At 39.6% G+C, this 144,179-nt stretch overlaps 3 protein-coding genes across 12 annotated transcripts; all 3 read right to left on the reverse strand.

The window, feature by feature from the left end:
• Positions 1-29,936: 29,936 nt before the first annotated feature.
• Positions 29,937-86,172, reverse strand: CEP135 (centrosomal protein 135). 4 transcript variants are annotated; one of them, XM_069856008.1, is made up of 26 exons: positions 86,082-86,172; positions 64,433-64,570; positions 63,098-63,288; positions 62,410-62,577; positions 58,839-58,980; positions 57,095-57,179; positions 56,027-56,155; positions 55,004-55,219; positions 54,395-54,460; positions 53,325-53,475; positions 51,035-51,228; positions 50,413-50,556; positions 49,711-49,854; positions 49,344-49,421; positions 49,062-49,189; positions 48,799-48,914; positions 48,574-48,728; positions 48,002-48,057; positions 46,823-46,991; positions 42,923-43,033; positions 40,560-40,745; positions 39,417-39,626; positions 37,075-37,277; positions 32,853-32,957; positions 32,364-32,510; positions 29,937-30,607 (listed from the first exon to the last, which is right to left on the reverse strand). In XM_069856008.1, exons 2-26 carry the CDS (start codon positions 64,543-64,545, stop codon positions 30,586-30,588), a joined length of 3,429 nt encoding a protein of 1,142 aa, XP_069712109.1. In that variant the 5' UTR covers positions 64,546-64,570; positions 86,082-86,172; the 3' UTR covers positions 29,937-30,585. The 4 variants fall into 4 exon arrangements, with proteins under 4 accessions (XP_069712109.1, XP_069712108.1, XP_069712111.1 ...); XM_069856007.1 differs by lacking the exon at positions 86,082-86,172 and having other exon boundaries at positions 64,433-64,585; XM_069856010.1 differs by lacking the exon at positions 86,082-86,172 and having other exon boundaries at positions 64,393-64,473.
• A 1,673-nt stretch (positions 86,173-87,845) lies between these two features.
• EXOC1 (exocyst complex component 1) lies at positions 87,846-117,481 on the reverse strand. 7 transcript variants are annotated; one of them, XM_069856017.1, is made up of 21 exons: positions 117,417-117,481; positions 113,641-113,774; positions 112,597-112,727; positions 110,434-110,593; positions 109,527-109,547; positions 108,591-108,778; positions 107,456-107,683; positions 107,070-107,202; positions 106,787-106,896; positions 106,214-106,267; positions 101,994-102,143; positions 101,025-101,130; positions 97,677-97,721; positions 96,395-96,558; positions 94,589-94,699; positions 94,030-94,106; positions 93,251-93,479; positions 92,055-92,238; positions 91,384-91,583; positions 89,351-89,545; positions 87,846-88,529 (listed from the first exon to the last, which is right to left on the reverse strand). In XM_069856017.1, the coding sequence occupies exons 2-21, from the start codon at positions 113,762-113,764 to the stop codon at positions 88,377-88,379; spliced, it is 2,763 nt and encodes a 920-aa protein (XP_069712118.1). In that variant the 5' UTR covers positions 113,765-113,774; positions 117,417-117,481; the 3' UTR covers positions 87,846-88,376. The 7 variants fall into 7 exon arrangements, with proteins under 7 accessions (XP_069712118.1, XP_069712119.1, XP_069712121.1 ...); XM_069856018.1 differs by lacking the exon at positions 109,527-109,547; XM_069856020.1 differs by lacking the exon at positions 106,214-106,267.
• An 8,258-nt stretch (positions 117,482-125,739) lies between these two features.
• On the reverse strand, positions 125,740-132,817 carry EXOC1L (exocyst complex component 1 like). Its single transcript, XM_069854892.1, has 3 exons — positions 132,697-132,817; positions 127,909-128,039; positions 125,740-126,218 (listed from the first exon to the last, which is right to left on the reverse strand). The coding sequence occupies exons 1-3, from the start codon at positions 132,815-132,817 to the stop codon at positions 125,955-125,957; spliced, it is 516 nt and encodes a 171-aa protein (XP_069710993.1). The 3' UTR covers positions 125,740-125,954.
• Positions 132,818-144,179: the final 11,362 nt, after the last annotated feature.

Consider the following 144,179-nt stretch of genomic DNA (forward strand, 5'->3'; position numbering starts at 1 on the left):
TTGGCCTGTATTCCTGAAGCCGAATGGCTGCCAGGACAGAGGAGGCCTTCACATATTAAATATGACAGATAGCCACCAGTAAAAGACAGTAATATTAAGCCTCACATTATGATCCCAAGGTGTGGGACACTGTCAGCTCTCTCAGTGACTGAACCCCTCACCGGGGACAGCTCTGTCGTGGCAGGTCATGTAAAGACTTTGTGCTGCTTCCAATAGAAAGATGCTATCTAGAAGCAACTGCTATTCAAGCTATAAAGTAGTGTATATATATTTTAAAAGGCTAGTCTAGTAGATGGGGTGGAAGGCATTGATAGAATAATAAAATTTGACCAAAGTGAATTCAACAAGTGCCAGACAAACTCATTGAAGGGTCTATGTGGAATGTCAGATCTGAAGAAAAACCCAGTGGGTTTAACAGCCCCTGACACACAGAAGTAAATGCAGGTGCACCAGTTCATTCTGCTCCACAAGATTCCAGAAAAGGATTTCCCCTTTACTTGTCAGAGAAATTACTATGGCAAGCATTGCATTTTGCCTCTGCATTTTCATATTACTGAGTTCTTAAGCCTTTTTTCCTTTCATAAAGCATTCCAAACCAACAAATTTCTGAAACCAGAGCCTATTCACCCTACTACAAAGAGACTTGGGTCTACATGGTACAGAAATCTTAACACCTGCGAGACTGTCATTACCAGAGCACAGACTTTCCCACGATTCGGCTGCCAGTAGGTGTTGGAACTGCTAACTCCAGATAAAATCCACTGAAGCTCCTCAGTCTCCACAGCACTCCCTGACAATTGGCTGGCTATGAGGAGCTCAGTCCTCCAGAGCTGTGACTGCGAATTTGTGAATGACCTAGTGGGTTACAACTGCTATGTCAGCCAGGTCTTCCAGGAGCGGGAAAGACTATGGGTGGGACCTACTCCTCTTGAGTCACAAAGAGTGCCGGGGCAGTTGGAGTTTCATGCTGCTCTGTAATATGAAAGGAAAAGAAAGGAAAATGGGAGACTGGCACCCTGAACATGACTTTCCGGGAAAGTTTATAACTTGAACTGTGCAAGGAGGAATACAAGATCATCCAGAGTCTGTCACCAAGAGGGATACGCAGATGTGCTTTTCTAGGGCTTCCAATTAATCTCCCAACAACTGATCAGAATTAGATTATAGAATCATTGAACCATAGAATCATTTAGGAAAGACCTTTAAGATCATTGAGTCCGATTGTTAGCTAAAACTGCCAAGTCCACCACTAAACCATGTCTCTAAGCACCACATCTACAAGTCTCTAAAATACCTCCAGGGATGGTGACTCAATTACTTCCCTGAGCAGCCTGTTCCAATGCTTGATAACTTTTTTTGTGAAGACATTTTTCCTTATATCCAGTCTAAACCTCTCCCAGTCATTTCTCCTTGTCCTATCACTTGTTACTTCGGAGAAGAGACCAGCACCCACCTCAGTACAACCATCTTTCAGGCAGTTGTAGACAGTAATGAAGTCTCTTTTCAGCCTCCTTTCTTTTCAGGCTAAACACCACCAGTTCCCTCAACCATAACCCTTGCCCCCAGATCCTTCACCAGCTCCATTGCCCTCCTTTGGGCACACTCTAGCACTGAAATGTCTTTCTCATACTGAGGGGCCTGAAACTGAACATAATGGGTGCAGCCTCACCAGTGCCAAGTACAGGAGGAGGACCACTTCCCTGTTCCTGGTGGTCACACCATTTCTGATACAAGCCAGGACGCTGTTGGCTGCCTGGGCACATGGCTGGCTCACATTCAGCAGGCTGTCAACCAACACCCACAAGTCCTTTTCCACCAGGCATCTTTCCAGTCACGCTTCCCCAAGCCTATAGTGTTGTATATGGATGTTGTGACCCAAGCACAGGACCCAGCACTTCTCCCTGTTGAAGTCCATACAGTTGGCCTCAGCCCATCAATCTAGTCTGTCCAGGTCCCTCTGTAGACCCTTCCTACCCTCAAGCAGGTCAACACTCCCACAGAACTTGGTGTCATCTGCAAACTTACTGAGGGAGCAAGCATTCAATCCCCTCGTCCAGATCATTGATGAATATATTAAACAGAACTGGCCCCAACACTGAGCCCTGGGGAACATCACTTGCAGCTGGCAGCCAACTGGACTTAATTCCATTCACTGCAACTCTTTGGATCTGGGCATCCAGCCAGACTTTCACTCAGTGAAGAGTACACCTGTCCAAGCCATGAGCGGCCAGTAAAGATGCTAACTTAGAGAGCCTGGCTGCACAACTTGTTTGGCTGCATGAACTGCATCTCCCTTCTGAGTCATTGTTCTGTAACTGAAGATGGACATTTGGGGGAAATAAAAAGTGATGTTAACTGTTCATGAGCATGTAAACAACCTTCAAATCAGGACTTTTGAAAATGGTCTGACAGATTTTTTTGTTTATAGTCTGCATTTTCTACAAATAAAGGATAGTTTCTATAAGCTGAATAGATCTCTGGGCAGTTAACTGATCCTCCTATAATCACTATTGCTCCAAGTTTCTGCTTTCAGAAAAGGGAACAACACTGCAACTCTAAAACATTTCAAAGTATAAACAGTCATATACCCATGCATCCAATCTAATAGCACCTCTGAATCTCTTAATATATGAGTGTGCAGATTTGCTCTGTATCCTGCATAGTGTAAATATAAATGAAGACTACTATTGCAGGCAATTGAAACTAACAGTGTGATACTACCAGGTAGCATGACATTCTGTATGCATTAGCTGTCTTAGTGAGGACTCATCCTAATAAACAGACTTTACATTTGGGGAGGAAATCAGACATGACTTTGGACAAGATGATAATCACTTTATAAATCTTTCAAAGACAAACATCCTAGTGAATAGAAAATAATCTGCTTTTCCTAATCCAAAAGACAAAAATACAACACAGCACTTGTTTAAACAAAGGATTTCTTACTTGAGAGTGTTTGTGTGCATAAGAACGTATAGCAATAATCAAAGGCAAAGAAGAGGCAGGAAGAATGATCAGCATGGAACAAGACACAAACTACATAATTCTACTGCTTATTTATATAGTTTAAGCAGGTTTTAAAGCTTTCATAACCTTCCAGTAGCTTATTATGCTGGAAGGACATCATTCTGACACTTCAATTAACAAAATAAAGAAACAAAACAGTCTTTTAAGGATTTGTTGCTGTTTTATCATGCATCCAAAAGGTTTCTGTATGCATAGATGATATTACCTGGAGTTACATTCTAGCATCCCTCAAGCATAAGAAAAAGCAAGAAGTTGTTTCAAGAATAGTTCCATTTCTGGAACTAGGCATTATCTAAGTGCAGGCATTGTTTCTTAATTATTAAAATTAACAAGCACCTTATTGAAAACCCTCCCACAGCAGATGCATGAACTCTTATGAAAACAACTCACTGCTTATGGAAAGGGAGGCACGACAATGTGCTACAATATTCAGCAAGATTATCTGAAAGTATATGAAGCCTGTAATCTGAAAAAGGACTCTCATATCCTGATTGTACCACTGACTGCCCAATGACACCGGGCAAGTCTTAATTTTACACTATTCCCTCTCATTTTTACTGATGGATCTGTGGATAAAAGTATTCATGATGAAATATTCCCACGCACAATAATACACTGAGGATGCGTTACTTATCACTTATATAACACCAGGATTATTTCTTTTTTTTAAAGAGGATTGTGTAACATGAAGGATTAACATTCTCCAAAAGAGAAAGTATATGCACTACAACAGCAGTTAGGAGCAGACTGGTGGTCTGATCAAAACCTTCTTCTCTTGCTAAAGTGACATTATAAATCACGTTAAAGTAGTCAGCACCAAGTAAGCTGGAATGAAAGGGAAGTGCCTGGAGCAACTGACATGAAAGACAAAATCTACTTGCTCCGCTAAAATAAATACTTAAATAATAACACTAATAAAAAATCAATAAAATGTTTAAACTGTGGGAGTTTTTAAACTGTCACTGAATGTTCTGCTGAGGAGACAGGGTTTTGTTAATAAAACTTTATAAACAGACTTTTCCTCTCATGTTGTATGTAGTTACATCAGCATCCTTCTTCTCTGGCAGGGCAAACAGGAGCTCTGTGCCAGTGCCTCGCAGGAACTTCAGGAATTTCAGTTGACAGAGCGCCTTGCAGTGAATAATGCTTTATAACACCTTCCTGAATTTTTCTGCTTTCTAGCAAAAGCTTTGCACTCACCCATCTTTATTTTTGTTGCAGTTGCTAGGATGTCTTGGCGACAGACACTTGAAATATCTGTGACCTGGAGACAAAGCTGGAGGCAGGTGTAATCCACACCAGACCAAAAGGCACTGATCCCTGTGCCAGTGCAGATCCCTTGCAGTGTTTCAAGTGCAAATAGAGCAAATCTGCTTACTGCCATGTCAGCATCTACATATCTTACCTGCCTCCCTAGCTGGACATAAAGAAAAGATGTCAGCCTCCCAGCTCTAGGAAGGGAGGAAAAATGCCTCTCTCAATTCGGGCACCTGCCTCAGCCAAGTCTGAGGAGCACTGGATCTGCCCTGTAGGGAATTCCCCTCCTTACTGGGGATCAATGAGTGGAAGCAGTTAAAATAGACACTGCACCTGCACTGCTCAGGATTGTGCTTACTTCCACTGCACAATCTGGCTCCTGCATGGGCTGTTGTGACCAGACATTACGGGTCTTTTCAGGGGTGTCCAGAATTGACTTCCAAACCCCACAGTGATGTTTCCTTAGTGAAGCTCACACAGATACTGGCAGAGATTGTGCTAGAAGCAAAGCACAAATGATGTATGCACTTGTTAAAAAAGCACATACAAACAGGGCTTTTTCTTTCAAGCATTGCTCATAGAGTTCTGCATTTTAAAAGGCAATCACAGTAAGGCAATTATTTAGAATAAAATATCATTTTTCAGGGTGATAAATTAAAATAGTTTAATTAAGTATTAAACATCTGTTCTGAAGGAACTGTCCCTTATTTACATAAAATCTGTGTGCCATTCTACAAAATGAATGCTTTCTGTGCTAACACTGTTGTGGAGGAAGAGCTTTGTCAAGCCGGATTCATTCAAACCACCTTCCTTGCTTTACTTTCTTACTGAAAAACATTTCATTGCTAGAGTGACTGCAGTAGGAAAATTACAATGTAGTGCTACACCATAGTTAAAAATCCTTTTGGCCTCTAATGTCTGATGGAAAAATTGTTCTGAGCATAAAAGACCAGATGCTGACAGCCATAGCAATTCTCAGTGTTCATGCCAGTGAGCCATATTTACTTCAAAAGGCTATTCATAATATGAATAGTGCTTCATCTGAAGAGAACTCTATTATACAAGATGCTATATATTTGCAGCAAAAGGGACCCCCCCACACACACCCCCATCAATTTTTCTTTCCTTTATCCAGCTTTATTCGTTTTACAACCTCTTTTTGTTACATTAGCTGCCTCACTGCTCTGAACACTTGCTACACGTTGCCTAAAACAACAGCCACTAAGCAATTCATAACGTAAATAGGGAAATGTATTAGCAGACTGATATAAGAATCCACAAAAATGTGAAGCTTGAGAAAATTAAATTCTAAGAAATCTGATCTGTGTATCTTTTCATGATCTAATTTCTCCCTAGAAGCACCCACAGTTGCTGTTCCCCCATGACCAGTAACTGGAGCATCAGTTGTGACACTACCATAGACAGACCACTGGAGACTTGAAACAACTTTTTTAGTCATTCAGATAGAGTAGACAGCAATGACAAAAATACTATATTTACCCAATGTACAAAGAAAATAAACATTTCCAAGTACCTTCTCATTAGAGGGAGTATCCTGCACTCTCTGCAAAGGAAGACCATACTCTGTTTCTGAGCTGTGCCGGTTGCATCTCAGCCACAGAAAGCTTTCCTCCTGCCCATGTCTGTGCTGTCTATGCTCGTGGCAGCAAGAGCAGTCATTTAAAACTTCTGGCATCATCCTGTCCCTGACAACAGGATGATATGGATCAGGTTCCCTCAGAGAGTACGCTGGCAGCAGTCCAGCCAAGTTTCCCATCCAGGCAGCAGAGAGAGGTTCGTGCCCCACTGTAGAGGACAGAACTTGGCTGTTAACAGTGACACCAAAAGTGTCCTGCAAATATACATTTCCATCAGCTGGAAACCCACCCAGCTGGCTATGGCACAGACCAGCCAGGCTTGGTCATCACTGCCATACACACTTCGGTTTATAGTTGTCTTCACAAACGTTTATTTTTTTTTGCATTTTTATATCCTTTTCACTGCATGTAAAAGATACAACATGGATGTTTCCATTTTAAGAAGATTAGATTAGAAATTGGTCTTAAAATTTTACTAACAGCAACACATCACAGGTCTAGTTCATTCTGTCACATATGTAATACTATGTTCTGATGTCAGTATGGTAAAAGAAGGAACTAAGAGACCAACTAAAATATCAGCCCTAAAATACTACTATAGCACTTTGTGGCTCTATTAAACAACTTTTAAAAAGCTAGGAACTTCCACATGTGCTGAAGCATGTTACTGACAATAATAATACTGATAATATGATACTGATAATACTTGACAGATATTTGGTTTGAAATACAGCTGTTGGCTTACTGTGTCCCTACTGAAGGTTTGTAGCTTGGCAATCAAGGACACAAAGGCAATTTTATTTTCCTACTTCCATCTTCATCACTATCAATACTCAAACTAAGCATACTGAAATCAAGGCTGCAAAAAAGCCCAGTTAAATTTATCTTTGAAGTACCTAGTTCATGACAAATGACCTCAGCTACATACATGGCAAAAACTACGCAAATACAAACTCTAACACGAGGACATTCCCTTTTCTCTATCACATAAGCATACATTATCAGCTGAACCTCGAGATACCCACTGTAAACTAGGCAGCATGCTCCCTTTTTTATAAGTTCTTTTGTGGAAGAATAGCCATTTCAGCCTACTAATCTGCACCTAAATGTAATATTTTTTAAAGTATTGATGAAAATTGTCTCATATTTGTCTGCATAGAAAACTGACAATATTGGTAAATTGAGTAAGGCTAAATGCTTAGGCAAACAAGATTTGAATGACCTAATTCCTCACCAAGAGTGAAACAATCATTTTTATATCATTTAACACCAGTACTGATATCCTACTCAAGTCTGTATTCTGTATAAATGGCATAGTGACTTTTTCCTTGGAGTGACAGAATACATTTATTTGGATTCCAGCTTGCCATACAGCACTAAGTCTCATGCCGCAGAGTGACTTGGCTTATTCTATTGTCTAATGTAGCACAATAGCTGCTTTCAACACTGAAACTGGTTTCTGACATTATATATTGTCAACCCAATTTGCAAACAGCCAAGTTGAAGTGATTGTTGTGGATGCAAAACACACATGGCAAACTGGGGCTGCCTGACAGCAAACCTACCTCTGAGAGCTGGGTCACACATTCACTGCCAAATTTTGTAGTTCATCACATCTAATCTGTAACATGCACAGCAAATCACTTAAGCATAAAAAGTGTCATATAAAACCAGTAACGGCTACGATGCCAGTTACAAAGCGTGTGGATTCTCCCCACTATTTTGAAAGCTCTTCATTTGCAGTGGGCAGCTTAGCTTGTGCAACTCTGCTTTGCAGTTTGTCATCTTGCACCTGTTCCTTTTCCTACCTTTATCTGATCCATTACATGCATCAGATGGTTGTCTCAGGCATTCAAAAGCAAAAAGCAGTGTATCACCAATCCAGCAATGCGAGATGCATCATGTCTGTGAAAAGATTATCTTTATACTAGAGAGCAGTGCTGCTCCACTGAAGTCCTGGGGAGCACTGCAATCTATTTCAGAGCAGAAAGAGGTCTTCGGAGGTCAAGCTAAAGCACAAGTTGTATGATTTAATCTTCCAATGACTGGAAATTCTTGAGTGAAAAATAAACAAATCACTATTATTACTGTTAAGAGTCCAAGGCAAAGATTCACTGATCTTGAAGTATGACAGAATAATGTACAGGCAGGAAAATATATCTGACTTATTATGGAGATACATAGAGAGGGTGCCTGATGCCACACAAAAATTAATGAATAAGTCTGCCAGGGATTAGTTTCAAAAATTCCAATGCTCTTCTGAGTTTAAAGCCCAAAGCTGGCGGTCCAGTTTTTCTGCCTGAATCTAGATCTGTTTACCCAACTCAGTGGGTCAGGAAAGTAGTTTCTCCAGAGTGGGCTCTTTTCCTCTTTCCTCTTTAAAGAGACAAAGTCAGCTTGCGGTCAACGTAACTAAACTGACTTCTTGCTCCCAGGCATATCATTGTGACCTCTTATTTATTTTAGACAGTAAATTTAACATCTGTTTTGAACTGCCATAACCAAGACATCACTTCTTGCAAGTCCTAGCAAAGATCAGATCCCTCTTCATCTACAAAACCAGAGTTCTTATCTCAGTCAAGCCTCATTATCTCCTATACCGACCAGAGAAATCTGTGTTTTCCTGGCCTAGAACAATGTGATTCCAGTCTCGTTGCTAGCAGTGGCTGTGCAGGTAGTTTTGGACACTACCAGAACAAATCTGTCATGCAGATCAAACACATGTATATACAGACTTATATAAACATATAACCCAAGATGCAAGAACACTGTCAGTATCCTCTCTGCTCTGTGGACTCCAGCTATACACCACCAACATACCGCTTTGTTTAATCTAGAAGCAGAAAGGCATTAAACAATGTAATCAAACTGTTGAGTTACCAGATGAAGTAGTACAGATGTTGCTACATGTATTTTCACAGATAATCAAGCAGAACACAGTGGTTTACTGCTTGGCCTAAAGTTACACAAGTATGTGAAAGCCAAAACTACAAGAAGGACGTTTGACTCTAATCCACAGTTCTGCATTTGTCAGTCTTTGGTCACAGCCAACCTGGCATTCCTCATTTGTCAATTTAACGTCTCAAGTCATTTGCTATCTTCCACTGGGCATTAAGACTCTTGCAATGCTTTTCTTGAAGCTTCACGTAGATAGGCTTTGTCTGCATGAGAAGGAAAAATGTAATAAATAGTGCATGGACTTTAATTTTGGTGTGACCTAGATCAGTCACAAAACAACTTCAATAAGAACAAAAACAGAAGTGAAAAGTACCCATGATACCCTTCAATTAAATCAGCTTTAAAATATCTTCTCAGATCAAACTGTCATCGACTTTTCTGAAAGCCTTTTTCTAAAGTAAGAGAAGATAAGTCTGGCTGAGCATTATTCTTCAGGGTGCTTCAGCAATTAGTGGTTGCAGAAAAAAAATACAACCCCTGCCTGATACAGCAGACCTATTTCGTGTGATGGCTGTTTCACTTTTCCCTTTCTTAATCAGAATTTAGCTTTTTCAAGAAGCCCACAATCACCAGGAGATCTACATCTCATTATTAAAATCTTAGTATTCTTCCTGGTTACATTATTAATAAGAAAGAAAAAGAGTAATGTTGAAAACAGCTGTTTATGCACATACACAAGCACAGGGGGACTCCAGTTTTTCAATTAATAGTATAGAATAGAATTCTGTACCATTCTGTATCTCGTAATGCACTGGAAAACTCTCTCCTTCACTCCAGATGTCAACAACCTCCACAATTACTCTTCCTTACTCCAGTACCTGAATCATCAGCTCTTGCCAATGGGAGACCTGCCAGTTCAGGAGAGCAGAGGACTGCCTTAAAAATGGGCAACCAGAAGAAGTAGCAGTTCGTGCTTTTCAGTAACAATGTGTGCTGCAGGTCAGGCACACGTATCACCAGATTCCCTACAGCAGTGAGATGCCTGCTGCTTTCAGTCCAGGGAAGGGTAGTTACAAAACCAACATGCAGGCTTATGCTCCTGAAAGTAAATATCTGTTCCTGGGGTAAACTCTCTGCTATTTTACAAGTAACAAAACATCTCTGAGAGGATGTGCAAAAGGATGTGGTAACGAGGAGGCCAGAGCCAAAGTGGTGGCAGATGTGGAGGCAGGTGAGCCCGTTGCCTGCTCTTACCTGCAGACCCTGGCTGCAGGGCATATGGCATCCTTCACACAGCCCCTGCCAATCTCCCCAGTCATCAGACAGGCAGAGAAAGGTTCTCATTTTTGGCTGGATCAAGAGAACCCATTGCATTTGCTGACAGAGAAAAGGTCTTCGATCAAAATTTTAATTGGGCAGTGTTAAATGTGTTAAGTGCAGATTTAAACGCATCCAGCACTTTGATAATTAGCAGAGTGCTACCCCAGAAACGTCTACACAGCCTTTAAAATCAGTCACCCATAACTGGGGACAAAACACTGCCAGCCAGCTGTGAAAAGCCAAAATGTGTGTTCCTCCCTTAGTACAGCACCTGCAGGCTGAAGCTGCAAGGCCAGGTCCTGAGGAAGACTCTAAAGCAGTCACACAATTTTTGGACTAGAGCTTTTTTTTTACACTCCAAAGAATCTGAGTTTCACAGTGTCAGTCCCAGTGTTTCCCCCATTAGAAAAAAATATTCAGTTTTAAATCAACCCATCTCACTAGGCATAGAACAGATGTACACATCCGCAACACAAAATACTAATGAACAAGTTGATATGGCAGAATTTATGACTGTTGATGAACATTAGTTCTTCAGATATTTAGAAAATAAGGAATATTTTGCAAGGCAAATGAGGGATTGTTGTTTGTCTGTTACTAAATAAAAATAAAAAATATATTAATAATGTTGAGCATTATGACACTGGAGTCCCAGGGAAATGCAAAATTCTAGTGCAGCTTGTAGAAGACAAAATAAAAACATAAATACCAATTATTTTTTGAGAAAACTCCATGAAGGCTAGATTGTATGAAAACTGAAAACATAAGGCAGTATCATTGCACATTAGCAAAATCTTAGGCATTCTCTTATCAGAACAAAAAAGGAACAAAAAAAGAAATCAGACAGAAGTGATAAGAATAGCAGCAACTCAGGAAAAGAATTAAGTACCACAGTCAGTCAGCTGGAGACAACATACATGGCTGACAAGAAAGCAAATATATGTGCTGCACAGCGCTGCTTCTCCTTTTAATCTTTTATAAACTTAACAGAGCATTTTACAGGGAGGATAAAACTCGCTGACCGGTGGAGTCATCCCAGCAGTGCCATTCCCTCACGCTCGGCAGGGTTTTACAGGCTTTTTATCAGAAGGCGTATGGGGGAAGTGAGCCAGCTGCTGCTGTTCTACACTAGGACAGAAACGCACCCCATACTTCATATTTGTATCACACTTTGCCATTTAAGTAAGGAAGCTGTCATGTCATTTATTGCTAGCTGCATGCATTTTACCTGTGTGTAAAATAAAGCTACATTTATCAGGGGCATCCAGGTTCAGCACCACAGATCAAGAGGTCACCTCAAGAACTGTCTGAAGTGGCTAACTACTATCTTAAAAGCCCGCTCTCTGTGTCTGTAAGGCGCTTTCTCCCCAGCCTGATCACACACAGCAAACTCACATGGCTAGCAACTGCACAAGAAGCCCACATGCTTCTCCCTCCACGGGAAGGATGAAGAAGCAGAAAGAATATCCCAAATTTATAGCCTGTTTCTTTCACTATATGCAGTGAAGTTGTCCTCTCTGGTTTTTAAACCTGCTCACCAGCTGCAAATTCATTTATTTACTTTTGGCATTATTTTAACAGAACTGACCAAGCAGACTTCCAGATCTTGGTGAAGGATATAGAAGCCCAACGAAAAATATCTAGGAAGCAAATCTCTACCCAAGTGCAACATGTGTCTCTAACCAGATTCATGAGGCACTTGCCAAGGAGTAAAACTAAAGAAGCTAAACTAAAGTTGCTGCCATCATCATCAATGTCTAGGATCTGTACGTACAAGCTGTTGTACTTGACACTAGTATCAGCTATGACAGGGTATTTATGCAAAAGTAACTAAGAAATAATAAAACAGAAGCAATTACGAGGCAGGGGGGAATCATCACACAGCTTATGAGACATCCATCCTCTTCTGAATAAGTTTGAAAGTGTCGAAATGGAAGCTGGAAAGAGGTGGTGAAACACATAAAGAAGTGGCTAGTCTGAGTCTTCTTATATTCATAAGTTTAACAGTATTCTGCAAAATTCATCCTACTTGAACATCTTTGCTGGCAATGTCACTGACAGCGCCTGACAGCAGTGCTTGTCTTTCCTGATGCTCGAAGTTGTCTTAAGACATTAATTCCTCTACTAAAAACCAAAAACTCACAAAGCCAGAAGATTCAGCCACTTAAATCTCTGGATTCACCACGTAGCTATTTCAAAGTATTGGTGTGACTCCATTCCTGCTCTAAGAACCTTCACCAGAAGGCTATTAGATACCTGCAGTTGCTTGCAGCCATCTGTATCTGCTTCTCACTTCACAGGGGATCTCTAGTAGTGTTTAACAGAAATATCAAAAGTAAACAGCACTGGAATATTTTTGGAGGGCAATCTTTGAACAGTAAAAGAAGAAAAGAGCTCACTGTCTTCAGTTACCAGCTCCAGAAGATTACAAGGTGCCAGTGCACGGTGTAATCAGACTGTATTTTTCTGATTCAAATCACACAATGAAAAGCATGAAAAAAAGCGCGCCATTGCATTTTTCGTAGAATAATAGAATAGTTTGGGTTGGAAGTCACCTTAAAGATCATCCAGTTCCAACCCCCCTGCCATGGGCAGGGACACCTCCCACTAGATCAGGCTGCCCAAAGCCCCATCCAACCTGGCCTTGAACACCTCGAGAGATGGGGCATCCATGCCTTCCCCGGGAAACCTGTGCCAGTGCCTCACCACTCTCATGGTGAAGAAATTCTTCTTTATATCAAGCCTAAATCTTCTCCTCTCCAGTTTATATCCCCCACAGTGGGAGGGGGCTTACCCCCCTGGTCACTATCTTGCTGCCCTGTGACCCAGAAGGGGCAAGGAGAGCTGTCATCAGTGAAGACTGAGGCAAAAAAGTTGTTAAGTACCTCAGCCTTCTCCTCCTCTGTTGATACGAGGTCACCATTTCCAACCATAAGTGGGGGTACATTCTCTTTAACCTTCCTCTTTTGATCAACATACCTGTAGAAGCCCTTCTTGTTAGTCTTCACTTCCCTTGCCAAGTTCAACTCCAGCTGCACCTTGGCCTTCCTGACCCCATCCCTACATAACCGGGCAGTGTCCCTATACACGTCCCAGGTTACCTGTCCCTGCCTGCACTGCCTGTGCAGTTCCCTCTTCTTCTTTAGTTTAACCAGCAGATCTTGACTCAGCCACACTGTTCTCTTCCTTTCCTGCCTGATTTTCTACATACAGGGACCTGAGTGTGCTCTTGCACTTCATGGAAAGCATCCTTAAATATCTGCCAGCTCTGTTCCACTCCCTTGCCCCCGAGGACCATGTCCCAGGGGGTCCTACCGAGTAATTCCTTGATGAGCTGGAAGTCTGCTTTCCTGAAATTTAGTGTCCTTACTATACTCCTCACCTGTCCCATATCCCTCTGGACCTTGAACTCCACCAGTGCATGATCACTGCAGCCCAGGCTGCCTCTGATCCTAATGTCACTGATGAATTTGCTTGTACTACTGACCATCAGGTCCAGTATTGCATCTCCTTGGGTGGAGGTCTCTATGAGCTGTACTAAGAAATTATGTTCAATGCACTCCAGGAGTCTCCTGGGTAGCCTACAGCTTGCTGTGCTATTTTTCCAGCATGTTAGGGTGGTTGAAGTCCCTGAGCAGGATGGGAGCTTGTGAGCATGAAGACTCCTGTAGCTGGAGGAAGAAGGCTTCATCGGCTGGCTATCCTTGATTGGGTGGCCTGTAGTATACACCAACCACAAGGTTCCCGTTGGCTCTTCTGTCCTTAATTTTGACCCATAAGCTCTCAACCTGTTCATGGCTACTCTTCAACAACAGCTCTTCACATTCTATCCCTTTCCTGAGATAGAGGGCAACACCTCCGTCCCTCCAACCCCGTCTGTCTCTCCTGAACAGCCTGTAGCCATCAATAGCCCTCATATTTTTATGGAAAAAGCAGACTGCTTCCCAACCCATATACCAAGAGGTTAAAAAATAAAATCTATTGACACAAGTTTCTCTAAAGAAATTAATGTCTTTAGCTTCTTACCTCCCTAGGAAAAGTCTAACGTTGGTTATTTGCTTAGCCATCTCATGCTAACCCCTACATAATACTAATCAATGCAGCTTATCCATGCCATACAACACCATTAAATACTTGTTGTTATTATTAACTATTGAAATTTGATAGCTTAATTATTGTCATTTGATAGCTTAATCATGGAAATTTGATAACTCATAATAGGGATTTTTTCTGGAACTTTAAAAGACGGTATGGAAAAAAAGGCCAAGCTGACGCTTTCCTACTGACTGAGACCAACAATGCTCAGTCCTACATGTGTAATTAATGGGGCTTAAACAAAAAATCACACTTGCAGTCAGGGAAGGGCATAAAACAGAAATCCAAATGCTCTCTTTGTTTGCAGACTGTCAGGTTAACAAGAAGTTTTGGGCTTAAAATCACAGGAGACAGTTGAAACTGTCAAGTGACAAGAGAACAATGGATAATTGCAATTAATTGCTGAGAATTGCAAAGCTGGCCCTCCAGTCCCTGAGGGTGCAAAGAGCAGAGGCAGAATTCAGCACGAGCTTCATCCATATAGCACTGAGACCAAAAGCAAACACATACAAATCAGCTCATGTGAAGGTCACCAGATAGCAGTTTGAATGATTAAACACTGCTAGAGAGCCTCCCAGCACCAGTCCTGAAGCACACCTTGCCTTGCCGCAATTGCAGGTCTACTTGTGACAGTACAAATGTCTATTTCACAGAATCACTAGGTTGGAAAAGACCCACTGGATCATCGAGTCCAACCGTTTCCTTACATTCTGGCACCAGCAACCTTCTGCACTGAACTAAATCTCTCAGATGTGAGACCACTGATGCTCTATAAGAACATACATAGAAGCATCGTGGTTCCCCAGATGCTGAGCTGACCAAATCACCTCTTAGCAGACCTCACTTTTGAGGTGCACAACAGACACTCATGCTTTTTGCCTCAAGCAAATCTAGCACCGCTTCTGCAAGCACCAGTGGCCATGTAGTGAAACCCTGTGTGTGCTGCCTCTGCTCTCAGCCCTAGAAATATGGAATAGCAGTGAGTGAGATGGCTTTCCTGGTGGCTGCTGTAAGGCTGACGTTTGCACAAGGACTGCAGAACTAAGATTAAGGAGGCTAGTGCTGGTCCATGAAATCACGGTCCATGAAACAATTTCCCTAATGTGTTATCCAGGATAATAATTATATTATTAATTATATTATTTATTATTCTACATTTAACACTATACTTGTGTATTTATATATAAACAAACTTTATGGTGTTACAATGTTTTAATAAATACATTATTATACAATGTAATAGGACCTAATAATTAGAAGCACAGATATAGGCTCTACATTTGGAAAAATACTGTTAGGGCTACAATTATTTCTGTGTTTCTATCTTTGTTGAAGATAAAAAAAAAAAACGGAAAAAGGCAGAAGTCTTTAGGGAGTAGGAGTTGCTTGTTCACTTGGAAGGGAGGATAGAAATTAATTAAACTGATTTACTAAATGACAAAAGTTAAAGCCAAGCCAAAGAGTTTCCTAGGATATTTCCCCATTTACCCCCATGTTTAATTGTAGACAAAGCAACTTCATAGTCTGAAAGTGTTGAACTTACATTGTTCTAAAGCTTTAAATGGTAAACACAGTATTGTATCCTAAAGTATAAAGCACTTCCAACCTGGAGTGAATATTTAAAAAAAATATCTTATCAATATATTGTTTTCTTGGATTTTTTTTTTAATGTGCCTACTAGAAAACAAGGTTGAGATGTGGGTTTTGCTTTAAGAAAGACTTTTTCTTTATGAATTTAGTCCAACTTCCTTCAGATTTAGTTAGGGTTATCTTTTTTTATTAAATTATTTTAAAACAAAGTTTTTCTGAAAATCCTAAACATGTAAGTTTAGGTATTTAGAACATTAGCTGTCTCTCAGAAATAAAAATGTTCATTTTGGCTAACTCATTCTGAGGTTTGAAGCCTTCACGACCCAAGTAAAGAAAATGCATAAAATGAACAATAAGGTGAATTATAGACAGCAGCTATAAAGAACAGGAGACATCAACCTGATAGCCTCAGATTGGTCAGTAAAGGAAAAACAATGCACAAATTCATCTAATGATACACCACCACAAATGATGTCACACCAAAAACATTACTTAAAATCGTTAGTATAGACTCCTGTCTTGCCCAGTGCTGAGATAACATCAAGTGCAAGCAGAGTCACTACAGTAAGTAAAGTCCATCTGCCAGCCCTCAGCGACCTATCTCCAGGTCAGCTGCCAGTTATCGAATCTAGGACAACACTTGCAAAGCCTGGCTTGCAGCACCATTACACGAGACATTTCTTATGCTTAGTTCGACATCCACAGAACCAAAGCTATAGAAAGTGAGCTGCAGAAGCTCTGTTACTGCCCAGGAAAACTGCCCTTTGCTAATCAGTCACTGTTGTAGGATGAACAGCCCTCCCCGGCACCTGAAAATGAATCATAGAATCACCAGGTTGGAAAAGACCCACCAGATCATCGAGCCCAACCATTCCTATTAAACATTAAACCATGCCCCTCAGTGCCTCGTCCACCCGTCCCTTAAACACCTCCAGGGAAGGTGACTCAGCCACCTCCCTGGGCAGCTTCTGCCAGTGCCCAATGACCTTTGTCACAAATACCCTGGGAGTGAATCTCAGAGCCACCTAGAATTGAAACGGCATTAAGCTGCACTGGGTTTGAATCCAGACTATGGGAAATAGAAGGTGATTTCTCAAACCAGTCAAGCTGCAATTTGTAAAGAAGCACTTTGCAAATAAAATAATGCAAAGTGGGTTCTAGCAGCTAATGCCACTGTCACCATTCTGTTTGACAAACAAAAGCATTTGGCATCCTGACAGAGTCTTAAATCAGTCTTCATCTTCTTTTCCACTCCGACAACATAGAATAGTTCCAAGAAAACACCTAGGGTGATAAAGAAATGCCTGAATAACCCTTCTGGCTTACACCAAAGCTACCTCATATTGACACAGCCTCTGGCTGGAAGAGCTCCTGAGGAGAGCCAGGAAAGGTGAGCTTTACGGCAGTGGGATTCCATCTTTAAACTGCTGGAAAGGGTGTTGCAGCACACAGGTGTTAGAGGGAGTGTAATCCCAGGTCAAACAGCGCCTTGCTTTACATTTGAAAAAATGTTTCTGTGCACTAAACCTTACCTACTTTTTCTTTTTTTTTTTCTCTTCCAACTGCATTTATAGATATGACAAAAGCCATTACATAAACTCCACAAATCTCATCTCACCAACACCCCATGACCCACGCTGCTACAACAGTGTTACACCTCCTTCATCCACAGTGGCTTGTAACAAAAACCTGAAAGTCAGGAGACTCTCCATCTTATCTGAGGAAAGGCAATCACTCGAGGCATGGAGATTGTCAAATATCAGCTGCTGGTATTAGGATACCAGACTCCAGTAACTCATGACAGTGCTCAGCAGCCTGTGTGGGTGCTTGAAAGATTAAGCTACTTGCTGGAAAAAACGTAGCAGGTTTGCTCAGTACAACCCACCCTTGCACTGTCAACAGGGGATATTGGAACAAGGTGGTTGGGAAGATCATCAAAACCCACACATACAAGCTGAGCGTGCCTGTCCTTCCTCCAAACATGAGCAGAGGATGAAGCAATGCCTGCCAAAGCTTCTGGGCTGAGAGCAGTATGGCACCATTCACCATGATAGCCCCCAGATGGGCCAGCGTAGGCTACTGCAAAATATCTACCATGAAAAATCAGCCCCATTTTCCTTCCTCAGCAACCTGCCATGCTCTGACAGCTCGGTGAAGTCCAAGCACAAGGTTTTTCCTTAAGAAAGGAATGAAAAAGTGCCTTATTTGCCACTAGAAGCAGAAATGGGAAGCAAAGTCTCTTATCGTTTGATCTTCTTGACCTAAGAGGCAGCTCCTTTTCATATTTTTTGCAGTTGGGGAGGTGCTAGTGTTGCACGCTGAGAATGCCTCGAATTAGGAGCTGTCTTTTACAGGCATCAGCATTACCCACTGAAGAAAAAAACCTCCAACTTTTAAAAGTCAGAAGCTTTATTAGGTTTTGGTGTCTTTAGCCAAGCTTTTCATTTAAGTGCATGAAAAATGCTTTAATTAAGCCACCTGCTGCCTCAATTTCTCCAGATATCTTCCTGCTTCCACAACCAATGCCAAAGATCACAGCTCCCTTCAGTACACAGCCATGATTCACACTGAGATCTGGTCTGTGTGCTCAGTAAAGCTTGGGTTATGTGGGTAAAAGAAAAGCCAGTAATATTATTAAAGATTGAATTAAAATAAGTGCATGCAAAGAGGCTATATCCTTACAAGGGAACTTTAGTGCTGGCGCTCGCAAACTTGGCAATCCCCTTTGTAAATATATACATATATATATATATAAAAAAATGTGTCTTTTGCATCTTTTATTTTGCACACCCAACCAGGAGCAGTGTGATGCAGCATTGTCTTTCCACCCACAACACTGATCTCTGTTATCAGAGATAACAGAACAGCTGATTGCAGTAACTGGTGATCATTCTGCATATGAATAGACCAAGAAATTACTTATGAAGGAACTATCAAAGCACAAATGCCAAGACACAACTCTGTTTAGAAGACCATGTAATCTTCAGGAGACAAGACTCTGTGCCAGTTTCCTCCAGCCTTTAATTGCTTCTGTCCCATAGTCTCCGATATGACTTTTCCACTTGTGTGATTTCATCTCTCTTGGTTGTGTCATCTTCTCCTTACTTATGCAATCCTAACTTGCACTTGTCATGGCTTCTGGTATGCTGGGAGTCTCTGTCAGCAACTAACTTTCCACCTACTAGCTCCTTCTATATATCCTTATCAAGTCCCAGTCATCTGCCCATAAGTTTAGCAATTCTTGACATTCTTCATGTCATGTGTTCGTGTGCTATCCCACTATGCGGGAATAAAGTTAAATGTGGGGAGAAATGGGAACGAATACTCCACACACACCCCCCTTGGCCAAGTTAAAGGCTTTAAAAGCAAATTCAGTGGAGACACAGCATGCACAGGGGCAGCACACTGTTCATCAAAAAGGAACGTAAGGGCATCTCACTCTGTGAAGTGGGCGATAGGACATCTGGAAACGGGCATACTATCCTACTATCAGCAGACTCATCTGCAACGAGCCTCATACAAATGCCCAATTGTTTTCCAAGAAGAAGAATTGCAGGTGCTGCTCTGACAATCCAGCCCTTCAGCTGACCTGTATTCATCATATCATTGTAATACCATTATAATATTAAAACACACCTCCACACCTGAGGCTACCTACCTCCTCCCTGCCTCTGAGACAAACCATGCCCATAACCACACCTACTGAACATGCGCAGTTAAGTTTTGGCAAGCAAAGCAAGAACTTCTCCACCAGTCAGCAGGGTTTGAGGTAATTACTCCAGTCACTCAAGCTCCATCTAACCTCCGCCTCAAAGGTACAAGTTACTATGAAAACATAAACAAAGGGGAAACTTGTGATAGGAAATAGTCATCAAAATCTCTGCAATCAGCCAGTGGGTTGGACCATGTCTCCCCACCCCTCAACTAGAATTTCACCTGGGGCGAGACCTTTGTGTTATGCATGCTAAATATATATCTTAACATCACAATAACTACTGGTATCTCTCCATATTTTGACTTTAACTACATATTTCTTACCTGCCTATCACTCCTATCTGTGCTCAGGTACTTGACTTTGAATGTATTTTCGCAAACGGTATCTTATCCCTAGCCACCACTGAACCCTTATTTAGTCATGAGTTGTTATAATCAATTATTCTTAATAAAATCAACTTGTTTGTACATATGCAAGTCTCAGGAATCTTACTAACTGTTAAGAGGGATTTAAAGGGAGTTCCTGATTCAAATTCAGCAAGCTAGACAAGACTGATTGGCTTTGCAAGACTGATGATGAGAATCTAAGTGAAACAGTGTGTGGAGCAAGCTGGGCAAATATTAATTGCCCATGCATGACTGCTCAGTGTACCGTACTCTGGCAAGCTGAATGCTATCTTTTTGTCTTCATTATATTGTTACTCAAAGGGTTAAGCAGACTGGCAAACTCTCCTTTCTGAAGTCTCTCATGTTTTCAAATTTACTTCGTGACACATTTATCACACAGTCCAGTTTCTTGTGAAATCTGCGGCTATGCTCTCCAGTCCTCCTCTTCCCTACGTTACTGGGGATCTCAGGTTCTTCCCAAGACACCCAGTCCTTTGATCCACCACACTTTCTGTCCAAGTGCCAGCATGAGGACAAAGGAAGCTAGTAGGTGGAAAGTTAGGTCAGAGGAGACATGGAACAATCTGGTCCAGACAGACAGCATAGACGCTGAGGCTTAAAGAAACCTCAAAGAATAATCTGTTCCATCATACTGCTCCAGAAAGAATTCAGCCTTTTTTTATGGTGTTCTTGACTAATATTTAAACAATTTCTGATGATGTTTAAATCCACAAAATCCAAATTCAATTATCTGTTTCATTGCTTCAGTTTCATTAATGCTGAACCCACTAGGTGTAATCTGATGGAGCACAAGCATGAAGAACACTCCTTCATTACAGTTTTGTGACATTTGAAGATAATCGCGTCTTGTTCACCCTGCCACTCTTCATTCATTGGAGCTGAAACAACCCCAGACCTCTCAACATTCCTTCACAGACCATATTTTCTAAATATTTAATTATTTCCACTCCTCTCCTTTGGATTCTCTCTGGTTTATCTGCATCTTTCTTGCAATATGCACCCCAACTGGATATGGTGTTACAGCTGAGGTGCAATGTTGTGTGGAGTTAAAGTATCACTTCTGTCTTCTGTGCTGGTGTCCTATCTATATATCACAATACGATGTTTGTCTTCATTGTAGCAACTGCAGCTCTTCCAAAGAATCACCACCCAATCCCATACAGTGGACAACTACAATAACTTTGTCCTGTTGAATAACTTAATTTTAATTCTGTCTCCAGTATATTCACCATCCCTCTCTGATTAGATGTTAACTGCAGACGTAGCAAGTGCCGAGGTCATTGTTGAAAATACTCTGTAGTACTGGGTGTTGAAAAAAGATGGAATCTCTCATTTTATTTGCTAAGGTTTTTCACAGGTAAATGTATAAAAACTACAATATTCTGAAGTCATAAGACATAACATTTGGGCAGGCTCTCATGAAGATGGTAAAAATACAGATCGTTGATAAGAGGACACTGCCTTAGCAGCATCTGGAGCCTGGATGCAAACCAGAATGATACTGCCATGATCCCAAAAAGTTCTAGGATTTTTTTTTTCTGTAACATGGCAAAACAATTAGTCTGATTCTCAATTAATCATTTGCCTGAAGTTAAACAAAAATTAGCCTGAGTCATAAAGGCATGTGATGAACTACAACCCACACGGTTTAGACTTGGCAAAGTTATAAGCAACAGAAAAGAAGTTTTACAATGGGGAAGAGAATTCAATTTTGTTGGCAGAAGGTCCCATTCAACCCAACCGTATCGCACATGGACCAACAGATACCTAAAGATACTATGGAATCACATGCATTTCTAGCACTGCTTTTCTCTTCTGGGCCAAACTGTTCACAGATCACTGTAATTATACCTTTTTTGTCCCCTGCACTGAAGAGTTTCAAACATGGCTTTCTTAAAGGTCACAGAGAAAAACAGTCTGTTACTTTGAAGAAAATCAACTTTCTTTGAAGAGCTACATAAAAGTCAGTATCTCATATGGTTTAGTTCACTTTAATGCATTTCATCACACTCCCTCCACATTTCAACTTAACAAAAACCATAATCTCTCACGTGCAGCATCCTCCTGCAGAACCCTCACCACAGATCGCTAGGCTGAGTTGCTTTGTGAAGCTGCCCAAGTCTGACTGCTGGCTTTCAAAACAAGCTGAGTAATGAAAAAGCTGCTCAAGCAGGTTATCAACCTGCACAGCTTTTTGCACACCTGATCACTGAAGTGCACAGAAAGCTTTGAATTTCAGGGATCACTTTCATATAGTTTGTTCTTAAGGCAATAAACAGGAAGAAAATAAAGCTTGCGTATATGTTATCATCAAAATAAGCTTAGCCATTTCAAAGCATCTTTGGGATGTGAAGTATTTGAATGAACTCATTTTACTTATGTCATTTATGACAAATGAAGGTAGTCGACAGAAAAGTCATAGCTACCCTTACACAGCTATATCACACGGTCCCATAAATTAAGATACACTGAACATGATAACATTTTCTTAAACAGCCTCATTTGAGGCATGAAACTTGTATTTCTGAAACTATGTAATCTGGCACCCAGTATGCATATACAAAGGAAAAACTGAACTGTATTTAAAAATAAACTGATGTACTTTATACATATATATATATAGTAGCATCTGAATCATCTCTTAACGTGTTGCGCAACTGCAGTATAAGGCATTTACCCAGAATAACTCGTAACAAGATCTTTACATTTTTCATGTCCCTGAACTTAACTAACAAATGACTGTGACTCAGCCCATGTGACACACTGGCTCTTGAAAAGTATTAATTGAGAATTATTTGTTTACAAGTCAATTTTAATTCTTTCTAAGACTTTACGAATGTGAAGTATATTTTAGTTCTTAAACAAATCCTGTGATATGCAACGCAGAGAATCAAAAGGAGTAAAAGCCCTTTCAGGAAGTGATGGGAAACAATAACTGCAAGATCTAGACAACAACTTCTTGTTTCCTCAAGACAGAACTCACAGAGTCTCCATGGAAACGAACATCCTTTTTATCCACCACTAATTGATTTCAATAAGAGATAGATAAATAGAATTTGGCCTCTCCAGTGGAAGTACTAATGTAATTAAAGTTAACATTGAAACTTTAGGTCGCCTTCTATCACATTATTCAAAACCAATGAATTCTATTCTAATACGGAATTCCTACAATTAATTATTAAATCTTAACCAAACACGTGTGATCAAAGACAATATATATGTGTTTAGAGCATCCCAAAATTTACAGCACGCTGATGGAAGCTATTATGAAATTACATTGGCCTGAGTCTATTGACTCCAAAAAAGTCAACATGCCACCAGTAGGCCTATGCATATATGCTCTAACTCTCTTATTTGGGTCTGTACAGAATAAAGACTGAGCACCGATTTCATGTGAGGGAAAAAAAGAAATCCCTCCTAACAATCAGAGTCAGCAATTTGCAAATACAAATAATTCTGAATATGAAAAAAAAATCTTTTTCTTTCTTCTCTTGGCTTGTGAGGAGAAGTCAAAATACAGTCATTTAAGCTTACTGTCTATGTAAAAATTCTGTTTATGTTAGACTTCATTGTAAAACAAGAACCAAATATATTCATATTCATAAACTTATTATCACATTTCAGTCAACACTTATTATGTCATGTATTTCTTATTTAAAAGAGCTTACCTGGCACATCTACAGTAGGAATGCACTGAAATAACCCTAAGCTACATTACTTACACAGATGCATCAATTTGCAGAGAATGAGATACCTGGCAAAACAGTACTTGGAATGACTAAGAGGCAAAGCAGAAGAAATCACAAAACTTCAGAGTTCTTATATTCGCAAACAGAAATGTGAAACAAAAAATGCTTCTTTCTAGCATCTGCAATTAAAATGAAATGCTCTTGCCAAAATAACAGTCCCTTTCAAAAGTAAATCTATTTTATTTAAGTTTGCAGGAACTGCAATTTAAAAAAAATAATAATTACCTAATGGATTAATGAGTCACCACTGCTACCTGACAACAGGCAAAAAAAAAAAAAAAGAAGTTATATCTTAGTACGGAACACAGCAAGACATTCATACTTTACACCAACTGTGTTTGCTACCGGTGCACTTTAAAAAATCTCTTCATACAGCATAGGAAAAAAACCTTGTTCATAAACGTGAAGCAAGTGTCTTTAAAATGTAGGATTGGCCAAACAGGTATTTGAAAAGGGTCTCTAATTTTAGAACAGGATGCTCCGAGCTACATTTTCCTATTGGAGAAAAAAAGAGCCAATAAGAACCAGCAGCAATCTCTTTGCTATATGCCATATTTATTAATAAAGATTCCTGGGTAATTCTTGTATTTATCACACTGACACAAATAGACACACAAATCTCTTTCCTATAAAGTTTTGACACACTTCACAGTCTTAAGTTCGTGCTCATTGTTGGAATATTCAAAACAAAGGAGAACCTCTAATCTGATAGGTTTGATGGCAACCAAGGAAGAGTTGAATTTGTTAATTTGATTAATTCTGACCTGGATTCAAACCATGTAAAGAAAGTGATACACAGAACTGCCAAGTATTGCCTACATTACAAAATATCAATGACTTTGTTGAAGAAACTCACAATAACATTTATACCCACTGATTATTGGTTTTATACAGTTAAAGACTTAATTGTCCATGCAAGGTTTAATAAGAATCATGTTGGTGATGGGAATTTCTTGAGTGCACATTTCTAAAAACCAAATAAAAGTCAATTCTGGCTCCAATTTATCATCTTGAATCTGCTAAAATACAGGACTTGATACACGCTGCTGCTGTCAGGTGGCTTAAACAGGTCGGATTCTAAGAAAAGAGCTCTTCTCATACAATTGCCATACACTGCATAGGGTACGTGCAGAAAAGCCATTTGGGAATATAACGAACTATATGATGTATATATCTATTATCAATAGAATATCTGTTATTAGGCCTGTGGCTGCAAATTACTCTTCCCTTTCTCCATGCTACCCCCGCCCAGCCAACAGCAGATCATTTTCAGTGCCACTATTGTCAGGCAAATTAAATTTTCAGGATGCACCCTTGTGCTTTCCAGGTCTCTATTTACCCCTTGAACCGTGTTTTTAACTGGGCATTTTTAGAAATGTCAGAGCAGAGACATCATAAGGTTTTTGCACACGACAAACCCAGAGCTGTAGGTCTGCAATTGTCTCAGGGTAACACCAGTAAAATTAATTAAAATAATAAAAAGAAAAGAAAAGAAAAGGAAAAAAAAACCCCAAAGCCCTAATTCATTAAAAAGCTTTTAATGACATTGAAAAATATGTGTCTCGTTCCCATCTCTAGAATAAGCGTTTTCTAACCAAAGAGATTGTGCAAGAGAATCATTTCCCGTGCAAATAATATTATTTCTCGCTTACCTGGTTCTTAAGGTTCTTAAGGGAAGGGTAAGGATGAGGATCGGTGCCTTTCAGCCGCGAGAAGCAGCAGATTTCAGAGCAGTTATGATAAATACGGGAGCTTAAACAAAGCGATGCTGCTCTGGAGAAGCATCGCGTGAAACAAAGTCATCTCTCTGACAGCTCCTGCTTCTCAGCAAAGCCGAGAGAGCACAGGAGGCTCCGGGAAAACGCTAACAAAGGGAAAAAAAAAAAAATCGAAGAAATTCGACAGAACCAGCCCAGCCGTCGGCAGCAATAAAGCGGCACCTCCCGAAAAATCAGCCGCACGCCTCCTTCCAGCTGGCAGCGAACAAAGGCGGCCGGGGGCGGGCAGGTAGCTCGGGACGGGGGTGTCTGTGCGGCCGCCCGCCCCGCGCATCCCCCCGCGGCAAAGCTCCTACCTGCGCTCCCTCGCCCATCGGCCCCGAGCGGAGCTCCCCGGGGCGGGAAGGGATGGGGGGAAGCTGGGCTGGAGCTCCCGGGATTCAGCGAGGGGCTCGGCAGGAGCGGGCGACGCGCGATGCGGAGCCAACCGCACCCCGGGCTGCGGCAAAGGCGGATCCTGCCCCTCTGCCCCGCTCCCCTGAGACCCCACCTGGTGTCCAGCGCTGGAATCCTCAGCGGGAGAACGGCACGGAGCTGTTGGAGCGGGCCCAGAGGAGGCCACGATTATCCGAGGGCTGGAGCGCCTCCCGTACGAGGGCAGGCTGAGAGTTGGGGTTGTGCAGCCCGGAGAGAAAGCTCCGAGACCTTATAGCGACCTTCCAGTGCCTGAAGGGGCTACAAGAAAGCTGGGGAGGGACTGTTCACAAAGGCTTGTGGTAACAGGACAAGGGGGCAATGGGTATAAACTGCAGAGGGGCAGATTTAGACTAGACATAAGGAAGAATTTCTTCACCATGAATCATAGAATCACCAGGTTGGAAAAGACCCACAGATCATCGAGTCCAACCATTCCTATCAATCCCTAAACCATGTCCCTCAGCACCTCGTCCACCCGTCCCTTAAACACCTCCAGGGAAGGAGACACAACCACCTCCCCGGGCAGCCTGTTCTAGTGCCCAATAACCCTTCCCGTGAAATTTTTTTTCCTAATGTTCAGCCTGAAAATCCCCTGGCGGAGCTTGAGGCCATTCCCTCTCATCCTGTCCCCTGTCACTTGGGAGAAGAGGCCAGCTCCCTCCTCTCCACAACCTCCTTTCAGGTAGTTGTAGAGAGCAATGAGAGCAGTGAGGCCCTGGCACAGGTCTCCCAGGGAAGCTGTGGCTGCCCCATCCCTGGGGGTGTTCAAGACCAGGTTGGATGGGGCCTTGGGCAGCCTGATCCAGTGGGATGTATCCCTGCTGGGGAGTGGAACTGGATGATCTTTAAGGTCCCTTCCAACCCAAACTATTCTACGATTCTGGCTGCATCTGGGCTCTGAACCCTGGTTTTCATCTCAAAGCAAGACTAAAACGTGAGCCCAGCACCTGGCTAGTCCTGTAATCAGACAGGTGTTATCCCTTTCGTTTACTAAAAAATGGGAGGAACTACAAGAAACCAAACAAAAATCAGCTGTTCCCCAGCGCAGCAGTGCAGAGAACAACCTCCCTTCTTTCCCACATCTTTAAATCCAGTACTTGTATCAGCTTTTCTGGGGCCCTACTCTTCCAATTCAGCCTTCTGTGCCAAGATTTTACCAGTGCTGGACACTGGTTTCCTGCGTTTCCCAAGGAGATCTCAGCTAAATCAAATGCTGCGCTCAGTTCCATGCAGACTCTGCCATTTTTTGAATCAGAAGTGATAATGTGGATATGTTTTGCCAGCCAGCTCTCCAGATTCAGATGCTCCCTGGACAAAAAGGTCATACAGCTTGGATCCTGCCTGCTCCTTAACTTTTTGGCCTGATCAGAAGCAGCCCTTTCATTATTCTTTAAAAGAACTGGATCTTGTAGCAAAATGAGCACCCAAAGACCCATCTCCCTCACATTTTTTTCTCCAACTGTAACCAATACTGGATACTTTAAAGGAAGAATGTAATTTAAGGCATGCACTTACTGGTACCCTCCCACTCCTTAGTGATTTGCAGCTCAGTGAATTTCCAAGTCAGAAATTGTATTTGTGCAGAAAACTAGCTATATGACTCCAGAATAAATATGAATTGCTATAAATCACTTTTTCACCTGCATTGTTGTAGAGATGACCACTCATACTAGCTGTGAGAGAGACAGTCTGTTCCCTTTTCTGTCCTCTCACAACTAAAGCCACAGCATATATGACACAGATAACTAGAAATTAAGCTCATGCACCAAATCTAGTATTTAGATGGCTGTTAAGAATATTGACTGTTATTTTCACATTAGCAAGTATATATATATATTTTTTTTTAATGTCCCAAAGATATAGACGCAAACTACCTCAATTACCAGAGACACATTTTGCAGCACCCCTTCGAAAGATTCCGAGCTTTTGCTGAGTTTTGCTTTGCTACCATCGCAGCACTTAAACATTTTTGGCCTGTAGAGCTGGGTGGTACACATAGAAAACTTCAAAAGTAACCAGCAGAAAAAAGGTGAATCCAGCCTCTGCCAGTTCCTTCACACCAGACAAATTGTTCAATTACATCAGACCTTTCCTGACAAAGGTTGATGTTTTTAATTTTCCTGGGGAACCTAAAATTAATTTATTTTTTTTCCTTCAGAACCAACAATTTCTGGAAAGCGATGCAGTCACAAACCTCAGCAGCAGGTTCATGATGGGCTTCAGGGGCACGTGGCCTTATTAGGAATTCTTTCACTTTGAGTATTTCAGACGTATCTCGAATTTCTTCTGAGAAACCCGAACCTGTTAAGCATGTGCTGTGATCTCTAGAAAAGACGCTGAGTCCACTAGGTGGCACAAACACACCACCTAAAAGCCAGGAGCCAGCCGGGGGTGCCTATCTCCTACTGAAAATGTTTAATTTATGCAAAGCAAACAGGTACAAATAAAGTTGCACACACAACTATAGTCCAGTAACACAAACAAACAAACAAAAAAACTTAAATACTTAAATTTACCTCTGAAGACATTATGAGCAGAAAATGAGTTCTTCTCTAATTCTTACTGAATTGCTTCACTCTGAATAATATCAATTAGCACGTTGAAACTACGAACTGAATTACAGACAGTATTAATAACTAAGTCACACTTAAGAGATTACAATCTCCCCCTTCCTGTAACTGGCAAATAAGAGACATATAAAGTAAATAGCATAAGATACATCCACTTTGATTAAACAATTCCTTCCAATGGATCAGAAGCTGAATATGATGAAAGTATTTTCAGGTACTTCTGAATGAGTGCTCTAAGTTGATTTTAATTAGTAAAATTTAATACGTGTAGACAAATATGAAAAGAAAAAAAACCTGACAAAATACAGTATATGAAAAATAAAATATACCTATATAACTTGTAGCAGCAGTTAGTTGTCTATGAATGAGACAATATTTCCAGTTAACACAATATTTTTTATAATTTCTAACTATAACAATCTTATTACAAAATAGACGAAATCTAGAAGGAAAAAAAATTCCCACGTCATTGACTATGTTCTTTACACCTTAGAGATGGTTGTAATCTTATCTGGTAATCTGAGCTTTTTATTCAACATCGGGCAACCAGAACAGTACCTGTTGGCCACTGCAGGCATGTACAACACCACATCCTCACTCTCGTAGTCCTCTGCATGATACCTACAAGCTGGCGACATGTGCTCACAGCCCAGGCAGCCAATTGTGTGCTGGGCAGCAGGGTGGTGATTCTCCCCCTCTACTCGACTCTCATGAGACCTCACCTGGAGTATTGTGTCCAGTTCTGTAATCCTCAACATGAGAAGGATGTGGAACTGTTGGAACAGGTCCAGAGGAGGGCTACAAAGATGATCAGAGGGCTGGAGCACCTCCCATACGAGGACAGGCTCAGAGAACTGGGGTTGTTCAGCCTGGAGAAGAGAAGGCTCTGGGGAAATCTTACAGTGACCTTCCAGCACCTGAAGGGGGCCTACAAGAAAGCTGTGGAGGGACATTTACAAGGGCATGTAGCGATAGGACAAGGGGGAATGGCTTTAAATCGGAAGGGTGAAGATTTAGATTAGACATTATGAAGAAATTCTTCACAATGAGGGTGGTGGGACACTGGCACAGGTTGTCCTGGGACATCATGGATGCTCCCTCCCTGAAAGTGTCGGCAGAGGAGTTGGAACTGGATGATCTTTAAGGTCCCTTCCAAACCAAACCATTCTATGATATCATAAGATTATGATTGCTAATCGCATCTCATTTCATAGCCTAAATTCACACTGCTCCTCTGCTAAATACACCTTTTGTATTAAAGATTAGGTCTCATTGCATTTGCCTAATGTGTGTCACAACTTAAAGGCCTGCATCACCTTTACAACAGCTTGAGCTCAGCTGTGTGAAGGATTCATGGCTTGTCCTGATCGTTTAAAAACAAAATTTGAAAAGTATCTCCAGATAGGATTTAAAAATTCGAATCTGAAATACTTAGAATGAATTTCGAGAATTTCAATACGTCTTTAAAAATATTGATTTTCTCTTCACTTTTTATTTACTATTGGGATAATATTTAAAATGCAATTTCACACCAAGATTAAACAAAAGGAGACAAGGAGTTGTTAGATTATAATAACATTAATAAAAAATAACTGATGCATATTTTAATTAAGAAAAAGTACAGTAGACAAAACACATTCACAAAATACATAATCAATACTTTTAAATATCATGAAGAATGACCTGTAAAGAGAAAACACTTGTTAAGAGTCAAAGCACAGGAAATCGTTATGAGTATAAAACACACACTGGCTCAGCATTTTAAAGACAATCATGTATGTTATTCTCCTACGTTAGCTCACATTAAGATGAACAAGCTTCTGTAACCATATTAGATATGCAAACAGAAATAAAAAAGTAAAATGAAAACAAGACATTGTTATATCAAGTACTTGTTTCCTTCTTATAATTCCTGCTAGGCTTGCAAAACAGTAACAAAACTTAGCCAGCCCTGATACAAACCCCATTAAACAGCCAGCCAAAAAGTCAACCTAAATATCTGGGAAAGTAGAATTTTGCAAAGTTGATTACTTTCACAGGTTCTCAGAGAATTCGAAGGTAATCATTGAGTGAAAGAAAATGGAGGTAGAATACAAGTCAACCTTCATCATTTTCAAAAATAAGTCCTTGTAACAAGGTAATGCTTCAGTTGCTCAAGTACTGGTTATTCCTTGAAGCTCACATTTCTGGTGGAGAAAGAAAAGAGATTCAAAATAACGCTATCTACTATACTTTGCTACTGAAAGTTAGGATAAAAAGTAATAATTAGATTTAGCTTTCTTGTATTCTCTTATTGCTGCATATCAACTATTAGTATATTAACTAAAACTCTATATGCAGTTCATTGACTCCTAGCTCAAATGCTTAACAAAGTAAATACGAGATGAGGAGGAACAGAAAATTTCCTGAGCAGATTAAATCAGATTAAAGAAAAAGACAGTTGTAACACTACAGAACAGCAATTACAGAGTACACTTTACTGTGGCAAGCTCCCATTAAGAAATAAATAAGTAAAGATGGTGATAGTAACAATCCATCAACATGTTTAGAGAGCAATATAGTGAAAAATTAAACTGGATATGAATTTAGTCGTTAAAAATCACTTCTTTATAAATACATTCTTCATGGAAATAGGAAAATTTTGGATAAGTTATGGCAAAGAGCTGTCATTGTTAGAACTAAGCATGCAAATAGTAGGATAAAAATAGTTCCCTACACGGTATTCTTCAAGCACAGCAGCTGGACTATTTTATTGCTTTTACGGCTCACTATGAAGCAAGAAAGACCAAAGGCAATTCTCTACTGATGATACACCTTTTCAGAAACATATGGTGTATCATTATCACAATCAAAATATTCATTTGCAATATAACAGGGTTTGGCTAATGTCTCACCAGTAGACAAAAGTCATAACTACTGTTTCATCCCCACTATCAAGATCTCATTTCCTACAGTTTCCTTTTTTGTCTTTGACCAGAAGCTCACAGAAGAAATGAAAAATTGCTGACAATGTGGACCACACCGTGATGACCTCAGTTCTCAGGAAACCTGTTTTTTTGTTAACAGGCGTATGCTTAAGAACAAGCGTACATTTATATCAACGAAAATAAAGTTTGAAACCTTACCAGTTTGGAATTCTATTTATTGGAGTTTAGCAGTTAGATAGCTAGAATCGTGAAGTGTTACAGTATATTGTAAAGCTTTTATAGGACACATCTTTCCTAAAATAAACACTGTTTATCTCTCCTTGTTGTCCTGCTCTTCACTACAATTTATTACACAGCATAGGACAGACAGGACAAAGTCAATAATTCAGCCTGTAACATGTAACAGACATCATCTAAGGCATCAATCATATCTAAAAGAATAAAAATGTCTATATAAACGAGCAGGTGAGAGGTTGATTTTGATTTATTTTTTAAGGATTCTATTGACCATGATCTTAGACACTTATAGCATTCAAACACTAACAATGAAAAATGCAATAATTATTTTTATGCACTTGTTTTGGAGACAGTTTCATCCAATGTGTAGAATTTGAATGCACCTTAGTTAAGACCCTCTTCTATGAAGTGTCTTTCCTTCATTGCTCTTCTTGAGAGAATTTAATGGCTTCTCTCTTAAGTATGAATGATTGTTTGGAGATAACTATTAACAATAATAAATTGGCAATAAACATTTGGATATAATTAATGACAATAATAAGCAGGCAATATGTATTCGGAAGCTGTCAGCTGGGGCAATAACATTAACAAAAACAGGAATAGGAATCCGCTACATTATGTGGTCTTCAGAGAGCACTTTGCATCTGCCATTTCCAATTAATGTTTTCAAGTGAAAGAGTCCACAAAAGAAGAACTTAGCACTACTTAAAAGTATTATTTAGAAACAGTGTGCACCCAACTCTTACACAGAAACAATCTGACAAAGTCAAATACTTACTTCTCAGCTGCTGCTTGATCTGTTGTCTTTACAAAGGTGCGTTCTGGAGAATGCGAGGGAGACCTTAATGTTGAACTGAGAGGAGGTGAAGCACGTAATGATGACATAGAGAGACCATGTCGACGCATTTCCTGAATTGCACGCTCTCTACCAACAGATAGTAAGTTCAGTTACATAACACTTTGGTACTGCAGGATGTTAAAGGAAGAAAACTTCACCCTTTCCCCCCATATTTTTAATTAGGGATTTTCACAATACTTTGCAGAGCCTTGTTTTCTTGCAATGTCAAGCAGCTTACTTTTGTTTTCATGAAAAGGGATTTTCTTCTTAGATGTAACAGTAAATTCAAAAGAGGTTTTCAAGATGAGACTATTAGATTTTGCATGACAACAGGAACACAATTTTCCATAAAAGTTCCTCAGTATTGAAAAAAACAAGTGAGAAAGAAGAAATGAGAAGAGTCACCTTACTGGAAAAACAGCACCTTACCGTTCAAATCGTTCAGTTGTCAGTTGCCTTTTCAAGACATCACAGTCGGTTTGCAGCTGAGCAGCTTTACTTCGAAGTATGGGAACCTCTCTATTATAGCTGCTTCTGAAAAAATCATGAGAAGCAACAAAGTTTTCTTTGAATGCTTTCAGTCAGGAGCTTAGACAAATAAAGCAAGATAAACCAAAAAAAAAAGATACCGAGCATGTTGTTTCATACAGACCAAATCAAAGACAAATTAGAAGCAGTGAGAAGCAAATGAATGCAACAGACCATTTCTGTAAGAACCCAAGTGAGAAAGAAGTGAGAAGCTGGCAAGCTTCTCATTACATCCTTACTACAATCCGTCATCTTCTTTTTCAAACAAAGGTAAATACAAATGTGTTTTATAAAAACAGATAAGACAAATCAATAATTAATTGCTTTACTATCCTCTGTTGCAATGCAAGATGGTCTTTATGCGTACACTTAAAAAGAAGAAAAAAGCAGTAATTATCCACAAAACCTCAAACATAACAGATAGGGCTTCAGTAACAATGTATCAAGTAGGCTGGAACTATCTGGCTAGAAATGAACATAACTGAATCAAACCTAAGTAAAGCTGTATTAATGCAAGCTCAGAACAGAAAAAAATCACAGTCTGAATGCTTGGCAACCACACCCTTAGTGTTAGGGCCCAACTGTTTCAAATGCAAGTCTCAAAATGAAAATCAGCCTTGAAGATCCTGGGTAACATAATTAAATATATTTCTTAGCAAAACATCAGCTTGGACAACTCAGAGCTTGGTTGCCACACACCATGAATTGCATGATAAAGCAAGCAAAAAAAAAAAAAAAAAAAGTAAAATAAATTTACTAAAACCAGAATCTAGACGGCTATTTTATTTCATAGTCTTCAAAGCCAATATGAGGTAGAGTGATCAAAAGTCACTTCTGGAGAAGCAAAGATGTACTACTTCAGTTCATTATTAAAGCACTGGATTTCAATTCTGTAAAACAAGTTCCACTCCTGGCTCAGTCACAGATATCCCGTCTGGCACCTGTGGTCTCTCACTCCAGGAAGATGCAAAATACTCAAGAGATAAAATCCCAAAAGAAACAGAATTATTTTTTTCCTGTGTTCTTTATTCATCAGTAAAATTCCTATAATGGTATCTTGATCCAGTATGTTGACAACAGACGCAGAAGACAAGAGGACCGCTTTCGATGATATCTTATTCTAAGTCCTTCAGAGACAGGCATATGCTTTCAGGATGCAGGTAAGAATTCAGGGCCCCATATCATTATTGCAAAATAAAGAAAGAAAGCAAACAGCTTTGTGAGTTCTGAGGTCATTCTATGTCAATGACATTTAAATGAAACTAAGATAATTAAGTAAATCACTCAAAAATAAAAGAAATATTTTAATTTGAAACCCCTATGCACAGTAAGCATCATTTAATATTACAAAATGATATATATTTTTACAGGACATCTGGCTCTTTCATGATAGATACAAACAGCTCTCAACATGTAGTTTAGCTATTCAATATTCTCTGTTTATTTAATTCTTAATCACTGTAAAGCCTCAATATCTCATTTACTATAACATCACTCAAACAGCAGTCTGAGTAACACAACTACTCACTTTTCACAGAGGTCAAAATTACAGCACTGGAGAACTTCACAAGCTAAACTTAATTTTTAGAATCCTTCTAAAGCCCGAGGTTGTGTCAGTACTGTTTTATAAACAGAGCTGGATGCACAGGCACAATAAGACCAAAACTGCAATTAATATTAAAAAATAACGACACACAATTTTTGCAAGTTAAAACTGAAATTCTGCCAACTGAATTTTTATATTTTGCATGACAGAAACCTAACTGTCACACACTTGTCACCCCAGTGAGCATTTAAAGTTCCTGTTCTTTAGACTACAACTACTACAAACCAGATAGTATGAAATAAGGTATATATAACTAGTTCTCACACATAAACATTTGCCTAGTTGCACGCAGAACCTTTGAGATAAACAAAGGAAAACAATTCAATAGAATAGCCACTATTCCTCCAAGAGAGCATTCTCCTTCTTCCTGCAATATCCCATGCTATTCACAGTGACATTTGCAACAAACAATAAAGGAGCCCTGCAATGCGTGCAGAAGAAAAATGGTGAAAAAATCACTTTGAAGATATTTAAACAGAGTTTTATAATGTTTCTATGCAAAGAAGTTAAACTAAAACCTCCTTCTTTCTTTTTTTTTCTTTTCCTTCTAACTTTCACATTTAATTTCATAGTCAGGACATTCCATTAATTATGTTATTCGTATGCAATTAATGTCTTTTCCTTAAGTAACTTCTTTTCCCTAACTCAGTAATCCTAAAACAAGAAGCAACTGTGCAACTCAGGGGTGATTAATAGTGTCACCATCTAAAAATTCATCAAGACCACTGCTGCATGAAGTGAGCTATCATCAGTGGTGAGTTGTAGCCTTTACACAAATCAACCAAAAATGGTTTGCTTGTACATTTGCATCATCAAGTTACAGATTGTTTTTAAATGTTTAGGTAAGCTATATTCTAGATTTCATAAGGAAGCAGTATCTGTCCTTGTACCTTCCATATTTTTCCCTCCTTTCCCAACCTCAGTGTTTATCAAGTGGGTCTATCTGTTTTTCTGAAATTCCAGTTTGACTTTTATTCTTCACCACCATCTACACTTAGCTAGTACTTCTCCTTCTTGCTATTTAATGCAGAGATACCACTACAGTCATTGGCTAATGAATCCCCAGGAGAATTATCATGTCATGATGACACATATAAAGAAAACTTCAAATTCCTTGTTCCATATCATAAAGAAAACTTTTTACAACCCCCACTTCTCTCAGACATTAATTCTATATACAAAAATATCATATCCCCCCTTTAACTTCATTGTTCCAAACAGATAAGTCTTTCTTCTGTAGTGTTAAGGGGTTCTCTCTACTCTAGAGAGATGCACAGCGGAAGTTGTGTTAGCTATAGCGGAAAGTGCTGGCCATATTTAGTATATGTGTCAGGTTCGGTTCTAGTTAGGTTTTGAAGGAATAAGAACCAATACAAGACATTTTCCTTAACAGTTATTATTGATAGCATTATAAACACTTGTGCTCTTTTAAGGCACTATGACTTCACTGATTATTATGTAAGTGATTCCTACTTTAATCAAGGTAAAGACAATAGGTCTCTTCACTAGGCAAGCACTTCACATTTACCTTGGATTCAATCTAGTTCGAATTGTTTGTGAGTAGTACACGTATGTTAAAATTTTACTTCCAGTTTGCCTTGAGATGCTTGATGAATCCACATTGTTCTAAAGGAGTTAGGACTTCAAAATACTCTCCAGTATAAGAACATAAAACATAGTTCAAGAATAAGAAAATCTGTGTTCTCTTAATAATTCAACTCGTAGTTAAACTCTTCAAAGACAACTACAAGTATGACATTTTGCTTAAAAAGCAGAGTTGAATGAGGTTGCTTCCTGAAGCTAAGAAGAAAATCAGAACCTCTGAGAGAGGTGGTTACTTACTTCGAAAACAGATACACTCTGATGCAAAGGTTAAATATCCAAATCACGCTGCAACCCCAACATATGTTTTAGATGTACTCAACAGCTAAAAATATTTACAAATTATCATGGGTTGGCTGGTTCTGTAGTGGAAATGATGTCCAGTAATGTCTGTGACAGATCAGCTACCTTGCTATTAGGTACTTAAGTCCCCTAGGAGGTTCAGAGGGAAAGGACTGTAGTGATTGCACTGAAAAAATGGGAGAGTTATATCAGACAAGCAAATTTCAAGAAAGGCATCACCTCCTGTGCCTAACTCATGTGAGAGTCATGGCCAGCAGAGAAAGTGAGGTATACTTTCTGGAGTCAGACTGGGGACAAACCCAGAGTGAAACTGAGTAGAACTATGAAACTCAGAGTGTTCTTTCCTTGTAGAGTAGGTTTCCTTTGGAATTCCTGTTTAAGTTTACTGCTTGTGCTAAATAGATGCCCACCAGAGTGTTGATTAATGAAAATCATAAGGAACACCTGTAAAGAAACTGTAAGTAAACGATGCTGTGAAAGACCAAAAACATTGCTGCAAAACTCTGCTCGGTCATACTAAACATCAAGAATTTGACTTTGTAAGCAAGTGTGAACACGCAGGTAGTTTCTTTGTAAACCACATAACATCTACATACACCTGTTAGAACTTACAGTTTGCTCTCGGCGAGTGTTAGCTTGTCTTTCAATAACTGAATTTCAGAATCTTTCTCATGGGATGTTAAATGGCTCTGAAATTCTTTGTCTCTACTAGTGGCTAGCAATGTTTCAAGATTCTGAACTGTAAGTCTCTCACTGGATAACTGCTTTTTCAGCAACTCTGCTTCCGATTTTAGATCTTCTAATTCACCTAGTACCTAGGGCACAAATTTTATGTGTTGTTAATACAATGGCTTGTAAACACACAGAGTTGTCTTTCATGATGAGATATAAAAACTTAAATGACTGAAGCTTCATAAAAATTAATATGAAACTGAGGTGACAAAACCAGTTAAACCCTGCAACCATTTAAAACTATACTTAGTTTAAAACTATTCAAGATGTACATCAAGCAAATATTTTAATGGGAGCTGGATCGCTGGATTACTGTGTGCTGGAAATCCTTAGGTGAATACTCGGAAGATAAACTGGTTTTTTAACAGCAGTAGGTTTATGGCATAAGTACCAAAATAGTATTCACTATACTTTTCTATTCAGCTAAGACACCTTCCCCACTGGTCACCGTTCCCTGTTTCCTCCTTTCCGCCTTTCCCCCTTGCTGCCTTTCAATCCTTCCCTCTTTCCCACCTTTCCCCCTCAATCCCTTTCCTACATTTCCCACCTTTCCCCCTTGCTCCCTTCCAATCCTTCCCTCTTTCCCACCTTTCCCCCTCAATCCCTTTCCTACATTTCCCACCTTTCCCCCTTGCTCCCTTCCCCCTTTTCTGTCTTTACCCCATCATTCCTGCCTTTCCCTGTTGCCACCTCTCTTCTCTTCCCCCTTGCTGCCTCTCCCACCTTTCCTCCTTTCTGCCTTACCTGACATTCCTTTTTCCTTCCCCCTGCTGCCTCTCCCACCTTTCCTCCTTTCTGCCTTACCCGACATTCCTTTTTCCTTCCCCCTGCTGCCTCTCCCACCTTTCCTCCTTTCTGCCTTACCCGACATTCCTTTTTCCTTCCCCCTGCTTTTCCCTTTTCGCACTTGCCACCCATTCCCCTTTCTCGCCTTTATCCCCCGCCACCTTTCCCCTTCCCAGCTTTTCCCCCCTTTTCCCCTTGCCACCTTACCCCCTTTCTGGTCTATCCCCTTTGTGCCTTGTCTCTTTTTCCTACTTTTCCTCTTCCACTTTTCTCTCTTGCCGACTTTCCCCACTCTTCCCCCTTGCCGCCTTTCCTTACTTTCCCCTTTCCTGGCTTTGCTCCTTGCTGCCTTTTGTCCTTTCCCTGCTTTTCCTGCTTCCTGCCTTTCCTTCTTGCCATTTTCCCACCTTTTTCCCTTTCTTGACTTTCCCCCTTGCTGCCTTTCCTGCTTTTCCCCTTTCCTGCCATTCCCTCTTGCCACCTTTCCCACCCTTCCGATCCTTTTCCTTTCCCTTTACCACCTTTCCTGCATCTCCCCCTTTCTGCCTTTCCCCTTTTCCGCCTCTCCTCCTTGCCACCTTTCCATCTTGCCAGTTTTCTGCCTTTCCACCTTTGCCCCTTGCTGCTTTCCTGCCCTTCCCCTTTCCCTTTTTCCCTTGATTCCTTTCACACCTTTTCCCCTACCCTCATTTCCCACCTTTCCTGTATTTCCCCTTTCCTCTTTTCCACCACACCCCTTTCCCACCTTTCCTCCTTTCCCCCTTTCTCCCATTTTATTCCTTCCCCACCCCACCTTCTCCCTTTCCCCCATTTCCCCTTTCGGTCCCTTGCCCCCCCGCTGTCTTTCCCCTTTCTGGAAAGAGGGAAAGATGGCAAGGGGTAAAGGCAGGAAAAGGGAAAAACAGCAGTGGGGTAAGGAAGGAAAGGGTAAAGGTGGCAAGCAGGAAAGGCAGGAACAGGGAAAGGCAGGAACAGGGAAAGGCAGGAACAGGGAAAGGCAGGAAAGGTAGCAAGGGGAAAAGGGGGAAAGGGGAAAGGCTGGAAAAGCAGAGAGGGGAAAGGTGGCAATGGGGAAAGGCAGGAAAGCAGCAAGGGGGACAGGCAGCAAGGCAGGAGAGGTGGAAAGCTGGCAAGAGGGAGAGGCGGGAAAGGGGAAAGGTGGGAAAAAGGTGAAAAGCAGCAAGGTGGGAAGGTGGGAAAGGGAGTATTCCACCTTGCCACCTTTCCCATCCTTCGCCTTTCACACCTCTTGTACAGATACACCCACAGATACAGTTCCATACACTGCAAAATTTATACTTTCTGTACAAATGCAAACCTAGCGAGGTAAATTAACCTACCTTGCTCTGAAAAGTAATTAATTCTTTTCTCGAAAAAAATTAAAAGCAAAGGAACATGCTTTATTATAAGAAATTAAATTTGCGTTCACTGCTTACCCTCTCATAATCCATGCTTTTGGATGTCAGTTGTCGAGACACAAGTTCTTTGTTAGACTCCAGTTTCACGCAGAGTTCTCTGACAGAAGCCAGGTCCGCCAACACAGAAGCCTTATCCTGATTTTCACGTTTAAAATCTTCTTCCAATTTGGACATATTTTTTGTAATGGAGGCCATCTGAGATTCATATGCCTGATGTGCAATGATATGCTAAACAAAGACAAACATGGTAACTCTTCAGTGTCAAATATTGATTTAACAGTACTCTGTTGGATAACAGGGTTTTTTAATACTCTTTTCCCTTCAAAATATTTTTCCCTATAAAATTAACTTTATATTACATTCCTCTCCTCTCCCTAAATCACAGCTGAGAAGAACCAGTAAACCTCATCTGCAATATTTAATCAAGTACTTAATTGAGAATTATACACATACTATACAAAAGTGGAATGAGGCTGTGTCCCAGCTTCAGAAAAGAATTAAAAGCTTAAAACTCCCAAATCTATTTTTTACTTAGCTTACAATATTAAAGTCTCTAACTCTTTTTGGCTCATAAAAAGCATGAGACAAAATACAATCACCCCCCTATAATACAGCTTCCTTGAGCTCCATGAAGTTACTGCTTCTATAATATAAACCTAATTATTTTCTGTGCTATTAGTCTAGGTTTCTGTATTATTAAATCCTGATTCCGAATTTGGACTACTACTACCAGATTTTTACCTTTACTCTGGTCTCCAATGCTTCAAATACTTCATTTAAAACTTCAAAGAAATGTAAAAACTATGCCTGCAATATACTCATAAATCTAGCTGACAAACACTCATAAAGCTATATGCAAATATTTTGATGCAATACACAGACAATTACATAATAGCAAAGATTTTTCAACAGAAGAGATCTAAAAGCATTAAAATATGCTGTGATTCTAATTGTGGGAAAGCAAGGAAGGAAGAAGAAAAGCAGAAGGAAAGTCTAACCAGAATCAGTTACTGGTTTAAAAATTAGGTGTCCACATTTGAAACATTCACATATAAGAATTATTTTCCATTACAGCATTAAAAATAGCATGTTGACTATATTAAAAAACCACTTGAATGCATCCTACTTTCCTTGACAGAATTTCACTGCACAAGTTATTACCCCTTGAATCTCTTTCTCCAGAAGTTCTACCCTCTCTTGAAGATGTCTCCGATCTGTATCTACAGAAAGGAGTTCAAGTCGTATTGAGCTGCTTTCTCCTTCAGCTTGATGAGCCTTCATTTCCCAGTCTTCAGCTTGCGTATGGAGCATTCGGAACTTCTCTAACAATTCTTGGTTTTCTTTTTCCTGGATGAAAAAGTAAATCAGTCTGTAACGATCACCATACCTTCAAGTTGCTTGATCTTCTTTCCTGCTTACTCTCTACAATATCTTTTTTTTTTTTTTTCTTTTCCTCAGAAGAGCAGACAGAAAACAGTGGATCCTTCTCCACTCTCCTAATCCCACTATTCAGGCAATTACTAAAGGGCATGATCCCTTTTGCAAGTCCAAACAGTAAATAAACACAGTGATAGCATTCAGTTTTATTAAATAGAAGTATTTACAATTAGCAGTCGTTAATGGGTTTCAAGGCTCCCAGGGGAGAAATTAGTTTGGATCTCTCTGCATTGTCAAGGGTAACATTACCAAGATGAACTGGTCCTAGTGCTACCATTTCCAAGAATTTGCAGCACGAGCTGCATTTTCAGCTCTTTTACTTAGTGCGGTCTTACAAATATTTATATTAAAGCAGTGCCTGAAAGACCGATAACCAATTACATAGAATCATAGAATGATCTGGGTTGGAAAAGATCTTAAAGATCACCCAGTTCCAAACCCCCTGCCATGTGCAGGGACACCTCCCACTGGATCAGGCTGCCCAAAGCCCCATCCAACCTGGCCCTGAACACTTCCAGGGAGGGGGCAGCCACAACTTCCCTGGGCGACCTGGGCCAGTGCCTCACCACCCTCATTGTGAAGGATTTCTTCCAAATGTGTAATCTAAATCTTCCCCCTTCCAATTTAAAACCATTCCCCTTCATCCTATCACTACATGCCCTTGTAAAAAGTCCCTCCCCAGCTTTCTTGTAGGCCCCAATTTGGGCATATACACCTAGAGCAGTCTATCATAAAAATACAAAACTGCTAGTGCTTACAAGTCAATGCGGGGATGGAACAAATGTTCTTTGTGAATTTTAATTTGGCCCAAATTAAGTTGCATATTATAAGGCAGTGATTAATTTTTTTTTTATTTAGCTCCATTCCCTTCTTCCCCTGTTCACACAATGCACAGGGGGATCAGCATGTTACTAGTATGAATCAGATTTATGTAGTGAAGAAAGGCTATTGTTTCTTATACTCCTTCTGTGTTTCCTGCAGCACTTGGAATGCGCAGACAGAATGAGGTGGGGCATTAGGGAAACAGAAACTCATAATTAATCTAAGTGAAAGCTGTGCAGAAAAGTAAATCCTTGTCTTCACAGGCAACATCCAGGTGTAATCCAAGAAAACTCCCCGAAACCAACCATTCACCACTGGTCACTGGCTGTATATTCTACAGCTTCTTAGTATCTGATTTGAATAACTGGATTCTTATTTGCCAAAGAAGTGGCCACATCTGTAGCTGAAGTGCTTTGGACATACAATATATTATTACATTCTAAACATAACTGAAAAATAAACTTAAAGTGTTTTAAATTGGGGGTTCTAAGCTAATATTGACTTTTAATTTTTTCTCTAAGCTTTGGTTTCTACTTGTAAAAAGTGGTTTAAGTTAGATACATTCGTCTAAGCATGCAAGTCAAATTCAGATAAAACCTCACTTTTTCCTGTTTAAAGTCACATAATAAATTTACCAGTTCATGTTGTCTTGGCATAAATTCTACTTGTTTTAAATTATTGTACATTGTAATTCAGACAGGTCACACTTTTGAATCCAAGTACCAGGACAAAATACATTTAACACGAGCACTGTTTTGTCAGTATGGCAAAAGCTCTAAACTGTTATCATCCACAGAGAAAACATTCCAATGTGCTATCTTTACATTTTCCTGTAGGACTACATATACAATTTCTTTTAAAAATGTGTAAAGTATTAAAAAAATCATTTGAGGTGCCTATTCCCATGAAATAGTACCAGATATTATACTAGTTGCCTTGCCAAACTCAAAAAGCAAAACGACATCCAAATGCAATTTGATTGTCATTCTCTAGTGTTATGGTCAACTGAAACATAACCAATGAAATTGTGCCAGAACATATCAGTGCCTCAGATACAATAAGGTTTTACATAAATACCCACTAGCAGCTTGAAACACTGCAGAGGAAAGAAGGAAAAGAATAAAAGAAGAAAATGAGATGAGAAGGAAGAACAAGACCCAGACATTTCTTAATTTGTTTAATGCATCCTAATGTGAATATGTTATACTTAAAAACCAATGGATTTATTGAAAACAGATATTGCTACTGATAAATGATACTTTTACCTTTGCAACCACCAAGCTCTCAAATCTGGAAACTTCAGTTATATAATTGTGAACCCTGGTTTTCATTTCTTCTTTTTCACGTATCGCATCTTCAAGCTCAGTACTGATAGCCTAAAGAGATTACATAAAGGCAAAACAGTGCATTAGAGTAAATTAATCACTATATATTACTGTATCAGACTAAATCAAAGTAATTGCATATGCCCTAGATTTTACTTTATTCCACTTTTAAGTAATTTAGTCAAATCCCTTTGGGATTTGTAGGGTTCAGAAATATCCCCTATTACCTTAGATACATGAAAATGGTTTTCAAGCAAGAATAAATGACAGAAAACAAGGAACATCATGCCAGTTCATAAAATCTGCAGCTTCCCTGATGACACACCCTACTGATTTTAGGAAAATTCAACATGCAGTTATTCAGGAGCTGGGATTTTTCTAGCCTTAAGATTCACTGTGCCTGAGCGAAGGAAAGTTTTGTGTCACTAGAAAGTCAGCTTTATAACCAAAGAACATTTATTTTAAAGTAGAACTGAAAGATAAAATAACTAAATGCATTGTTAAGATTATATTTAAACATGGAAAATGCACCATGGAATTTGTATGAGATGCTGAAACTGCTAATGTCTGGCCCTCTCACCTTCAGCTCTCACCTTTGTCTGAGAGCTCAAAAGTATCATCAAATGTGATGGAAACAGAGGACATGGCCTTAGTTCTTTCCCTTCTTTTTTTTTTTTGTATATTAATATTCATTAACAGTAGTCTTTGTATTGTGTACCTTATCAAGCATATGCTGAAACGAGTCTGCTTGTCTCTGTGGCAGCCTTCCCAAGCACACTGCAAAAGCTTTAGTCATCATATTATGATAATAGTCAATATTTGATCTTATTAGGTACTTGTGAATGGCATCTCTAATTTCAATAATACACCCACGTATCTATGTATTGTACCACAGGTTTTGCAAGAACTATTCAGGGTAGTACATCACTCACTCACATCTTGCCATGTTGTACTTTCCAGCTTCAGACTCAGCCGCATTGACTGATGGAAATTGAAATAAATGGGTTTTGCTAACAAGGCCCTGATTATTTTTAGTGTTGACATTTACAAATCTTTGTTTAAATTCACTGTATTTCAGCATCAAAACTGTACAAGGCATCCGAGTCTCATGACAAGCTGCAGTAATTGTACTTGCTATACAAATTGAATGGGCAGCAATGAGCTGCAGTAAAATTCTGGGCTAGCTCTTTAAATCACATTCACATACTCTCCACGTAGTCTTTCCAATGCTTAGCCCAATAAAAAAATGTTACTTAGCCTTATAAAATACTGGACATTTTTGTTTTATGTTGTCCATACGCACATTCTGTTGTACAGGGACACCCATGTCATGCACTTGGAGCTGGGAGGCTTTTGGTCAGCAGTAACCAGCTGGTGCACAAACCCAGCTCATTATTCCTCAAACTATGGGAGGGATTAAGAAGCCTGAATGCACATCAGGGTCTCCAAGCCATGGACCCCAGACACAGAGAATTCCAAGTAGGAAGAGATGGGAGGAGTGATGAACAGGAAGAGTGTAAAAAGACATACACTATACGAGCCCCTTATGCTCTTGAAAGAACAAGCCTTCAGACACCAGTGGTTGGTTTAACTTGCAGATCCCCGGAGAACATCTCAAGATGAAAATGCCACAAGAACAATAATGATGATAATCAGTTTAATTCACTGAATCTCTCACTATTTCTGTTTTGCAAATTTTTTATTTAACCTACACTCTCAACTTGAGCTGGCTCATCTTTCAATAAAATATTCCGTGATGCCCTACGGAAATAGGTAATTCCTGAAGGCATTGAAGACTTTATTTCAACTTTGATTCTGTAACTGATATAAGTTTAAGTTGTGCCTTTATAATGTACACTTTACAAGGAAATACATTTAGTCAACAGCAGCTGAGAGGGATTGTATAACTCCCAATTGTAAAGTTGACCACGAATACACATGAACCAACTGAGAATCCACTGGGAAATCATAATCCACTTCCCACCTGCTTTTTGGCGTAAAGCTACTGACAGGCTAGCTGTTAGCAAGGAGGTACACTATGACTCTAAACAACTAGACAGCTAAAGAAAGATGAAATCATATAAAACTAACATAAATAAAAACATATAACATAAAACTCTGCAAGTAGTCAATAAAGTACCTGAACAGAATCTCCATGAAAAAACACATACCCCCAAAAAAGCTGCAATATGCAGCTGAACTCTAAGATACCACGTCACCATGACACCTACCTTACCAATGCAAAGACAATCCAATAAGAACAATTCTCCAGGGAAATAGATGGCACCTTTGAATTCAACGTCTAAAAACCCCACAAAAACTTGATACAATGGAAAAGGAACCCCTCCTATTCTCATCGACTGTGCATCCTTATCCATTCCTGAAATCGGCAAATTCATGCTACTCAGGACTACCATATCTTAAAAATAAGATTTCTCTAATCCCTCTGCTTCGTATCTCTTATGTACTCTTCTATTTTCCCCTGCAGCATCAATCTTTCCCCAGTTCATCAGTAAAAGCAAAGCTCCTGATGAGCAACACATACAAGTGGAAATCACCTTTGCCAGAACCAGGAATTAAAAACCTGCCAATACCTTTTTACAGCCACCATTACCAAAGCTCACAGACATGAACATTTAAATCTACATTCAGAAACATTCTAATCTCAAAATGTGTCATAGCTCACTCAATACACTCCATGATTCATGGAAACTAGATGGATGAAACTAATAAATCACTACGCACTAGAATGAATTCAGATGTGCCAGCAACCTCCTCCCCTTCCCTCTTGCTTTCATCTGACTAATATACCTGCCATCCGCTTTTGTGATTTCCTGCTCTCTCTCAATGATCCCTGTTCCATAGACAATAAATACAAATTTTTACCAATTGACTACCAAGTAATATAACTAATTAACATGATTTCATTATAGTATAAATAATTGTCTCCTAGATTTATTTTATTTAGATTTCATTTTTCAGTCTGAGTAAGTGTGATTAAACTGAAATCTTGTCTATTTCTCCCCAATCGTATCGACTATGCTTACAAAAGTATCTAAATCATTTTTACAATTTCTGCCCAGTAATTTTTAACATCCCAGTGTTCAAGAAATACCAATAATTAAACATACCAAATCAAAATTCATGAGCTTACAGTGTGCCCTAGCAGCCAAGAGGGCCAACTTTGTCCTGAGGCGAATCAAACATGGCATTGCTAGCTGCTTGAGGGAGGCGATTGTCCTGTTCTACCCCAAACTGGCGCAGCCCCACCTGGAGTACTGTGTGCAGTTTTGGTCGCCGCAGTATAAGGATATTAAGCTACTGGAGAGTGTCCCGAGGAAGGCCGCAAAGCTGGTGAAGAGTCTAGAGGGGAAGTCAGTTGGTCTGTTCAGCAGCCTGAGGGAGACTTAGCGAGAACCTCATAGCAGTTTATTGCTTCCACACCAGGGAAGGAGGGGGAGCAGGAGTTGATCTCTTCTCTTTGGTCATCAGTGATAGGACCCAAGGGAATGGCAGGAAGATGTGCCAGGGGAGGTTAGGATGGATATAAGGAAAATGTTCTTCACTCAGAGAGTGGTGGAGCACTGGAACAGGCTCACCAGGGAAGCAGTCATGGCGCCAAGCCTAACAATATTCAAGAAGCACTTGGAAAATGCACTCAGACACATGGTATAAATTTTGGGGTTGCCCTATGCAGGAATAGGATCCTTTTGGGTCTCTTCCAACTCAGTTCATTCTGTAATTCTGTGAAAATTGAGGATGTAGCAGTTTTGATGTACCACTATATGTGAGCAAGCAACAAATAGTTTAACGCTCCAGTATTCTGTACCTCCTTCATACCTGGTTTTCTCTGGCCATTGTAGCTAGGTCATCTTGCAATCGTCTGTTTTCTTTCAGAGCCATTTCCTTCACTCTTCCTGTTTCTGCAAGCTCTACGTGGGACGTATCAAGCTGGCGATGTAAGCTAGATATCTCACGGTCTCTGTTGCTCAGCATGTCCTTCAACTGGCTATCAAGTGAAAATCTTATTCAAGTTGTCCCTTCTTATACTATACCACATACTACTGAAAACTATCAGATAGGCTTTTGCATATGCAGAATCTTTCTTTATTTAAAAAAAAGGGTAACATTCTTCCTCTGAAGGCTGACAAACTGAAGCTAAACATAAACCTAAGCTAAGAATGTAAAACGTCATTATGCACAAATTAATTCATCTTCAACTCTGAAGATATATCTGGTAACATGTATCTTATTATGCAAACAGCAATTACAGATACTTAAGTTTACCTGTGTTTGGTAGATAGCCACTGTGTATTTTATAAACCATAAAGGAAGAAGACAGCTTAGACTTGAAAGACAACAGTAAGGGTAAGGAAGAAGATTAAACAAAAGAGTAGAAATATAAATATATGTGAATTTAAGTAAACTTTTGCATTAGGTTTTTTGCTACAGATACTTCACGCATCACTGTATCAAGTATTCAGTTACATTGGTCTTCAGATGTTTAAACACTGGTGTTTAAATATTTTCTTTTACAAAGCTATAGTTTTGAAAATCACATAGGCAAGAAAGAGAAAAACAGATGAAGACCAGCTAAAACCAAAATAAATATATTTTAATTAAGACTGCAATGATAGTTTAAGCTGGAAAGTATTAGCTTACCAATAATTAAGACTTCAGCTTTGAGTTTTACCTGAGTCAATCTGGTAACATCTAGTGGAGCACTCAGAATACTAAAAAGCTATTTCTTAACTGAAAATTAAGACATGTTGCCAATTAAGGAAAGTGAATATAGACAAACAATTGTTAATGGCTGTTTTAGCAGTATCTTAGCAGCCTGCAACCTAACTTCAGGGGAAATCTTTTCAAAATTGAATACACGCTTCTCAACACAGTAGACTCCCTTACTCAACAGAATTAACTCCATTTCACCAAAGTAAGTAAAACAACCATCTACTTTTACTTTAAAACCACTACTGAAGTAAAAGCACTGAAGAAGGCATCCTAGTCTTCACTTACTCTGTTGAGGACTCCAGCTCAGAGAGAGTTAGACGTAAATGAGTAATAGTTTTTTCCTACGAAAATAGAAAGTGAAAGTTGCATCAGGTATTATATTATTATATTGCAACTTAACAGGAGACTTCAAGTTAAAGAACTTTACATTTAAACCTTTATTTTAACCTTCACTGGTAAGTAGCTGCATCTTTGCATATTGAAATTTCCAAGCTTCTTTTGTCTTGTCATCAAAAAAGATGTAAGTCAGCTATAGAATCTGTCAATTCAGGCTAGAACCTTATATCTTACTAAATACCTCTAAGCACAAAATTTTAAAAAATGCTTTATTTTCTTGGAGTGTTTAAGGAATACACTAATAATCATAAATTAAATGCAACTGAGTTAGCAAATGCATCTTTGTATTGGCTAGGTCCAAACACAGTGTTTATGTGACGCTTAGAGCTCTGCACAGGCTTTATCATCAAAGCAAAATGTCTTCCTTCCCTGGTTTAAAACTGGTTTAAAATAACTGGTTTAAAGTAACTGGTTTAAAAATCCTCAAACTGACTGCAAGGTAGTGATTTTACTGCACATACCTTATTAGCTAAGTTGTCATCTAAGCATGCGATTCTTTCTGTTTTTTCATCTACAGTTTCTTGAAGACTGTCTTTTTCTTTGTCCAAAACAGTAATAGTACTTCTAAGCACATTGACTGCTTCATCCTGTGAAGTGCTCCTCTGGTTTAACCTGTCTATAAATAAAATAGTAAGTGTTTCCTATTCTAAAAACAGGAAATAAGCATAAAAATAACTAGTGATTACCTATTTTCTCCTCTAGCTTTACAATTTCTTCTTGAGCCGCCTGGAGTTCATCCTTTTTGAGAGACAATCGGTGCTGTAAATCTTCAACAGACCGCTGGAGTTGGTCATTTAAGAGCCTGGAAAACAAGTATACAGTTGAAAGAAGTTTAGGAATTCTAATTCAGGGTCATCACTGTATGGCTCTTAGACTGCTTGAAGTGCAGGAAGGAAGCATAATTATGTTAACATCTGTGGAAGACAAACACATTTTGTATTAGACTTACTGAAGTGAGCAAATCTCAGATGTCTGGATGAATTTACTGGACTTCAATTTTAATTCATTTTCCAAAGAGTTTATTCTTTCTTTCAGGATAGAGACTGTAGTCTTTAGTTCACACCTTTCCAGCTCAAACTGCAATTTAAAAAAAATAACCAAACATGTTATTGTTGTAGAACACTATCACAACTTGTTTTTTAAATAAATTTAAGCTGAAAACAGCTAACAAAATTAATTGCTTGAAAAGTCTATCCTATTTTAGAAGCTTACTTGCTAAAAAAGCACTTACTCCTTGAATGTTATTCTCCAGTTCTGAAATGTCACGCTGCATCTTTGACTTTTCAAGGTTAGCTGTTTCTTGCTGAATCTGAGATAGAAATACAGAATTACATGTAATAAGATACACATTCTTAGATTTAACCATAAAATTTACTCTTAATGTTTAAGAAAACATTGCTGTACACTCTTAGATATATGATCAAATACAAATTTCTCTCTGTAAAGCTACAGAGCACTAGCTGAAAATACAGCCCTGCAGTTCAACACAACATCACTGAGTTTGGTTTTGGCTTATTTGGTTGGGGTTTGTTTTTTTTTTTTAAAGAAAAAGTATATTTATGTTTGGTCCCAACCAAAGCAATGTTATAAAAGCTCACCTTTAGTTTTTCTCTGAGGCTTTCTTTTTCTGCCATTAGTCTCCTGAAGTCAGTCAATGCAATGTTTCTTTCTTCTTCCACATGACTTTGAGAAAGTAAACTGTGCTTTGCTTCTCTTCTCATCATGTTTAATTCGTTCTGAGACTTTTAAAAATTATCATTTGTTAGCATACAAAGATTACAATTAGTACTAACAAAAAAGAAAGTTCCAATGCTGTTATTATCATAGAAGTGCTATTATAGTCTTATTACTCCATAAACATAACTAAACTACACTCCCTAATTCACACAGTGGTGTGACAACTTATGCGGCCAACACACTTATCATCCCTTCACAGTACCAAATATAGCCTAACTTCACTCCAGTTTCAAATCAGTTAACTATCACTTCTTCCTTGCTTTCTAGTCTGTATCTTTACCCAATTTTCTTACGCGCACTACTGATTATTTTTCCTGATCTTTCTCATTTCCGAATGCTGGTGTGGCAAGTTATAGTGGCTTTGAAGTTAATATACTAACTTTGGAAAACACAATTTTATTAACAAGTAATAAATATAGGTATATTTATTGTTCTTGGTTGTATTCTAGTATGTCTATACTCCTCAAGTTCTATTATAGAAAGAAGGTTTTTCATTTTAAATAGGCAACAGTGGAAGTGTTAATCAGCTCTTTCAACGTCAATTACAAACAATACCTTCTTACCTGTTGATAAAGAACATTTAATCTATCTCTTTCTGCAGTCAATAATTTGACATTGGACTGAATTTCTATCATGTGTTTTTCAAATCTGTCTAACATAGACCGTAGCTCGTCTCTTTCTCTGGTGATGAATCTAAGATCTTCACTCTGCAAAGTGATTAAAAAAAAAATCTACGCTAAAATATACTAATTAAAATATTTGAATAGTTAATATGAAAAATAAAGAACCCATACTATTAGTAATATGTGAAAAACACGTAGTACACTACAAATTTTAATTGCAAGAAAAAACCTCGTATTAGTGGTATAACAGAAGCAATAAGAACATATAAAATTGCTAACAATGAGATTTCAATTTTTGTCTGTTTATCATCTAGTTCTACTTATGTCAAACAAACTGCTCAATAATTAATATTTTACTGTAACACGTAAATAGGAAAATAAAATGGAAGTTCACTGGAATTTCACTCAGTTAATTTTCTACATTAATAATGTAATTTAAAAACTAATATAGTCATTTACTGCTATGAAATTTGAAAATATATTTCGTAGCTCCTTTAACAGTTCTCAGTATTTCCGTTATTTCCATTATTATTTCAGCTTGTCTTGACAGCAAGAACTTTACCTTCTCTGGAGTCCTACGGCTTGGACTAGGCCTTCGTTTTATCATTTTCTGAAGGTATTCTAATTCTCGCTTGTAATAATCTCTGTCATCTTCTAAAGTCTTTACAAACGCATCTAGACGAGATGGAGATTTGTCTCCCAGGGCTATACCACATTCTAATCTCATTCTTTCTATTTCTAGCACAAGTTCTCGTTCTGCAGAAAAAGAATTAAAAACAACTATATAGGAAACTCATGAATTCCCACAGAGATATTTGCATTTGGGATAGACAAACTCCCAGCAATGATTTGGGAAGCAAATCTACTGAAAAGGACGCAGGAGTCCTTGTTGATGATAGGCTAAACATAAGTCAGTAGTACTTTAGAACCTACAGAAGCGTAACAGCATATTGGGCTGTACCAATGGAGACACAGACTGAGAGGTGTGATTATTCCCCTTTACCTAGCACTCATTAGATCACATTTACAATACTGTGTTCAGTACAAGAAAGTTGTTTATAAACTTGAAGGAGTCCAGTAGAGGTCCTCCAAGCTGGTCAGGGAGCAGAATATTTGTCCTATGGGTAATGGCTGAAGGAACCGGGCTTTTTCAGCCTAGAGAAGAGCTGGGGACCCAAGAGAAGCCTGACAATACTGAGAGGGCGTTACAGATAAGATGGAGCCAGTTGCTTCACAGAAGTACAGAGTAGGTTAACAAGGGCCAATGGTGATTAACTGCTATAGGCAATTACAAGAAATACAGGAAAACATCTCTTACTCTATGGTTAAACAAATATATGAATTGGTTTCTTAGAGAGGCAGCGGAACCTCCATCCCTGGAGGTTTTCAAGATCCAGCTGAATAAAGCTCTCAAGAAACAATCTGAATATACTCATTCAGAAAGGCAGAGAATAAAAAGTTTTGGGCAAAAGAAATTATTTTGTATGAAACTGCCATAGTACTACTACTATGGAAACTGTCAGCCTCTGGCCTGGACAGGCGCACACTCTCCTGGGTGGAAAACTGGTTGGATGGCCGGGCCCAGAGAGTGGTGGTAAATTGTGTGAAATCCAGCTGGAGGCCAGTGACAAGTGGGGCTCCCTAGGGCTCAGGGCTGGGTCCAGCCCTGTTCAATGTCTTTATCAATGACCTGGATGAAGGCATTGAGTGCACCCTTCGCAAGTTTGCGGACGACACTAAGCTGGGTGGAAGTGTGGATCTGCTGGAGGGTCGGGAGGCTCTGCAAAGGGATCTGAACAGGCTGGACCGCTGGGCAGAGTCCAATGGCATGAGGTTTAACAAGACCAAATGCCGGGTCCTGCACTTGGGGCACAACCCTATGCAGTGCTACAGACTAGGAGAAGTCTGGCTGGAAGGCTGCCTGGAGGAGAGGGACCTGGGGGTGTTTGTTGACAGCCGACTGAACATGAGCCAGCAGTGTGCCCAGGTGGCCAAGAAGGCCAATGGCATCTTGGCTTGTATCAGAAACGGCGTGACCAGCAGGTCCAGGGAGGTTATTCTCCCTCTGTACTCAGCACTGGTGAGACCGCTCCTCAAATACTGTGTTCAGTTCTGGGCCCCTCACCACAAGAAAGATGTTGAGGCTCTGGAGCGAGTCCAGAGAAGAGCGACAAAGCTGGTGAAGGGGCTGGAGAACAAGTCTTATGAGGAGCGGCTGAGAGAGCTGGGGTTGTTTAGCCTGGAGAAGAGGAGGCTGAGGGGAGACCTCATTGCTCTCTCTAACTACCTGAAAAGAGGTTGTGGAGAGGAGGGTGATGGCCTCTTCTCCCAAATGACAGGGGACAGGACAAGAGGAAATGACCTCAAGCTCCACCAGAAGATATTTAGGCTGCACATTAGGAAAAAATTCTTCACAGAAAGGGTCATTGGGCACTGGAACAAGCTGCCCAGGGAGGTGGTTGAGTCACCTCCCCTGGAGGTGTTTAAGGGATTGGTGGACAAGGTGCTGAGGGGCATGGTTTAGTGTTTGATAGGAATGGTTGGACTCGATGATCCGGTGGGTCTCTTCCAACCTGGTTATTCTATGATTCTATGATACTGTTAGGATGCCCTGTGGATCACAGTAAATAGCTCACCTCTTGGTTCTCACATATAGAATAAAAACACGTTTCCATGACAGAAGTTATCATTTCAATTCATACTGAAGACTTACAGTCTTCTTTTCAGTTGACGTATATCAAGTCTTCTAGTATTATAAACTGTACCTTAAGTAGGTAGTTTCTTATTTGAGAAAATGTAGGAAGATAATTCACAGTAGTCTACATTTGATGGTTTACCTTTTGATGGTTTACCTTTTATTTCAAAGGTCTCTGTTTTTTCTGTCAACCTTTGTTTCTCTCGTTCAAGCTGGTTTAACAACACTTCAAGATTCTCTTTATCATCTGCTTTCCCGAAGAGTTCTTCACTCAGTCGCTCATTCTCCTTACGACATGAGCACAACTCCTGAAGTAACAAGTATTATTGCAAAAATTAGAAATGCCAATACAGACATTTGGAAAAAAATATTTAACATTTTGTTAAACTCTTCATATTTGACACTATTTACTTCTGCTTAACCTGAAGGCCACCAATTGTTCTTACCTTACCTCTTATGACATCAAAGTAAAAATTACTTTTGACATGGTTTGCAGTCAGTAACAAAACAAGCAAAATTAACCCTTGCTTAATTCAAGAAAACAAACAAGAGGGATAGTGGGCTACAAACATGGAAAAAGTAATGAAAGCAAGAAATAATTTTTAATGGCATTTACTAACACTGTTGGTGTTACAGTACATCCAGTCAACCAAACACTGCAGCTAATCAAAGGCTATTTGGCATATCTTTCCTATACTCTGGTGCTCTGAAAAATGAAATATTTTTGTATTTTCAAGTTCACTAGAAATACTAGAACAGAACACTGTACTCAACTAATACACAACTTCCTGTATGCTGCAAAGAGTTTGGTCTTCAAGTAATTGATCATACTGATGTTTTTCACCTGGGCTATAATGTTTTCTTCTGAGTGAGCAAGTATTGCATAATTATTCACATGTTGAATATGAGACAAAGTACTTTCTAAATTAAGAAAATCCTCTAGGATGTCACAACTAATTTCTGCTGAAAATGATTATGTTATGGGAATTACAACTTCATAGAGGAGTAATAAGAAAATGCACAATAAGGACATAGCGACACATACTGTCTACAGAGCTTTGTTAGCTCTTTCATTTATCAACTAGTACTTTATTAGAATAGAGTTTTGGGGTACTGTAGAAGTGCTCATTAATTGTTAAATTGTTAGTTTTTATATTAAATGAAAGAATCATGTGGATGACAGTATGACAGAAGTGCCACTAACAAGAACTGAGTATTTTTACTTACCGATTTAAGCCTTGTTATTGTTTCTTCGAGATCCTGTATTTCATTGTGTTTTCTTTCAATTTCTTTCTATCAACCAAAATTAATCTATATGTTAGAAGTTATGCATTCAAAATTACAATTACTTTGTTACCAAAAAAATTAAGGAAATAGACTATTTTTGTAAGAAATAAAGCATAATTAGTTCCTTTTAACCTGCCAAATTTTTAGAAGTAAAGCTTTTATTAACTGAAAGTACAAAAAAACTTTGGTATACACATCCATGCTCTTCTTGAGCACAACAATTAAATAAATCTCACTGCATGACTCCTCATAGAAAAAAAATCCTCTAAACACAAGCATTACCTATCAGTAGTTACAAATACCTCAGAACTGTATTTTATACTCAGCTAACAGAAGAAGGCAGATTACCTCTTAACTAAACTCAGCTCACCTAATACAGTAAAGAGACAAAATTGCTATGATGAAGCACCTTTAGGTGAAAAGATATTAAGTGAAAAATGCCTTTTTAATTTTCCCTTACAAACCATTAGGTCATTAGTTGCAATTAAGAGATATAAAGCTACCTGAGAGCTAGGCAGATCCCTCATATTGTAACACACTAATGATTACCTTTGCTTCTCCTATTTCCTTATCAGCAGTCTCAAGCACAATTTCCTTGTGTCTTTCCAACTGCTGTGCCAAGTGGTCTATTTCATTCAGTTCTTGACACAGTTCTTCATTTTTATTGCTTAAATGCACTACTTCACTAGTCACATTTTGTTTAGAATCCAGGAGGTCTTGAATGCGATTTTCAAGTTCTTTGTTTGTTTGCTGAAGGTACTCAACCTGAAAGACAATTTTCATTAAAACATTAATATATATATTATTAGACTAGGTCGCAAAGGTTCCTCCTAATCCTCTGAAACACAGTATTTCCATATTCATAGTAAAAAAAGGACATCCTGATCAAAATGGCAGTATTTTCTATCTTGAGAGTGCGATGCTTATGAACATGAAAAAATACAGTTTTACAAAGGTGCAAGTGAAGGAATTCATTGTTATACTGCTCTTTACCTGGTCTCCAAAACTTTATGTTTACTCTAAAAACAAATTACTGAAAAGCAGAGATCTGTAGAAAAGAAGCCTATCATGGGCATCAGTCCAGTAGACCCAGCGTATTCTGAGTTGTCCTAAATTTCACAAGATATGAGGGCATATTCTTCTCTCCACCTCTCTCCTCTTCTCTCTCTATTTGTTCAGAGGGAGAATAACTTCCCTGGACCTGCTGGTCACGCTGTTTCTGATACAAGCCAAGATGCCATTGGCCTTCTTGGCCACCTGGGCACACTGCTGGCTCATGTTCAGTCGCTGTCAACCAACACCCCCAGGTCCCTCTCCTCCAGGCAGCTTTCTAGACAGACTTCTCCTAGTCTGTAGCACTGCACAGGGTTGTTGTGCCCCAAGTGCAGGGCCCGGCATTTGGTCTTGTTAAACCTCATGCCATTGGACTCTGCCCAGCGGTCCAGCCTGTTCAGATCCCTTTGCAGAGCCTCCCTACCCTCCAGCAGTGTCTAATAGAGCTAGAAGTTTTGTGGATTTTTTTGATTGCTAGTATTCTTAGTTTTGACTAAGCAAAAGTAATAAAACCATTACCTGCAAATTCAAATGGTCAATAAGCTTCTCATTGCTTTTACTTCGTGATTCCAGAGAGAGAACCTCATGAGAACGCCCACCATCCAATGCTAGCACTAGGCGCTCTATTTCTTTGTCTCTTAGCTCAACCTTTGATGGAAAAAAAATCCCATTAATTAGTATCTTCTATGCCTTTTCATGGAAACTGTTCAAATATTGACCTACAGAACATTCAGTAAAAATATATGCATCTAATAATACAATTTTTATTTTTAATATCTGATTATTTTTTATTCAGTTTATTTTCTGAACAAAGTGATTTTCTTAAATAAAAACAAGTAAACATAAATGAATCAAATATAATATTTGGGAAAAAATAGTGGGACAATTCCTAATAGATTATTTTCTTGAAGATAAGTCAACGGTTTTCAGTTAAAAGTGAAATTAAATGATGTTGCAAATTAACCGCCCATTTAAATTTGGGAAAAAAAAGCTTTCACATCAGCTAATTTGGTGAATATTTCAGTCTGAAAATCAAAGAGCCAAAAACCAGAGAATAATGGAAGAGAAAAACCAGGATGTTGAAAGTCATATATACATATGAACAATCAATGCAATTCCCTCACTTAATGATTATATATAATCTTATCGATCTACTCCAATCAAAATACTGTACAATCTGTTATTCATAAATTAAGTCTCAAAAAATTAAAAAATATAACCAGTCCAGACAGTGAAATAAATTATCCTAACATATCTGTAGAACAAAATATTTTGGACCAGTTAATGCTTCTGCACTAAAAACCCAGGACATACACAAATTCTACTTAGAATCAACAAGTTTAGCTTATTTAAGGTAATTTTAGTACACAAAATATGTCAGCAAAAGTAGCAGGCATGTATTTTATCATTGCTGCTGTTTCCAAAAACAGAGGAGAGAAATACCTCAACATAAGCAAGTTAGAATACTTGTATTTCACAAGCCCCATAATGCTTTCCCAGTGAGGTTAAACCAGAAATTATAATCCAGGCTAGTACAATGGCTACTACAGCCAGATAATAATAATGCAAAAAAATCTGTAAACATACCTGTTTGCTGTAATTTTTCATTCCACGTTCAGATATCTCCAGTTTTTCCTGTAGTTCTGTTACTTCTGACTGAAGTTCATGAATTCTGAAATGTAGCAATATACATACCGTTTATCTGTATTCATGGAAAAATATGTATAGAACAATTCAATATTACTATTTTCTCTTCACTCTTGAACATATATATGTCACAAAAAAAGAAAAGTTTTGTTCATACTAAAGATTAATGCAGAAGCTGTTGCTTGAGATACTGTAATGGGTTGATCATGTGTAATGGGTTGATCTGGCTGCCAGATCCCCACCCATCTGCTTTCACTCCTGCTCCTCAACAGGCTGGGAGAGAAAATAAGAAAAATTTAAAAACTCATCGTCAAGATAAAGTCAGGGGGATCTTTTACTATCACAAGCAACACAAACTTGGCTAATTTATTTTTTACTCGGCTGAATTCAATTTACTGTCAATTAAGAACACAGAAGGATGAGAAACAGAGACAAGATACAAACACCTTCCTCCCATCCTCTGCTTTTTTCCAAACTCAACTTTACTGCTTCACTCCCAAATCATACCTCCCCTCTACCCCAACTGGCCGCAGCACAGATGGGTAATGGGAGCTACAGTCACTTTGTAACACTTCAGCTTTGTGGCTCCTTCCTCCTCACATTATTCTCCTGTGCCAGTATGAGGTTCCTCCACGGGATACAGTCCCTCATGAGCTGCTGCAGAATCGGTCCTCTCCACAGAGTACAGTCCTTCAAGAACAGACTGTTCTAGTGCGGATCTCTCATGGGCCACAGTTCCTGCCAGAACTTGGAGCAGAAAACTTGCTCCTGCCTAGGCTGCTCTCCACAAGGTGCAGTTCCTGTCAGGAGCCTGCATCCCGGGTTACAGTTTCCTTCAGGATATGTCCACTTGCTTTAGCACAAGGTTCTCTGTGGGCTACAGTGTGGATAGGTCCTCTGATGTGGTGCTCTCCGCAGGCTGTACAGACAACCTGCAGCATCAGCATGGTCCTCTCCACAGCCTGCAGAGGAATTTCTGCTCCAGTGCCTGAAGCACCGCCTCCTCCTCTTCCCCCTCCTTTTTGACTAACGGTGGTGTCCGCAGGGTTGTTTTTCTCATTACTCTCACTCCTCCCTGTCACTGCTACTACACAGTGTGTCTTTTTTTACCCTTTCTTAAATGCATTTTAACAGGGAAGTCACCAACTTGGCTGATGGGCTCAGCTGTGACTTGTGATGGGTCTCTTCTCAGAGAGGCCACCCCTGCAGACCTCCTGCTGCAAACACCTTGCTATGCAAGCCAGACTAAATAAGAAAAAAGATTTTACTTGAACCTTTCACAATATAGGTTCCCAAGCAAAAACTACTATTACAAGAATCAAGACTATTTTAGTCTTCCAAAATAATCAGGAAACTGGTTTACTCCTATGCAAAATATTAGACCTAGCTTCTTTTGCAGAACATCCAATCTAAAATGACCTATAATAGCAGAGACAGTACAGAAATCTAAAAAGAAATCTTTTAAAGGAAACAAGCAGCTTATTAAATATCCATTGTAACACTGTCATAGGCAGCACTGTCAATCCCTTAGAAAAATCTTTTTGAGAACTATAGTGCTCTTAAAACATAATGAAATACCATTTTGTTTGAGGCAAATTTGAAAGGCAGAAGGAGGGTAGGGGTTGGAAAATCACTGTGAATATTTAACACCTGTACTTCAAGATTTAAAAGTTTTTTGGATTACCTATTATCAGCCACCTGAAGAAGGTCTGCAATATAAGGGTCCTCTGGCTGAGGAACTGGATAGGCACTAACACCTGATGGTGGGACAGGCTGGTCTATCTGCATACGCTGACGCCTGAAGGGAATGCTTCTTTTTCTGCCGCCTAAAAAAGCCCCAAACCAAATGCCTATTACTTGGAGTTAAAGGAGGGAATCTTCTTTAATACAAAATGAAATTTCCTATTGATTCCAGTGCTTCTGAACTGACATATTTCACCATTTTAATCTCCCGCTAACAAGTTCATAAAATTTATATGTTCCAGACAACAGCTTTGCCTAGTTTATACGTTCTAGTATCAGCTTTGCTGAAGTTCAGTTTTTATGATTAGGAAACATGCAAAGATCAGAATAAGTAACTTTCACCAGTGTTTAAGACCCTAAATATTCTACAGTTCAAACTTGTTCAACCTGTTATTGATTTATCCCAATAAAAAAATAAATTTAAACATCACAAGACATTTTGTTTTCTCATGTAAGAGCTATTTTATGATGGAATTAATGTCTGCATTGTTTAGTAATGTTTGTTTTTCCTTCTATCCTACTGTCATTTCAGTTAATAAATATTATAAGCATACCAAGCAGAGCAGATTATTTGCTTGCATGGTAACATTATATTAAAAGCAAAGAAAGACATGGCATTATTTCCAGAAGGAACAATTACGCTTAATCACATGATTAAATAAGAACATACAATATTTGATGCCATAGTGCAGAAAAATCCCAGAAGACTAGCGACCAAGGGGCAGGTATTCAGAAAGGCAAACAAAAGGGTAACATGGCATCTTTGAAATAAAAGACATGAAATGCAGAAAGCTGGGGATAAATAGGTAAGAATTATAATTTCACCTAACTACCTGCTAATTTTTCTCAGATGCCAAAAATAGGTAATTCAATGACTTGGAAAGAAAAGATAATTTCAGAATTTCACAAAATAATTCTCTTATTTCCCTTAGCTTGAAGAAAAACGAAACCCTGGAGAAAGAAATTAACCCGGAAACTTTCAGGTAGTGGGAATATTTGTTTGTAGACATATTTTGCATCTTGGTACTTTTAGATCTTGGTTACAAGAATCTGAATTAGTCATTTAGACATCATCAATTAGCTTTTAAAAAGATTTAAGTGTCAAACAACTTGCCTCTGACAAGGTGCAGCATGAAAAAGCACTGTTGATTAACAGTGCTTACAATTTACATTTTAACTTAACAGCTTTTCAATGGAATCTAAATTTTCATTCAAATTTGTCCTAACATAATCACAGAATCACAGAATAACCAGGTTGGAAGAGACCCACCGGATCACCGAGTCCAACCTTTCCTAGCAAACACTAAACCATATCCCTCAGCACCTCATCCACCCGTGCCTTAAACACCTCCAGGGACGGTGACTCAACCACCTCCCTGGGCAGCCTGTTCCAGTGCCCAATGACCCTTTCTGTAAAGAACTTTTTCCTAACGTCTAGCCTAAACCTCCCCTGTCGGAGCTTGAGGCCATTCCCTCTTGTCCTGTCCCCTGTCACTTGGGAGAAGAGGCCAGCACCCTCCTCTCTACAACGTCCTTTCAGGTAGTTGTAGAGAGCAATGAGGTCACCCCTCAGCCTCCTCTTCTCCAGGCTAAACAACCCCAGCTCTCTCAGCCGCTCCTCATAAGGCCTGTTCTCCAGCCCTTTCACCAGCTTTGTTGCTCTTCTCTGGACTCTCTCCAGAGCCTCAACATCCTTCTTGTGGTGAGGGGCCCAGAACTGAACACAGTATTCGAGGAGCGGTCTCACCAGTGCCGAGTACAGAGGGAGGATAACCTCCCTGGACCTGCTGGTCACGCCGTTTCTGATACAAGCCAAGATGCCATTGGCCTTCTTGGCCACCTGGGCACACTGCTGGCTCATATTCAGTCGGCTGTCAACCAACACCCCCAGGTCCCTCTCCTCCAGGCAGCTTTCTAGACAGACTTCTCCCAGTCTGTAGCACTGCATAGGGTTGTTGTGCCCCAAGTGAAGGACCCGGCATTTGGCCTTGTTAAACCTCATGCCATTGGACTCTGCCCAGCAGTCCAGCCTGTTCAGATCCCTTTGCAGAGCCTCCCGACCCTCCAGCAGATCGACACTTCCACCCAGCTTAGTGTCGTCCGCAAACTTGCTAAGGGTGCATTCGATGCCTTCATCCAGGTCATTGATAAAGACATTGAACAGGGCTGGACCCAGCACTAAGCCCTGGGGAACCCCACTTGTCACTGGCCTCCAGCTGGATTTCACACAATTTACCACCACTCTCTGGGCCCGGCCATCCAACCAGTTTTCCACCCAGGAGAGTGTGCGCCTGTCCAGCCCAGAGGCTGACAGTTTCTCAAGCAGAACGCTGTGAGAAACTGTGTCAAAGGCTTTGCTGAAGTCCAGGAAGACCACATCCACAGCCTTTCCCTCATCCAGTAGCCGGGTCACTTTGTCATAGAAGGCGATCAGGTTAGTCTGGCAAGAGCTGCCTTTTGTGAACCCATGTTGACTGGGCCTGATCACCCGGTTCTCTTGCATGTGCTTCATGATAGCACTCAAGATCACCTGTTCCATGACTTTCCCTGGCACTGAGGTCAGACTGACAGGCCTGTAGTTTCCTGGGTCCTCCCTGCGGCCCTTTTTGTAGATGGGCACAACATCAGCCAGCCTCCAGTCCAGTGGGACTTCCCCAGTCTTCCAGGACTGTTGGAAGATGATGGAAAGGGGTTTGGCCAGCACATCCGCCAGCTCCTTCAGTACCCTAGGGTGAATCCCGTCCGGCCCCATAGACTTGTGACTGTCCAGTCGGGCTAGCAAGTCTCTGACCACCTCCTCTTGGATCATGGGAGCCTCATTATGCTCCTCTAGCTCCTGGGTTTGTACACAGGCGGAACGACCCTCCTTACGACTAAAGACTGAGGCAAAGAAGGCATTAAGCACCTCAGCCTTTTCCTCATCCCCTGTTACTGTTGTCCCTTCTGTGTCCAATAGGGACTGTATGGTCTCCCTAGTCCACCTTTTATTATTTATATATTTGTAGAAAGATTTTTTGTTATCTTTCACTGACTTGGCCAATCCAATTTCTAGCTGAGCCTTAGCCCTTCTGATTTTTTCCCTACACAATCTCACTTCCCTCCTGTAGTCCACCCAAGAGGCCTGTCCCTTCTTCCAGAGGCCATAAACATTTCTTTTCTTCTTGATATCCCTCAAGATCTCTCTATTCAACCAAGCTGGCTTTCTCCCCTGCCGGCTTTTTTTCCGGACCACGGGGATGGCTTTCTCCTGAGCTGCTAGGACCACCCCTTTGAAGAGCTCCCAGCCCTCCTGGGCTCCCTTGCCCTTGAGTACTGTCTCCCATAATGATGTGCTAATGAAATTGCTTTGGAGAAAAAGACTGAATTCAGAGCCAAAACGTCAAAATGGTAATGTTATTTTATTGGCTAAGTATTTTACTGTAGTAACTTCTCTTCCTAGAAGCAAATGATTATGTTCTGAAGAACCAAAAGCCTAGAAAAAAAGTGAAAATATCTAGATTATTTACACTTACCAGGTGTTTGTACCACTGCTTGCAGATTCTTCTCCTGAAGCTGCCGAATTTTTTCAGTCTTGGCTTTGTTCTCTTTTTCTAGTATTTTAATTTTATGTACATATTGGTTATAGAGAAATTTCATGTCAGCTGCTTCATGTTCAACCCGCCTTAAGGAGGCTTTCAAATCTTCAAGGGAGAGAAGAAGCAATATTATCTGTCACATTCATTATTATTTTTCCTAGTAGAGTCAAAATAAGCATAAAGACAATCTTATATTCTTTCTCCAGAACATGAAATTTCTAAATACTCATATCTATCTATATACACACATACACAAATGAACACACCAAAATATATATTTATACAGATTATACAAATAATACCCCTTTGTAGAATAAAGGCAGATTTAACAGCAGTAGTTTGCAATTTTAAATTAAAAAGTAGCACTTCAAAGGTATGAAAGTATGTTTTAAAAATTTTTAACAGTTTCATGTTTCATTAAAACAATGATTTGCAAGACTTCAGAAGATTTTTAACTACAAAATAAATGTCTGTACATGAGCCTTAATTACTTAAATGTGCCAACATCAATGACCACTCACACTCACTTATAAGTACAGATAAATGAACCTGCAGATCAAAGATTTGGCCACAATTTTATTCTGCACAGAAGGATGAAAAATAGGTATAATAATTTTTATATTACCCTTAATATGACGATCAGATTGCTCTTTGAGTTTTAATTTTTCCACATGTAGTTCATTATTTTCCCTGGTAAGTTTAGCATTCTCTGTTTTGTAAGGTTCCAAAATAGCATCATAATTTCTGCTTTCTTTGTCAATTTTTCCAGCAGATAACTTTGCACTGCGCAAGCTCTCAGTTGTATGAACAAGGTCACTAGAATAAAGGAGCATCAGACATGTTAGAAATGTTATCAACCTTTACATTGCAGATGCAAATATTTGTTATGGCCTGAGAAACACAACCTTCCCTGAGATCATAAACACTGTAAACAAGTGGGTTCAAAGAAAGGCAGAGAGAACATTCACATAAGAAGAACTTAAAGACAGAAATCATTCACTTAAAAAAAGTAAATAGGAAAGGATGAGACAAATATAAAAAATAAATATATTTACAATGCATATGGAAGTTTACATTTGATAATTCAATAAATTCTCATTTCTACATGAAATATTCAAAATTGGCAAGATTATTTTTTTTCTCCATTCACTATGTAAGTCGTAGCACTGCTTACTACAGAAGAAACTTCAAATAAAGAACTGAAAAGGTCAGGTTATTAGTATTTATAGGGAGATCAGAAGCTCAGTAAATGAGATTAGCAGCCATAAACATTTTTGTGAAAATAGTATCAAAGGCAGTGATTGAGAGATTAAACCTATGTTAGACACCAGAAAGAGATTTAATGTTGAAGATTACTTCACATCTGCCTACCCATGGTTCTTCTATCTGTGTTAGATTCTAGAGAGGAAGGGAACCACTATACCTATATTTGCATCTTTAGCTAAATAAAACCATATCACTATCGAAATTACTATGTTTGTTATCAAATCAAAGCCATGAAATGGAAGATACATTAAGATCAGCTGAAAATTTTTTTCACTCCTGTTATGTGTTCTGTAAAAACTGCAGAGACAATAAATTTAAACCTTGCAAATGAGATCATAAAAAACGGAGCTGCAAGTGTGTTTATTTTAAGTCATAACAAGGATTATTTTTATGAACCACCAGTTATGTGTGTTCTTTAAACACATATCAATAGTGACTATCTTGGCTCTCTTATGACGTTAAAGAAATTGAATTTTCTAGACCACAGATCCTTAGAAACAATTCTACTGAATGAAATGAAATCTTAAAATGTTCTCATCACTTCAGCAAACCCATTTGACTTCATCATACATAGGAACTGAACGTTAGCTCTGAAATAACATTGCTAGAAAATAATCTTCAGACTAAGTGTTCTCCCTATTTTCAAATACCTACTATATGATTATTTGGTTTTAATAAATCTCCTTTGGAATACCTAAAAAGCTTTTCCACCAAAGGTAAACTCTCCACTCCCAATGGCTGTCGATAGCCCAGTTGATCTAGACGTTTCCTGAGATTAATGAACCTTCGCTCTGCAGTTGCAGTCATTGTAAACACACCTCCAAAGCAGCTTCTGTCACAGCAAGAAAAAAAAGGACACCTGCAAAAGATTGTCTGTTATAGCACTTGTCCTTAAAAGAAGAAACAATACAGAAAAAAATAATGGAAAAAACATTTTTTTGTGAAGAAAATACAGTGCACAATTATGCCCTCAAAATTTAAGTAAATCAAAAAGAGAATCATAAAGCAACTCCAAAGTTTTAACAGTGCTGTTTTGGATGTTGAGATATTACCTAGGCAGTGGTGAAGAAGGGCATTACAACATGTTTAGCTGTGCTTTGCTGGTTTAAGTTTTAAAGTAGCTATTTCGCTTGCATTATAACAATGCTTTGATTGTTTAAGTTTTAAGGTAGCTATTTGTTGGGTGGCAGCATACAATGAGCAGCCCAAGCACTGTGGCTGGGAGGAGTTGGGAAGCCATAGCCAGGGTCCTCAAGGTTATAAAATGTTATAACTGAAGGCGGGCTATGGTTAAACAATTTTATAAAAGCAGAACGAACCCGAATAAAGCAGCTTCACAAGAATCATACTGATTACTGTGTGTTGTCCCGTTTCTTCCGTCAAATGGCGCCCGAACAGGGACCCTCAGATGGCCTGCCGAAGTTGCCTTGAACGACTGAAGACGCGGCAGAGGGTATGGAAAAGCCGACCGTAGGTGAGTGCTGTCCCCGGCACTCGGGAAAAAATTTTCCAGGGCTGCGCAGCTTAAAGAATTGAGGAAACTCGCCACTGGCCAGGCGAGCGGTCGGGGAGGAGATGGGGCAGGCACTTTCTTCCGAGGACAAGGCTCAGATAGAATCTGCGCAGAAGCTCCTCCAACATAGGCTCTCACTGAGAGGAATTACTTACGAAAAAGCTGCGATGCAGTCTATGTTAACATGGGCTTATCAAAGCGGCGTTGTTACAACGACCGCTGCCCTATTCGAGGAAGAAACTTGGGAGAGAATGGGACAAAGACTGTTTGATGAATGCTCGAAAAGAAATAAGAGCCTTTGGCAGTATCTTACTCTTTGGCGATTAGTTAAAGAGACATTGTGCGATATGAAAGTCGAGCGAGAAGTTGCCGCATTGGCTTATGCTGCTATGCATAGGAATCAAGAGAACAGTGGTGGTTCATTTGCATCTGCATTATCATTCTCTGAAAGTAATTTACCCACACAGGCACCACCACCACCACCATCACCTTCCAAAGATTGGCCTTCTCCCCCATTTCCCCCAGTGGAAGAACATGAGGAGGTTCACACTACCGAAGGTGAAGGACATAAAGGTCCTCCTTGGCCTCCTCCTCCAGAAAGTCCTTCAATTAATTCCTTAGAGGATTCGTTTAGTGAGGACTCTGAACGTCCTGTGTCGCCCTCTCCTGAGTGTTCCAATTTCAGACAAGAATTTGATAAACTGCTGGCAAAGCTAGAAGAAATTCGACTTTGCCAGGAAAAGGAGAGCCGTCCACCTGAACCACCTCCGCCCGATTACCCAGGAATGCAGCCACGGCCTGACCCGACTGCACCGGCTCTACCATCGATGGGGTTTGATACCGGGACCGGGAGCGCGTTGGCAGGGGGTAATTAGGGACGCGGTTTTAGAAGGGGTAACTGTGGAAGCGTATCCTGTATTGTTAAATACACAGACAGGGGCGAGTGAATGGGAACCATTCGATTGGAAATTACTAAAAGAAGTCAAGGCTGCTTGTACACAATATGGTTTGCAATCACCGTTTACACAGGGTTTATTAGATTTTATATTTACGGGTCATACCCTTTGTCCTGCAGATATTCGGCAATTAGTTATGTTAATATTACCCCCATCTCAGCGCCTTGCCTTTTATCAAGCTTGGGAACATTTGTGTGATCAGGAAGCGGTGAAAGTACGCCAGCAAGGGGATCCACTTTATGGTGTTCAATCTCAAATGTTAACGGGTGCGGGACCTTTTAGTAGAGCTGATTGGCAAGCTAATTTGAGTAAAGAGGTTTTGGAGCTTGTTGCAGTTTTGGCACAGAGAGAACTTTTAAATGTAAAAGGGGAGAAGCCGAGTCCACCCTTTACGTTAATTTGGCAAGGACCGGCTGAACCATTTGCACAATTTGTGGATCGATTGCATATTGCTATAGATAGAAATCCCGAATTGTCAGGGGAAATGAAACCAAAAATGTTAGACATGTTGGCTTTTGATAATGCTAATGAAAAAACTAAGCGAATTTTGGCTACCCTGCCGAAACGGGCAACTACTGCACAATATTTAGAGGCTATGGAAAGAGTGGCTGCGCAAGATCAGGCTACGGTTATGGCTGCAGCTATTAGAACTTCGCTAAAAGGAAAAAAAGAGAAATATGATAAAAGGGATAAAACATGTTTTAATTGTGGTAAAGCTGGCCATCTTTACAGCCAATGCTGTGCTCTGTGCCGACAATTTAAATTCAACAGAAAACGGTGCAGTAATTGTCTGAGTTCTCTCCACAATACTGCAGCTTGTAGAAATTCGGGAAACCGATTAATGAGTGCGGGACAATCCCCCCGCGCGCCGACACAAATACAAGGGACACCTCAAGGTGTTTGGACCGCTGCGCCACCGCTACAACCAGCAGTGCAGGAGTGGACCTGGCAACAGCAATAGATACGGTGCTGACCACTTCAGATGTGGTATTGATAGATTCAACAGAAAAGGGACCACTGGGGCACGGACTGAGTGCTTTCTTAATTGGGCGATCTTCTGTATCTCAGAGGGGAATTTTTGTCATTCCTGGATTGATTGACTCAGATTATACTGGAGTCATAAAAATTATGGTATACACTTTAACCCCACCGGTAACTATTTTGAAAGGTACAAAGATAGCTCAATTAGTTCTGTTTCAAGCTCAGGTACCGAACGTTATGCCAAATCAGAGAGAGGATAAGGGATTTGGTTCTACAGGGCTTCCTCAAGTTTTATTGGCAATAGATATTTCAAAAGGAAAACCAGAAGAAAAAGTGTTGTTAAAACACCCTAATGGTTCTTTGGTCTCTCTGATTTTTTTAGTGGATACTGGAGCTGATGTTACTTTAATTCCCTTGCATTAGTGGCCTCAACAATGGCATTTGGTTCCTGCTGCGACTAATATAGTGGGTGTGGGGGGAATGCAAACTACAATGATAGCTCGGGATACAATTGCATTTTATTTCAAAGATGGGACGTCAGTTTCAACACGACCATATGTAATCAATTTGCCGGTAGCATTATTAGGTCGAGATGTGTTATCTCAAATGGGAGCCCGATTGGTATCAAATTTTGGGGAGCGACCACTGATGAGCAGCCGGACAAGCCCATATTAAAGCTCACATGGCTCATTAAGTCCCCTGTATGGGTAGATCAGTGGCCGCTATCTCATGATAGGCTGCAAATAGTGAAACAATTAGTTGATGAGCAATTAAAGGCAGGACACATAGTGCCTTCAACTAGCCCATGGAACACCCCAATTTTTACTATTCCAAAAAAGTCCGGAAGATGGCGTCTGTTACATAATCTTAGAGCCATTAATGCTGTTATGCAGGATATGGGAGCGTTACAACCTGGTTTGCCATCTCTAGTAATGATACCCAAAGATTGGAATTTGTTTATAGTGGACCTGAAAGATTGTTTTTTCACAATCCCATTATATCTGGAAGATTCAGAAAAATTTGCTTTCTCGCTTCCGGCTATTAACAAGCAGGAGCCTGCAAAACATTTTCAATGGGTAGTATTGCCCCAAGGTATGAAAAATTCTCCAACGATATGTCAAAATTTTGTTGCTTGGGCCTTGCAACCTTTTAGGCAAAAATATCCCTTTTTATTAGTGTATCATTATGTGGATGATATACTAGTAGCTGGGGAGCAATTGGAAGTAGATCAAGTATTAACAGATTTGGTATATATGTTGGAGCAAAAGGGTTTGAAAATAGCTCCGGAAAAAATACAAAAATCATCTCCATGGAATTACTTGGGGTGGCAGATAACCAATAATGTAGTGAGACCCCAGAAAGTGACCATACATACTAACATAAAAACATTAACTTGAGGAGAACTATTAGACATTCTGGGGGCCTGAAAGGGTCAAAGACAGAATAATGAAAGCCAAGAGCCTGGAGAGTAATATTCTGTCTGGCCTGAAAGGGTCAGGAACAGAGTATCATGCCAACAACAAAGCTGCTCCTCCTGAAAGGGAGGTTGTGGACTATCAGGGCTCTTGGCAACATGCTTAGTTTCTCATCATTCCAGGGCCCGAGTTAAATATATTTCAAGAACACCTGCAGGTCTAAGATAAGACCAGCACAAACAGAATAATGTGTGAATCCTTGAACAGACACGTAGTCCCTCACTTGTAGAACTTGCAGAACTTGTATTCTCACGGTAAGAATAACCGTAATGTAAACAGTGCACTCAAGCTTGGTAGAAACTGACAAGCTCTCCCAGGAGAGTATAAAAACTCTGGTTGAGGAATAAAGAATTGCTACTTGCCACCAGAGCAGTAGTCCGTCTAGTCTCTCTAAGACGTCCCTGTGAGCTGGTCTCCGTCATTTGGTGCCGAAACCCGGGATACTCGGTTGCTAAAGGACAGGACGTCGCTCGCCTTCACGAGCCGCGGTTGGTAAGTTGAAATCGAGGGCGAGGACAAGGGATTTTGAGGCAGATGAAAGAAAAGAGAAAGAGAGAGAAGAATAGAAAGAAAGAGAAAAGGAAAAAAAAAGAGAAGAATAATAAAAAAAAAAAAAAGAGAGAGAGAGAAGAATAATAGAAAGAAAGAGAAAAGAAAAAAAAAAAAAATAAAAAAAATGGGCATTGCTTTCAGTAATGAACGTAACATTTTTGCAAGTATGTTAAAGTCCCTGCTTTGTGCTAGGGGGGTAAAAGTTACAAGAAAACAAGTTGATCATTTTTTAGATTTCGTACAAGAAGTTTGTCCATGGTTTCCTAAAGACGGTACAATTAATATTGAAACTTGGAATAAGGTAGGAGATAAGATTCAAGGCTATTATACTATTCATGGGCCTGAAAAGGTCCCTATTGATGCCTTCACCTTGTGGTCTCTGGTTAAAGAATGTTTAAGAGGAGACACAGGTGATGAAAAGTGGGTAAGAGAAACGCGCTCCTCCATTAAACGACTGTATCCTTCGCTTCCCCGTTCTAAATCTCAGGATGCTTTTCCTTCTTCGCCCCCCGCCACCACCACCCCACCCCCCCCAGGGTCCCGGAGCTCCGCTCCAGCCGCTCACCACCACCACTGCCGCCACGAAACCAAGTGGTGCTGCAATCGTCTGCATTTCACACAATACCACGGAACGTAAATGGACCATTGCGGGGTGGCTTTACTAACTTGTAATTAGAATGATTGTCAATAATTCGATTGGGAATCTTTGTTTTACCTGGGGTCATTAATGCAGGCTGTACTGGAACGATTTAAGCAAGAGTATGGATGCTGTCTCCACTAGTGTTATGAACACCATTTCCACTAGTATTAATACCAACAGATAGCCGAATAGTGTATTTAATTTTATTCAAAGCAATTGTGTTCCAAGCTGACTCTGTAGAGCATGACTCACAAAGATTTGAGTCCATTAGAATCCCTGAAATACATTTGGCTTAGTCCCTATAAACTCAGCCTCTTATGTTGAAATGTAGTGTAACCCTTAGTTGTGCACGTTCCACTAATCTTGTGGGGGAGAGATGTGTTAAATACAATGGGAATAGACATTGGAATCATGAACGAGTGAAAAATTGGGTACATTTCAAAATTTAGTGGAAGAGCAAATAGATCACGGGCATACAGTCCCATTTAATAGTCCTTGGAACATACCCGTATTTGTAATAAAAAAGAAATCTAGAAAATGGCATTTATTACATGACTTTTCTAGACAAACTACAAGAGACCCTAGATAAGCAAGCAGACAATATCACCGCTAGATAAGTGTTGCTTAAACGATCAGCCTAAAAGAATGCAAAGATGGACTTAGTGCATTGTTAATTGCATGATCACCTGTTACAAAGATTGCTTGTTTTACCAGAATTGACTGATGCCGACTTTATGAGAGCGATGCAAGTAATAGCTTGAATGCCTATGCCTCCTGACTTTATATCAAAGGGCACTAGAATCATTCAACTGATTTGTTTTTCAGCAGTTGCACCCCATGAAGAGACAGAGGCTGTGGTTCAACTGACCAGTCCGTGATTCTATCAATACAGAAACTACAAAAGATTACCATAAGTGAAATATTTGTTAGACAATCGACATAAGCCTTATTAGATAATGCATCTACGTAATTTAAGTGTTGTATGTTCCCGGTACCGTGTGTAATTTAAACATCCGTAACATGGAAAAATTGTGGATCCAATAGTAATAACCAACATTGTATGACTGTATTCAGCTAGCTGAGAAATGAGTGGGTGTGCGTGTGTGTGTTTGAAGCGCTTCAAACGTTTGTAAGACTTAAAAATTGTTTTTGATTAACCTTGAAAATATATCTCTGGGACCTTTCAATCTCAAATGTCCACTAAGCCGGCAAACAGGTAGATTTACCTGGAGATCTTTGGAATGAAAGGCTTCAGAAAGAAAAGTTTTAAAATACCTAGTAAAAGAAAAAAGTTTTAAAATGCCTAGCAAAACATGCAGCTGTATGTGTGTGAGTGCCTCCCCCACCCCCCCCCCCCCCCACCCTTCTCTTTCCTTTCTAAGTTTTTTTTTTCTTTCAGCTTTGCAGCAGTCTAAAGGAGTTAACGGTGTTATCTTTCTAGGAAAATGTTGTGAGAACACTCTGCATTCCAATGTTGCTCGTCAGCAATTGCTGGGTCCTAGTGCAGACAACCTTTAGGGATAATTGAGGCAATAATAGACGAAAATTCAAAAGCTTCATTACAAATTATTGAGTAGATATTTTACCACATTAACCCCAAAAACTATATTCACTAAAATTGAAATGATTATAATGATAATCACTAAAGGAAGAAAAAGAAGTGTTCAGTTATTAGGCCAAGGCTCAACAATCATTTATATCACAATGATAAATGAATATGCTAAGTGCTGCATAGCAAATATTTTGAATTTATAAGTAGATCTAATAGATTATCCAGAAAGTATTGACATCCATTTACCCAGTCATGGCATTATTGAACCATCTACTTCTCCATGGAATTCTCCTATATTTGTAGTGAAAAAGAAAACAGGTAAATGGAGATTATTGCAAGATCTTCGGGCAGTAAATAAGACCATGCATCCCATGGGTGCTCTGCAACCTGGGCTACCTAGCCCTATGGCAATACCACCAAATTATCAGAAAATAATAATTGATTTAAAGGACTGTTTTTATACAATATTGTTAGATCCCGATGATTGCCAGAGATTTGCTTTTAGTGTTCCTTCTGTCAATTACAGCGAACCTATGGACCGATATCAATGGAAAGTTTTACCTCAAGGTATGCCTAATAGTCCCACTTTATGTCAGAAATTTGTAAACAAAAGTCTTGAACAAACTAGATTGTGTTTTCCAACATTAATTTGCATTCACTATATGGATGGTATTTTGTTGGCTGCTGAATCTGTGGAATTACTGACAGCAGCCTATTCTCATATGGAACAACAATTAGAGCGAAATGGGCTGAAGATAGCCCAAGATAAAATACAGCGAACCTTTCCCTTCAAATACCTAGGATTTCAATTGTATCCTAAGTATTTTGCACCACAGAAAATTGCTCTTTCAGTACGACAATTAACAACCTTGAATGATTTCCAAAAACTTTTAGGTGACATTAATTGGATACGGCTGTTTCTGAAACTCACCACTTCTGACCTCAGCCCTTTATTTAAGATATTGGAAGGAAACGCTGACCCTAATTCCCCTCGTGGCTTCACTGAGGAAGCCTCTCAAGCCTTGACAAAAGTAGAAAAGGCCATGACAGATACGAGATTAAATTACGCTGACATAAATAAGCCTTGGGAATTAATTATTCTTCCCACTAAATTATCTCCTACAGGAGTATTGTATCAGGATGGAATCCTCTGTTGGATTCATGGCCGTCATGGTCAGAATGTTGTCTTAAAATCGTACCCCCATAAAGTTGCAGAGTGTGTGCAACAAGGTCGAAAATTAAGTATAACTTATCTTGGAAAAGAGCCAGTAAAAATAATCTTGCCTTATAAACCTGATCAAATTACATGGTTGCTCAATATGATGGATGACTTTGCCTTATCCCTTGCAAATTTTCCAGGAGAAATATCTAACAAGTACCCATTAAACAAATTACTCAGTTTTGCAACATATCACTCTATTGTTTTTCCCCAAATTGTAAAACAAGCACCTTTACAGGATGCTTTGACTGTATATACTGACGGATCTTCAAATGGTCGTGCTGTACTATTAGCACCGCCTGATCATTTTGTTTGGATTTTACAGGATGTTTCTGCACAAATGGCTGAACTATATGCTGTTTACCAGGCATTATTAAAATATGCGCAACCTTTGAACATTATTACTGATAGTTTGTATATTGTACAGGCTCTGTGTATGCTTGAAACAGTACCAATGATACATTCTAAAGTAACTTTCATTCAACAGCATTTAAGTCTTATACAGTCCCTGTTGCTACAAAGGGACTGCCCGGTTTTTGTGGGGCACATTCGTAGTCATTCTAATCTGCCTGGTCCTATGGCACAAGGCAATCAATTAGCTGATGATCTGACAAAACCGCAAGTATATAATATATGTAAGGCTAAACAACTCCACGAATTACATCACTTATCTGCCCGTACCTTAAGAAAAATGTGTAATATTACACGAGAACAAGCACGATTGATCGTTAAAGATTGCTCCTCTTGTGCTCCATTACTGCCTGCCCCTCACTACGGCGTTAACCCTAGAGGCTTGTTGCCTAATGATTTATGGCAAATGGACGTTACTCATATTCCAGCTTTTGGGAAACTTTCGTATGTTCATGTCACCATAGACACTTTTTCACATTTTTCCGTTGCATCTGCTCTGTCAGGGGAGAAATTATCGCACGTATGTACACATTTACTTCATTGCTTTAGTGTTATGGGGATTCCGAAAACGATAAAAACTGACAACGGCCCTGCCTACATTAGTCAAGGATTCAAAACCTTTTGTCAACAATTTTCTATTCAACACAAGACAGGCATTCCATATAACCCGCAAGGACAAGGTATAGTTGAGAAATACAATCACCTTCTAAAAACTCAAATTAATAAACTAAAAAGGGGGACATGGGGAATAAAGGATACCCCATTTTCCTTATTATCACATGCCTTATTTGTTCTGAATTTTTTTACATTGGACGAAGATGGTCAGTCTGCTGCTGACAGACATTGGGATTATAAAAATAACAATAAGCCTGAGATATATTGGAAAGATCCAATGGATGGAAAAATACGTGGTCCTGATCCGGTACTAATCTGGGGCAGAGGGTATGTTTGTGTTTTTCCAACAGATGAAACCTCACCCCGGTGGATTCCAGAACGGTGCGTCCGACATGCCAAAAACAAAAATGGGAAAGCTGGGGAGACGAATGAAAAGACTGTCGTTGAGCAGAGACTGGGAGACGAGGATCCGGTTGGTAGCAATGCTGCTGAGCACCCTATGGCTGATACAACACGGATGTAAGGCAGAAACCTATTGGGCTTTTGTCCCCAATCCTCCTGTTATCCATCCAGTCACATGGGAAGAACCAGTGGACATACCTGTATACAATAATCAGACTATATTTATGGGACAATATTCTGATAAACATATTGTGGCCTTTTCGGCAAACTTTAACTTTTCTGGAAAAATAGATGGAAATCCAATGTGTTTTCAGACTAATCGTACTGAATTATTGTGTGAAGAAGTGATTGTTCAGCATGATTGGGATACTAATGTGTCGGCAGGGATTCATTGGGCTTTAGATTTTTATTATCCAAATCTTACGAATGGAAGTAAAGGTTCTGGAGTACCCCCGCCGCATATTCCCCCATGCCGAAATTTATCTCCTCCACAGATAGATTTTACACCATCTTGGAGAGTGTGTCACACTAATGAAACAACGTGTTCAAATACATCTCTATGTGACTGGAATATAATTAATAAACAATTGCGGCCAATAAATTTAGTTTCTGGAATATGGACAAAAAATAATCGTACATTCTATTCTAATCTATGGAAGGCTGTTGCCGCCATGGGAAAAGTTAAGGCAAAAAAACTAAATATTACATGGACTCAAATAGGATCAGTATGGGCAATGGGAGAGACACAAAATGTCATTGAGTTTTATATGCGGGCTTGTGTTCCAGAACCTTATGCGTTCCTAAGTGGAATGTTGACCATTATTAATAATACAGTTAATTGTACCAACTGTCAAATTTCCAATTGCATGAACAGCACTAGTGATCCTTTATTATTGGTAAAACAGCCTGATTATGTATATTTACCTGTCAATCTATCGCAAAACTGGTATGCGGATAGAGGATCAGAGATATTGGAAAAGGCAACGCAGCAACTCATGCACCGGCATAAGAGAATGATTGGACTAATAATAGCAGGAATTACAGCCTTAATTACTGCTATTACTGTAACAACAGTAGCCTCCATTTCTTTGACCACAAGTATTCAAACAGCCACGTATGTCAATGAGCTATCAATAAACATATCAAAGGCATTCCAAAATCAAATCAATTGGGATGAGAAAATTGAACTACGTTTGAATTCGCTTAAAGATACTGTTGATATTATGGGGAGACAATTGCAGATCTTAGAAACTCGAGAATCCCTTTTGTGCCATGCAAAATATTGTACTATTTGTGTAACTCCAGTGAAATATAATTGCACTGTATTCTCATGGCAGAAAGTCCAAAGTCACTTACAAGGCATTTGGGATAATGCCAATACTTCCTTGGACCTGGGTGAATTGAGGCAACATATTCAAGATATGTTAAATTCTCATAAGATAGATCTATCCGTAGCTGAACAGACAGAAACTTTTGTCAATGCTTTAAAATCTGCTTTTCCGTCTTTTGAATCTTTCAAACAAGGGATTTATGGCCTGATTATAATTGCTGTTGTAATCTTGTTGGGACTACTTGTCTGTCCATATGTACTAAGACTTATCATAAAACAATTCCAACAAGTAATAGTAGATTTGAGAAAAATTAAATTGGAACATATTAGAGACAAGCCAATACCACTTTCAATTTAACAAATAAGAAAGGGTGGAATGAGGAGAACTATTAGACATTCTGGGGGCCTGAAAGGGTCAAAGACAGAATAATGAAAGCCAAGAGCCTGGAGAGCAATATTCTGTCTCGCCTGAAAGGGTCAGGAACAGAGTATCATGCCAACAACAAAGCTGCTCCTCCTGAAAGGGAGGTTGTGGACTATCAGGGCTCTTGGCAACATGCTTAGTTTCTCATCATTCCAGGGCCCGAGTTAAATATATTTCAAGAACACCTGCAGGTCTAAGATAAGATCAGCAGAAACAGAATAATGTGTGAATCCTTGAACAGACACGTAGTCCCTCACTTGTAGAACTTGCAGAACTTGTATTCTCACGGTAAGAATAACCGTAATGTAAACAGTGCACTCAAGCTTGGTAGAAACTGACAAGCTCTCCCAGGAGAGTATAAAAACTCTGGTTAAGGAATAAAGAATTGCTACTTGCCACCAGAGCAGTAGTCCGTCTAGTCTCTCTAAGACGTCCCTGTGAGCTGGTCTCCGTCATTAACTGATGTCCAAAAATTAATGGGAGATATCCAGTGGGTTCGATCGCTGACAGGGATTACAAATGATGATCTTCAACCATTAATGGATTTATTGGGAACCACTTGTTCAACAAATGATAAACGGCATTTAAATAGTAATCAGAAAATAGCATTGGATAAAATAGTGGAAAAAATCTTAACAGCTAATGTTGTCCATTATATAGCAGATAAACCTTTAGAATTAATTTTGATCAATTCTGGCCAGGAACGGAAACACCCATTAGGTCTTTTAGGACAGACACTTAAGAAATTTCAAATCATTGAATGGATATTTTTACCGTATCAACCAAAAAATACTATAACCATTAGACTCGAGCTGTTTGGTCAATTGATTATGAAAGGCAGGAAAAGATGTTTGGAATTGTCTGGGACTGAACCTTCACGAATTTACCTGCCAATTAATAAGGGATATTTGGATTGGCTTATGGAACATTCAGAACCTATTGGGATTGCATTAGCAGATTTTATGGGAGAAATTGGCAACACGTATCCGATTAGCAAATTGATTCCTTTGATACAAAACCAAACCTTTGAACATATACCGATGCGATCTGAAACGCCAGTGAAAGGCATTACATTTTTTACAGATGCAGGAAAGAAATCTGGTAGGGCTGCTATTACCTGGCAAAAGCGAGGACAATGGAACCAGAAGTTAATATTTACACAGCCAGGTGATTCATTACAAACTATGGAGCTACGAGCAGTGGTTTGGGTATTTCAACAATATACATCACAGCCTATTAATATAGTTTCTGGTTCATTATATGTTGTAGGTACTGTTTGTAGAATAGAACGGGCTATGATAAAAGAAGGTAAAAATGCAGTTTTGTATGCCTTATTGTTACAATTGCTGTACCTGTTGGAACAACGAGAGCATAAGTATTTTATTACTCATATACGAAGCCATCAACCTAATTTTGGCCTTGCAATCGGGAATAATCGTGCTGATCGCCTTGTTGCTGCAGTTTGGAATGATCCTCAAACAAATCTCTTTTTACAAGCCAAAGCCTCACATGAATTTTTTCACCAAAGTGCTAAAGTACTTAAACAACAATTTAATATTCCTCTGTCTGATGCACAAGGTATAATCAATTCTTGTCCAGATTGTCAAAAACAAGGTATGGGATTAGGATTTGGAATAAACCCCAGAGGGCTTCAAGCCTTACAGTTATGGCAAATGGATGTGACCCATATTCCAGAGTTCGGGTGATTGAAATATGTGCATGTCTCAGTAGATACTTTTTCTATGGCCATATGGGCCACGGCACAGACCGGGGAATCTGCAAAACGCGTAATTAAACACATGTATGCTGCTATAAGGGCATTAGGGATACCTCAAATGATAAAAACAGATAATGGGCCAGCTTATGTCTCTCAAAAATTTAAACATTTTTGTGTTCAATGGGGAATCCGTCATAATACAGGTATCCCACATTCTCCAACGGGTCAGGCAATCATTGAGCGTTCTCATGCAACCTTGAAGTCCCTTTTGCAAAAACAAAAAGGGGGAGGAGATGTATTACCCCCTAGTGAAAGAATTGCAAAAGCGACTTATGTGTTAAATTTTTTGCGCCTCACTGGAACTAGGAATAGCCCTCCAATTGTAATTCATCATCGATCACTGGAATCAGGATTGAATAACCAGGACCAGCAAGGTATCAAGGTACAGTACAAAGACTGGGACTCAGGTGAATGGAAAGGACCTGTTGAACTAAAAATGACAGGAAGAGGTTCTGCTTGTGTCCTAACAGATACTGGACCTTGCTGGGTGCCACAAAAGTGGATCAAGCCCTGGAAAGAAAGGAAGACAACGGAGCAAGAGGACCTCACATTGGAAGAAGAAACTGGGGTGGTCTTTTGACAGAAAAGGGAATTTGGAATAACGGTTCTGAAAAGGCTCTTCCACCCGGATATTTTCTAATCTGTGGTGACAGAGCATGAGGCAGAATACCCAGCAAACCAGTTGGTGGACCTTGTTATTTGGGAAAGTTAACATTATTTACACCAAGTATACAATACGGTTTTGGAGTTCTGAGGAAAAATTTTTCGCCGGTTTATTAGCCCCAGGAGTTGCAGCTCTTGAAGCTGTGTCACAAGTCAAGAAAATGGCTTGTTGGAGCGTTAAAGCAAGGATTGTTTATCTTGATTGCCATTATTGTAGTTTTAAGTGTTTCGATGCTTTTAATGGTGCTTGGGTCGCTCAAAAAGAAAACGGGGGAATTGTTGGGTGGCAGCATACAATGAGCAGCCCAAGCACTGTGGCTGGGAGGAGTTGGGAAGCCATAGCCAGGGTCCTCAAGGTTATAAAAGGTTATAACGACTCTGTTGTGTTATGCAAATTAGGAAGCTGGCTGTTGAAGGCGGGCTAAGGTTAAACAATTTCATAAAAGCAGAACGAACCCAAATAAAGCTGCTTCACAAGAATCATATTGATTACGGTGTGTTGTCCCGTTTCTTCCGTCAGCTATTTTGCTCACAGAAGCATATTTTGTTCTGGATAATTAACATCTGTTGCCTGTGCCTGGTCAATTAGGCCAGATAATGAAGGCTAGTACAATAATAAGAGAAAGAAGAATTTGTTAGGACCAGGATAAGAGAAAGAAGAACCAGCTAGGACCAGATGCAACCTTGAAGAGGTTCTCAAGCTGTTTAAGAGCACACTCAAGAAGGAGAGCTGAAAAGTTCACTGTGAAGAAGACTCTGAGCCTTCATCCAGAAGCCCCCAGCGGGCAGGGCACGTGTGTCAAAGGGAGGGAACTTATGTAAATAAATTCCAGGAAATGATCATAATAGACACACCTGTTCCAGGAAATTGAATGAATATGCATGCATTAGTGTAATAAATAAGTGACCATTTTGTTTCTTGGTGTGCAAGCTAGGTGGAGCTATCCTTGCACCTGGTGCATCAAAATAAACATACCTGCTTTATAACTCTTCTTGAGTTATAGAGTTCTTCCCACACGTCAGTGGCATGGAAAACAACCTCTTATATATTGTACTAAGATGGTTGAAGAAGTCATGCACTTTCTTTCACTAAATAGTAACTGTCCATGTACTAAATGGAAGCCCATGTGCTAATGTGTTCTAAATACTCTTTATTCTCCTTTTGCAGCCAAAGATTAAAAGCTAGAAGCAACGAGACCTTGTTCTTTCTGTATTAATGTTGAGGATGCTGTACTAAACTCACAAAAACAGTGATTATATTACTATGTCTAAATTTAATCTTGGGAACACAACTTATATTACTACAGAAGGAAGCTTAAGCCCATCTTCTCCTTAGGAAGGACCTTGTCAGTTAAAATTATTAAATAAAGTTTAAAATTTTTCATCAGACTTAATAGCTAATAGCTTGTGTCTTGGAAAGATTTTTCCACTGATCATTTTTAAAAATTTCACAGAAACATCAAGAACAAAATCGTGTCACAGATTGTAAAGGAATAAAGGTTTTCTATAGTAAGTGTGGAGAAAATAAACAGACAGATGTTAGCACTCCAGTAACTATGGCTAGAGGGTAGATACAGAATCTTGCTAAATCACTACAGAGGACATTTAAGTGAGGTGTAGTTACCTAAACATACTGTAATATTGAGAGGTACCAATAGCTTTTTGGTTGAATCACTCTCCTTCCTAAAGGCTGGGAATTTTTAATTCAAGATCTTAGTGCCACCAGAATTAAACAAGAAAGGGTATATTTCCCACGACCGTGGCTAATCCAAAATTAGTCCAGGAAATGAGTAGCTGGAATCACACAATCAAAGAATCATAGAATAACCAGGTTGGAAGAGACCCACCAGATCATCGAGTCCAACCATTCCTATCAAACACTAAACCTTGCCCCTTAGCACCTCGTCCACCCGTGCCTTAAACACCTCCAGGGATGGTGACTCAACCACCTCCCTGGGCAGCCTCTGCCAGTGCCCAATGACCCTTTCTGTGAAGAATTTTCTCCTAATGTCCAGCCTAAACCTCCCCTGGCGGAGCTTGAGGCCATTCCCTCTTGTCCTGTCCCCTGTCACTTGGGAGAAGATGCCAGCACCCTCCTCTCTACAACCTCCTTTCAGGTAGTTATAGAGAGCAATGAGGTCTCCCCTCAGCCTCCTCCAGGCTAAACACCCCCAGCTCCCTCAGCCGCTCCTCATAAGACTTGTTCTCCAGCCCCCTCACCAGCTTTGTCGCTCTTCTCTGGACTCGCTCCAGAGCCTCAACATCCTTCTTGTGGTGAGGGGCCCAGAACTGAACACAGGATTCGAGGAGCGGTCTCACCAGTGCCCAGTACAGAGGGAGAATAACCTCCCTGGACCTGCTGGTCACGCCGTTTCTGATACAAGCCAAGATGCCATTGGCCTTCTTGGCCACCTGGGCACACTGCTGGCTCATGTTCAGTCAGCTGTCAACCAACACCCCCAGGTCCCTCTCCTCCAGGCAGCCTTCCAGCCAGACTTCTCCTAGTCTCTAGCACTGCACAGGGTTGTTGTGCCCCAAGTGCAGGACCCGGCATTTGGCCTTGTTAAACCTCATGCCATTGGACTCTGCCCAGCGGTCCAGCCTGTTCAGATCCCTTTGCAGAGCCTCCCTACCCTCCAGATCGACACTTCCACCCAGCTTAGTGTCGTCCGCAAACTTGTTAAGGGTGCACTCGATGCCTTCATCCAGGTCATTGATAAAGACATTGAACAGGGCTGGACCCAGCACCGAGCCCTGGGGAACCCCACTTGTCACTGGCCTCCAGCTGGATTTCACACCATTTCCCACCACTCTCTGGGCCCAGCCATCCAACCAGTTTTCCACCCAGGAGAGTGTGCGCCTGTCCAGGCCAGAGGCTGACAGTTTCTCAAGCAGAATGCTGTGAGAAACTGTGTCAAAAGCCTTACTGAAGTCCAGGCAGACCACATCCACAGCCCTCCCCTCATCCAGCAGCCGAGTCACTTTGTCATAGAAGGCGATCAGGTTAGTTTGGCAAGACCTGCCTTTTGTGAACCCATGTTGACTGGGCCTGATCACCTGGTTCTCTTGCATGTGCTTCATGATAGCACTCAAGATCACCTACTCCATGACTTTCCCTGGCACTGAGGTCAGACTGACAGGCCTGTAGTTCCCTGGGTCCTCCCTGTGACCCTTCTTGTAGATGGGCACAACATCCGCCAGCCTCTAGTCCAGTGGAACTTCCCCAGTCTTCCAGGACTGTTGGAAGATGATGGAAAGGGGTTTGGCCAGCACACCTGCCAGCTCCTTCAGTACCCTTGGATGAATCCCATCCGGCCCCATAGACTTGTGAGTGTCTAGTCGGGCTAGCAAGGCTCTGACCACCTCCTCTTGGATCATGGGAGCCTCATTTTGCTCCTCTAGCTCCTGGGTTTGTACACAGATGGAACGACTTTCTTTACAATTAAAGACTAAGGCAAAGAAGGCATTAAGTACCTCAGCCTTTTCCTCATCCCTTGTCACTGTTGTTCCTTCTGCGTCCAATAAGGACTGTATGGTCTCCCTAGTCCTCCTTTTATTGTTTATATATTTATGGAAGGATTTTTTGTTATCTTTCACAGACTTTGCCAATCTGATTTCTAGTTAAGCCTTAGCCCTTCTGATTTTTTCCCTACACAATCTCACTTCCCTCCTGTAGTCCACCCAAGAGGCCTGTCCCCTCTTCCAGAGCCCATAAACGTTTCTCTTCTTCTTGACATCACTCAAGATCTCTCTGTTCAACCAAGCTGGTTTTCTCCCCTGCCAGCTTTTTTTCCGGAGAATGGGGATGGCTTTCTCCTGAGCTGCTAGGATATAGGAGTATAGGTCCAAAAGATAACCGGGAATTAAAGGAAGAAAAATTGGGAGTCATTATTTCAGAAACCTTAACACCGATATCACAGTTTTCAAAGACAATAATCGTTGTACAATGCTGGGGGAAAAAAAGAAAAGATGTCAGTAATTCCAGACCTCTGTCATTACAGACAACCACAGCATAAAACTCATATCCTAAACTTGAAATCTATCACTAGTCTTATCATGACATCAAAAAATACCTAGTAACTTCTCCATCAGGAAAATCTGGTTTTCTGGAAACATAAAACAAATATATGAACTGCTACACTGATTCAGTTGAATTCAAGCTAAGTCTGACCCAACACCCTGTGTCTCTGACAGCTGCCACAGCAAGAGTATAAAAAAGTAGCAAACATGAGTCAAATCTTACTCCTATGTACCTTCTCTTCCTATAAGCTTATAGTGCAGGGACTTGAGAGGCATGAAGTTGAACTTCCTTAGACAAGTCTAATTGTTTTCTTAAACCTTTTTGTGCTTTTACATCAAAATAGCCCGTGGCAATGAATTCCTGATTTTAACTGTACATCTGGAAAAGCATATAAAAATTTCTCTGTGTATGTTCTCCCCCTCCTTTTCTATTTATTGTTAAGATGTACTAAATAATCATTCCTTATTCATGCTTTCAGTCATTCATGATGGCAACTTCAGCAATTCTTCCAAAATTTTCTAGTAGCTTGTACAGCTTGCCCCTTTTCCATGCTTTTTCTGAGATCAAGATTGCTGTGAGCAGTCATACAGCAGCCATAAAGATTCTTTGCCATATCCTTCGCTAGTCATGATTCCTAACCTACTATTTGCCTTTCTGACTGTTCTAAAGCATCAATTAAATGCATTCACTAGCACGTCTCTTTTTGAGCAGTAACTGCCATTTTAGAGCACGTGGTGTATATTACTTTGCCTTAATTAACACCGTCCCTTAAGTATCACTCAGTCCAGTGACACTATTCCGCAACCCTTGGACTACTCTTACTACATCTATATAATGAGCTACTTTTGTCCTTCACAGTCTAACTGTGGATCACTCATCAGTGTTAAACAGCAGAAAACATTCTGCACGTTCACCGTAAGATAGTACTTTTTACCTTTCATTTTAACCACTAAGCTATTAAATGAGCTTTTCTCCATTTCTGAGAGACTTGCTTTCTTAAAAGGTTTTGGTAAAGAACTTCTCAAAAGCTTTTCGGGAATCCAAGTTTCCTACATCTGATAGGGGATCTTATCAATGCTTATAAATATCTAAGGGGTGGGGCTCAGGAGGATGGGGCCAGACTCTTTTCAGTGGTGCCGAGCAGCATGGCAAGAGACAGCGGGCACAAAGTGGAACACAGGGAGTTCCACCTGAACATGAGGAAAAACTTTTTTACTGAGGGTGACGGATCACTGGAACAGGCTACCTAGAGAGATTGTGGAGTCATCTTCTCTGGAGATTATTCAAACTCCTCCTGGACACGCTCCTGTGCAACCTGCTCCAGATGAACCTGCTTTAGCAGGGGAGTTGGACTGGATGATCTCCAGAGGTCCCTTCCAATCCTGACCAGTCTGTGATTCTTACAAAGTGAACTCACTCCAGAATATCCTTCTCTTTGAAGAAATTTAATAGCCTTGTGAATCATGACCGAGTCATGATGAAAGGTATGTTGAACTTACTGGATTTGTCTGTAAATTGGCAAAGTACTGGAAAGCAATCTCAGCAACTTAGATACTTCCCACAAGACAGGGTATGTTAGCTGCATAAATACTTCACATCAATCATTATCTAAATAGTTCATGTAATTTAGTGCTGCTAGGAAAAAATGTAATTTCCATTTCAAGTGAAAAATAGACAATCAGATAAAAAAACAAAAAAGGGAATGAAAATTAAATCAAGCATTTTCAGACAAGGGTTTATCAAGATGCCTAAAGGAGTGCATCTTTCATTCGCGGAAGAGAGATTCAGAACCATTTCAGAAAGGATTCATTCTCCTTCTTTGTTCCTCCTTTCTTCGTGAAGACTGCTAAAAATGACAACTTTCATGTACTTAATTTTATGACATGCTCGGATGGTTGTGAGCAGCCTTTTGAAGATGTAGGTGTTTATGAAATAGACATATTTAGTAGGTATGAATTGTTCCCTATTGTTCTAAGTCACCAACGACTGAAATTGAACATTGACGTGAAAGATAAGCAATGAAGGCACTTCAAATCCAGCTCCATTAGGCTTTAAGTACAGAATCAATGTGCATAAAATTGTGTGACAGAAGCAAAGTTAACAGGTATCAGGCTAACTGTTACAGGTGCAATACGAAACACAAAAGCTTTAGCACATTGAAGTCTTCCTTTCAATCTGAAAACAATGCAGCAGAATTCATGGCAAGCATAGGTTAAGAACTGCTATTATCTGGCTTAATTGGCCAGGCACAGGCAACAGATGTTCATTGTCAAGAACAAAATACGCTTTTGTAAGCAAAATAGCTATCTTAAAACCTAAATAACGAAAGCATTGTTATAATGCAAGTGAAATAGCTACTTTAAACTTAAACAAACAAAGCACAGCTAAACATGTTATAATGCCCCTCTTCACCATATGCAATACTTGTCTTATCAATAAGAAAATGGAATAATAAAAAAGCGAAGCAAAGATGTATCCTTCCTCTGGAAGGCATAATACGGTCACTGAGCTATGTGGAAGAAAGATAACACAACATGGCTAACAATGAAATGCAAATAAATTAGCATGGACAAATTTATATCCTATGAATCAATTTCTTATATTGAGTCTATAACATTAATATCAAAGATAAAATTAGACTTTCCAGTTCTGGGAAATACTGTGTTGTTCATCCATTACAACTGATACACTATGAGCTTTGGTTTTTTTTTTCTTTTTGGCATGTGTTTACAAAACAGCTGCTCCTGTCCTATAATTACTGGTCAACTAGCTCATTCTGCTATAAAGAGCTAGGGGTTTTCTGACTCAGTAAAAAAGGCATCTAGTAGATCAACTGTTTCACAATGGCAAAGCTCCAATAAATGCCTCTATGCAGCCCACAAACACCATAGAATCATAGAATAGTTTGGGTTGGAAAGGACCTTAAAGATCATCCAGTTCCAACCCCCCTGCCATGGGCAGGGACATCCCAATAGAACAGGCTGTCCAGGGCCCCATCCAACCTGGCCTTGAACACCTCCAGGGATGGGGCAACCACAACTTCCTTGGGCAACCTGTACCAGTGCCTCATCGCGAAGAAATTCTTCCTTATGTCTAGTCTAAATCTGCCCCTCTCCAGTTTATACCCCTTGCCCCTCATCCTATCACTGCAAGCCTTTGCAAACCAGTCCCTCCCCAGCTTTCTTGTAGCCCCTTTCAGCTACTGGAAGGTCGCTATAAGGTCCCTCCGGAGCCTTCTCTTCTCCAGGCCGAACAAGCCCAACTCTCTCAGCCTGTCCTGTACGGGAGGTGCTCCAGCCTTCTGAGCATCTTCATAAAGAATCATAGAATAGTTTGGGTTGGGAGAACCTTAAAGATCATTCTGTTCGGACATCCCCCCCCACCCCGCCCCGGGATTTGTATTTTGCCAATACAAAACCAGTTCAGAGAATTATAGAACCATAGAATCACCAGGTTGGAAGAGACCCACCGGATCATCAAGTCCAACCATTCCTATCAAACACTAAACCATGCCCCTCAGCGCCTCGTCCACCCGTCCCTTAAACACCTCCAGGGAGGGTGACTCAATCACCTCCGAGGGCAGCCTCTGCCAGTGCCCAATGACCTACTCTAGAAAAACTGTTTTCCTTTCTAGAGAGCCCCCAAATCGCCAATCTCAAGTTGCAGCATAAGAAACTCCTCTCGGTTACCTCCCCAGACCGGATTCTCTGGGCCCTTCAGCACCCCCAGCCCACACCCACAGAGGAGAGGCCGCTTTCTTCTCAAACAGGTTTATTTTCGCTTCTTCCGCGCTCCCTCCTTCTCGCTCTTACCAGCCGCGCCGCTACGAGCAAATCCTCTCGGGGGTCGCTCACAGGGGCGGCGGGGGGGTCCCGCGGGAGGGGGGCCAGGCTCGGCGGCGCCAGGGCAGGGCTCGGCGGCCTCCGGCCCCTCCGCCCGTTTGAAAATGGCGCGCGGCCCCCGTCCCGCTTCCGCCCCGTCGCCCCGGCAGCGCGGGACGCGCCGCCCGCTCCGCCAACCGCCGCGCGCCCCGCCCCGGCCCGCGCCCGGCAGCCCCCGCGGCAGCGGCCCCGCCCGCCTCTCTGGCTGTTTGTCTGTCTGACAGAATCACCGGGTTGGAAAAGACCCACAGGATCTTCGAGTCCAGCCATTCCTATCAGTCACTAAACCACGCCCCTCAGGCACCTCATCCACCCGTCCCTTCAACACCTCCAGTGAAGGTGAATCAACCACCTCCCTGGGCAGCCTCTGCCAGTGCCCAGTGACCCTTTCCATGAAAATGCTTTTTCTGATGTCCAGCCTGAACCTCCCCGGTGGACCTTGAGGCCATTCCCTCTTGTCCTGTCCCCTGTCACTTGGGAGATGAGGCCAGCTCCCTCCTCTCCACAACCTCCTTTCAGGTAGTTGTAGAGAGTAATAAAGTCTCCCCCCAGCCTCCTCTTCTCAAGGCTAAACAACCCCAGTTCCCTCAGCCTCTCCTCATAAGACTTGTTCTCCAGCCCCTTCACCAGCTTTGTCCCTCTCCTCCTTCTCCCTCTCTTTCTCCCTCCCTTTCTCCCTCCCTTCCTATTTAGCTGTCCTTCCCTCTCTTTCTCTCCCCCCCCTTCTCTGCCTACCTCTCTCTCTCTCTCTCTCTCTCATTCTGTGTTACTGTTGACCTCCAAGGCCACATTAGGAACTTGGACAGAAGGAGCTTTCTCTTGGCCCTGCAGAGGAACACCCCACAAGGACAGCTTAGCTCCGATGGCAGCAAAGCAGACACAGGTGTTTTGTCACTGCCAGCTGCGATCCTTTTCCAGAGGGTCTCCCTTGCTTTTACTGTCTGTAGTGCAGCCACCTGTGGCAGATGCTGGAGCCCAGCTGCAGGGATTGAAGCTTCAGCTGTGGAAGGGACATGCACTCCTCTTTTACTGGCTGCCTATACTACTCCAAGGGAAGGTCTGCTAAGTGTAACCACTACTAAGGTCTGCTAAGTGTAACCGCTAAGTGTAACTACACTAAGTGTAATCACCTCCGTGGTGCCTTGGCTACCTTTCCTCCCATGCAACGATGGTGTAAGCAGGTTATACATAACTTGGAGCAAGTATTTTATTAGTAAAAAAAAAAAACCAACCAAGAATTAATGAATGTTAGTGTGCTTCCCCAAACCCAGGTGCCTTAGTGGTGCCTAGTTGCCAGCCAGCAGGAAAACTCATTTTCCTTACGAGTTTTACAACATCAATGTTAATAGTTTTGGGGTTTTTATTCTTGACTCTGTATCTCAAAACCCAAAATCTTATCCATCTCCATGTTTACCTCTCTACTGTGCCTGTTCCTAGTCTGCATACACTCCAGCCCTATCCACTGACTTAGCAATTTCCTCAAGCTGTACAGAAAAACTATGTCTTGAAATCGTAGGCAGCTGAAGCTCCAGGATGAGGAAGGAGGGGTTACATGTATACCAATGCTAAATAATATTAAAAGGAAGGAAAAAATAAATGTGTTGAGAAATAGAGTAATTCTACTTCAGTGCCCAGAGACAAAACAAGAGAAGTAAGTGCATTTTCACCTTTTTGAAATAACACTCGACAAATAAGTAACATGATGATCAGAGTTTAATTAAGAATTACAGCCATAGACATATTACACCTCAGAACATGAATTCAGTATTCCCACTGCATAAAGTTCCACATCCATACCTTCCAGAAAGAGGAAGGGAAAAGATCTGATAGTCTTTAATGCTTCCTTAATTTCCAAGATGCGAACTATTAGTGAAAACAGTAGTATGCTTTGTATACTATAAAGGTAGTGCTTTCTGCTTTTGGCAAGAGAAGGGATTATAAATAAAAGCATGTGAATGTTAGGGAAAGGGAAAAACCTACATCCGAAGTGTTTCACAGAATTAATATTTTCAAACTGTAATTCAACCCAGTAGAAGAGCAACAAATCCTCAAAGGTTTCGTTCTGCTCTGAGAGACATTTGAAGCCGGAGTGTAACTTGACATATATTGCAGCTAACTACACATACACATGGAAATCCACCTTCTATAGACAAATAGCTTTTATAGTGTTTGATTCCCTTATACACAGGCACAAACTTTGCCAGCTTCTCTTTTCCTTCCTGGAACTTAATGAGATTGTGCAATACTGGAGCAGTAGTCTAAAATATCCTGTATAGTGAATTCCATAGTAATTCCCGATCCAGGATAGCAGCGAGCTATCAGCCCTTCAAAGTGCTTATATTGTCGTATAAACTCATCTTGCATGGAATGCCACACAACCTGCCAAAAAAGGGAGACTTCAGGAAACGTCAGTTGGCACAACACTATATGTGAATTACAGAACATTGACTTGTTAATTGATTCTCAGTTCACGTATCATTTCAGAACTAAAGCTCGCTAACAACGAAGTTCAGGAAACTGAGGTCCTGCATTAAAAAAAAATGATTGAAGTTTTTTACCCATTAAGTTTAGAAGCTTTGATGTTTACAGAACTCCTACCAAATCAGCAGTAGAAAAGAGGAAGTAGGGGAAAAAAAAAAGCAGTAGAGAAGAGGAAGTTGCCCTAAAAGAGGTACTGCTTTTGTCTTTGAAGAAAACACTCCGAACCAGAACAGTGTTCCTAATTCACATTACAGATATGAAAAAGCTGTTAATACACGCTTAACTCTTAAACCTACTTCTCATTTCCTCCAGGAAGAAAGTTTACAGAGTATTAGAAAAAACTTAAATGCTGTCAGAAAAGATGTAATTGAAAGTATATTCTGCTATCATGTACCAGCTGAACTTTTTATCAGGTTAACAGTTCATTTAAAGCTAGCACTATCTGCTTCCAGTGTATTTTGCAGAACAGAGATCATCCATAAATGGACAGCTAGGGAATTGTAGAGTTCAGAAAGAAGCTTCCTTTATCTCTATCACAACTCTTCAAAGCAATGTTACAACAAGTAGAATCACATTGGGATTATAAAAAACTCTGCTCAAAATTCATTGTTTTTCAGAGTTATGCTGAAGCTAGGTACTTCTCACAGAACACATAAGCAAAAGCAATAACAGAGCCTTGCATAAACATTACAAGGTTGTTAAGCCATGATTTAGTTTACCTGAAGTAAGTTTTCTTCTTCACAGAGATGCTTGTCTACCTTCTTGTAGAGATTATCCAATCCCTTCTTTACTTCCTTACCAGGATATTCCTTTATAACTTTACGAAGCTCTTGTTTATTAAAAGCCAGTTGATAGCTTACTTCCTCTTCTCGTATACCTTGTGCCACACGAGCCTCAACACCTTCAAAAAAATGCTAACAAACAATAACATTAACAACGATCACAAATCTAAACTATCTATCTTAGCTTGACAAACAGATGTGCAGTTAAGTCTTGATTCTGCTTGACAACTGTTATGTGTTACTCCCATTTTTGTTCTTTTAATTGGGCATGAAGCAGTGCCCAGCCATAAACATAAAAGCACAGCACAACAATACAGTGCTCCATAAGTATTAGCGTAAAACTGAAATCAATCATTTCTAGAATCATAGAATGGTCTGGGTTGGAAGGGGCATTAAATATCATCTAGATCCAACGCCTCTGTCATGGGCAGGGGCACTTCCCATTGGGTCAGGATGCTCAAAGCCCTGTCCAACCTGGCCTGGAACACCTCCAGGGATGGAGCATCCACTGCTTCTCTGGGCAACCTGTGCCAGTGTCTCACCACCCTCCCAGGAAAAAATTTCTTCCTAATATCTAATCTAAATCTACCTTCTTTCAGCTTAAAACCATTGCCCCTTGTCCTGTCCCTGCAATCCCTGATCAAGAGCCCCTCCTCAGCTTTCCTGTAGCCCCCTTTAAGTGCTGGAAGGCTGCTATAAGGTCTCCCCAGGACTTCTCTAGAAGCAATCAAGATTTTCTTTGCCTCCTTATAACTAATACTGAATCACCTTTAAAATCCTCAAGTATTAAGGCTACAGCCTGGGAAAACAGTGGATCTTTTCAACAAACCGAGTAAGCATCTGAATAAGATTTTCTCTACTTAAACCATAACTACACAACAGTAATATTTGTTCATAATTGCCCTCTCTTCACGCTGCCCTGTACCAATTGGCTCAACTAATAAAGAGACAGGTCATTATGCCTGTGGATATACATGGCTCCACAGAGTTAATTTTCTTTATAGCAGCCCACATAGTGCTGTGTTCTGGATCTGTGGCTAAAGCAGGGCTGATTAACACACCAGTGCTTTGGTTATTGCCTCACAAGTCAAACCTGGCCAAAGGGTATTCCATAGCACGTAACATCATGCTCAGCTATAAAAACAAGCATTAGAGGAGGGGGTGGAGGTGGCATTTGTCTTCAAGATAGCTGTTGCTCAGAAACTGGCTAGGCATCAGTCTGATTGTGGGATGTAGCAAGTGACTGCCTTTGCATTGCTTCTTTTCTCTGTCTTCACTGATTAAACTGTCACTATCAGCACTTCCAAATTTTCTCAGTTTTGCTCTTCCTATTCTCTTCCCTGTCCTGCTTCTGGAGTGGGGAGTCAGCAGGTTATGGGGCAGCTTAGGTGCTGGCCACACTCAACTCACAACAAGTGTGGAGCAGCAGTAAACCATTTTAATTATCAAGAAGAGAATACATCTTACACTTTTCAGAAAATGAATGGCTGAAATCCAACTTATAGAAAAATAAATGAAGACTGGGAAACATTCAGTGTGCACAACTGAGCCTGGACCTAAGTCAGCATTCAGTTTAACACTTGGTTCAACTTCAGACAGAGAATTATCCTAAATGTTTTCTAACTGTTGAACAGTTCAGAAACTACTGTAAATTTCTCTGCAGTTGAGGTGGCAAAAATTATCCCAAAGCTCCCAATTACTTCTCCTTTGCTCCTTCCTTCCTCAAAACCATTTACTTAAGACAACTGAAGTTTAGCCAGTACTATTCATTGCCATTAAACATTTGGTTGTTTTAATCCAAGACCATTACTCTTACGAGTAGAATACTTTTGTCAGGCATGCTCAAGTCTATAATAATAAAACAGAGATTATGACAGTTACAGTGATAAAGAGATAGGATACTGCAAATTAAACACTTGAGAAAGACTACTCTGGACCATTTAAATGCATGTAAAGTCAAATATACTTACATTTAATTTCTCAAGAGGCTGTCCAAGTGAATAGATTACATAAGACTGAAGATGATCAGTGTATTTCTGTTTGGCTTCTTTTTTCTCAGCCTCAAGACAAGAAATTTTCAAGCGAGAAAGTGTTGCAAAAATATGATGGAAGTTCTCCATCATGACCACATCTCGGGGCGTTTTCTGGCTTTCATTAGCTACTTTCTCAACTGAAAGAAAAAGGAAGCAAAATACTTAAAATACCAAAAAGACAATAAAATTCAGGAAAATGTAACCGATAACCATAATACTGTCAGAAGAGGGATTTTCGATTTTATATCAACGATAACCATTTGTATGAGTGATGGTCATAACTGCAACTGAATTATGAGATGTCACATCAGATTGAGCGTGTCACGTTGCTGCCATCTCTTCTCTCCCTCTAAAGTCTTTGCTACTTCCCTCTGTAACAACTGAAAATTACTTTAGAGCTATGTACAAAGGGAAACATCTACAGTTCGCTCTTAAAAAGTGTATTAAAATCAAAAGGTTTATACTCCCTCTCCAGGAATAACAGAGATAACCAAAATTTCAGCATTATATCAGTCATGTGGCTTGTCTTTAAAAATATGTAATCTGTTAACTGGAGCAAAATTTATATATAACAGGAAGAAACAATCATTTTGGGAATTATAACCTACCACTGACAAAAACAGCTCTAATAAGTTTAATGTAGGCTTTATCTAGATCTCCTCGCCGTTCTGCATTCTTGAAAATTGATTCAGCGAGGGCTGCAAACTCTTCAAATTCAGCAACAAATGGAAGAATCCCCACTTTACTCTTCTTTGAGATTTTTACTTCATCCATTTGCTTCATCTGATTACTCTTAAATTTAAAACAAGAACAGATGTTAGCCTCTAATACAGCTTCAGATCACATAACAACTAGTAAAAGAAAAGAAAATCTAGAAAGAAAAAAGGAAGATGGACAAGCAAAATTTTCCAGCTTTTATTCTCCTTTGTTTACTTACTTAGTATTAAGAAAAAACCTATACTTATGAACCAGAAGCAATTCACTTCTCCAATTCAGCCAAGCTAGCAGTTCCTTTTGCTATACGGAGTTTCTATAATGTTCTACTGAAATTTTATTTCTGCATACAATCCTAAAAAATCAGCTTCAAAATATTTTAAGCACTAAACTGATCAAGAATGATGAGTCTTACTATGTTGGCCTAGAGTCAAATTACATTTACAACAAAAAAGTTATACCAGTAACTATGTTTTCACTGAACTTGCCATATTTCATATAATGGTCATATTGCACTAGCAAAAAGAAATTTCTGACAGTAGAAGCTGCCTATGCTACACCCAAAAGATTTCCCAATTTATCTAAACTAAGTTTTTGTTAGATATAAGATAGAAAAAACTGAACACATGGAAGACTCGATGATCCGATGGGTCTCTTCCATCCTGGTGATTCTATGATTCTACTCGGCATATTGTGCTCAAAGGGGAAAAGCAAAATCTTAGGTCCATGGGGTTTTGTTTTGGTAAGTTAAAAAAGGCAGCCTGCTATAGTCTACTTGACTGAATCTCAGTACGAGTACAAGTTTAAACAAACAAAAAATGTCAACTACTTCACAGCAGCGAATAAGTCATCATAGTTGTTACAAATAGCCAATTACTGAAGAAAACTGGAATAGAGAATAAAAAGAAACACAATCACCAATCAGTTTATCTTTTTTTAAGGCTTGGGCAATAGAATAGCAGTAAAGTTACTCATTTTTACTTCAAATTAAATACAAAAAATTCAACTATAAAGAAATGTAAAATCAAACTGGGTAGAAGTGGGCTTCCTATATAATGGTTAACTTAATCAGAATAACTAAAGAACTTACAATGCATTTATCAAAGTTCCTTTTGACAGTCACCAAAACATTGCCAAGTGTTGTGCTGAGAAAGGAAGCTGGGTCCACATTTTGTGCTGTCCATACATGATGACTCATCTTAACTAACATATACAGGGAATTAAAGCTATCAATCTTGTCCCCCAGTGCTATCAGATTATTCAGCTCAGGTTCAATACAGCGAAATATTTTTGTCATCATTTGTCGGATCATGTCCTTCCTATTAAAAATGCATAAGATAAAATATTACTCTTACAGTTTACTAGGCTATTTTACATGCTCTTTGATAACATTTTTAGGATAAATTTATTGGACGTAGTAGTTTCATTTGCATTCAACAAGTCTTGTGATTTTCAGAATACCAAGTTAAGAAATGTCAATGCCATGCAGTAAAAATCAACAGCCACAGGTATAAAACATTCAAAAAAATATTTTCTGCATGGAAGCTGCCACACGCTCAAATTCAGAACTCTGCAAAGCATATTTTCCAAGGCATATTTTACACATTACATTGCCTAGTTTCCCTGCGCAAACCATTAGAGAACTAAGCATTTTCTTTTTTTTTTTTTTAATATTACTACAGATAGAAACATCTCTCCTATAAACAAAAATTATGTTTACTGACATATTCAGCATTTAGGTACAAATTAAGAGTTCACTAATCATTTTCATGAAGACGGATCAACTTCTAATTAGAGAAAAAAGTTTTATGTGCCAAATAAATTCACATGTAGGCTTATGAATCAATACTGAACAGCAGCAGTACATACTCAGATGATATTGTTTGTGGAACACCTGAAGTGTGTAAACGAGATAAAATTCCTCCATCCATTTCCTCCGCTTCATTCTGTAAGAACAAGGAATGGACATACAGGAAGCTGAAAGCTTGTCTCAAATTCTGTATTTAAGTGATAAGCACATCTCACAAAACCAACTTAATTATCAGCTTGGTTTTTGTTTGTGCATGTGTTTGTTTTTAATAAAGGAGCAAATTCAGTGGTTTGAAAGGTTCTGGTAGTTTTTCGGTCATGTTCCCCAGAATATAACACTATCCACAATTACTCCCCATTGCCTTCCTACGCAGTATGATGAAGTGTTATCATCTTATAAGGAAACAAAGCCATAGCAAAAGAAACATGGCAGTCCTCCTTTAATAGATTTTGCATTTGTCAGCCAAAAATAAAGATTCTGCCAGCTAATGAACAAAAAAAATTATCGATCACTTGGATCACATAATTGCCAGATAAATTCAGAAGTTATCTTTTAAACAGATCTCTAGTGAAGCCTGTTCAATAGTTTTTATTTCAGTGATGGAATCAAGAGCCATACCATTGTTGTTCCTGAGCTGCTCTGATGTTGCTGTAGTTTGAAAAATTTACTAATGAAGTCCTGCTCTGCCAGGCATAGAGGTTCCAGTTCACTTAATACTTGCTCGAAAATCTAAAGACAGACAAATATTTTTATCAACACACTGAACACTATGAACAGTTAGCAGCAGTAATTTTATTTTTTTGTTGCACAGGATTTTATACTTTTTATCTTCAGTAAGCTTTAGGAAGCTTATTTCTACTTAACAGGAATGAAAACAGTATGTATTTGCATCTTTAAAAGTGATACTTGCATCTTCAACATAATCCCTTCCTATCCATATAACACTGGGAAAACCTGAACAATCTATGTTTTTCCACAATCAGAATTTTTCTAGTCACAGCCTCAGGAAGGACTTCTGGGCTATAATGAAAACATTTGCGTTTTAATAGTAAGTCATGGGTTCTGCCATTCTGCCTGGGTTGCTGAGAGAAAGAAGAAAAAATTAAAAGCTTAAGGGAAGAAAAAAGGTAACTGTGTATGTAGAAGACAACTGCTCTGTAGCAAAAGTTTCTGCATAGCTGCTACAGAAGCCGAAAGTAGATTTCGTAATGAAATGGAAGTATTCATTGAGATTGTTAGATTTAATCTAAAATTAAACACTTTTGGCAATTATTCATTAAAAGAATGTAATTCTATTAATATGAACTACTGAAATTGTAAGTCAGGCGTTGAACATACTTCTAATCTTGCATCTTTACAACATACAGAATTTTCACCACAAGCATTTAAGGATTGAGATAAGCAATAATTTACATAAATGAAACCAATGTAAAAACATGCAAAACCCACAGTATTGAAAATTCCCCTAGGAGAAAAATTGAAAAAACCTACCAAGTCAGCTCAACAGCTTACAGCTTTGTATACATTAGTCATGCTTATATATCCCCAATGGGCGCTAGGTAAAAGCCAGAAGAAGTTGAAGAAAACTTGCACAATTCTTGTATACTAACATAAACTGTGTTAAAAAGCCATCATTTTAATTCTAGACAAGCTGTCACAGCAGCTGCATAATAACTGTTTCAGACATACAATATTCCTCTCAGAAGAAGACTGAGCAAGGACTGAAGTCAGAAGAAAAATACTCATCTCCATCTAATAATTCAATAAGGAATAAGAAAATTGTTTTTATCTCTCATGCTGATAAGAGTTCCTTTTCCATACACAGTACTGAGGAGTTAATTCCACAAGAAGTGAGTACTGTCACATTTTAGTAGGAAAAAAACCAAAACCAAACAAACCACAAAACACATTGAGGGCAGTCCAAAACCAACTTAGTGCCATTGGTTAACGCTGAAAATTGATAACTTTTATTTGAAACCAGTATAAAGAATTTCTTTTTTAAGTCCTCGCTAAAAGATTATGCATTTCTGTCTTTTACTTTAGCTTACATACCAGCAAAATATGACTGAACATATGAATATTTGTACTGAGAAAATCAATTGAAGAATCCATCAGTTCATATTCCTATTTGCTTAAAAATGCATATTGGGCTTAAACTTAAGAGATCTTTTTTATGCTTAATATTCTTTACGGATCACACTATGTATATAAAGGAAGTAAATGGAATCTGATCATCACAGAATAATACTCTGATCTATATATTTCTTAGAAACTGCCCTTACTGGATGTGTGGTGTATGCAGAATTTGAAACTGGCAGAGTTGAAGATGTAAACAGTAGAGATCTTAAAACTATACAAGAAGGATATGCAAGATGCTTCTAATACAACGATAAGCAGGAATCCTATGCAACATTTTGGCTTTACCTTATCAAATTTTGTTCTATCTGCCACATCAAGATCAGAGGCAGACATGTTTCCCATGTCCAACAGTGAGGATGACTGAGACCTACGGTTTCCTGAACTCTGAACAGAGAGCTTATTTAGGCTAGAAGTAGATCCAGTCAATTTTCCCGAACTTCCATGAAGACCTGTGAAATAAACACACTATGAATGAGGGGAGAAAAAGCAGAACGAAATATTCAAGAACAGGTCCATTACAGAACGTTGAGATCAAGAGTTGCTAGTTGCCTACCTTAAAACCAAACTACTCTGTTTTTTGTTTAAGCTGCAAAACACTTCTGCTAGATATGCATTCTTTTCTCATGACATTGTACTTTGAAGCTTGCTGAAGTAGAACTGTTACCTTGTAATGAGAAAAGAATTGTAAAGTATGGGAAAAGGAATAAAAGGAACAAAAATGTGAAATACAGGGACACTGGGACAGACGTTCTCCTTGAAAGCTTGGAAGCAAAGACCAGTTATGATCTTTCAGAATGTTCTTTGGGCAAAGGCTGCCATCAGCATAAGAATTAGTCCACAGGAGGGAAAAAATATAAAAGCCTTTATATAGACACAGGCACTTCTTCACCTGGATGAACCTGATCTATCTAATGCTGGTATCCTTCTGTCTACATAGCTTGCTCCAGCTATCTCACTGGAACTACAATACAATACTAACTATACTCCTAATGGTTCTCCCTCCTTTTGGTCATAATTAATATTCAGACATTTCTTCCTGACTTGTGAGGCCTTCTCCTATACAAAGACCGTACTTTTACTGAAATTTTCAGAGATGTTGGAACAGGATGGAGAAAGCTAATTAACAACAACAAGAAATCATAAATATTTGACCCCCATGTAAACTTCTCATATCTCAAACACAAAGAAACTTAAAAGCAATCCTGCAAGTTTCATTTAACTGCTATGTTGGTATCTAGTCTAGGGACACTAACAAGACAAAGTCTACAGATATAATATAAAAGCTGCTAGCTCAACCTACTTGAAAAGTTGAAAAAGTGTGACAAGCTCTCAGGCACAAACTTAGAACAACTAGCAGCATGGGAAAACCAAGACGTTCCCTTTACCTGCAAACCTTCCCAACCTCTACGTTAGGCTGTTTTAGCCATGCTTCATTTTTGTCTTGAAAAAACAATGATTCTGAACAGAATGTTTCAGTGTCAGGTAGATTTTCCATGATGCAGCACTACATCTTTACGTTGACACACATGCATTGACAATACCAACTAATGCAACTAGTTATACTCACTCTCCGTTTCCTGTTTGACAGCACTTTCTTTTCGAGGCAGTGTAGCTGGGATGGATTAGGTTGCAAGCATCAAAGACAAAGACAAGTTAAAATGCAGTTTGCACAAACCATGCACAAGATGCAAGTTAAGCTCTAACTGGAAAGAAACATGCGGAAAACTATAAGCAGCAAGTAAATACATTGCAAACACATTTAGTTGGAGAGGTACTATTCTAGAAATTCAGTGTCTAAGCCACATGGAAGACAGAGTAGGTTTTTAGGTATTACATTTTACTTTTTCTTTTACGGTGCGTTCAAGGAACATTTTTGGTAACATGTATTTAGGTTCTCCCAAATTGAGAAGCCCATTAAATCAGGGTTTTCTTTGTCAGAGTTGAGATTGTAAGAGACTCAGTTTGCAAGACCAATCACATTGATAACAGATGTAAAGAAATTAAGATGGATTTATGTACATTTGTACTGAGTCAGAGATATTGTCCACCTCTTCAATTTAAAAAACACACCAATACTGCAAAATCAATCATATTTACAGTAATATTGGCTAACCTTCACTGTTGCTCGCAAATCAGGATGTTTACATAGAGAATATATCTCTTATATTCATGCTGCAACAAAAACTGATAACTGCAAATTCAGAGAGGATGAAAACAATATATAGTAAAAAAAAATTACAAAGCATAGGGGTTTTTTTATTATTTTTCCTGGGTTTTTTTGTAAAATAAAAGTTTCCTCTAGTGGACTTCAATATAAAATTTAGAGTAAATGGCCATTTGTAGTAAACAGAGAAACCCTAAACAGTAAAAGGCATTTGCGTACATACACTAAAAGCAGTATGTGGTATTAAGAAGACCTTGATGAGGATGGATGCTACAAGCCCCCCAAAATGGAGCAGGCAAGCAGAACCTACTGTAGTAGAATGAGTAAATACTTCTAAATGCCACAAACACGTCTTAAATACCAGATGTTCTCAAGTAGGCAACGCTACTGACAATCGTATAAATATATAAACTCAAATTTAATTCCGGCCTACTTTTTAGATCTTTGGCATTTCGGAAGGTTTTGAATAAAAAGGTTTAGGTCTGATACATTTGGTATATGCGTCTGTCATGCATTGGTCCCACTTCTTCATCATCCAAACACACAGGAATATATTATAGAATGTGAAGAACTATAGTAAAAGATCAGGCTCTGGTCAATCAACCAGAGAAGCCATAGTGGCTTTAGAAAAGCCCATCATGTAAATGTATGACAGTAGTAGCACTCTTTCCCACATTGATTTTATGGTATTTAAGTATCAAAGTCTTGGCTTAATCAAAAAAAAAAAAAAGAAAAAAAGAAAAAAAGACTACTTAAGACAAGTGTGAATGCTCATGACCCAGAATTTTTTTGCCATAAAAATGCAGACAAAGAACCTTGCACTAGCACAGAATGCCAGAATTCTCCCAGCATCCCCTCTGCATTTCAGGCATTCAAATAGCAGTGCTAACCCCGAGGCACAAAAAAAGGCAAGAACACACACCAACACAGCTTGGAAACAGATAATCTTCAGTGTCTGAGTACAACTGGAGCATTATGCACCTACACTACACCTTAAATAAATTCACTATTAATAAGTGATGTATTTTAAATTAATGTACAACTGGTAATAGTACAACCACTACTTTCAACACAAAAGCCTTTGAAATGATACAGTTATAAACTGTTACAAAACAAATGAATAACTTGATTTTTAAATGGTGAAATATTTCTATAATGAAAAGCTTTTCAGACACAAGTAATTTGTTTTTCTTCATTATAAGATTAGTATTGAGGACTGAAGTTTTTTCAATCCAATTCATTGTCAAATTTGCCTGTGGCCTCAAATAAGTGGTCATCAATAACCATTACTTAATGGTTTAATTATCACTCAGAACAATAATCTAGAAGAGTCCCCACTGGATACAGCTTCCAGTTTTGGCTTTATGGCTGGTTCCTAGCAATTTCAGAGGACTGGGCACTTGGGTCAAGTTTTGCACGTCATTCACCAGCAAGACACAAGCATAAACATACTCTTTGTATGACTGCGAAAATGTATTACAAAAGAAGTCAAACCAAGAGAACTTGTTAAAGAAAACCTTTGCCACTCTCTTCGACTCTTCTGTGCAAAAGTTCGAACACACTTGAAGTTTGCACAAATACACAACAGAAGCCACCTCAAGGTGCAGCTCCTATGCTTATGAAGGACCAATTTTTCCAAAATAGCTGATCATTCTGTAACATTTACAAAAGCTAGGAAACTGCTATGAAAACTATCTCCTCACAAATGCAGATCACAAAAGAAGTGCCAGGAAAACATGTTTAGAATGTTTTTGAATTAAATTTATATTAGGATGAAGTGTTTTGTTCTCACAGATACCTTTTCAAGATTTATCCATTTAACTATTCTGATAACACCACATTATGGCACCACTTGCCCTCCACGTCCAACAGCTTGCCATGACTTATCTTTCCAGCTTCCTTCTCCCTCAATCAAGCCTCACCATTCTCTTGTTTTCTTCTTGCTTTACCTTTTTCCTGTTCAGGACCCAAAATAGTCTTGACAGAACTTAAAGTTGCACATCTTTTCTGAATCTAGAATTTTGAAACTGATGAACTGCAGCAAATATAAGTATTTTAAACAAGTTCTGAAAAGTGCACTTTAAAATACAGAATAGCCAGTATATAAATACACTTATATCACTATTGTTTTCTAAGTATTCAGATTATTTCTTTTTTAAAAGCTTCACTTCCATACTCACACTAGACTATTTAATCCTAGCAGGAACAGAAAGACCTACGAGTTAATAGTTACTTCTAGCCTTAGAATACACAGGTAAATCCCAATGACAACAACAAAATTCACGAGTTCCCTTAGAATTGACATTAAAACTAGCTTCCTTCTTCAAAGCTTTTTCCTTATTTTACTTCTTAAAAGCAGAAGTAATAGAAGAAGGAACTGACACATGTGCTGCCCAAGCTTTCTTAAATTACAAGAGTTGATTTTTTCAAATTTTTTTCCAGTAATAAAGCAGGATAGTTCAAGTAATAAAATATCGTAGGTCATAGGTTAAAAACTGAGTGCAGATTTGGAAATCTGAAAAATATCACATTTTATCCTTCTATCTTGACCAATTTCACAGGATTTCAGTTATGCTACTTAGGCCTTGTGGAAGTCAGAAGTTTTATCAATCTTGTTTTTCATCCAACCTCTTGACCTTTCCAAAAGTAAACAATTTGCATCATTATAAAATTGGCCCTGGGTGTTGTAGGGAGTATTTCATATGCGAACGATAAGATTCAAAGCAAGATACACGCCTCCTGGAAGCTTACCAAACTTTTTTCCTTCTCTAGTTGTGCCCGTCATCTTGATCTTGGCAACTTCAAAAAAATCTTTTATTTCCCTTTCATATAATCGTGATAAATAATCCATATAATTCTTAAAAGAAAAAAGTAAAGTTAGTTAACAGGTATAGATATTGACTTTGTCCTATTACAGTTAAACTGATTTTAAAAATCAGCAAGCATCAATGTTCCACCAAACAAAAAACTGTTTTGGACTATACTCTTCAAAATTTTGCTACTTAGCACCTACAATAAATAAATACGTATGTCTCTTAATTTTGTATTTGATGATCATGAAGATGTCAATCGTTCATTGACACTGAAAGCAAAAGAACAACTATTTCAAAGCCATTTTAAGAGTTTAGTTTAAATCTTCCAAGGCTGAGTGCTTAAAGAACAACAGTACTTTAATAAAAGACGATTTGTGTAAGGACTAAATTTCCCTTGACTTCTAAACATTTTCTGACCTTCTGTAGTGATTTTTTCACTCCACATCAGTTTTGACCATACTAATTAAAAGTTACATTGAGAATGCCAAAGCATTTCTGTTTAATCTACATTACAAGAGATCTCTAAAGTTTTTGATATTCCAAAGTGAAACAAAGCTCTCTTGAAATAAAGATGTCACTTAAGCAACAAGCACATCAAGATGAAAATAGCCTTATTATTTTTCTTACTAGACTATAACATGGTAAACTTGCTTTACTTACATAATAAGGTTTATATTTTAAGGTACCTCATAACAGTCATAGAATCTCAGAGGGGGAAAATAACACAGGATATAAAAAAATCCAAAAAATGAAATTTCCTATTCCAAAGAGGAACAAGGAGAGAGGAACAGTGAATTAAAATTTATTTAAAGGACTACTAAAAGGACATGCACATAGGCAATTCTTTTGACTCTCAAAAATAGTATATTATGTACATTCTCTAGCATCACTTAAATACTTCACATACCTTTGTTAGCCCCTCGTATTTTCCATAATCTGTGTTCTTGAGCCACTCCATCAGTTTAGCGTATCGAAGTAAATCTCTGTGAAATGGATGATGATTGGGTAATGTCAATTCAACAGAGTGCTGGGCAAGAGTTGAACTCTGATCGTGACCCTTGGTAAAAGAAAGTATTAAAGTAAATCTGGAAGAACTATATAGATGCACTTACCAGTTTCCCGTAAAACTTAAAATGAAGGCATCATCCCTTTCAGACAAACAGGCATCAAAATATCTTGCATAGAAAAGAAGTCTAGAAATCCAGACTGAAAGACACCTAATGTAATAAGGACACAGACATACAGTTGTGGCAGGTAATATAAGCTTGTTCATTGTACAGCTCTTGCTGTTCATCACCTTGCCTTCAGGGTGAGTCAATTTGGCAAGGGAATACAAGATACACCTGAGTGAAGATTTAATCACAAGCGTTCAACTGTTAAGTCTTAACAACTCTAAGAGATTATGTTATTTCTATAAACAAACAACAACAAATTAATCCATGACTGCTTCTGTTCAAAGATGTTACTCTAATATACCATAAGACATTTCAAGTCTCCAGTCAGTGGGTGGCCTAGGTGTTAATGATGAGCTCTATGCTACGCCTCTGAAAATCTGTTCAATTCAATCCAAGCTTTGGTCAAGTCTTAAAAACATCAGTTCACACACATTCTCTCTCCCTCCACACAAATGCAGACATGTACACACGCTTTCAGTAAACATTTACTAGAGTTAAACAGTTTACAATATGCAGCATAAACCAATCCATTTAACAGCAAGCGACTAACTTCAAACTCCTCCTTTTCTCTGGCTTATCTCCTGAAAAAAATCACACTAGCCTTTAAGCTAAGACCACACCATGTTGCTTGAACAACATATGATTTAGCCTTTATTAAGCTTTCACTTGTATGAAATCACAAGCTTCCTTGGCAATTCAGGAAGCAAGTAAGGTACGGTTCGCTACAGTTCAGTCACACTGCAGAATACACAGTTAGCCCTGTGTTAATGGAAGGGAGAATGGGACTTAATTTCAAAATGGCTTTAATATTTCCTGTAAAAAGTCTTTTTTAGTGGGCCACGGCAGCACAAAAAGACTGTTCTAATCTGTCTCCAATTCCTGTAGCGTAACACGTGTGTGGTTTATGTAAGTCAATGGCAGTACCTGGACAGCTCTGTCGTGGATATGACAAGTTGGCAATGTATAAGCTACACAGTTTAAAAATTACCTTTGCCTTGTCTTCAAGTTGGAACAGAAGCCAGTTTGGATCACAGAGTAAAAACTAAAGCAACTTCAGTTCATGGTTCTCTAATGTACTGGGTACTAATCAGTTTAAGTCTTTGGTAAAAGAAGCCCTAAAACTTTCAGAATACATCCATAGACTTATTTTTATTTTAAATGAAAACATGACTCTTGATATTATTTGTAAATGACTAACCTTTACTGAGCAACAAGGCGAACATGCTAACTTCTGAATAAAGATGAAATTCTTGTTTGTTTCCAACATGAACATGCACTTAAAGTCCTATTCTCTTGACTACATAAACTGAAACACAAATGGTCTCAAAAAACATGTCCTAGATAACTTCATTATTTTTTTCTCATAGGCACTGGAGAAGGGTCACAGTGTTTATCTCCCCTCTAAACACAAACTGGTAGTCTGTCTGGGACAAAAAGATAACTTTGTGAAGTGTAATCACTGCAAAATATAATTTGGAATTGGAATCCAGACAGCATTAGCCACACAGCTACTGATGTGATTACTGAGGTCATACTCGATACTATGTGTACTTCTGGGCATGAATAAAAGAAATATTTTCAACAGATCTTTGATATACTTTTATAAAAAACAGATACAGAAAACTACTTAAGGTTCTCTTCTACTCCCTGGTTTGCAACATTCCTAGAGCACGCATTTTAATGTTCAAGTTCATTATAGTTTAAGGTAATTTACCTGGCGGCTTTCACCACTTTCTTCAACTACGTCAGTCCAAAGGCTTGTTCCCATTACTTCTAGGAAATACTAAACTACACAAATTTTTATTGGTCCTTACATCTAAAAATTTTATTCAGGTCATTTATTCCACACAACTTTATTTTTGCTTAGTAGTTGAATTCTTCATAAAGCTAGAAGACAAACATCATCCCAAGATAAGTTTCTCTCTCCAGGCCAGCTTTTCCACATGACTAATCATTCCACTGTTCCTAAATTATGTGTTGTTCCAGTTTGTGCCAAAACATCATGGAGCTTCTAGGTGTACCTTCTAGATCTAACAAACAGGTTTTCTCTCACTAAATATACATGTACACTAACTGTTACCAACTAGTACTACAAGTTTGTTATTCCGCTATTTCATAGTTTCAAAGCCTCAAATTATTTCATCGTTTCAAAGGCAGAAAGCCCAGCTGCCTTTTAATTGAAATAATGATAGAGGGGTGTGAACACTGAAGCTGGTTGTTAAAAAAATAAAAAAAAATATAAAAATCTGTAAAGTTTTAGACACACAGTAAGGTTAATCAAATATTATTAGGACACAGTAAAGACAAACATATTACCTGTTAGTAACAGTTACTGCAAACAGTTTTTAACACTGCAGTGAACATTAATCCAAAGTTGCATTTCAGTATAAAACTTCTAAAATTTACTCTCATTGTTACATAAAGGAGATGAAGCACCTTATATCTTACACCAGGAGTTTGCACCACTTGTTTACTTTTAAGAAAGAACAATCACATACTTCTAAGATAATATATTTAGACTGAAATACCAATGCAACTTCAGTTTTCCATCTAACGATTTCTGAATCAGCGTACGTCTTGCTTGTATTAGCAGCTGCCTAGACATCATTGTATTTTCATTTGCCATTTTAATTTAGAAATCTTTACCTGCCTTAGTTTTTTCTGAAGTGCTTTAACTTTTTTTTTAAAGAAACATTCTAAAAAAAATAATGCAACTCTTCAGATGATAAAGGTATTCCAGTTAGACATTTCAAAAAACATGGGACTGAGAAAATGCTATATTTTATTTATCAGACTAACAAAACAGGGTCACACTACTGTTATACATCCAACACTTGAATCTGTACCATAAAATGGAATACACAACAAGCAAAAAGGATTAGCAGAGGCCTGTCTCTTGCAGTTAATGAACTCTTCCTGCTTAACCTTGCAGCAAGGTCATATTTGCTTTATCTGCTGATTAATACTTCACAGCTAACAGCAGGCCAAAACTTTCCAAAGGGCAACTTTATATGAAAGACAATGGTGAGTCCACTATGAGTACCAGAATTTAAAAATAAAAAATAATTGCAAATTGGCAATAGCAGTCTCAATAGCATTGAAAAGTCTCCTTAGAAGTATTTAATCTAATACATGTAGTATTACATAGTGATGCTAATAATCTCTTACCATTTTTCAAAATAAAATCCTCTGAACAGAACATCAGAAAAGGCATTCTGTTAAGTAGCTGCTTTCATACATAAGTCCAATATTTACACTTTGTGACTGCATTTACATGGGACTTAAACAACAGTTTCTACTTGCCCATTTAGAGGGTAAGACACAGTTTTTATATTTTGAAAAACTAAGCACAGACCAACAGGAGAAACATGCCTTCTTAAGAACATAAACTAAAGGCAAAAAAATTAATGTGCTGTAGAATTGGCATTCTGCAAAGTGAAGAAAATGCAGGAGGCACTTATCTTTGCCATGAAGCCAGGCTTGTACTCTTCTCAAATGCCACTTTCTATACAATTACCTAGCATAACTCTATACTATTTTCTGCATATAGTCTAATACATAAAACTGAAAGCTTCTAAAACTTCAATTGTGCTAATATGCATACAAACAAGTTGGGTTTTTTTTAATATACGAATACTACAATTTCACACAATTGCAGTATCTCTCAAATCGTATACACATTACAATTTCCTGAAAATATTTTTCCTCCATACATCTCAATCTGTCTCTTAGCAGTTTCTGGTGATCAGATCACAGATATGTTACCTTATAAGCAGATAAAGCATGAAGGCTGATAAAAAATGATTGAAGCAAGGAGGAGAGTAAGTCTGATGCTCTGCAATCAGTAAGGATAAATTTCTTTTTGTAAAGCCACAGATGCAACTGCTAGTTAGATAAGTCAAGCACTCAAAAAATTAGTTAGAAAAGCTCGTATCAAACCCAACGTACTCACTGGAACTGAACTAGAGTGGGACCTGTTATAGAGTTGAAGGAGGGTCTGAGAAAACTAGTTGGAGATAAAAAAATACAGACATTAAAAAAAACTGATGCTAAAAAAGACGTCCAGACTTTAGGACACAAGCCTTAGGACAGTGATTTCTAAATATTTAAAGTTAAGGCTCAAAAATCAAGGTTTAGACATTTTACTCTGTATGGTTTGAGGTTTTTTTATGGCCCCTGAAGTTCAGACAGCAAGAACTTGAAAGCTCTCGGTCTCTGACACCCTTAAAAAAAGTCAATGCTTTTTCTCCTCAATTAATCAAGCTTTACGATTAAGATAACTCCTTACATATCACATGATGTGTTTAATTCATAAAACAAACCCCCTAAACAGAGGTGTTTTTTAAACTTAAGACACTTCTGTAGACGACGACATTTCGTTATGCTTAATAATACCTCTGCCTGAAGTGTAGTTCATTCATTTACTGATTTCATCACAGAACATGTCCAATTTTAGATGGTTTGGTTTTCTTCTCAGGAAAAGTTTATAACAAATAATTTCATATAAAATCATAAAAAATAATACCTGCTGAACAAAAACACTGTTCAAATGACTGGCAAGTCTCCGTGCAAATTGCTCACGCAGGTCACTAAACCGCTGCTGTTGCTGTTTCACTGCATGAAGCATATCATGTCCTAAAACCAGAAAGAACTTCACAGAGTACAAAATACATAATAATATATTGTATGTGGGAACCATAGGACCAGAGGTCACAGTTCCCTTCATCTACAGAAACAAAATCTGAGACTAGTTAGAAAAACACTACTGTAATAAAATTTATGTTAGACTGCAGTCTAACAAACATTACCTGGACGAAGAGCTACATTCATACACTGCAGAAGGGCATCTGCTGCATTAGTGCAGGCCTCGATGCCTCGAGAAGACGTCAAATCTCCTTCCTGAAGGGCCTTTATATGACCTTTAGCCAAATCCATGTGATTCTACAAAATAATGGATAGTACTGTCCATAAGCCAAAAGCAGGTTAGTCTGCCATGCTTCTAAGTCAAGAATGATAAATACAATCCCATTATTAAAAAAAAAACAAACTTATTGAAGTTAGTACAATAACAAAACAGAAAATTAAACTCATCATTTTACATGCATCTCATATATGGTTGCCAAAGAGAGTAGCAACCTAAAAGAATTTTTTATCTTATGTGAACAACCATAGTGCTCATAATAAAAACTCTTACCACTAAGAATTCTATCTCTGACAGTAGTTTCACATTATTTGTGTTGCTGAGATGGATTAGGTGGTTGCTTTCTGAAATTTGATCCATTTGCTCTTTTACACTCTGCAGCATTTCTTCATAACTGCTCAGCTTTAGCTCAATTTGGTCAACTTCCTTTAAAGCTTCATCCAGCAACTTCATTAAGATATTAACCTGTTTCTCTGAGGCCATAATTGACTGGATATTTGCCTGTACAGAAAGTTAAGCATAACATTTTAAGAGACATTTTCATATCTCAAAACCATCACTGTCAAACACACACTTTTCAAAACTCTTCACGAAAGAGACAAAATACTTCTCACACAGCAGTCCCTCAGTCTATGACACTTCATCATTTCATAAAAAAAATACATAAAACCAAAACTTTGTTCAAGGTCTTAGAATTAAAGTAGTGATCTGCACAGGGAAAAAAACCCAACAAAATAAAAAAAAAACCAAACAGTAAACCCTGCTATACTGGAACACTTGATTTTAGAAAAACAGCTGACGTGATAAGGTCACATTCTCTGTTGCAAGATCAACTATCTCTGTGGTAACAGTAATTTTCAAAATTTAAGAGAAACATACAACTTGACAGTTTAAGGAGGCTGTTGATTGTTCCCTCAAGACTGCATTCCCTGTATCTCCTTAAGTTTTCTAAGTGACCTCTAGAATGTTGCATTGTTTAGAAAGCTAAATAGCAATCAACACGGTACTGCTACAAATTGATCCTGAAATGCTATTAGACTAAACTTGTTCCCTAATTACACTTAGAGCAGTATTTTAGGCATAAGAGTTCAAGTCCATGGACATGAGCATCTACTCTCTCTCCGCCTACACTCCTGCCTTCAAGAATGGTATATGCAAAACATCTCCTTTTTTTCTTCTCATTACCCAATTTGAAAGCCTGCAACTCACCCTAGAAAGTCTGGAGAGTAAAGAGCAAAACTGAAGATCTTTAAAATCTGATAACGGCATTTAGCTTTGCTTAGGAGCAGATACACATTTAAATATACAGCAGAACATGTTATTTACCTTTGAAAAGAACAGTACATAGTCCGTATCAAGGAAAACAGTTCAACATGCTAAAACACTGTATATTAGAAGAAATATTTACCCCATCTAGCACTTGTAGCTCTCTCGACAACTTCTCTGCAAAGGCTTCAGCATTAGAAATAGCATATTCACACCCCTCCATCATTATTTCAATATCCTGTTCCTCCCTTGCATTTAACTCCTGGTATTCATCCACAGCCTCTTCATCACCTCCTGCTACACTTTGATTCTCTCCACTTGGAACAGACTCTTACATAGAGAGGGGAAATAAAATAGCTTATCAAGTGCAGAAAATCATAGGCGTTTTAACAGTACTTAAGTATGTTCAACTATCTTTAAGTAAATGAATCCATTAAACAACTTCTATAACAAGCACCTGCTAACTACGTACACTTTTTTCAAGCCTCAGTCTTCCATGGGCTTCATTAAGACTTCCAGAACCGGTTCCCAACAGTGATGTTTTCCAAATTATACAACATAAGCAAAACACAAATAGCCACATTCCTCTATTACATACTGTCTCACTTTATTCACCTTACACTGGTAATCAACATCAGTATTACTCTGGACTTGTTAGCAGAACATCAGTAGAGGTTAGACTCTTTCAGTAGACAGAGCATAAGGGCAACATAAAGTTATTGAGAAATGTATCACTGAATAAATAAAAAATATCTTGACCCTCAACATACGTTTCACAGCAGGAAAATCAGTACTGAGTAAGTGAAAATTATGTAACAATGCCTCATGAACTATGACTTCTCATGGCAGTGATTATTTAATTCAACAAGCCATTTAAAAGCTGACAAACGATAAAGCACTCCCACCAGAAAGCGATTAGGACATCTGAAAAATCTCTTATCTCTAGAAACTTGATTAGCAATCCAAAGCACTATTTAAAAGAAAAAAAACCCAACCAAACAACAAAAGCAAAAACCAAAAAACATTACTTCAGAAAAATTGCTTACAAAGCAGAATAAAGAAAAAAGGTGTTACGCACCTTCTGCAACTTTAGGCAGTTCTGAAGAATTAAAAGGTATGGAAAAGCAGAGGAAAGCAAGCAGAGAATGTTAGCTAGACAAAGCATGAACAGTGTGTCCATTTTTAAGTGGCAGTAAGTTTGAATGTTTTAACATTGCACAAACTTGGAAAGTTAGATGCTTGTTAAAAGTAAATTTCAGTCAACACCAAAACATGGAAATGCTACCCTCCCTGTTGCACATTTCTAATTCACGTTCTTCTGCACAATTGAGTCTAGTTTTTAACACCAAGAGTTCAACCACTTCTGACAGACTCAACGTGAGACATGCTTATTCACTAGGCTTTCCTAAAAGTATGCAGCTATTAAAAGATAACATGACTGTAAAAATATTTAATACAGCATGAGTGAACAAGACACAAAGCCTTCTTAGCAACTGGTCACATATACTGTAATAGGGTCCAGCAGATTTTAACATATGCTTCACAGTTCATAAGATAGAAATCTCATATAAAACCTCATATAACCTTTAGCATGCTACTGAAGTGTCACTTTTTAAAGCATTGTTCTAATTCAGGAGAAATGAAAATGACAACAAAACCAGATTTGTTACACACATTTTGACCTATCAGATCTTGCGTGTAGATTTTGTTCAAGAAACAGAACATGTTAGAAATAAGCTTAGAATGTCTTAAAAATACAATAAGTTTATCAACATTTAGAATTAATGAAGTATTTTGTCTTGATCTCCGTTTTCTAACAGAAAACTTGTTTTCTAATCACCTTGTTTATCTAAATACTTAGAATATACAAAAAAATAAAATAGAACAGGAAAAATATCAGTATTGTGCTTTCTTCTTTGGTATATTTGCTTTACATCAATAATTACTAAAATTCATGCATAAAACTTACAGTTGTAGGAATTTACCTTCCAAAAGCTGTGAACTAACATTAATAAAGTCAATTTTCTTTCTAAGATATCTCTGATTGAGTTTCCAGATACATGAGATGAAGGTGTTCTTTTCCACTGTGCTGCTCGCAACCCATTTGTACACTTTGTCAAAATGCAAGTCAAATTCAGGATTCTCCTGTAAAAGTTGAGATACATTACAGGCTCAACAGTCAAACATGTCTCTGAGCAGCAGAGATTGTTTGCTCATTTAATTATTGAGATGGCAGGATAAAAATGAAATTACACAGATGTCAATGTTAAGGTGATGCACCATACCAGCACCCTAATGCACCTTAAAGAAGGTGCTAAAACACTGAAAGTGAAAAAACAGAATCCACACTATGAAGACAGTATTTTGTCAAGCCACATAAGGCAACAATAACACATTATGCACAGATCTGTAAGAGTTTCAGGAAACACTTGACAGCAGTGTCTGCTATGTGTTAGCCTTCTGAACCTAAAAGCAGTAGCTGGAATTGCTGACAAATATATATAATACAATTCAAGGAGACTCGGGGGAATAAGCGGAGGGGGAAAAATTCCAAGCACTTTATATATCTCATAGATATGACAGTATTTAATAGCACTGAACAGGATAGAAAAGATCATTTGTTATTTAAAAGGTAAGACACTACTACAGAAGTACTCTCCACTAGATTTATTGCCCTATGAGAACAGTGCTTTGATAACAATTGAATAAAGTGCTTTCCTTTCTACAACCACTTACGAACTCAGCATGGACTGTAACTAGTTTTAAAGATCATATTCACATGGTCCAGCCTCCTTCTGATGAAAAATACCACTGCCTCAGATATACATTAAATTCTTACTTTTGTATTGTTTGCAAAAACTACTATTGCACTACTTACTACCTACGTTGCTACTACTATCTGTAGAAGCATGCTGCACATGAATCCGTACACAATGGGAAATGGGATTTTTCTGTACAGTGCAATAAAGTTCTGGGTTTTGTTTAGCTTACATTGATAAGGATAATTACCACAAATTTCTTAGATTATATCACCACATAAAATTTGAGTTGCCTGACAACTAGTGCAAGAAAGGCCCGTGTCAAAAAACTTGCAAGCAATTACATTTGGAAAACAAAAAAAATGACGCACCTATCAACTTAAATTCTGAAATTTTTTAATATGAGAGAGTTTGGCATTCAACACTTATTTTTCGTAAGAAAATTTCAAAATCCTCTTTAGAGTGGTATATATGTTTCAGTACATTTCTGTAAACAGTTAACCAAATTCTGGTTTGCAAGAAAAAACTCTGAAAGACAGTATAATCTTAAAAGGAACCTTAACCTGAAAGAAGCAATTTTCCAACACGGTATTTAGGAACAGCAAGGAAAATATAAATCCAGCCAACAAGTGTGTGGATAACTGAAATAACGAAACATATTTAACCTACATTTGGGGAGGAGGAAACAATAATTTTCAGTTTCATAGTTTCCTGAAACTTTCTTCCAAATCACCAGATAACAGAACATAAACAGACATCACGTGATGAAGAATTTTCACCTCTGCCTGTTCGTACATCTTAAATTTATGACAACATACGAATCTAAATAGTCAAACTTATATTACTCTTGAGAAGAACACCACCTCAGGACTGTATGCTTTCCAACAAAAGGCCAATTTTGTGATTCAGAGAACAGACATAAGAGCTCACCTTCAAAAGCTTAAAACTTTCTTAAAGAGCAGCACGTAAGTATTCTAGCAAAAAGCATCACACGTATCTCAATGTCATTAGTCAGATGATCACAATATTTTTAAAAGGAAAAGTAATGTTGGAGTAAAAATCTACATAAAACTTGAAAGAAACAAAAAAGTATTGGTCCTTAGAATAAGCACTGTACAGTCATTCAGAGACCACTACAATAAACAGGGCAGATATGCTTGAATAGCAATATTCTGACTATCTAGACTATTCTTAGGCAGTTTACCAGGGTTATATCCTTTGAAAGGCTGGAAGACAGTACAGGCATAAGCAGCACAGGAATGTATCAAACTAATTCCCAATTAACAGGAATGTATCATACTAATATCTAATTGACAAGCTACCTAACTTTAAAACTTATCTCTAACTTTGAACCAAAATGATATTAGGAGCAGAAAAAGTCACACATACTTTAATAGCATCTTTGGCATCAACAACAGCAAGATCTCGAAGTGCCCATGCAGTCTGCCTTTTGTAGAAATCCCCCTTGTCAGATTTTTTTACTTTTACCACATTCACTTGCACTGGTCGTTCCGTTGTCACTGTTAAATGAAGTAAAACAGGAATTTCAAAATGCACAAATTAACACCTGTTTCTGCTGTACCTCATCTTCTGAAATTAATTATCTAGGGGGGAGATTTTGTAATATTTATTTGATGAAAAGAGACCCTTTGAAATGTTTTCATGCACAATATACACAACTTGGTTTAAGTCTCAGTCAATGAGATAGACATCTCCACACAGCTTGTGAAGTAATGAACCCAATTTACAGATATTTGTTTGACACAGCAGACCTCAGACCGCAGCCATGTAACTGACCAAACACTGAGGTAATTGGAGATTACAGTCAGAATGAAAACATCTTCTGAGATTCCTCAGTCACACAAAAAAACAAATTCTAGCAAGCTAATTTACTGATCCAAAGCACCTAATTTTTATAATATAATATAATATAATATAATATAATATAATATAATATAATATAATATAATATAATATAATATAATATAATATAATATAATATAATATAATATAATATAATATAATATAATATAATATAATATAACTCACAGGAACATTAGAACGCTGTTCAATTACTGTGTCTTTCCAGAGCCCTCTGCCTTGGACTCTACCCAGTACTCTTTATTGCATTTTATTTAGGTCTGATCAGCCTAAATGGCTACTAAATCACCTTTTAGGTACTATATAAAGCCTGCTTCAAAAGACCACCAGTCTCACACAAATAATTTTGATTCTTTCATTTTGAATTACAAGAGATCAGAGAATAAAAGTACAGGGATTTGTTTCTTTTTTAATATTAGCAATAATGCAAGCATAAGCTTTATAAATGTTTTATATGAGCAAGAATAAATATAGTAAACAAATCTAAGACACATGCAACTGAATAAAAAACAAAGGTGAAGACAAGAAATAAAACATGGTATTACTATGTACCTGTGGCACACAAAAAGCAGTTTCTCTTCTTTTTGCCTGCTTTGCACACATTGACAATGCTCAACAAGCGTTCATCATTGGGAGTGAAGATATCCCTCTGTAAAGCATGCTTGATTGCAGTCATTTTCTCTCAGCTGAAAGATTTTAAGAAGTCACAATACGTTTAACACAAACACACACAAAAGAACTGTCTGAGCCTTTCAAATACACCTAAAACCTTCAATTAAATTTTCAGGTCTCTTTCACCCAATCAAGCTTATACATTTAGCAGATCAAATTGAAAATAATATTCCATTTGGAGTGAGAAAAAGTGTCTGTGGCTCCCTCCTTTGCAAGAAGACTTCTAGAATTACTGCTATGACATAATATATCAATCCACTACTCAGATGCCACAGTTTCAAGTTTAGCAGATTATTACTTGTGAGTCTCGATGTACCACATGTACATCCTAATTCTCTTCTAGGAGAGAGAAACATCATTCTGATTCAGAATCAGTGACCTTGCATGCCTCCTCAATTCCTCCCCACTTGGTATGGTAAGAGAAATTCTGTATTAGTAGTGTAGTCATGTTATGATAGCATTCTCCTGCTCAGACAGCTTTCTCAAAGCAGAAAAAACACATCACATTCTGTTTAGTGGCAAAAACACCAACAGTCTGTACTCCAAGTTTTCCCACACTGATACCTCTGTAAAGAACATTTGTGGTGGTTATCTGTTGTCAAATTAATCATTGCCAGTTCCTGGAGAGTTAATAGAAACTTACTATTACCATATGAGTGACACCATGTTTATAACTTAAATTCACCCAGCAAGTAGGCATTATTTATATATTTTCATTAATAGAAACATAAGAAATTGCAGAGGGCCCACGTAATAAAATTTAAAATATTTTTCCAAAGTCCCAAGTCAGATTTATCTTCTGGATATTGAAGACTTTTTCATAAAAGTTTCCTTAGATTCTAACAGCTCTTGGATGAGCAAACTAGGGGGAGAGATACATAACTAAGGCAACAAATCTCCAAGCCTCTGTTGGGTTTCTTTGTGTTTTAACGTTTGACAAAGACTCCCTTCCTTGCTCTTGCTAGTTACCACACACTATTAAATATAACAGGCTGCTCTTCTTTTCTTTCTCTTTATTCTCAAATGAGGGTCTCACATTGTTACAGTAACAGAAGATAATAAAATACATCTTTGCAGCTGGTAGAAAGTTTGACCTCAAAGCTCTCTAGATATGAAAAGGCCACCCAACAATTTTATAAAGGTAAGTCCATTAGGTTTGACTACGTTTCAGGCTTTTCTTATATATTCATGTGATTCAGAACAGGCCCTTACGCTACAAAGAGATTCCAGGTAGTCTAAAAAGAGCAACACTAAGATATCAATTTCAATGTTTTCACATGTAAATTTAAGTTCCAGTATTCCTCTGAACATCTGCCTTAAAATTCTACAGCGTGTTAAAAACACGATTAATACACACCACGTGCTACATGGTCTGATGCTGCAGTGGTATTTGGAGTTAAATTTTATGTTGGATTTTTCTCTTGGAGATGCCTGGGTTGCTTTCTCTGGCAAACATGCAGCAAAGATAAAAAGGTTCCCCTAGCACTGCAAACTTAACAGCACCAGCTTTTCTTTTAGTCTTTTATATCCTACTATGCCTGAGCTCAGCTGATTGTCACATCTCTCATCTTTGAGAATCTAGCAGTTTGAAGGATTAGGAATCGGAGAGCTTTATGAAAACAAGGGCCGATATATTAAACTGGAATCAGTACTGTCAAGTGTACAGAGCTCGAGACATCCAAAAAAATGCTGTTTATATCACAGCTCTGTGGGAAAGTAGCTGTGATAGCTGCTGCCTAAAAATTTTCCTCCCCTTTCATCAAATGCTGGGCCCAGCTATTATTTTCCAAATTTCATCAGGCCATCATTCTTATTACTCTTCAACAGGTGTGTAAACTAAACACAAAGTACCTGCAACCTGCTGTATTTCAGAAATATCTCCTTTCCTTCCTGATCCAGGATTTTACTTTCTCCTTTAAATCCCCTTCAGACTGTTACAACTTGCCAACTCTCTCATTTCAGTGCTAACACAAGTTTCCAGATTGTGCAGAATAGAACTTTCCCATAAAATACTACAGATTAAACACAAGACCAAAGACATGCTCTCACATAATCCAACTTCTGTTACAAATCCCTTAAGTCACTGCCACCAAAACCTTCACAACGTGCCAGGCAGGACCAAGTAGAATCATAAGGTTGGAAAAGACCTCTAAGATCATCAATTCCAACTGCACCTGTCCACTACTAAATCATGTCCCTAAGCACTTCACCTACCTGCCCCTTAAACACCTCCAGGGATGGTGACTCAATCACCTCCCTGAGCAGCCTGTTCTAGTGCTCGATAACCCTTTCTCTGAAGAAATTTTTCCTAATGTCCAATCTAAACTTGCCCTGATGCACCTTAAGACCATTCCCTTTTGTCCTATCACTTTGGAGAAGGGACCAACATCACCAAGTCCCTCACACGTGACTCCTGCTGTCCCGAAGGAACAGAAACAAGTGCAAGGAGCAAGAGATAAAGCTGTCTCCTCAGAAAAATGCTTCAAGAGAGACAACAGCATGCCAATCTCTAATAAATCCCCTTGGAAACTGCTGCAGGTTTAATTCCAGAAATGTTACAGATAAAGCCTTGGCTACATAAAATCTATCAAAGACATCACAACACAGATACTGCCTGCCCAGGAAACACATGGGAAGGATCCAAAACAGTGATGTGGAAAGGCTGCTTAGTAAGTACTGCTCAGCCCTTCCGAATGTACCAACAAACACGCTATCCCTACACCATAACCAGTCAGAACGTAATGTGAGAATGCAGCCCAACCAGAACAGTCCTGGAATCAATGAATGAATGAATCATAAAATCATAGAATAGTTTGGGTTGGAAGGGACCTTAAAGATCGTTTAGTTCTAACCCCCCTGCCATGGGCAGGGACACCTCCCACCAGATCAGGCTGCTCAAGGCCCCATCCAACCTGGCCTTGAACACCTCCAGGGATGGGGCAGCCACAGCTTCCCTGGGCAACCTGTACCAGTGCCTCATCACTCTCATGGTGAAGAAATTCCTCCTTATGTCTAGCCTAAATCTGTCCTTCTCCAGTTTATAACCACAGTCCTTAGTCCTATTGCTACAAGCCTTTGTAAACAGTTCTCCTCGGAGCCTTCTCTCCCTGAGGCTGAACAACCCCAACTCTCTCAACCTGTCCTTGTACGAGAGGTACTCCAGCCCTCTGACTATCCTTGTAGCCCTCCTCCGGACCCCTTACATCTTCTTCTTATGTTGAGGATTCCAGAATTGGACGCAATACTCCAGATGAGGTGTCACATGAGGGGATATGAGGGGCAGAATCCCCTCCCTCGACCTGCTGGCCACGTTTCTTTTGATGCAGCCCAGGATGCGGTTGGTTTTGCGGGCTGCAATCGCGCATCACCTGCTCATGTCGAGTTCCTTCCTTCACCCTGAGTGCTGAGGCACTGGCACAGGCTGCCCAGGGAAGCTGTGGCTGCCCCCTCCCTGGAGGTGTTCAAGGCCAGGTTGGATGGGGCCTTGGGCAGCCTGGTCTAACGGGAGGTGTCCCTGCCCATGGCAGGGTGGGTCGGAACTAGATGATCTTTAAGATCCCTTCCAACTCAAACTATATTCTATGATTCTCATCCACCAGCAGTCGATCAATCTAAAGATCAACCCCCGAAGGGGCAAACCCAGAGGAGACACTTACAGCGACAGGAGGCGGAGGGCGCCGAGGCCGCCTCAGCGCCGAGCGCCGCGGGAACCGGAAGAAAAGCGACAGCCTCACGTGACAACCCCTCCCGCCCACGTGACTCTCTATCCCGCCCACGTGACGGCGCGGGCGCCGGCGGGGCCGCAGCGCCCCCAGGCGGGGCGGAGGGCGCAGTGCCGGCGAATGGCTCGGCTGGGGAAGGAGCTCTGAGACCGGCTCCAGCCGCAGCTGCTGGTAAACGGCCATTGCCTGAGCTTGAAGGTCTCATAGCGATATATGCTCTGAGCTGAGGTGAATGTTTAGCCAAAAGAGAGTCAGTTTTACGAATGGAAGAAGAACTCATAGAATCGTGGACTCAAAAAACATAGAATCACAAGGTTGGAAAAGACCCACCGGATCATCGAGTCCAACCATTCCTATCAGACACTAAACCATGTCCCTCAGCGCCCCATCCACCCGTCCCTTAAACACCTCCAGGGAAGGTGAATAAACCACCTCCCTGGGCAGCCTGTTCCAGTGCCCAATGACCCTCTCCGTAAAATATGTTTCCCTAATGTCCAGCCTGAACCTCCCCGGCGGAGCTTGAGGCCATTGCCCCTTGTCCTGTCCCCTGTCACTTGAGAGAAGAGGCCAGCACCCTCCTCTCCACAACCTCCTTTCAGGTAGTTGTAGAGAGCAATGAGGTCTCCCCTCAGCCTCCTCCAGGCTAAACAACCCCAACTTTCTCAGTCGCTCCTCATAAGACTTATCCTAGACAACTTCATTATTTTTTTCTCACAGGCACTGGAGAAGGGTCACAGTGTTAATATCCCTTATAAACACAAACTGGTAGTCTGACTGGGACAAAAAGATAACTTTGTGAAGTGTAATTACTGCAAAATATAATTTGGAATTGGAATCCAGACAGCATTAGCCACACAGCTACTGATGTGATTACTGAGGTATTAGGCAGGCCACAACCAGAAAGAACAGAAAATAACTTTTCAAGTTATTATTATCAACAACCTCCCTGGACAGCCTGTTCCAGTGCTTGATAACTCTTTCTGTGAAGAAATTTTTCCTAATGTCCAATTTAAACTTCCCCTGATGCAGCTTGAGGCCATTCCTTCTTGTCCTACCACTTATCATTTGGGAGAAGAGACCAACACCCACCTCTCTACAATCTCCTTTTAGGCAGTTGTAAAGAGCAATAAGGTCTCCCCTCAGCCTCCTCTTCTCCAGTCTGAACAGCCCCAGTTCCCTCCGCTGCTCCTCGTAAGACTTGTTCTCCAGCCCCTTCATCAGTTTTGTCACTCTTCTCTGGACATGCTCCAGGACCTCAATGTCTTTCTTATAGTGAGGGGTCCCAAAATGAACACAGTATTTGAAGCGTGGCTTCACCAATGCTGAGTACAGAGAAAGGATCAATTCCCTGGTCCTGATGGCCACACCAAAATGCTTCCCTGAGCTGTAAATAGCTGGGGTGAGGAGCTCCATGCAGCATCTGAGAACGGTCAGGTCCATTCATCTCTCAGGTAAAACCCTGCAGTGCAAATATGAAGCCTAAACCAGCAGGAACAGCAGTGCAAAGGGGATCTCTCTGTCTCGCAGCCTGTGAGAGGTGTTATACCAGCTGGGGCGATGGGAAAGCTCCTGCTGTCAAAGACTTTGTAATAAAATAGAGAGAAGTAAGCAGCCTTCCAGCACTTAAGGAGGCTACAGGAAAGCTGGAGAGGGGCTCTTTGTTAGGGAGTGCAGGGACAGAATAAGGGATAATGGTTTTAAACTGAAAGACGGGAGATTTGGATTAGATTTCTGGAACAATTTTTTTCCTGGGAGAGTGTTGAGGCAGAGGTTGCCAAGAGAAGTCGTGGATCTCCCATCCCTGGAGGTGTTCAAGGCTAGGTTGGAAGAGGCTTTGAGCAACCTGGAAGGTGTCTCTGCGCAGGGCAGGGGGTTTTGAACTGGGTGATCTTTAAGGTCCCTTCCAACCCAAATGATTCTATGATTCTGTGAAATAACATAGGATACATCAAAAGCAAAACTGATGTCACGTCAACTTGCTTCTGATGTCTGTAACTACAACTGACCTCATGGCAGGGCTGCTAAGAAGTTTTATGTCTTTCAGGAGACAAGCATATTCACAAAAGAAATGCAGGTATACCTAGGGTGGAAAGATACAGGGTGGAAAGATACACACAACACAATACCTTATGACAGTATCTTAGAATTTCAAATGACAAATCCATCTCCAGCCACAGCTGCAAGGGAACAACTGTAACAGAGTTTGGCCACGGTTTCTGGATTAACATTAACTTCAATGAAAAACATTCAGATTTTGGGTTTGTCCCTAAGCAGAAGCACCCTTAGTAACTGACAGTCTTCGATGCAAGTCATAATTCAGAGGGAAAAGTCATTTGGTGAACATGACATTTCAAATTTGGATTCTAAATGTGAAGAAGGATGTCCAAATCTGGCCGTACCTACCTGGGGCCACTGCTGAATTCAGTGAGAACTGGACCTATTTTCCAGTTCAAACTTTGCTGTGACAGAGGTTCTCCACACAATCTCTATACTTCACTCATTTTAGCATTATTCATGTAAATTAATACAGTATTTATTCAAGGCCTGCATGCAGATTTAAGGGAAGGCTGAAATCATTACAGATTACTTGAACTGTGTGATTTATTCACATTAGTACATCAATATGCCTTAAAGGTGTGGTTGATAAAATTTATTAGTCAGGCCATGACAAGAAAGAACAGAAAATACCTTTTCAAGTTATTATTATCAACTGCCAAAACATGGACTTTTAACATGTAAAACTGATTTCATCATTTCTGTATCACTTTTCCATTTGACTAGAAGCATTAAACGTAACTGACCAATAGATCCTTTTGTACTTTATTTTCTGACTTGCAAAACAATATGCTGTATATTTCTTTAATATATCATTCATGAGGGCCAAGGTTAAAAGGGAAGTTACAGTTTGGTGATTTCTCAATTCAGCCACAAAATGTAACTGTCTGGCTAGATAAAGACTGGACAAGAGAGACATAAAAGATTGGACAAGGTTTCATAAAGCCATTATTAGTCAAAACCCTTCTAATTTCCTGTCTTTAGCTGTTAATACTGCTTCAGGGCGAAAAAAGAAAATAGTTGGTTAATGCTGAAATGTGGTGACACTGGCACAGGTTGCCCAGGGAAGCTGTGGATGCCCCATCCCTGGAAGCATTCAAGGTCAGGTTAGATGGGGCCTTGGGCAGCCTGTTCTGGTGGGAGGTGTCCCTGCCCATGGCAGGGAGGTGGAACTGGATGATCCTTAAGGTCCCTTCCAACTCAAACCATTCTATGATTCTATGTTAAAACTGACATGAGATCATCCTGCCGGATGCTCAGTGCCATTCTCTCCTACTTAGCTTACCACAGTTGCTCTTCAGAAAGGGCTTTGATTTTCCAATACTGATTTCAGTTCATGATGAAATATTCTTAAATCGCATATTGCAAATTATGCCATACAATCCTTCATTTTACTGGAAGAAGATAGATTTATATGCTGAAAGTGCAGAACAGCCTCCCCTCCCTGCTCTCTTTCACTTCTAAATTTATTTATTTATTTTAATTCTGCATTGATTTGTATTTGCTTAGTTTAAGAGTCATGAAATGATTAGTTAACAATGAAAGATAAACACATAGGAAAATAACCCTCCTGTTTTGTACATGAAGTCATGGACCTTAGGCAGTGAAAATTAGGTTCAGCCTATGAACTCCAGTGGGACTTCTCCAGGGTTTTTTTTATTTAGAACTATGTTATCTGAGTGATGTTGTTAAATATGTTACAGTATGGAGCTGCAGAAATTTATTTTTATAAGTACAGAGTAAGACAAATATGGTATTGATAAAATTCTTTTGTCATAGGTTTCCCCAGATCTTAATTCTGATGTTGGTTAAAAAGAAAATACACCTAGGAAAAGAATATCATCTGTCTCTCATGACAGCCTCTATTTTCTCTCTGCCTCTTAAACAAATGAGCGTGAACTTTTGTTTGCTCTTTATCACTCTTCTTCATTTTCAGGCTGCCATATTTTTTCTTTTCTCTGGAACAGATACGGCTGATAAAAATTCCTGCATTTGGAAGAAAATCCACATTATATCCACAATGCCAAGCATTCATTCACTCCTTCATTTAGCTGAAACCTTCCGTAAGAATGCTGCAAATACATTTGTGATAATCTTTGCTTCTATAAGTTTCTTCCTGTTCCACTTTGGAGAAGTCTTCCAGGGGAAGCAGCCAAATCCCCAGATACTGTATTTCAAACTACATTCTGTATATCCAGTGGCGGGAAGTGTGGTGTAGGAAACAATTCTGCATTAACTGAAAGATGGGCTATTGAAAGGAAAAAAGTATTTTTCTTTTTGATAATCCCACTGTATTTGGTGTTGGGTGTGGCCTTGCAGTTTAAGAAGGACATGAAGGTCCTTGAATGTGTCCAGAGGAGGGCAACAAAGTTGGTGAAAGGGCTGGAAGGCATGTCCTGTGAGGAGCAGCTGAAGACTGTGGGCTTGTCCAGTTTGGATAAAGAAGGTTCACTGCTCTTTACAGCTTCCTGAGGAGGGGAAGTGGAGACAAAGGTACTGAGCTCTTCTCCCCGTTATGCAGCAACAGGTCACATGTGAATGGCTTAAGGCTGTGACAGGGGAGGTTTAAACTGGACATTAAGAAGCATTTCTTTATCAAGAGAGTGGTCAAACACTGGAGCAGCCTTCCTGGAGAGGTGGTCAATGCCCCAAACCTCTCAGGGTTCAAGAAATTTTTGGACAATGCCCTGAGCAACATGCTTCAAATTTTGAACCTGACGCTGTCAGGCAGTTGAACTAGATAATGGTTGAAGGTCCCTTCCAACTGAAAAATTCTATTCTATTCTAGTTATAATAGTCTGTTTAATTGAAGAATATTTGAAATATTATGTTATCAGAGAGAAGAAACGCCAAATAGATTTTAATTGCATATTATTCCATACAAAATGCAGTCTTGTCTTCTAACACAGTCAGTTTAATGTTTATAAAGTTCAAGCATAGAAAGATACAAACTACTGATTCAAGTCCATTAAAGATGGTTGAACATTATAGAAATTTTTATCTTATTAGTTTCTAATATGATACAGATAATTATTCATCAGAAATTCACTATATCTGTACTTTATTTCAAAAGAAGCTCTGAAGTACTTCTTTTAGAGGTTCTATATTTTTATTAAAATTGCAAGGTTAATGATGGGAGCTTTTCCACACAGAAAATATTTCCTCATGCCTATCAAGCAATCCATTTGTAAACATTACAGAAAACATGGTGACTTCTATGATTAATAATACACATTCAAACAAGTCAGTGTATCATAGATAACAGTAGTTGGAGTTATTCTTGCTATTGAAGATGGTTTTGTGGAATCTGGATGTTGGGGAAAAACTTGTAGCTTTGGATCAAATGTTACAGCACCTATACTTGCACTGGATTATCCTAACGGCATTCTGAAAAGAACAACTGCATTTCATAAACAATTACTATAAAACCAGCCCTTCTCTCTATATAGGTGACAAATGTAAAACTTAAGTCCTTACAAATTCTAGAATATTTGTGTTACCCACATAAACTGCCTTCAAAACTGTCACGATAGACATAATCACTAAGATGTGGGTTAGAATGAATGCAAGTTACAACATCCGCCTAGAATAAATATATAGCTACTGAAGGTTAGCCGCTCAAAGGTATGTCCTTTCCTATGGACAAGCAATAGGAAAACATTTAAAAAGTAAACATGAAAGCTGCATGTTTTCTGCAGTTTTTCAAACATATTCTTTCTTATTTGATGTTATTTCAATTTTGAATCCAACGTACATTTGCACAAATGTCTTTGAAGGTGGGTGTTCATGTGACAGACAACAGTGAAGCACAAATCACAGTATCCTTGTGCAACTATCCAGTTTTACAGAGGGCAGGTGCCAAGAGAGGAGATTAACCAGACAGTAATTTCCTAGGAGCTATTTTCATCCATCAGCTTTAGGTATAGAATCATAGAATAACCAGGTTGGAAGAGACCCACCGGATCATCGAGTCCAACCATTCCTATCAAACACTAAACCATGCCCCTTGGCACCTCATCCACCCGTGCCTTAAACACCTCCAGGGAAGGTGACTCAACCACCTCCCTGGGCAGCCTGTTCCAGTGCCCAATGACCCTTTCTGTGAAAAATTTTTTCCTAATGTCCAGCCTAAACCTCCCCTGGTGGAGCTTGAGGCCATTTCCTCTTGTCCTGTCCCCTGTCATTTGGGAGAGGAGGCCAGCACCCTCCTCTCCACAACCTCCTTTCAGGTAGTTATAGAGATCAATGAGGTCTCCCCTCAGCCTCCTCTTCTCCAGGCTAAACAACCCCAGCTCTCTCAGCCGTTCCTCATAAGGCCTGTTCTCCAGCCCCTTTACCAGCTTCATTGCTCTTCTCTGGACTCGCTCCAGAGCCTCAACATCCTTCTTGTGGTGAGGGGCCCAGAACTGAACACAGGATTCAAGGAACGGTCTCACCAGTGCCGAGTACAGAGGGAGGATAACCTCCCTCGACCTGCTGGTCACGCTGTTTCTGATACAAGCCAAGATGCCATTGGCCTTCTTGGCCACCTGGGCACACTGCTGGCTCATGTTCAGTCGGCTGTCAACCAACACCCCCAGGTCCCTCTCCTCCAGGCAGCTTTCTACACAGACTTCTTCTAGTCTCTAGCACTGCACAGGGTTGTTGTGCCCCAAGTGCAGGACCCGGCATTTGGCCTTGTTAAACCTCATGCCATTGGACTCTGCCCAGCGGTCCAGCCTGTTCAGATCCCTTTGCAGAGCCTCCCTACCCTCCAGCAGATCGACACTTCCACCCAGCTTAGTGTCGTCCGCAAACTTGTTAAGGGTGCACTCGATGCCTTCATCCAGGTCATTGATAAAGACATTGAACAGGGCTGGACCCAGCACTGAGCCCTGGGGAACCCCACTTGTCACTGGCCTCCAGCTGGGTTTCAAACCATTTCCCACCACTCTCTGGGCCCGGCCATCCAACCAGTTTTCCACCCAGGAGAGTGTGCGCCTGTCCAGGCCAGAGGCTGACAGTTTCTCAAGCAGAATGCTGTGAGAAACTGTGTCAAAGGCTTTACTGAAGTCCAGGAAGACCACATCCACAGCCTTTCCCTCATCCAGCAGCCGAGTCACTTTGTCATAGAAGGCGATCAGGTTAGTTTGGCAAGACCTGCCTTTTGTGAACCCGTGTGGACTGGGCCTGGTCACCCAGAATGTAGCTGGTCTACAGCTGGTCTCCCTGTTCTCTCTTGGCTGCCCAAAGAGAAAGCAAATCTCCTGCAGGACATTCTGACTGGAAGCTTCTCTGATTAACCTTTTGGGATGGTATTTCTTTATTGACATGCCAAGAGCAGCCAGCTAGCTCTGCTGACTGACGCTGGGCAATAGCAATGTGCTTCTTATTGTCAACAGTTCCTCCTTAGCTCTTGCTCAATACAGCTTGAATTCGTCTGCTTGTTTCTACTGTAATATGATACTATCATAAGTCCAGCCCTGATATTTTGTTATGGGTGAGATCTTCCAGACCACCTAGGAGACTCCACCCTATGTTAAATGTAACTAATATGCGTTTAAGTAGTGCACTGAATATGCTAACACATAGCTAGAAACTGCTGAAAATTACTTACAATTCTATAAATTTTGAAAAGTCTGTCACTTGCCTACAAAGTCATTGTAGTAGCCAACAACTGCTGTTTACATAGTATTTTGTTAACTCTTAGTCCAGAGGTAGAGAAGAGACATGAACAAACAATTTTTGTTCCCTGACTGAGCCTGTTTGTATAAATAAAAAAGTACAAGAAAGATTATGTTAATGATATAAAAGAAAAAAGTTAGGAATGGTCTGATAAATAAAGCAATTCTGCTTAAGAACTTTCATTATCTCTTTCTAAGACTGTAACACAAGTAATGGAGAGGCCAAAGGGAGTATGAGATGTTCTGAGGCAAAAAAAAATTTAACTCCATAGCTGAAAAATTGGTCCCATGGTACCTGAATGCAAAAGCCCAATTGATAAGGATGAGGATTTGATTTTAGTATTAATGCAGGTGTGATCTCTTTTATGGAGTTAAAATGGAAATGTGCATCATTCTTGTGCAGAACTCATTTGGTTGCATTCTTTCTTCTGCTTCGAGGATATAAAAATTAACTGTTACTGGTCTTAATGCTTTAAAAATATTTCCAGCTCTTAGTGAAAGGTAACTTATACCTCCACGAACGTATGAACAAATGGTCCCATGTTGAAAGTCTCATATATTTGTAGGTATGGCCTTCCTAATATGTATAAAGGAATGGTCAATTGTTTATGTAAAAACTATATTCCATTTTTTATTTATATGTAAAATTAAAAAGCAGATACTGCATATCACTTATTATCTTTTTCATCAGATGATTTATGAAATGCTGGTCAGCGAAAGTCAACCAGTCACCTTAATATTAGAAAATGCGTCTTCAGGACAAAGGACACAGGGAGAGACATAAAAGGTTAGAGGCATAGAAGCATATCCTCATCAATACTAAGCAATCCCTATTGTTGGATGACCAGATTGAATCATCATTTAGGTAGGTGTCATCAAAGTTCACGATCTTCAAGTCCTTCTTAAGGTACGTTTCATTCAGTTTGTTCAGCGTCCGAGCAAAAGTGTATTTAGATGCACAACTGTATGCTTCCAGATGGTAGACTTCATGGAAGTGCATATCAAAATATGGATTATCCTAAAAAATGTGGAGAGAGAATGTAAGTATTACACACATTACAGATTATAGAACAACAATTTGTTGTTCCCTGCCCAGCTATTTTCAGGGCTTTTTCTCAGTTTGATGGAGGCTAAAGGACTTTGCATATTTCTGTTATTCATACTAAAGGGTCTTTTAAAACTTTAAGAAGTAACAGTTTATAATTAGCATAACTTTGAGTTTGCCCAAGCAATAGGCTGCACTATATTGGGATTATACAATCTTGTTTTGAAATGAACCTATTTGTCATGTTGCCTAAAACACACTATATGAAAAACACTTGCCTTGGACTATAACTATATGCGCCTGTCAAAAGAGGAATATTGATTGCCTGTCCTGCCTAAATTGTAATTCTCTGTGCTTTATGGCTCTCTGGCACAATTACTGCTAGAAGCAGCCAAGTTCTGTTGAATTCTATGGATATGAGCAACTACAGGGAATATTTATAGCAGTGTTAATCACACTATCATTATGAGTTTGATGTTAATTTAGGCTTTTCTTTAATGAAAAATGAGACAGATTTTGATCATCCCAGTTGTGGAAGGCTGAATCATCTCTGAAAGATATAGCACAACACCTCAGGAAAATAACTAAAGTCATTCTTGCAGGCAAGGCATAAGGAAATCCTCTGGCTGCCTAGGCTCAGGAAGGGACAGGAATGTCTCCATAAGGAAGGTAACTTGGAAAGGGGACCTGAAGTATTATTATTTTTGGCTTTTTTTCCCCCTCTGGCCAAAACTGCAAAGAGTTCCCTGGATGCAAGGATACTCTGAACCTGAGCTCACCTCCTCCACCTCCCAGGTTCCTAGTTTCAGACTTGAGAGTGATGTGCACAGAACAGAAGGAGAACAACCAGTTTGTCATTTTCCTTGGCTCTGAAACCTTTCTTATGCGTTCTTGATTTCTTTTTCACTAGGATAATGTAATCTGGATTCTATTTCATGTTCATTTGAAAGTACTTCCAAAGGAAAAACAATAGTTTTTTTTTCCTGGACTCCATTTCTTAGGCATGGGCAACTGTTAAAGTGCCTTCTCATACAGGCAGGAAGATACTCTTCTTGGCATATTGCTCTAGCTTTTGTAAAACAGGGTTTGATTCTACTTTTGGCGCTGTTCTGTATAGTACAACTGCAGCCTCATTTTACCCTTTTGAAGTTGTATTTGACAGATTAGGACTTTTTTTAGCAATAAGTCAGACAGAGCTAACCAAAGCTATTTCATATTTACACTCATATACACAAATATGGAACTAATCCAAGTAATGTGAGATTAAGCTATGTGAAAGAAGCACAATTGCATATGGTGGGGCACCAATCAATGCAGATGTTGTCACAAACAGAACAGGTTCATACCTTCTCTCTAACAATATTAAACGAAATTTTGTTTTCAAATACACATTAAAATTTATGGGATTAACTCCAGTTTACACGGGGAGCTGCAGGTGGAGCACATTTTTAACATCCCTCCTTCCTCCTCTCCCTGCAAATGTGATATGGAGCCCCTCACATGCAATAAAACCAAAATTCATTGGAGGTTTGATTTATTTTGTTTTTTTACCTAACTTTCTTTTTCAGATAATGCATTTTAATTGCATTCTAATACTTGTATCCTAAATTACAACACAAGAAAAGTATACTCTAATATACGTATTTAATAATACATAACTTACAGTGTCTGCTTCTTTTCCATCAATCATCTCCAGATCTTTCAAAAACCACTTTTCAACTATTTCATATTTCTCCTCTCGATCCACTCGCCAGTGCTTAACCATACATATTACTACTTCTTCACTTTTAGTCACTGAAGAAAAAAAATAGTTTAGATATGCAAGCAAGTACTTCCCCAAAGTTCCAATAATAAAAGGCTTAATCAAACTACATTTTAGATAATAACTGAAATGGTTATGAGCAGGGCTGTACAGGGCTATACCAGACTTAATTGTTTTATTTTGCCCAGGCAGTACAAATAGCACCATGTTCTCAGTCTATGAAACCTGTCAGATTTAGGATTTACCTTACCCATCACATCAAAAGAGAACCTTGTCGGTGCAAAAGCCTTTTTTCTGACTTCACTAGCAGTTCAATGAAAGCCTAATTTTGGTACTGGACCTGTATGGATAATCCATTTACCCTACTTACTTCGAGAGGGAATATTTTGGAGTGCTGCAGTCAGAAAATTGTAAAACTGCTACCAAGAGTCTGTATTTACATGACTTGTGCTACACTTTCCATTCTGTGGATGAATTCCTCATATGAAGCCATTACTTTTTTAAAGCAAAACTCTTATTTCCCTATAAAATGTAAGCATTAACTATTTACACTTAAGTATTAACATATTTTACACATACCAAAAATAACATTGAAAATATTTTTTAACATTTCAAGTTGCCCGGTGCTATCTTTGCAGCAAGTACTATATTTTTTAACATTTCAAGTTGCCGAATGCTATCTTTGCAGAAAGTACTATTTTCTGACTTTGGCAGGAAATTATAGTAAAAAGAGCACTAAGACAGTTTTTGTAATAACTACCATTTTTAATCGATTACATCGAGTGCTGCGCAGGAGATGGGATTTCTGTGAAACACAGTGATGAGTATAAAAAGCACCTAAGCCCAAACAATCTCCTGTACATCCAACACAAAAGACACAGGGCAGGCCACTTCCCCAAGCCATCCTGTAGCCTAAGGTAAGGGCAAGATGTCACCTACCTCTGGCAGGAGCATCATGATATCATAGCACAAGGCTGCAGATGCAGTAGCAAAATTCTTTTATTTATAAATATCACCTGAATTTTTGAAAACCCATTTTGAAACTTGACTGATTTTATTTTATTGCTGTAAAAACATCTTACTTTTCATCTGTTAATGGCTATTAAATAAAGACAAACAAAGGATATATGCTGGAAATACACCTTCTTTCCACTGCAAAGAAAACGAGTCAAAAGTACATAAACTGATTATGATTTCTCTCAGCCTATAGCTTGAGAAATACAAATCACCATTGTCTTTTTTCCTCATCCTTTCTGTCAGAGTCACTCAAGGATATTTAACCAAAGGATCACCACTATCTTATATACTATGGAGAATTTACAATGGTTTTCATTTGCAAGCAGATCTAGTAGGCTAATCTTAGACAGTTCTCTTCGCATATCCAGTTTCTCCCATATTGCTTGTTTGGGTGCTTGTGAATGAGCATGTTTTCTCTCTCAGAGTTAAAACAAAAGGAAACAAGCCCAAGCGCAAAAGCCACCCTGTCCTGTCAGGAATCCAAGGGGATGTTGTAGTGGCTCCCACGTCCCACACGCTGCCACTTCTCTATGCCTCATATGCAAGCAGAAATTGTATGGCGTAAAGACAGAGCACAGATGTGTTAGGAATAATGAAACCAGGAGCATGTCCTGCCCGATGGGGAAATCTGGGTGGACTATATTTAACTTAAAAAAAAATAAATAAATCTTTCTTTACTTTTCCTGCATTTCAGGTATTGCTTGTTCTTGCACTTGGTTAACAGACTTAAAGACAATTTAATTTTTTATGTAGAACATGAGGGCAGATCTACCACATCATTATACTAAACTCTAGAAGCTTTCTTGTGGGGGGCATGGCTATGGCGATGCCTTCCTAGAGCACAAACTATTTCTTTAGGTTTTCCAAGGACTGAACAGCTTCTTCTGAGTCTCTGTTGGATAATATGATGGCATCCCTGCCATTCTTCTCAGGCATACCAATACTGGGTCATGAAACTTCACTGAATGTGGTTGCATTCCAGCCCTACGTTCTTTCAGGGTTTATAAAGCGTTTAGTCAAAGGATACTATTGCCTTCATGCAAGAACTGGGACTGGCTGTTGTGAAAAGGAAGGGAAATAATGTTGGGCATATGGCACAAAAGTAAGATTGTTCAGTTATCCACACCAAGATTTTGTTGTAATATAGATTTCAATAGGCATAGACTTCTAAATTTTGCAAACAGTTTGTCTGATTTGATGTTTTTTGTTCCGTTTTGTTATGGTAATCTGAAATCAACAGGAATATACTGAGGTTGCATAGCAGGGATAAGGTTTTAGATAATGTGTTTTGCTCCTACAGAACCATAGCAGATTACAGTAGCTGCTGGCAGCTGGATGCAACCCATCCTTCAGAATCAGATTTCCACTCTACTCACCACTTACTTGACTGTGCCTGAATATATTAAGAGAGTGTATTATTCGATACTGGAGAGATCCCACTCTTAATACTCTATATAAATTTTCTTTTATGTCTTCAGAGACATCCCAGTTAATCTGATTAGAGGCTTTCTTTAATGGCTTGTTCTCCTCTACCTTAAAAAGAAGTTCTTAGTAAAGATTTTTAGCAGTCCATAACGTTATTTCTCCTCTTTGAACGTTTCATAACAGTCAAAGTTTAGATCAACCACATGCAACTAAACATATTTCTACCAGATAGTTTTATAAACTATGAATCAGGTTAGTATTTCTGTGCTTTTGGAAGCTCTGTGATGTTCAGGAATCCATTTCTTAAAACTATATTTACAGTGCTAAAATACAAAGCCTATTATACTACAATTACACAACCACAGGGAACATAGCTTGCTCAGTATTTCCAGTTATCTGTAAAACAACTTAAATATTGCAAAGACTTCAGATGTTTAGAAAGATAATGATCACAGAATATGTTTGACATCATCCCGTATTGGATGGGATGTCTCAAGTACATAGATATTTGCACCTATTACATGTGTTGTGAACCTGAAGAGGAAACAGAGTGCAAGAAGCGTTCACTTCAAACTAACTACTTAGTTAGTAACTACTAATTACTAACAGCATTTATCTTTTTGAGTTTCTTTCAGTGCTGTGAAATAAAAAAGCAAACAAGCTTTTCTGAAACTTTGTTCTAAAAACATTATGAAACAGATGAACTTGAAATCAGAGTTAGTAAAGAGCTGGACAATTAAGTTAATCACTCACAGCAATCTTGTTTTATTCACGGTTCCTGCTAATTACTAACTGAAATATGTATCTATTTAAATCACAAGTCTAGTTTATTTTTACCAAAGTGATTAGGGCAAGATGTAGGAAATTACACCAAAACTAGGGAAAGCGCGAAAGCTCTAAAAATTAGAAACATGGCCTGCAACGTTAGTGTATCGCTATGCTTTCTTATGGAAAAACTAATTAGAATTATAGTTGGCGACTGTTTTTGGAAAGGCTGGTTCAGCTCTCATGGCGCTGCCACAGCACCATGTCCTGAATGCCATCAGGCTGTGTGCTTAAGCGACACGTTTCTCCGCTGACATCAAAGCTCACGCCCGCATCAATCCAAAACGAGACAAAACGCCCTTTCAGGAGGTGGCCGGTGGTGCGACAAGGGGGTGCAGCGGGGCACTCCCGCATCCCATCCCACACCCCTAGCTACCCATGCCCTCACGCACTATCGCATCCCCTTGCACCATCGCACCCCCACGCACCATCGCATCCCCATGCACCATCGCATCCCCATGCACCATCGCATCCCCATGCACCTTTGCATCCTCACAGACCCCTGCATCCCCATGCCCCCATCTCCCCAAGCCCCGCGCCTCACACACCGGGGTACCTGCACCCCCGCATCCCCACGCACTCATCTAACTCGCACCCTCGCACACCCAGGTACCTGCCCCCTCACATCCCCATGCACCCATCTGCCCCAACCCTGCACCTCGCACACCCGGGCGCCCGTGCCCTCACCCAGCCTCGCATCCCCACGCCCCCATCTTGCCCCGGCCCCTCACACACCCGGGTACCCGCACCCCGGCATCCCCGCATGCCCTCGCACCCCCGCATCCCCATGCCCCCATGTGCCCTAGTCCCACGCCCTCGCACACCCGGGTACCCGCATCCCCGCACCTCCACAGTCCCGCCACCTCGCACATCCAGATACTCGCATCCCTGCTCCCTCCCACTCCGTGTACCCGCACCACCACATCCTCACGCACCCTTGCATCCCCACGCACCCATCTGCCCTGGCCCCACGTCCTCGCACTCCAGGTACCCGCATCCCTGCGCCCTCGCACCCCGGGTACCTGCATCCCCGCACCCCCGCATCCCCGCATCTTCGCACCCTGGGTACCCTCATCCCTGCATCCCCACATCCCTGCGCCCTCGCACCGCGGGTACACGCATCCCTGCACCCCCACATCCCGACATCTTTGCACCCCGGGTACCTGCATCTCTGCATCCCCGCATCCCTGCGCCCTCGCATTCCGGGTACCCGCATCCCCACGCCCCCCTGTGCTCCAGCCTCACATCCTCGCACCCCGAGTACCCGCATCCCCGCATCCCTGCGCCCTCGCACCCCGGGTACCCGCATCCCCGCGCACCCATGCGCCCCAGCCCCACGTCCTCGCACCCCCGGGTACCAGCATCCCCGCATCCCCGCGTCTTCGCACCCCGGGTACCAGACCCCCGGCCCCCCCCTCTTACCTGCGGCGCACAGGTAGCGGCGCTCGGCGCCCGAGCTCTCCACCTCGATAAACTCGTGCAGCCTCTGCCGCCGGGGCCCGAAGAGCCTCCTGGCCAGGTCCTCCTTCACCAGCGAGGACATGGCCGGGGCGGCGGGGGAGGCAGCGGCGGCAGCGCCCCCCGCGCCCGGGCAGCCCCGGGGAGGCCGGGCTGCGGGTCTCCCCGCCCTCCTCCCTCCCTCCCTCCCTCCGGCGGGGTAGCTGCCGTCGGGGCACCCGCCCCGGGGGGAGGAAACACGCAGAGGAATCCCAATAAAAGCAGTTTGCTGAAAGGAGGAGTCGCCGGTTCGCGCGAGTCTCTTCATCCGTGGATAAAACAGTTGCCAGTGTTTATGAAAGGAGTCAGATAGCCTTGTGGCTCTTACTGCTGCCAGTACGGTAATAGCTTTGGGGCTGTTTATTGTGGTAAGGGGAAAATTGCCTCCTTATAAACGGAAAGTGAAGTCGCCTCCATGCAACAGGAGCCCTCAGAGCGCAGGTGCAGCCTGGGGACCGGAGGAACCCACCGTCCTCAGGATAATTGCGTACGCAAGGGCCCTTCTGCAGCAGGCACTAGTATATCAGCAAAAAATTTGGCTGTTCCTGCTCTGCAAGTGTGCGGGTAAAGTTCCCGGGGGCACATACTCCTCAGTATATGGAGTCGTCTGGGGTTGGGTTTTCCCTTTGGGCTCATTCATGGCCAGCAGGGTGCCCAGGTGGCCAAGAAGGCCAATGGCATCTTGGCTTGTATCAGAAACGGCGTGACCAGCAGGTCCAGGGAGGTTATTCTCCCTCTGTACTCGGCACTGGTGAGACCGCTCCTCGAATCCTGTGTTCAGTTCTGGGCCCCTCACCACAAGAAGGATGTTGAGGCTCTGGAGCGAGTCCAGAGAAGAGCAACAAAGCTGGTGAAGGGGCTGGAGAACAAGTCTCAGAGAGCTGGGGTTGTTTAGCCTGGAGAAAAGGAGGCTGAGGGGAGACCTTATTGCTCTCTACAACTACCTGAAAGGAGGTTGTAGTGAGGTGGGTGTTGGGTCTCTTCTCCCAAGTTCCAGGGGACAGGACAAGAGGGAATGGCCTCAAGCTCCACTAGAGGAGGTTCAGGCTGGACATCAGAAAAAAAAAATTTGCAGAAGGGGTCATCGGCCTCTGGCAGAGGCTGCCCAGGGAGGTGGTTGAGTCCCCATCCCTGGAGGTATTTAAAAGATGGGTGGATGAGATACTGAGGGGCATGGCTTAGTGATTGATAGGAATGGTTGGACTCGATGATCCTGGAGGTATTTTCCAACCTTGCGATTCTGTGATTCTTAGAGAAGCTGGATGTGCTATTCTAATTCTTAGGCTCAAGCTTGTTATACTTAAATACCTTATTGGTTTTCATTTATATAACTTCGAAAGGAATCTAAACCTTAGATTAAAACCAAGTATTAAAGTGAAGATTTATAAGGGGAGGTAAAAAAATTTGAAGATTTAAAAATAAAAAAGTTTGTTGACATTATGAGGATAATTTAGTGTCATAGATCTACAAGGTGCTTTGCTAGTGTGAAGCAAAACGAAATCAAGTATAAAATGATGTAAAATTAAGGAGAATCCTCTCTGCTATACAAGCATATTGTCTAGATGAGTGGGAAAGGGGTTGAAGAGAAACTAGAAGATTTTGGTTTATTCTGCTTTCTTTTGGTCCCTTGTCTTTGGAGACACAGGTGTGATTCTTAAATCTATAGATTAATTTTCATTCCTGCTTTGGGAGGGTAAAGATTCTGCAAGCTTCAGGTTCATGGTTGTATTTCATTATTACAGGACTTAAGGACATTTTTCCTCTTTTCTTTAAAGGCTTGTTTTAGAAAAAGAGTGTAATGCTCACTTTCAGACAAAGATAACTCCATGCCAGGAAAGTGTCTTTGTATGGAGACCTTCTACTGGATAGTTGAGGCTCAGGGATGTCCAGATGCCTGCCCACAACCTTGATGTCCTGGAAGGCCTTGAATGTGCGACTGATGTACAAACTGGCTCACAGTTCATGGTTCCTCCTCTTTTTCTGCCAGCTTTGGGCAGGATTGTCAGGGCCCATGCCCTGGGCTTCAGTTCATCATAACCAGCATTAATAGTGTCATGGTTGGAGGTTTCACTGTTCAGACTCAGTGCCAGAGTCCTCATTAGGAAGCTGATTCTGACTCAGCCAGTCCGTAGCTCATGTTGCATCTTGGATACTCAAATATTTTTTTGCAGTTGTGAAATAACAAATGTACAAACAAAAATGCCATCAGAAAAATGCCTTTGGTTTTGAAAGAATTCTCCATCAGTTTTTCCGTTGTGAAAGATTCAGCTGGTACTGGAGTGACTGCTTAGGTGGAGAGTGAAGCATCACTGGCATCTTGGAAATGATGGAGCTGAGACAAGACTGGTGTGTAGCTCTAGTCTGTCATGAGTTAGATTTTTTTTTTTACCGTATGATCAACCTGCAAGTCATTCTGCCTCAGTGTTAGCAATGTTTCAATGTTTTGAGGTTTGAAACATTAATACTATTAAACTTTTTGTCTTTTTGAATATTCTTGAATGCTAACTTCGTACCACTCTGGTCAGTAGTACATGGCTGGTAGGTAGGTATTTGTACATAAACAGAGCTTTACATTGAAAGCTGGCTGGGCTTTAGGTGGGGTTTTAAGGCTGTGTAGCTGCTATCTGAGCAGTAGTAATGAATGTTCAGCTGCTCCTCTACCTCCTGCCTTCGTCTGCCCATGCTTACTTAGATTTCACTATATGGAAAGAGCATTGCCTGCATGCTGGCCTGAGCATCTGTTGGGCATGCTGAGTATGTGTGAGGCTTGTATCAAACACAAATAAGTGTCTGCACATTGTGTACAAAGCATGTACTCTTAAAGTACAGGCACGGATATATTAAAGGTTTCGTATTTACAAATCTTTTGGAAAAGGAGCAAAGATTTTGGATAACATAGACATTAATTTAAACATTTCTATCTGTTAGATGCAGCTGTCCAAAAAAAAGGCAGCTTTGGTGAAAGAGTCTTCTGGATTTATTTCTGAGTTGTGTATGCAGATAGTGCTCAGAAGATCCTGTCCTGTGATGTAACTATTCATACCTTCTCTAAATCAAATTATATTTTTTAAAGTATCATAGAGATTAAATTACTTTTGCAATATCCTTTAGTGCATTCTGAAATGCTGCATTAAGCAACCACACTGAGTATACATGTAGAAAAGTGCAACAGTGATTTTGATGTTGACTGTTTTAATAAGAAAAAAATTGTAATTCACTATTGCTTTTTGTTCTTTTGATTCTTTATCCACCCATCCTCTGTTAGAACCTAGCAGGACAGTTTTGGTGCAGCTGGCATCAGGATTACCTGTAGTGTCCTGGGTAGATCCCATAAACATATATATACACACACATATGTATCTCTCATATCCACTCTACACTTCATAGTCTTTTCTCCATTCTTAGAATTCAGTCGGGAGAAATGACCATCCCATTTTGGAAGTGACTCACAAAAAAGTCTTCCTCCTCTCCATTTCTCTACTATTTTGCTGATTTGGATGGACTGGAAATAAGGCTTGGAAGACTTTAGAATCTCCTTCCTCTACAGCATGCGTAAAGCAAGTTTTCATGTCTTCCTTACAGTAGGTAAAAAACACCTGCAGTGTGGGCCTTTCATCTGTTCCCTTTCTCTGTTTGTGTTCTCCCTGTTGCTCTTCTTCTGATAGTATACCTCTTCCTTCTTTCTTTTCTTTCTTCTCTTTCTTCTACCTCTTATCAGTTTAGAGGGTCTTTTTAGATGACTCATGCAAAAAATAACACATATTTTATGTATAAATCTAGAGTTTAATGGAGAGCAGGTAAGCATCGTGTAAGCACATGGGTAATCATTTTTCCACTGGAAAAGACGCATACACAATTCAACACTATGATAGGAAATCCTGGTGTTTTGCAATTTGAAGCTCTGTAGGTCACCAAATTGCATCCCACTCAAAACCTGCCATTACGAGCTTCCCCTTTATTATTTCTCCTTGCTGGTATTATATTGCTTAATGGAAAAAGAAACGCTTTCCTAGAAGCTGAGTGGATGTTTTAAGCGATAAGATTTCAGATCCACCTTAGCTGCAATACTGTAAGCCCAAATCCTAACAATTCGTAACTGAAAACCAACAGCTGGACAGTAACTTTCCCAACCAAGAAAGGTACCGTATCATGGATCGGGATGGACTTCCCACTCTGTAATCCAATACTGGCCAACTGTCCCTTTCTCAGCTAATCCTGCCCATAAATGTGGGTCTTACAGACATAAACCAGAACAAGCTGAACTCCTTGTTACCAGGGCAACAATCAAATTTAAAACCAAATTTAACTGGGATTTCTTTGTAACTGTCCAGATAGATGAATTACAGAGGATTGTGATAGCTGCAGATCCACTACCAGAGGCTCACAGCTGTCTACAAAGGCAGAACAAAGGTCTACAACATGAAGTAGTCACCAGGGGAGTGTCTTATTTCTTTCTGCTGAATATAAATTCCTTCTGTTTCTTTTTGAGCCCTGTCTTTTCCCTGCAAACTCTTCCCACATCCAAATACAGTTTTCTTTGCTGTACCCAGGATGTTAACTTTAACAGATGTAGTAGCATGTCCTAAACCAAGAAATCTCTCTAATCTTTGTTTTTCAGTCACACTCTTCTGATAAAATCAGTCCACCATCTTTAGAAACAATATTTGTGATGGGTCCCTGCACTCTAAAGAGAGTGCAGGGTATGTACATGAGGCATGAATATGTACGTGTAACTAATTTTCTGGGGCTCAATCCAAACCCCATTAAGTCACTAACAAGTTTTCTTTTGATTTTGGTGGCTTCAGAGTAGTAGAGCTGTCATTACTTTAACAGCAGGACAGTCACCATGTGTAGGTGTGACTTCATTGTGCTGTGCACGTTTAAGCCCTCCAGGCGATGTACATTTGATCTCCCTCAAATTCTCAGCAAGAAGCACACCCTTATAAAGCAAATTTTGCTGGAAGCATCTTTCCCCTTAATCCTTACTTGACAGTGTTACAAAATAAAAGGAGGGAAGGAAATAGAACAGGCAGAATAATCTCTCAGAGCCACGAAATGTGTCTGTTTGTTGAAAACCATGATTTAACAAGTTATGTAAATTAGACTTTACTTTCCTCTTGTTGCTGTTTCTGTTTGAGGTTTCAGCCAGGCACAGTTTCCCCTGTGAACACTGAGTTTATTGTCTGCAAGTATTCTTCACAGCTTTAGGATTCCAGACCACTTTTTAAATACAATATGTGAGATTTTAGAGCATAAACTAGAAGTCACGAGAAACATTCTACAATGAGCTGGCTGTATAGAGAGGTTTCCAAAGCTGACTTCAGAAAACTAATTCTGAGCAATCATCACCTGTTTTTCTCCATCTTGTTACTAATGATTTACTTTTCTCAGGTCTCTTTTCCCACTGACATTTATAGATGATTTAGCTCCTAGCTGTGGTTAGTTATTCACATGTTTTTATTGCTATGCCAATAAAATTAGATGCCTGTGCAGTGAAGCATAAACTTAACTAAGTTGTTCTGAAGACTGATGCTGCAGAGAAAGTGTTTCATGCAGAAGTGCTATTCAGTGAGGTATCATTTCAGTTACTTAACTCAGTTTTAAAACAGAAGCATAGGAACACATGCTGGAGAAGACATCAGTTGATTAAAATATTTTTGTAGAGCTCCTCTCCTTTTGGGATCCCATAAAAAGAGATTTGTACCAACCTCAGGATATACAGGTGCACAAACAGAGGATAACTTGTGCTTGTTTCAGTTCTGGTAAAGAACACTAAACCCCAAGTATTACTGGTTTCTCTAATGGTATTGATGTAATTACTCAGTTTGCAAAAGTAGTACTGTTCTCTTTTCTTGGAAGAAAGGAGATAAAGAGTTTATTTGAGGTTTTGTTTAATTGAAACTCGAAATTGTCAAGTTTATATTGAGTTTATACTGGTTTATCATCCTCAAAATGTAATCATGACTGTCACTGGGATAAACGATACCACACCATGCCAACATCCCATCCAAAACTTTCCTTTCAACAGAAAATATGTGCTCATTCTTTATAGAATAGTAAGCAGAGGCTGTTTTATGGTTGAAATTTAGAAGCATATTTTGAAACATAACACATACGTAGGAAGTATCCAATTCTTCTATGAAGAATTTACTCATGTTGAATTTTACACATATATGAGCTAAAAAATAGGGCCTTAGGTAAGTTAAGTTATATAATAAGAGTTTAGGTTCCTGCTCAGCAAAGCACATAATAACACATTGATGAATTGGAGCCACATTTAATTAACAGCATAAAATCCTGGCATGATGGATTCACCACTTTGTTATTCAAATAGAACCCATTCAGTGTCACACAGTTTTCTCTGTGGAGGCAAAACCTAAACAGTAGTAAAATAAAAAAAAAAACAACCTAGTCAGAAAAAGTTTTTAAAAATCCTGTGAGTTTCGAGGCATACAAATTACTGTTAATCTGCTGACAGCTGGAAGCTTTTGAAAGCTTAGCTCAGGATTTTGACAGCTGTGTTCAAAAGAGTAACTCTAGGTGACATGCTTTATAAAAATACAGAGTGGAAAGCACAGTGAAGAGTTATATTGACCAAGAAGTCAAGAAGTATCTTGATAATTACATTTGAAGTAAATTAGGTTGTGATGCCAACCAAATTGCCTTTTAATGTTCTCATTTTCTTGTAAATGTTTTGAATAAGCCCTGTTTTTTCTTCATGAGTTACCCAGAGTGACTTTAACAGATATTCTGCCAAAAGCCTTTTCATACTTTTTAATAATGTTTTTCATCTCTACCTCTGTAGTCTCTAGTAATAAATTTCATTTGTCTTGGCACAAGAACCATTCTCTTCCCTCATGAAAACTGAACATTATTATTAATGTAGATAGTCAATTACTTCAGATTAATGTGGATTTATATTTAAAATCAATACATCAACGTGATGCAAAGCACTCTTAAAACACTATAAACTTCTGCTGGATATCTAATCCATTTTTTAAAAATTCATAAAGAGTCGGGAATCTATACAACTGCATCATTTGTGTGGATGTTGTATTTAGGAGATGAGCACATATTTGACAGTCATGTGGCTTAAAATATGTTTTATTCTATACAGATCTTTATAAGCTTTTATTCTGTCAGTTACTCAAAAAGGTTAACATCAAATACATTTAGAGAAGAAATAAAATACAAAAATGTTGAGAGTAAACTTAATTCATCATGGGAAAAAGCTAGTAAGGGAATGGTGGAAACTTCTCCAAATGCTTTCAAAGGTGGCTAGCATTGTCAGAATAAATTTAGTCAATTATAAAGTAAAGGATTCAGTATAAGGATAATTAACTGAAATCTAATGACCCAGCATTTGCAGATTACGTTGTGTGATCTTAAACTAGTTTCTAGCTTCTTTTTCATAGACCCAGTAGGATTTGTTGCCATGAAAGCAAATGTCAGTTGTGCATTGTTTGAGTCCTGGGCATAGAAGAAACTACTCAAAGCTGAAACTACTCACAAGTAGGCACGATCAACCTAATCTAGCTCATTTGTCTGGTCTGCTCCTAGTCAGAGCCACAATAAAGTCTAGTATTTTGCATACCAAACAGCAGCACTTAAAGAGCTCTAATACCCTCCCGACACCCTTAGTGCTCTCTAGATGCATAAAATGAGAATGATATGATGCAGGGCATTTGAAAAAATGAATAGGTGTCCAGGGCAAACTTCGCTTTTATTGACTTGGGAACTACTTAACATCTGGTGATCAAAACTTGGATTCATTATGTTTTTTCTCTTGGTCTTTATTCAGTTCTTACATTTCATAGAATCATTGGGTTGGAAAAATCTTTGAGATCGTCAACTCCAACCATACCTGTCCACTATTAAATCATATCCCTAAACACATCAACTACCCATCTTTTAAACACCTCCAGGGATGGTGACTCAACCACCTCCCTGGGCAGCCTGTGCCAGTGCTTGATAACCCTTTCTGTGAAGAAATTTTTCCTAATGTCCAATCTAAACTTCCCCTGATGCAGCTTAAGGCCATTCTCACTTGTCCTATCACCTGTCACTTAGGAGAAGAGACTAACAGCCACCTCTCTACAACCTCCTTTCAGGTAGTTGTAGAGAGTAATAAGGTCTCCCCTCAGTCTCCTCTTCTCAAGGCTAAACAACCCCATTTCCCTCAGCCGCTCCTCATAAGACTTGTTCTCCAGCCCCTTCACCAGCTTCATCGCTCTTCCCTGGACACACTCCAGGACCTCAATGTCTTTCTTGTAGTGAGGGACCCAAAACTGAACACAGTATTCGAGGTGTGGTCTCACCCGTGCTGAGTACAGGGGCAGAATCAATTCCCTGGTCCAGCTGGCCACACCATTTCTGATACAAACCAAGATGCCATTGGCTTTCTTGACCACCTGGGCACACTGCTGGCTCATGTTCAGTTGTCTGTTAACCAAGACCCCCAGGTCCCTCTCCTCCGGGCAGTGTTCTAGCCACTCTTCTCCAAGCCTGTAGTGCTGAACAGGGGCTTTGTGTCCCACGTGCAGGAACTGGCACTTGGCCTTGCTAAACCTCATCCCGTTGGTCTCAGCCCATTGATTCAGCCTGTTCAGATCCCTTGTAGACCCTCCCTACCTTCCAGCAGATCGACGTTTGCTCCTAGTTTAGTGTCATCTGCAAACTTACTAAGGGTGTATTCGATCCCCTCATCCAGGCCATTGATAAAGGTATCAAACAGAATTGGACTCAACACGGAGCCCTGGGGAAGACCACTTGTGAATGGCCTCCAACTGGATTTAATTCCATTCACCATCACGCTTTGGGCATCCAACCAGTTTTTTACCCAGCAGAGGGTGCACCTGTGAAGGCCAGTGGCAGCCAGTTTCTCAAGTAGAGCACTGTGAGAAGCAGTGTCAAAGACTACTAAAGTTCAGATACACTACATCCACAACCTTTCCCTTATCCATCATTTCACCCCGTAACTGGAAAAAAGAATTTACATATTCGTGCAAGTTCAATAAAATAAAACTACAGGGTGCTTCATCTTTTTTTCTTGTCTGGATTTTCAGTCAAAACTAGAGAATATTGCACACAGATGGGAAAAGCATGCATCAACTTCTTTTTGTCTTTGCCAGGCCCCAGTTCATAACCTGGATTACACTTGCATCATCTGTTCCCTGTTGTCTACTCATGGTAGTGAAAGGTCTTGACTGTGTGATAAATGCTTTTCAGCCAGTTAATGTTACTTATGCATATGGCTGGCATTTTCCTATAATAACGTTTCACCTTTCTCTCCTTCTGTAGAGAAGTGTATATGTTGATTCTCTTCCTTCCCACTAGCATCTTGGTAAAGAACTGGCTGAAAATGTAGAAAGATCCTTGCCCCATGAGATCGTAGACTGTGACCCTGCATCTGGCTTAGTATAGCTGATCTCTACCCATGAGTTTAGTGCTGATGGCCCTAAACCAATTCAGTAAAAAAATCTTTGATGGCCTGGGACTATGTAATCAGAAAATTGAGAGTCCTGTCCATTTGAAGATTTCTTCTATCTACAGTATTTACTGTGTGGAAAAAGGTATATCTGTAAAGTCATCACTAAGGAAGCAATTATTTTCTCCAAACAAATGTTATACTGCTGTTTGAAAGTTGCAGCAGTCAATGAGTTACAGAACTTCAGAAATATCTGTCCTTTAGGAAACACATGGAAGAGCTACAGCCACAGCTCTAAATACTTCACCAAAGACTTTGAATCTTTTTTTTTTTGCTAGGAGACATCCTAAAAAAACCCCAAACCCATCTAGATCTATCAGCAGCATGGAAGTCATAAATTATACTACAATTATTTTGCTTCCACTGAAACAAATGCATTTGTTTTAATTAAAATTAGAAAATGCTCACGGACAAGACCCTCTTTTCTGTGAGAAGCTTGAACTTCCAGTTTGGTCATTAAATGATTATCTAAGTTCTTCAGTTTTTATTTCAACTATATTCAAGTTATTGTAGATGGTTGCAGACTTGTTGGCCTTGTTAGTTTGAACAAATGGGTCAGGTTTTCTAGCTTTTTCCTCTAGTGTGTGCAAGTGTCATTCAATTAATTTATTCAAATTAAGATCTTTAATATTGTTGGTAATATCCATTTGGCTCTTCTGTTGACTAAAACTGATCATGCAAAATAACACCTGCAAAATCCTTTTTGGTTTGCAGAATTTTAAGATTTGGTGAATTCAAGTACTCCCTGTTGGATAATGAGAGCTTGAAAAGATTCTGTGCTTTTCCACTCATTCCTTTATACACTATCCCAGAATAAGTATAGGCTTGCACTGGCAGTGGAAAATTCAGATGTTGTACTGTGAAAGAGCAATGACACTTCTACTACAAGCTGTATATGCTGGAAGTTGGGTAGCTGAATTTCATAGAATTATACAATCATTAAGGTTAGAAAAGACCTCTAAGATCATCCAGTCCAACTATCAGCCCAACACCACCATGCCTACCAGACCATGTCACAAAATGCTGCGTTTATACGCTTTTTGAACCAGGGATGGGGACTTCACCACTTCCCTGGGAAGATGGTTTCAATGCTTGACATTTATGAAAAAATCTTCGCTAAACACTAGTTTACATGGACTTTTAAAATTAGGTGTTATCTAAATTATGTTACTAGAGACTGTTATTGTAAGTCTTTGAAACGGAAAATATGCTGTTCAAAGTGACACAGAAAGCTACTATATGTAAATTGGAAATATATTGCTAATATTTTATTGTATAAAAAGCAATGACTGAATTATGAGGCAATAGCCTAAACATGGTGACCATGTGAGTGAGTGATACACATGCTGAGCAAACCAATATCCACCATCCATAAAGTATATAAATAATTTTTTTTATCCTACTTTGTGTCTTGGGACTCAAAACTATTCCAATTTATTACTTTTAAAGCTGTTTTCACCAAAGGATAACTGAATCAAAAGAGCAAAATGCATCTTTAAATCCAGCACAGTGCTTCATGCTTTTTCTTTCTTGAACAGACAGAAACAGTCTTCATGGAAAAAAACATCACTTACATTGGTCATAAAGTATAAAATATCCCTAAATTTGTCATTTTGGTGAGAATGTTAATTGAATGTCACTATTTAGTCAATCCAATGTAGACACTGTCAATTTTTAATTTTTTCATACATTTTTCTAATAATCTGAAAACAATACTGAACAAAAGTAAAATATATTCACACACACACACAGAGTGATTTAAGCATATTTTGCAACAGGATAGTAAAGTTTCATTGTGTCTGCCAAACAAAACTCTCTCAGAATCAAGTAGTTCTGTTGAACTAATTAAATAATTAGTTCTGGAACTAGTTAAACTGGTTTTCCAAAGAGCTTCTGTCTGGTGGCTGGTTGATTTTGTATC

This window comes from Phaenicophaeus curvirostris, chromosome 4 (genome assembly GCF_032191515.1).
Source record: "Phaenicophaeus curvirostris isolate KB17595 chromosome 4, BPBGC_Pcur_1.0, whole genome shotgun sequence".
NCBI classification, from domain to species: domain Eukaryota; kingdom Metazoa; phylum Chordata; class Aves; order Cuculiformes; family Cuculidae; genus Phaenicophaeus; species Phaenicophaeus curvirostris.

Bases quoted from the DNA above. Each gene is read 5' to 3' on its own strand.
- CEP135 (XM_069856008.1), bottom strand. From the start codon at position 64,545: ATGACTGCAACTGCAGAGCGAAGGTTCATTAATCTCAGGAAACGTCTA. The intron at 63,289-64,432 runs GTATTCCAAAGG...CCTTTATTCTAG, and splicing joins TTGGTGGAAAAGCTTTTTAG to TGACCTTGTTCATACAACTG. The intron at 51,229-53,324 runs GTAAACCATCAA...CTTTTTCTGCAG, and splicing joins AGAGACCTTTGAAATAAAAG to AACGAGAACTTGTGCTAGAA.
- EXOC1 (XM_069856017.1), bottom strand. From the start codon at position 113,764: ATGACTGCAATCAAGCATGCTTTACAGAGGGATATCTTCACTCCCAAT. The intron at 107,203-107,455 runs GTAAGAGTTTTT...ATTATTTTGTAG, and splicing joins CAGAGATAGAATTCTTAGTG to AATCACATGGATTTGGCTAA. The intron at 106,897-107,069 runs GTAATGTTTGTT...TTCTGGTTTTAG, and splicing joins GAATGTAGCTCTTCGTCCAG to GACATGATATGCTTCATGCA.
- EXOC1L (XM_069854892.1), bottom strand. From the start codon at position 132,817: ATGTCCTCGCTGGTGAAGGAGGACCTGGCCAGGAGGCTCTTCGGGCCC. The intron at 128,040-132,696 runs GTAAGAGGGGGG...TTTTTTCTTCAG, and splicing joins CCGCTACCTGTGCGCCGCAG to TGACTAAAAGTGAAGAAGTA. The intron at 126,219-127,908 runs GTAAGTTATGTA...CACATTTTTTAG, and splicing joins ATGGAAAAGAAGCAGACACT to GATAATCCATATTTTGATAT.